General features: G+C 32.3%; 4 protein-coding genes across 25 annotated transcripts in view; 2 read left to right on the forward strand and 2 right to left on the reverse strand.

Moving 5' to 3' along the window:
• Positions 1-25,956: 25,956 nt before the first annotated feature.
• Positions 25,957-27,479, reverse strand: LOC143074518 (uncharacterized). The gene has a single exon (XM_076249938.1). The coding sequence runs from the start codon at positions 27,468-27,470 to the stop codon at positions 26,064-26,066; it is 1,407 nt and encodes a 468-aa protein (XP_076106053.1). The 5' UTR covers positions 27,471-27,479; the 3' UTR covers positions 25,957-26,063.
• Positions 27,480-46,022: 18,543 nt separating this feature from the next.
• LOC143075823 (uncharacterized) lies at positions 46,023-107,559 on the forward strand. Of its 22 annotated transcripts, none has more exons than XM_076251382.1 (17): positions 46,023-46,228; positions 55,298-56,602; positions 77,889-77,921; positions 79,372-79,544; positions 81,792-81,902; positions 82,592-82,636; positions 83,227-83,268; positions 85,649-85,737; positions 87,732-87,845; positions 90,176-90,219; positions 92,994-93,280; positions 103,195-103,333; positions 103,847-103,933; positions 104,297-104,393; positions 105,410-105,528; positions 106,005-106,168; positions 106,683-107,559. In XM_076251382.1, the coding sequence occupies exons 2-17, from the start codon at positions 55,802-55,804 to the stop codon at positions 106,816-106,818; spliced, it is 2,481 nt and encodes an 826-aa protein (XP_076107497.1). In that variant the 5' UTR covers positions 46,023-46,228; positions 55,298-55,801; the 3' UTR covers positions 106,819-107,559. The 22 variants fall into 22 exon arrangements, with proteins under 22 accessions (XP_076107497.1, XP_076107496.1, XP_076107501.1 ...); XM_076251381.1 differs by lacking the exon at positions 46,023-46,228 and adding an exon at positions 53,175-53,349; XM_076251386.1 differs by lacking the exons at positions 46,023-46,228; positions 87,732-87,845 and adding exons at positions 53,175-53,349; positions 88,675-88,713.
• A 4,521-nt stretch (positions 107,560-112,080) lies between these two features.
• LOC143075824 (uncharacterized) lies at positions 112,081-129,002 on the reverse strand. Its single transcript, XM_076251403.1, has 7 exons — positions 128,920-129,002; positions 121,539-121,688; positions 117,539-117,757; positions 116,637-116,918; positions 115,379-115,981; positions 114,040-114,267; positions 112,081-112,781 (listed from the first exon to the last, which is right to left on the reverse strand). Coding segments are annotated over exons 1-7 (1,902 nt in total). The 5' UTR covers positions 128,921-129,002; the 3' UTR covers positions 112,081-112,362.
• Positions 129,003-142,019: 13,017 nt separating this feature from the next.
• LOC143074036 (uncharacterized) overlaps positions 142,020-144,179 on the forward strand; it is a 19,768-nt gene continuing 17,608 nt past the window's right edge. Inside the window, exon 1 of the mRNA XM_076249589.1 lies at positions 142,020-142,264. Coding sequence (XP_076105704.1) covers positions 142,051-142,264 — 214 coding nt within the window. The 5' untranslated portion in view covers positions 142,020-142,050. The remainder of the gene's footprint in view (positions 142,265-144,179) is intronic.

Raw genomic sequence — 144,179 nt, forward strand, 5'->3', positions numbered from 1 at the left:
ACCTACAATGTCTGGTGGTTTTATTAACTCATCGTTGCCAATATTCAATATAATAAAACTCGATGCAACTGCGATACAAGTGAGAGGTTTGACTAGCTATAAACCTAGGTTCATCAGAAAATGCCTGTTCCAAGTCAGGAATATGAGGATCTTATCTGCGCCCCGATCATTAATATTTCTTGATAATAAGTGGCACTGATTTTACCTAGTGTTGGGTGTGACAAGTTAAAATATTTTGTTTTCCTACAATGTATATCATATCTGATATTGTTCTTTTCTTTTCTTTTTAATTTTTTATGTAAACAGCAGATCATTGATAGTTTCTTTTTTCTTTGTTCAATTTGTTTAATTCAGGAAGATTCAGTGCTGGACACCTGGTTTTCGTAAAGGTCTATGAGACTCCTATCCCCTTTATCAACGATTGGTTGAGTTTCATTCTTATGGTTTTTAAATGAGGTTTTAACGTCTCCTTTATCCAAGTGCAGCCAAAAAAAATAAAAGCTGATTGCCATAAAAATGTTTGCGCTTTTTAAAAGACTGTAACTCACAAAATGTTTTAACAGTTCGTCATGAATATATGAACCTTTTGCAATTTCACATTTTTTTTTTCTGTTTAAGATCGTTTTCAAATTTTGTCGATAATGCCAAACTAGCATACACTTGGCCAACGTTTTATATGACCATTCTACATATTTCAATTTCATGCAGGGGTCATAATGACAAATGTTTAGATTACCTACCGCGTGAAGTCTTTGTAAACTGTAAACCTTGTTTCCTAAAGGTAGTAGGGGTGTATAAAGTAATTTGCGATACCCCATAGTTGAATGAAACATACTTATATATACACCTGGAAAAAAGTATTGCAACACCTGATTTTTTCCATTAGACAAATTTCAAACCTTACGTAAACCATTTTTTTTTTCTAAAATATGGTAAAATGTTAATAGTTTTGGGGGTGATTTGGGTCTTTTTAAAGCTGATAGACATGTTAAACACTGAAAAAATCAAATTTAATTATACAAAGTATTATTATTAAAAAGACATCATTTTTTTAGCACAAATTAACTGTTTACAACTATTGGTCTACGCATTCCAATTCCATCGAACAACTTCTAGATGATGTCGAACACAACCATTTTGGTCAATTTTGTCAATTTAAACCGGAAATATCAATATTTTGTATAACTTCTGTTCACATGGATCACTGTTTTCAGTTGCCTTCTCATACCACCACATAACCGTCGTATTTGTTGTTGTGTTAACTGTTGCCATTCATGTTGCAGTGCATTGTCCAATTCTGCAAGATTTTGCACAGGAGGTGTAATTTTTTGCACTTTTCGACCAATCATGTCCCAAATGTGCTATATCGGGTTTAAATCGGGGCAACATGCTGGTCGGGGCAACATGCTGGTCGGGGCAATGTCTCCACTGACTCGTAGTGAAGATACGCTGTTACAGCACGCGTTCGTTCATTATCGTCCATGAAAATGGGCCTTGTCCTCAACGGCTGATTGTCAAAATGCGGCACTAAACTTGCCTCAAGGATTTTCTGCTGGTATCTTTGCCCATTAAGGTTACACGAACAGTTTTATGTCCAACTTGCAGTCATACGACACGCATTCCGACACCATAACGGAACCACCACCGAAAGCGACTCTCTAAACAATGTTCCTTTCGGCATATGCAGTATTTGGCTGCCGCCAAACACGAACTCGACCATCCGTGACATGCAACAAAAATCTACTTTCGTCGGACCAATGCACTCTTCTCCAAGGTACCACATTACAGCGACGACGAGCTCGACACCACCGTTATCGTTCAGCTTTGTGTCTAGGCGTTAACATTGGCCTTTTCACGGGCCTTCGGGAACAGTATCCTGCCCTTTTGAGTCGATTTCTCAAAGTTCTTGAGGAGAGTGCACGATGTGGAAACCACTCTCTTTTCAATACTGTACTGTTAATGAAGGGGGTCCTTCGAATAAGTCGGTTTAGAGCTCTGTTTTCACGATCGGAATATACTGAAGGTCTTCCAAAATTGGCATTGTTATGTTTACTTACAATTCTGCTGATGGGTGAATGGTGGTGGCCCACGCGTCGGTCAATCTGCCTTAACGAAATTCCAGCTTCTCGCATGCAATTTATTTGCTATCTAACATCACTAGAAAGTTGAGGAGGACACATTTCATCAACTGTTGATAAGTTTTTCACTAACAAGCTAACATTCAGCATATATTTTTACCCGTACCTAAAACTTAACTTTTAAAAGTTTTAAGTTTTAAGTGGCGGCCACGCACGGACAGTTCATGGGGAAATGCATGGGAGAAAACAATTAATTGAAGGTCAATAAGTAAGAATGGTGTACTCTATCAGATGAATAAAAATTAAAATAAAAAAAAAAGAAATATCAGCTTTTAATCTCATTTTATATTTGGTGTTGCAATACTTTTTCCCGGGTGTATATATTCCAAAAGGTAAAATCCATTAAAAAAAAACGACAAAACCAAACTCCAACAGTCAACAAATCAAATAAAATGTCATGTTTAGTCCAGCATACAGATTTAGGTCACATATCAAACATATTCCTTATCATGATTGACAGCAATAATAACAATCAATAAATTCATTCAGAGAAACGCCTAATCGAAGACATGTGCTACCGTATTAACCATAGATGATCTAAAATACCGCGATGGACTCAGAAGCCATTCACCTTTAGTATCACAACAACAGTCATCACGACGAGAGTTTGCAACATTGTATATGCCAATGATTTTATTTGATTAAACGTGTAAAATTTCTGTCAAAGGGCAAATGATTCTTTCTGGGGACTACTGGCGACTTCAATTCCTATAACACGTATTAAAACTTGAATGCCATACTCAATCAACAACTGAAAGAGGGAGGACAGATTACAATGGTTCATTAAATGACATACAGAAAACAACAAAGACAAACGTAAACGATAAATAACCGCAAATGCGTACGATATGTGATCCGATATTGAAGAGTTTTTCGAAGTTGTGAATAAGATACATTTGTAACAGAGATCAACTCAATGCAATATTTATGGAAAAACAGAGCCCTTCAACGGATAATCACTAAATTAATGGTGTTGCTGACTTGGTTTAGAAAACGCACATCTATTTTAGGGATTAACTTGCTTCCGTTCTTAAACTTCTCCCTTTTAATCCCGATCATTTGATGAACCAAATATCATAAAAAAAATAAACAATAGAACATGTAGATGGTGTTTAGAATTTTAATTGATAATAAGACGATGTTGATTGACACATCAATCCAACAGGGTCAAATGATGTAGATTTAAGCAGTTAAAGCGCAAAGTACGGCCTTCGACGATGTAAAAAACAACTATCGTCAGTCATTAAAGGCATCGACAGTTTGTGTACACTTTTAATTACATGCATACTTTTATTTATATGTTTTTGTTGTGAAATTATATAAATACATGAATGAGTACGATAAGTCAAGGATACCATAGTTAAATCCGGGTCAAGTTTAATTTGTACCAAAGTTTCAAGACAAGAGATTATAGAAAAGAAACGTTATTTATTATAACTTACTATTTTCCAATAATTTCCAACATTTAAAAACAACTTGTGTGCAAATAAATCCAAAGGTATAAAGTAACAAAATGAATCAAAAACAGTAAACCAGCTGTTTTTCGTTCAATAGATTATAACAGATAATATTATTAAAATAATCGATAACGGTAAAACAATCGATGCATTTCTGTAAATTTAACGATACAGATCGTGTAACATATCTACTTTATAAAGACCGTATATGATTTTTATAGTTATAACGTAGTTACATGTATAGGTAAAAAAAATATCGAACTGTTTTATTATTTTATTTTTTTCGTTGAGGAGTTTTACGCCATTTTAAAGCACCGCTTTAGGGGCTATTTTTTGCGGCCAAATTTAATTATGGGGGAAGCCGGATTTGGCGGAGAAAACCACTGAACTTCGATTGAAAACTGACAATCCTAGTCAGTTACGATTGGAGTCCAGTGGACCTGCACGATCGGGGTTCGAACTCACAATATCAGTGTTGACTGGTTAGTGATTGCAGTAGTAACTACTTAGAGCACTTGGTAAACAAAACCCCGCGAACTGTATTATACTTTTATGGAATTAAGTATGTTTGACTGAAATTTATCCCATGATTTTCAGTTTAAATTTAACAATGATACCTGACGGAATGCTGTTTATTAGTATTTGGTTAAAACAGCAATAAATCCAAAAAGAGTTTATGACTACCACAAAAAGCCACGAGAAACATAATAAAGAGAAATAAAGATTCCACCACCCCAATCAGTGTGTTACGATATTTCTGCACTAGACACCGTTAAAGCTATGTTGACACTGCCGATCAGATCAATCCGATGATACCGATTGTCCAAATTTCCACGGCCAAGCTCAACCAAACTCTTGATCGGGCCTGTTTACGACTTCTACTCGACCGCCAACCGACTGTACACGACCTTAACTCGACCATTCACGACTTCTTCCCAACAACAAAATGAATACTTATTCGATTATTCCGATCAATTCACGATCTTTACACGATCTTAACTCGACCAACTAGACCAAATCAACTATTCACGATCTCAGCCCGATCTCGACCAGACCAGATGGACCTGATCGTTTATGGGTCATAGGGATAATCGGGAATTGGTCGGGTATGCACAATGTTAGTATAAAAACGTCCGAATTTTTTATTCAGAGTGGGCATTAAGTGTTACCCTTGTCCGTCCGTCTGTCCGTACGTACGTCCCAACAATATTAGTTTCCGTTCTCTAATTTTATTTTGCATCAACCAAATTTTATCTTTTTTTGTTTTATTCAGTAGAAGGTTCGAGGAAAATCATACATTTAAAATATCTACATAGAATTAAAGCAATTGGATTTGTGGGCAAGGTGGTAAAAGGTCAGAGAAACAGGTTAATAGCTGTGACGGAGCTTGAAGTGTGCATAAAAGACGAACAAGAAGGTGTAGACAGCAACGGGCACTAACTCAACAAAGAGGAACCAAATGCTTATAAAATCTTCCTCAAAGTGGACACTGCTATGTAATGGTAGTTTTGTTGCCCTTTTTGGAAATTAAACCACAAAATGAGATTAGTACTTATGTAAGATTGCAATATACATAAACTATACCATCCCCTTTTCCGTGCTTTCTTACAAATAAAGCGTACCGTTATTGCCATATATTTGCATAAGTATGAAATCAGTATTTTTCATAAATTTCATATCCAGTAGTTGAATGGTTAAAAATATTTATTTTCCTTTTGCTGTATGGCAAAAACTTGCATGTATTTGCTAAATAATATTGCAAAAAGAGGGCGAAGATGTCACATATTTCCCTAATTTGACCCAATTTCAATCCCCTGGAGTAATACCTTTTCTGAAACTGTTTACAACAAAATATATCTATCAAAAGATCAAGAGTGCATTTCTTTCTAACCAAAGTTTGGTAAACTTAGTGCTGTTTGTTATAGTTTGTTAAATGTTACACAAGTAGAAACAAATGCATAGTTTAATCAGAATTGCGGACCCTGTTTGAACTGTCAAAAAGCATGCACATTTTGTTGTTATTTGAACTTATTACGCGAGTAAAATAGCCACCGTAGAAGCTGTTATAGACTCAGAGAACATCGCCCCTCTATGAATATTTTATTCTATTGCCAGTTCTTCCTCTTAATCAGATGAATGTACGAAGATGATAAAAGCATTTTTTTTTTAAAAAAGAGGTAACTATGTTCTTGATTGTCTTATCTCAAAATATTGTCTTAAATTACTCAAATTTAGGTATTACCCTCCTTTCTTTCGTAGCTGTTATTTTAATGAAAGAAAGGAGAATAATACCTAAATTTTAGTAAGTTTAGACACTGTTTTAAGTTATGACAAGCAAAAACACGTTTAGATAATTGATTTAATTGATTGAACTAACAAACGACGAACGACTAACTGTAGACGTAATTGCATCGAGTGTATAGTTTGTCAAAATGTATGCAAACTTTGCAAAAACATAATGGAAGATGTGATGTGAGTGCCAATGAGACAACTCTCCATCCAAATGACAAATTATAAAAGTAAACCATTATAGGTCAATGTACGGGCTCCAACACGGAGCCTTGACTCACACCGAACAATAATCTATAAAGGGCTCCAAAATCACTAGTGTAAAACCATTCAAACGGGAAAACCAACGGTGCAATCTATATTAAAAACGAGAAACGAGGAACACGTATAAATAACAGAAACAAACGACAACTACTGTACATCAGATTCCTGACTTAGGACAGGTGCAAACATTTGCAGCGGGATTAAACGTTTTAATGGTACCAAACCTTCTCCCTTCTTCTGAAATAATAGTATAACATCACAACATAGAAAAACACACGATAAAATATCAAACGGAAGGCTTAACTCAATCAAAAAACGTAAATTAACAAACTATGAACGAATAAATTTGATCTGCGATACCTGAATGCAAATACATAGTTAATAAAGGAGAGAAGAAAGATACCAGAGGGACAGTCAAACTCATAAATCGAAAAGAAATGACAACGCCATGGCTAAAAATGAAAATGACAAACAGACAAACAATAGTACACATGACACAGCATAGAAAACTAAAGAATAAACAACACAAACCCCACCAAAAACTAGGGGTGATCTCAGGTGATCTTGAAGGGTAAGCAGATCCTGCTCCACATGTGGCACCCGTCGTGTTGTTTATGAGATAACAAATCCGGTAAGTAGTCTAATTCGGTAGGTCACATTCATGAAAGGGAAGGGGATTGTAGTTACGACGTAAGGAACATATTCGATATCAACTCGTCATGGCGTTCGTAAAATTTACGAAGAGATGATTTCAACTTCACCATTTGGAACTCTTGATTTAATAGCTTCCTTTTGAGCAACAACCCTCTATCAAGAAAATCATGATAGGAAATGCAAGCACGGGAATATCGTATCAATTGGGAGATATATACACCGTATGCAGGTGCTGTTGGAATGTTGCTACTTAGAAAAATATTAGGGACAAACATTCAAGGCCAAAAAGCATGTTAGAAACAAATGATCAAAACGTGTGCAAACAGTTTGTACCGTTAGTGTTAGAAAGAAATGCACTCCAAATAAAAATATTTGTCTTTCGTCTCAAAAATCGAATAAAAAATAAAATTGACTGTAAGGTGACCTATCATAGTTGTTATTAATAGTTTCTGTGTCATTTGGTGTTCTGTGAAGAGCTGTCTCATTGGCAATTGTACCACATGTTCTTTTTTATACTACAAACATTTCTGGAAAAACGGAAAATACGGACAGACAAAACAGAAAATATCCCATAAAACAGATAAAATATAATTTTAATATTCTTATAAACCAACTTTGACATAATGAATGTTATTACACAATTACTTTTGTATTTGAAATTTCCGCCGGTGCCAAAATTTCAGGATTTTCTTCCCTTCGAGAACACCTGAGATCATCCCAGGTTTCATTGGGTTACGTGTTGCTAAGTTTTTAGTTTTCTATGTTATGTGGACTGCTGTTTGCCTTGTCGTCGGTTTTCGTTTTTCGCTGATGTCTTTTGCCTCTCTTTTAAAATGTTACCTCTCCTCGCAAAAGTAAAGACACGTACTACACATAATATAATTTTTGTACAGTTAAAAATAAAGTTGCCAATATATTTTTTGGGGAAGCAGAGTTATGAGAGTTGATCAGATCTGCACACACTTTTAGATAATCGTGTAGCAGTCATGTGTTCTCGTGTATGACTGAGTAGAGATCGAAGAGTGGTCGATTGTGGTCGGGTAATGGTCAAATTGGTGAAAAAATAAATATAGAAGTTGCAGTGGTCTAGAAGCGATCGGGCATTGGTAGAATTTATCTGTAAATGATCGGACATTAGTCGAGCAAATGTCGAAATGGTCGAGTACTGATCGGTAAAAATTTTGCATTCCGGTCAAACTCGATCTCTACGCGATCCTTTCCCGATCAATTCGACCGCTTCTCTACGAATTCTCAATCTCTTCCGAGTGACTCGCTGTTCGATCCTTACTCGAATAGTTTTAACATGTCAAAAACTCTCGGGTAGAAAGTCAGATCGATGACGAGCAAGGTAGACTATCCCGGTCATTCTTGTCGATTGAGTCAGACCAGTCTCCTGATCACGTAATTTGTCTTGATCGGACTTGATCGAGTTGATCTGATCGGCAGTGTGAACCTAGCTTAAATTTGATAGTAAAAGCGCAAGGCTTGTCGAGATTTTACAATACATATATTTAACTGTTGTGAGTGTACAAGATTTGCAATAAATGAGTCATTCATGTCGTATTGACGGAATTTAATTTGTTTCTCTAATGACATTTATCCTTCCTTTTCAATGATTTGCACCCGGTCGTGTTCTTTATATTTGACATCATCAGGCATGGTCGCTCTTTTTCATGACTCCAAAATGGGAAATTGAGAGGGAACCTAGAACGTTTTTGGCCTTAAATAAATTTCGACCTATCGTATGAATGTACTGGAAGATTCCTCCGTTATTCCGTGAAACCCTCGAGAGAGCTGTGATGGTACAGTGGAGTTCGTGTACACTCCCTTTCAGGATTAATGGAGATGTACCACTAACGTATGTACAACAATGTTTACAAGGACAATCCCCACCTCAACACAAAGGGAGTGCTAGGACATCGGGAAATCTGTTATTATGGTGAAGGAAGCAGAAGTACTCGGAGAGAGCCATCGGGACACTCGGCGGGAACAGAAGAGATATTAGTAGATTGATCTCCAGGCCAAAGGAGGGAACAACTTCCACCAACCGAAGCCCCTTCATTTGCCGAGAACAGATATTTCACTAATAAAGAGAAATAGTTTTCTCACATATGTCTAGAAATATGAAAAAGCACCGAAATAATGGAAACAGATCTATTAGACACAGCGCAAACAACGACAACCATTGAACAAAAGTCATAGGCTTTTGACTTGGGTGACATGTTTTTGTAGGAAATCTAAGTTAAAATTGTCTATGTGAGTTTGAAATATATAAATATATATATAAAAGGACGATAATTCATGTTAATATATGATATGATATGATATAATACAGAAACTTTTGGAATTCCGTATGTCATATTTCACCTTCAATCATAAACAGTGATTTTAAAATTAAATGCTACCTTATTTCGTTTGCATCAATTTAGATTGCCAGGATGTCCTCTTTTTATTCAAAATATTGCATCATACAAAAATATCAGTAGTTTCATACCTCAGACTGACTGGTATAACAAAGTTATTTGTCCGTATCAACCAAAACTGACCATATTTACACTTTATTTATATGTACATCATGTAAATCTTAATAGCCGCAAATTAAATCGTTTATATTTTTACATCAGGATGGATTGTTTAATATAAATGAAAGCAATATTGGAAAACAATGACTACGAAATTATGCTCGCATCACACAATTTCAGTAGTTTTGATATCTCAGACTGACTCATATAACAAACTTATTTGTCTGCATCAACCAAAACTGACCATATTTGACAGCATCAACCAAAACTGACCATATTTGACAGCATCAACCAAAACTGACCAAACATGTGTGTGATAGCATCAACTAAAACTGAACATATTTACACTTTTATTATCTTGTAAATATATATGGCTTCATTATAAACTAATAATATTTCTATGTCAGGATGGATCGTATGATAAAGATGACACCTGAACTTTGGAACACAATGTATACCACATCAATTTAGCGCACCATTTTGTGTCTGTTTGTTTTGTTCACGCATCGGTGACAATATAATGAAATTTGATGAGACTGTCATACAAGTGAGAGGTTTAGCTAGCTATAAAACCAGGTTCAATCCACCATTTTCTACATTTGAAAATGCCTGTACCAAGTCAGGAATATGACAGTTCTTGTACATTCGTTTGATGGGTTTTGTTATTTGATTTTGCCATGTGATTATGGACTTTCCGAATTGATTTTCCTCTGAGTTGAGTATTTTTGTGATTTTACTTTTTATTTCCTCTCTGTATTCATAATATGTCACTAAAGTGACTTTTTAAGTCAGTAGTAAGTGATGGTTTGTTTTTTTAAACAAAACTATTTCACGGCATCATCCAACACTCACATGACTGATTCTTGTACTTTATTTTAAAATGAAAAGTACATGTATGAGAAGTTCTGTTAATCATGTAAATATAATTTGAAGAAGGCAAAGCATTTTGTTTGTAGCCTAACGTCCAGGGGCAAAATGTTTCATCCATGATGTTCAGATCTATATTTTTCTGACGTTCCAGACTCACAGATATCATTTATAGTTTTTATGGATACTAAGTCTGGCTAAATTGACGAGACGTTGCAAATGTAGTGTAGACTACATAGTTTTACGCTATACAACACTTTTTTCATTAGTATCCCATAATCAGATAATTCATCCTCTGTACAATTTTCGTTTGAACATTTGTCAAAACAGAATCTTAAATCATGGCAAAGAATGTAAATTACGATTAAAATTCCATGAATTAATGCAGAGTTATATTTAGGAAGAGACTGTTAAAAACGGGGAACGAAGAAACGTAAACAATGATGTTTTATTTGCAATCTTATAAAAATATTTCTCCGATGAGTTGGATAACCTTCTATCTACTTCCACTTCGATATTTGTACATTTATATAAACGTTTGATCAGTAAAAAATATAGAAAATCTGCTATTATATAGTAAAGTAAGTGGAACTGGTTTTTTTTTCTTCTAAATTCTAAAGTGCCCTTACTGCAGTGAAATCATTTAGAACTGTTCTACAGTCCAGACTGATTTAGTCAGTTCTGCTGACAGTTCTACGGTTAGAACTAATTTGGACAGTTCTACCTAGAACAGTTTTAGACAGTTCTACCCTAGAACTGATCCTGACAGTTCTACCTAGAACTGATTTAGTCAGTTCTACCTAGAACTGATCCTGACAGTTCTACTTAGAACTGATTTAGTCATTTCTACTTAGAACAGTTCTAGGGTAGATATGTTCTACGTAGAACTGTTCTAGGACAGGTTAGAACAGTTCTATGACAGATTATTCTGACAGTTCTAATGAGAGGTTAGAAGTGATCTCCACTGTAACGGTCGACGTAGTTTTTTAGGTAAAGAAATGGACTGTAATATTTGCTGTAAAACGCAGTTAAGGTTTAATTCGAATTTAGAATTAATTGCTTTGAACTGTAAATAAACAAAACGATTTTCTCTTAAAATGTACTGTACCAAGTCAGGAATATGGCAGCTGTTAACTAGTTTAGTTCGTTTCTATGTATGTTGCATTGTCGTTTTTTTTTTTTTTTTTGTTTTTTTTTTTTTTTTGTTTTTTTTTGGTTGCACTTCAGTGTCCTGGTGTTTCGTTGTTTTCCTGTAATAGTTGATGTGTTTCCATCGGTTTTAGATTGTAAAACGGATTTGTTTTCTTTCAAACCTTTTACGACTTTTGAACAGTGATACTACTGTTGCCTTTAAGACTATTACCTTGTGCTACTGTGTCATCTAAAGTTTAAAACAGAAATAATTATATTTTCTAAAATTACTACGGAAGCGTATTAGCGCAACACATTTTTTCTTCCTATCTTAATTGCGATTGGCGTTATAATGCAAACCTTTGCGATATAACGCAAACTTTTGTGTTATAACGCAAACATTTGCGAAATAACGCAAACCTTTGCGTTGTAACGCAACATTTGTTTTATCTTATTTCTTATTTAAGATTCAAAGGAAACAGTAGTTATTAATGGAGGAGGCTGTATATATTAAAATTTATCACCTTTGTAGTCATTGTAGAGTAAAATGCTTGAATAATTAGATCATTGACTAATAATGAGCAGAATAATATAAGAAGATGTGGTATGAATGCCAATAAGAAAACTCTCCATCTAAGTCACTATTCGTAAAAGTAAACCATCATAGGCCGAAGTATGGTCTTCAACACGGAGCATTGGGTCACACCGAACAACAAACTATATAAAAGGCCCCAAAAGCGATATCCATGTTGAAAATCGAGTAAATTGAGGTTATATCGAGAAAAAAATCTACCCTGCTAATATAGCTACAACCGAATATAAATATACCTCCTAAGTAAGCTCTCGTTTGAGAACTGTGTAAAGTAGGTTAGATTCAAACAAACTACCCTTTAGCAATAAATGTATATAATGAAGATGTTTTATTAATAAAATTATGTTCTCTATTTTCAAATTGCTGCCCAAGCATCTTAAAATACTTCATTATATTGAAATAAAAATTCAATGACATAATATCAAAGAATCTCGATCATATTCTGAGATAAAAAAAAAAAAAAGTTTCCTGATTAATAATTCATTTTAAAGCAAAAAGATCATTTTGTCTTTTTGACTTGGAGGTTTCGCAGTTGTATGACATTATTTTTTATCTTTCAATTTGAATATGACTATATTTTAAACTATATCTATTTTCTTGTTAAATTATATACTTTTCTGATGCACAAATCAGTCTTAATTTATGCATAATTGCACTTCAAGTATTCCATTATTCCTATGCATATTTATTATAATGATTTGGCCTTGTATGTACATTTCTTTTTCTATCTACTAGTAAATCATATCCGAAATGAATGACAGACGGACATATATACAAAACTTAATGACTAATTGAAATCAAGATATTTGCGTTATAAAGGTTTGCGGTATAACGCAAATATCTTGATTTCATTTATTCATCAAGTTTTGCGTTATATCGCAAAGGTTTGCGTTATATCGCAATGAAACTAATTTAATGCTCTGACAATGAAAGTAATTTTTTAAATACAACCAATCAAGAGGTCGTTCAAATCTTCAGCACTTATTCTAAGTTTGTAAGCGAATGATAATCCTTTTCTTCATGACGTAAAACGAGCGTCATGACGAAAAGGGATTTTAAAATTCATTATTTCACATATACAAATGTGATGACAGATAATGATCTAATTACTCGCCTTTGATTCAGGTAATTAGTATATGTCAGGTTGATCTGATTTGCGGATGACTGCACGCTTATTTGATTCTAATTTGACAAGCATAATTACAAAACTTTAAAATACCGATCGTCAAATGAACTTTTCATAACAACGGTGTCAAACTAAGAATGTGTGTACACATAAGAACAAGGGGAAAATATATAGATATACAATTTTTAGCTTAATGTAAGAAAAATATCAACTTTTTGTCAGAAATTGAAACTCGGGAAAGACGAGTATCAACATGCCATTTTGTCTCGCAATGATACAATAGTGTTGTCATACTGCAATTATAAAAATGAAAATGTAAACAAAAATAAAATGTATTTTACATTCCTAAACGAGCACCAATTTGTGAAGAAAAGATTACAAACATTAAACAAGCATTGAACGAAATAGCATTTTTTATTAGGACAACGGAAAGTGTTTGCACAGTAGTATAATAAGTAAATAAATAACAAAAAATGCTTCATTACAAAAGTATATAGGAGAGCCAATCATGAAAAAAATCATGTTTTTCGTTATGACAAGTACACAATATGGGACGCCATAAAATTAATCCTACAAATTTTTTGAGTTAAATTGTGATCGAATCTGTTGTTTTCTTTGCTCGCAAAAGCAAAACGGTGTAAAAAAAAAAAGAAGATGTGGTATGATTGCAAATGATTCAACTCCCCAAAAGAGATCAAAATGATACAGAAATTAACAAGTATAGGTTACCGTACGGCCTTCAACAATGCGCAAAGTCCATATCTCATAGTCAGCTATACAAGGCCCATAAATGACAATGTAAAACAATTCAAACGATAAAACTAACGGCCTTATTTATATAAAAAAAATGAAAGAAAAACAAATATGTAACACATAAACAAACGATAACCACTGAATTACAGACTCCTTACTTAAGACTGGGACAGGCACATACATACATAATGTAGGGGATGGGGTTGGTTTAATATATTAGCGGAATCCTACCCCCCCCTCCCTTAACCTGGGACAGTGGTATAACAGTACAACATAAGAACGAACTATAAAAATCAGTTGAAAAAGGCTTAACTCATTAGATGGATAAAAATACAAGTGGACGTGGTATTTGTACATCCTAACAGCAAAAAGACACTAGGAACAGATCTGAGAGTACTCGCAGGTAACTGACAGCTAGTTCAAATACACTAACAACTAATAAAAAAAATCATGCATCTAAGACTAAATTAGCAAGCTGTAAACATCCAACATCAAATAGATTTAGTGTAAAGACGTCATAAACAGTCAGATAAAAAACATGGCCTTGTGCAATGCCAAGATACAGGTATCGACAGATTGTTGATCCATGGATGTGTATGTGTATATAACATACTAGTGATATAAAGTTTGCTTTTACCGATAACCTAATCAATATTTATACCAATAAAACAATATTCAATGATTTTATTACCGTACAGTATTGATTTGGTAACCTTTTAAAATAAGTTTATTTTAAGAAGCGATAAGTTTACCAGGATCCTGTCTGAATATCCGGGCACGGTTAATAATATTTCCGTAGAAATGAGGATGTGCTATCCCGTTTGAAATAAGTTTTCTACATGTATAACCAAACTTCAACACCAAATCGTTATTTCTATGTAAAAAGTTAGTAAAGGTTTTAAGTAATTTATGGTAGCGATATCCCTGGTTTAATAATTTACGAGTAATACATAGATTACGTTCGCTAAAATAAAAAAAAACGTCACAACAGACAAGAGCATAGCGAACGAGCTGCGAAATATAAACACCGTAAGATGGTGCCAAAGGAACATCACCATTTAACTAGAGGCTCTAAAGAGCCTGTGTCGCTCACCTTGGTCAACAAAGGACACAGATGGATTCATGACAAAATTGTGTTTTGGTGATTGTGATGTGTTTTTAGATCTTACTTTACTTAACATTCTTGCTGCTTACAATTATCTTTATCTATAATGAACTTGGCCCAGAAGTTTCAGTGGAAAATGTTAGTGAAAATCTACAAATTTTATGAAAATTGTTAAACATTGACTATGTAATCGAAGGGCAATAACTCCTTAGGGGGTCAACTGACCATTTTGGTCATGTTTAAAATTGAGAATGGAAATGGGGAATGTGCCAAAGAAACAACAACCCGACCATTGAAAAAAAACAACAGCAGAAGGTCACTAACAGGTCTTCAATGTAGCGAGAAATTCCCGCACCCGGAGGCGTCCTTCAGCTGGCCCCTAAACAAATATATACTAGTTCAGTGATAATGAACGCCATACTAATTTCCAAATTGTACACAAGAAACTAAAATTAAAATAATACAAGACTAACAAAGGCCAGAGGCTCCTGACTTGGAACAGGCGCAAAAATGCGGCGGGGTTAAACATGTTTGTGAGATCTCAACCCTCCCCATATACCTCTAGCCAATGTAGAAAAGTAAACGCATAACAATACGCACAATTAAATTCAGTCCAAGAGAAGTCCGAGTCTGATGTCAGAAGATGTAACCAAAGAAAATAAACAAAATGACTATAATACATAAATAACAACAGACTACTAGCAGTTAACTGACATGTCAGCTCCAGACTTCAATTAAACTGACTGAAAGATTATGATTTCATCATATGAACATCAGGCACAATCCTTTCCGTTAGGGGTTTAGTATCATACCATCATAACATATATGAGAAGAACATAACCCGTGTCATGCCAACAACTGGTTTGTGAATAAATGTGTTTAGTTCCGATACAAAGACCCTATACGTGAATCAATATTAACGCCAAAATATGCAATCTTTAATGACCTGACAACAGTATAGTAACTATATCCCTTCCTAATAAGTCTATTCAAAGGTTTTGTTAGTTTTTGAGGTGAATACTGACACCTTTGTGTTTGATAAAGAATATTTCCATAAAAAATTGGATGTGAAATACCTGAACGTATAAGAAGTCTGCATGTTGAGCTATATATTTACGAATGATGTCCTTATACCGATGATAAAATTTAGTAAATGTTTTAACTAGTTTGTGATATCGACACCATCTAAAAATAGATAATTAACGATAGGAAATGAAAAATCATCTTTTTTATCATAAATTTTAGTATTCAACTTTCCGTTAGTGATATAGATACCAAGATCCCGTTACTTATTTTTAGGTCTTACTTTGCTGTACATTATTGTTGTTTACAGTTTATCTCTATCTATTATAGTATTGAAGGTAATAACCAAAAACAGCAAAATTTCCTAAAATTTCCAATTCAGGGGCAAACCTAAAAATTGGTTATCCGATTCATCTGAAAATTCCAGGGCAAATAGAAATTTCCCTGATAAACAATTTCACTTCCGGTCAAATTTGCTCTAAATGCTTTGGTTTTTGAGTTATAAGCCAAAAACTGCATTTTACCCCTATGTTCTATTTTTTAGCCATGGCGGCCATCTTGGTTGGTTGGCCGAGTTACCGGGCACATTTTTTTTAACTAAATACCCCAATGATGATTATGGCCAAGTTTGGTTTAATTCGGCTTAGTAGTTTCAGAGGAGAAGATTTTTGTAAAAGATTACTAAGATTTACGAAAAATGGCTAGAAATTGACTATTAAGGGCAATTACTCCTAAAGGGGTCAACTGACCATTTTGATCATGTTGACTTATTTGTAAATCTTACTTTCCTGAACATTATTGCTGTTTACAGTTTATCTCTATCTATAATAATTTTCAAGATAATAACCAAAAACACCAAAATGTTCTTAAAATTACCAATTCAGGGCCAGCAACCTAACAACGGGTTGTCCGATTCATCTGAAAATTTCAGGGCAGATAGACCTACACCTGATAAACAATTTCATTTCGGTCAGATTTGCTCTAAATGCTTTGTTTCTGAGTTATAAGCCAAAAACTGCATTTTACTCCTATGCTCTATTTTTAGCCATGGCGGCCATCTTGGTTTGTTGGCCGAGTTACCGGACAAATTTTTTAAACTAGATACCCCAATGATGGTTTAGTTCGCTCAAGTAGTTTCAGAGGAAAAGATTTTTCTAAAAGATTACTAAGATTTACGAAAAATGGTTAATAATTGACTATAAAGGGCAATAACTTCTAAAGGGGTCAACTGATCATTTTTATCATGTTGACTTATTTTTAAATCTTACTTTGCTGAACATTATTGCTGTTTACAGTTTATCTCTATCTATAATAATATTCAAGATAATAACCAAAAACAGCAAAATATCCTTAAAATTACCAATTCAGGGGCAGCAACCTAACAACGGGTTGTCCGATTCATCTGAACATTTCAGGGCAGATAGATCTTTACAATAAACAATTTTACATCATGTCAGATTTGCTGTAAATGCTTTGGTTTTTGAGTTATAAGCCAAAAAATGCATTTTACCCCTGTGATCTATTTTGAGCCATGGCGGCCATCTTGGTTGGTTGGCCGGCTCACCGACACATTTTTTAAACTAGATACCCCAATGATGATTGTGGCCAAGTTTGGTTAAATTTGGCCAAGTAGTTTTAGAGGAGAAGATTTTTGTAAAAGTTAACGACGACGAACGACGACGGACGACGACGGACGACGCCGGACGACACCGGACGCCGGACGCCAAGTGATGAGAAAAGCTCACTTTGCCTTTCGGGCCAAGTGAGCTAAAAATGAAAAATTAACAATAGGGAACGAAAGATAGTCCCCTTTGTCGTAAATTGTAGTGTAGAGTTCCCCGTTTAAAACCGAAATATCTAAATCTAGGAACGGTGTTATAACTGTTTAAATTTGATTTATCTAAATTAAGTTCCTCGGGATAAATTTCAGCAGTATATTGAGAAAACTCTTGATAATTTAACCCAAAAAAAAATCATCAAGATAACGGTAAGTTTTTTTTGAATTTATCAATCAACTGCAATTTCGAAGGGTCTATACTGAGTTTAGTCATAAACTGTGATTCGTAACAGCACAAAAACAAGTCTACTATTAAAGGGGCGCAAGTAGTGTCCATAGGAATACCTACAACCTGTCGATAAACCGCTTTGTTGCCAAAACGTACATAGAAATTAACAGCTGCAAGCATCTCATCACACCTCCAGTAAGTATATCTAGCATATTTACCTTTCTCATTAGAGAAGAAGGCTTTAAATGAGTTGCAGCAAATATATTTGTAATTAGATTACTCAAACGACCATTTTATTAAATAGGAAAACTTGTGTTTGATAAGATAATGTGGACGTGTGGTCTAGCGGGACGGCTACAGTGCAGACGATTTGGTGTCACGATATCTCAGTGGTATGGGTTCGAATCCCGGCGAGGGAAGAACAAACAAATTTGCGAAAGCAAATTTACAGGTCTAACATTGTTGGGTTGATGTTTAGACGAGTTGTAAAAGTATAAGATCATATAAACTAAGACAAGGTTTAATGGACAATGATTCGTGTTCACAAAATCTAAATATGTCGTGTATTCGTTAATTTATAATTAGCTCGTTTTAAATACTAATTTATTAACTGTCTGAACACAGTTGATTTTAATAAATAATATAGTATTTATATACATGTACTGTACAATGATTTTAAATGAACAATCGTAAACAAAGTTATCACATGTTATCACATGTTAAATTACTTTTTGAAAATCATGTCATATTTTACTTTTACTTTTAAATATACCCGATTTTTAAAAATGATCCATGTTTTTAATAATAGGAATTTATTCATGTCAAAGATAAAAGCTAATATGACAGCTATTGGTTTTTAGTGTAATGTACTGTACTGTCCGTTATACTGTCCAGTTTTTAGGCTGATATTTATAAATTATTAAACTTTTAAGAAAACCATTTCGTGAGATGAACTGGATGGTAGATCGGGCGAATTAACTTTCAATTTTAAATTAATAAGGTTACAATTGAAACAACAATAATATCAGATTATTACATGACATTTTTCATATCGCATGTATTATCAGCGCATGGCTCGAGGGCTGATATTGACCGAGGGCTGATAGTACATGCAATATGAAAAATGACATGTTATGATCTTTTTATCATATGCTTCAACAGTAGAAAAAAATTACAGATTCATATATTGATCCTTCTACGTGGTTCCCGAAAAGAAGTTGAAAGAGTAAAAAGTTCGCGGACGTTGGATCCAAAATTTGATACATCTAATATGAAATCTTTCTATCACATGCCTCAACAGAGAGAAAAAACACATTTTAATATGGACGAATCGACAAAAAAATATACATAATGAACATTGTTTGGAAAAGTCAACTTTTTTAAAGTAACTTTTCTAAATTATGTTTCAGAAAAAAATAAAAAATGCATTTATTTAATATTTTTTTTTTAATTTGATTTAACTATTTTACACAATATACTTTTCAGTATTCAAATAATTGTTTTGTACACTACTTTGCAATGTTTTTTCACTGAAAATGTAGCTTTGAGGTGTATTTTCCGGAATTTGCCGAGTATCACCGGAATGCCATATGATAACGTTACGAAAAGGCATGTGATAACAATCGAAGCATGTGATAAACTTTTCATATCATCCCGCTAAGCAACAATTCGAAAAATGTGGAAAATACTTTAATTTAATGCTATTATCACACGGTAAAAATCATATGTTATTTAGTCTAACTATGTGATAACACACGATATAATATCCTATGTACCCTTTATCCGAAGTCAAATTCTTTCATATATTGTACTGAAATATATAATATATTTGTCTGCTATTTCCATTGATTTGCATTGAATGTTTAAGTATTTTGTTGTTTGAATAACTGAAATGTCTATTCGTTTGTTTTCTTACACAAAACAATATTTCGCATCGTAAGACTGTTGCCTGTTGATTGGTTTGTCTAGTTTCGATTTCGGCTTGTACGATTTATATCGTTTATATCGTTTATTTTGCATATTGCTTCCCTGATTTCTGCGAAACACAGGCTCGTCTGTGCCGTCCCATGGTAGCAAATAGGATTCGATAAATTCTTCTGATTGTTTAGAAGGACAATAATGCTTAGGAGCGAGACAAAAGATATTTGGATTCTGTTTCATTGTTGTCCACGCCTCTTTAGAATCAGTCTCCCAATAACGATGTTCAGATGAAACAATAACAAAATCATTTGTTTTTCTAACATATTCATCAATTAGTTTAGCGCATGCGTGTACTCTCAGCATGCAAGGAACATAGTGAGAAAAGATACAAATCAGATATGTAGTGCTTGTCCGAAATTTTTGAAAGAATTGAGATTTCATTCTATCTAGAAATTTTATATCATTTAAAAAAACTGATGACTCTGCGTTCAGATTACATATATTTCTACGTATACGACCATCTGGGTCCAATAATCTTTCTTCGCCATGCATACTAGGTTCTGGGAGATTTAATAAGACAACAATCCGTTCAAAACATAGACTGTAATTTTCGAAACTATCACATTCCTCATTATCCGTTAGAATTCTTTCTAATGTATTTCTAGGTTCAACAATGAATCGAAAATCTTCATTTTCAATTTCTCCAAGAGATACGATAGAGGCTACCATATACTGATTCCGTTCCCATCCAGTTTTGCGAAACAACAATGGCAAGGCTTTCTTCCCAAATTCCCTGAGTAGTTTGAATAATTTTGCCACTGAATCAGTTTTCAATTGATTATTCATTACGTCAGAATCATGTATGCCTTAATATCCTCGTTTTTTAGCCAATTTTCCGTTGATTGAAAGTATTTGATTTATGTCAGTTTTTAAGATCTTCACTTTTCTGAATTTTCCTTTGAGTTCGGCATTTTTGATAAAAAAAAATCCGGCTTTTGTAAAAGTGAAAGTGAAAGTTGACACACTTAACTGGTACATAGCATTTAAAATGTTGATGAAATATTTAAATAATAATTTGATATGTTTAACCATATCGAGTTATCCTACTATCTGTAACCAATCAGGACAACCTGTATCGCATTCAGAAACTAGTAACCATACTGCATTTTGTGAATGAACGGTGTTTAACAGGTTTTCACGAGTAAGCTTTGTCAGTGTTGATAAACTCGTCCAGTTTTAGTAAAACAGTATCCGAATGATTTATCTTGCATGTTTATATCTCATAATCCGTGATGATGACAGTTTTATATATTTTATCAGTTTGAAAATATTTTTTTACAAAAGGAAGTAGTTTAAAACATAGTAAAGAAATATAATTTATGTACTATTTAAAGTAACGTTACAATATTCTTTTTAAATATTTGTGTACAATAGTTTATATTGACCTAAAAAATCGGTAATCATGTGTACAAAGTTGTATACAGGATACAATATGTTTTCGATCTCCTTTATTCGGTTCTCTGTCTATTTGGTAGCACTCTTATTCCCACTCTTGTCATAGTATATATTTGTTAATTCTGTTAAATGTATCAATTCTTGATAAACTTCAACAAAAGTATTTACTTGGTGTTGTATGTAGATCAATCTTTCAAGATTGGCTTATTTGTACCAATTCAGTAATATGACAGTTGTGATACGTTCGTTTGGTGTGATTTAGCTGTTGATTTTGCCATTTTTAAAAGTAAGGACTTTACGTTTTGCATTTTCCTTGGAGTCTGTTATTTTTATGATTTTACTTTTTGTTAGTTCTTACATTTTGATCGTTTAAAACTCTCTGTTATGAACGCCTTGTATTATTATGTAGAAAGCCTAACGCTTTCCTCTTATAGTTGATGTTTTCTCTCGGTTTTGGTTTGTGACCGGGATTTGTCTCAATTGAATCGATTTACTACTATTGAACAGGGGTATACTACTGTTGAAATATTTACAAATATCCCATAACATACAAACATTATTAATACATACACGAGTTAATGTGTATCTGCAGTTAATAAGACCGCATGTAACCCAAAGACAAACAAACTAATGGAATAAAATTGAGAATGGAAATGGGGAATGTACCAAAGAGACAACAACCTGACCATAGAAAAAAACAACAGCAGAAGGTCACCAACAGGTCTTCAATGTAGCGAGAAATTCCCGCACCCGGGGGCGTCCCTCAGCTGGCCCCTAAACAAATATATACTAGTTCAGTGATAATGAACGCCATACTAATTTCCAAATTGTACACAAGAAACTAAAATTAAAATAATACAAGACTAACAAAGGCCAGAGGCTCCTGACTTGGAACAGGCGCAAAAATGCGGCGGGGTTCAACATGCTTGTGAGATCTCAACCCTCCCCCTATACCTCTAGCCAATGTAGAAAAGTAAACGTTATAACGCATACCTTTGCGAAATAACGCAAAAGGTTTGCGTTATAACGCAAAGGTTTGCGTTATATCGCAAAGGTTTGCCTTATAACGCAAAGGCATGTTGTTGTTTTTTTTTTATCAACTAGTAAATCACATCCGAAATGTACGGAAGCGTATTAGCGCCACACATTTTTTTTTTTTTTTTTTTATTTTTATGCCCCACCTACGATAGTAGAGGGGCATTATGTTTTCTGGTCTGTGCGTCCGTCCGTCCGTCCGTCCGTCTGTCCGTTCGTCCGTCCGTCTGTCCCGCTTCAGGTTAAAGTTTTTGGTCAAGGTAGTTTTTGATGAAGTTTAAGTCCAATCGACTTCAAACTTAGTACACATGTCCCCTATGATATGATCTTTCCAATTTTAATGCCAAATTAGAGTTTTTACCCCAATTTCACGGTCCACTGAACATGGAAAATGATAGTGCGAGTGGGGCATTCGTGTACTGAGGACACATTCTTGTTCTTCCTATGTTTGCGTTAAACGCAAACCTTTGCGATATAACGCAAACATTTGCGTTATAACGCAAATATCTTGATTTCAATTATTCATTAAGTTTTGTATATATGTCCGTCTGTCATTCATTTCGGATGTGATTTACTAGTAGATAAAAAAAGAAACATACATACAAGGCCAAATCATTATAATAAATATGTTTAGGAATAATGGAATAATTGAAGTGCAATCATACATAAATTAAGACTGATTTGTGCATCAGAAAAGTATATAATTTAACAAGAAAATAGATATAGTTTAGTATATAGTCATATTAAAATTGAAAGATCAAAAATAATGTTATACAATTGTGAAACCAACCTCCAAGTCAAATAGACAAAATGATCTTTTTGCTTTAAAGTGAATTATTAATAAGGAAACATTTTTTTTTAAATCTCAGAATATGATCAAGATTCTTTGATAGAAAGTCATTGAATTTTCATTTCAATATAATGAAGTATTTTTAAGATGCTTCGGTAGCAATTTGAATAGAGAGAACATAATTTTATTAATAAAACATCTTCATTCTATACATTTATTGCCAAAGGGTAGCTTGTTTGAATCTAACCTACTTTACACAGTTCTCAAACGAGAGCTTACTTTGGAAGTATATTTATATTCGGTTATAGCTATATAACCAGGGTTGATTTTTTTCTTGGGTATAACCTCAATTTACTCAATTTTCTTTGTAATATATATACTAGTAGAAACATGGATATCGTTTTTGGGGACCTTTATAGTTTGTTGTTCAGTGTGAGCCAATGCTCCGTGTTGAAGACCGTAATTCGGCCTATGATGGTTTACTTTTACGAATAGTGACTTAGATGGAGAGTTTTCTTATTGGCACTCATACCACATCTTCTTATATTATTCTGCTCATTATTAGTCATTGATATGATCTAATTATTCAAGCATTTTACTTTGCAATTACTACAAAGGTGATAAATTTTAATATATACAGCCTCCTCCATTAATAACTACGGTTTCCTTTGGATCTTGAATAAGAAATAAGATAAAACAAATGTTTATAACGCAAACATAGGAAGAAAAATTAAAAAAAATGTGTGGTGCTAATACGCTTCCGTAGAAATGAATGACAGACGGACATATAAAAAGGTCGCAAAGGTTTGCGGTTTAACGCAAAGGTTTGCGTTATATCGCAAAGGTTTGCGATACATATGCATACATATGATTTCTTTTAGAGAACCACTGAATGGAATGAAACCAAACATAATATGAATGTTCCCTATGAAGTGCTGAACAAGTGTTGTTACTTTGCAGCCGATGCATCATCCAATATGGCCGCCAGCGGGTGACTTAGTCTAACATAGGATCCTACGGGAAATGCATACAAATTACTTCTTTTAGAGAACCAATGAATGGAATGAAACCAAACACAGCATGAATGCTCCTTATGGGGTGCTGCCCAAGTGTTGTTACTTTGTAGCCGATCCATCATCCAAGATGGCCGCCAGCGGGGGACTTGGTTTAACATAGGACCCAATAAGAAATACTTACAAATGTCTTCTTTAAGAGAACCACTGAATTGAATGAAACCAAAAATAGCATAAATGTTCCTTATGAGATGCTGACCAAGTGTTGTTACTTTGAAGCCGATCCATATCCAAGATGGCCGCCAGCCACTGAATGGAATGAAACCAAACATAGCATGAATGTTCCTGATGAGATGCTGACCAAGTGCTGTTACTTTGTAGCCGATCCATTATCCAAGATGGCCGCCAGCGGGGATTTAGTTTAACATAGGACCCAAAGGAAATGCATACAAAAGTCTTCTATTAGAGACCCGCTGAATTGAATGATACCAAACATAGCATAAATGTTCCTTTCTTATGAGGTGCTGGCCAAGTGTTGTTACCTTGTAGCCAAATTTTATCTTTTTATATGATTTCAAAAACCCAAGTATAGCCAGGTGAGCGATACAGGCTCTTAAGAGCCTTTAGTTAATGTATCATTGGTATTCATGTGTGTGTCCTTGGTGTTAGGGACGGATCAAAATAATGCCTTCTCTATTGCCACATTCACACATCCTGAGTAAAAGTTGATCGTAGAAAATGTTTGTTACTGTCAAGTTAAGAATTTGTCAATCTCCACAAATATTTCCTAAGTTGGCTTTCGAATGTTGTAGTTTTGAGCGTTCCTGCTAAAGGTTATTCCAGGGGAAAAAACGTTTGTAATTTCGTATTTGCTACATTTTTTGTAATAATAATCGTCGTTTTCAAAGTGTGCAGTCTTTAACATGTGAAATATGTTTAATGGTGAATAGAGAAAAAAATATTTTGCGATTGTTTCAAATCCAATACAATATTTGTCTGTTGATGAATAGATGACCAGACCTGATAAAAGCATTGTGCATTCAATTCATTTGAAAAATGTTACATTTAACATTGCAAAAAATCGGGAGGTTTGGCATGCCACAAAACCAGGTTCAACTCACCATTTTTTTTTAATGTCCTGAAGCAAGTCTGGTAATTTATCTTTTATTTTTCACCTGCAGGACTGAATCCAGTCAATATGTTTCTACTTTTAAGAATACAGTCAGCAACGATATTGTACCAAGTTTAACTGCCCGATATTGATGAGATATTTGAAAAAAAAAGCTTTCTTGGTTATTGCAAAACGGACATTACACTTTTACAGTAGTAGTACAAAAAATGTGTTCAATGATGTAGAAAGTGTGAATGAAATGAGGTCCAACAACAAGTTTGTTTTTGTGAATATCTAACATACTCCTTTTTTTATTTTATTATATTTACACACAAATATTGAAGTCCAATAACCTGGTATTTTGAGAATATTTGAAAAATATCAAAATCACGTGGACATGCATGCACATTATATGTACAAACATCCTACAAAAGATTAAAGCTGCAGCTCCGAAACTGTATGAGGAGAAAGCCGTCACCGCGTATATACCATGATCTGTTCTATGCAGCCAGTACTAAAACATGACTTTATAAAAATACCTGGCACTTAGAGAATATTTGAAATAAAATCAAAATCCTGTGGACACGCACACCTCTATTATGTGTACAAACATCCTACAAAATATTAAAGCTGAAGCTCACAAGTTGTAAGGGGAGATATCTGGACAGACAGACAGTCGGACGGACGGACAGACAGACAGACGGACGGACGGAAAGAGGCAAATACATATGGCATTCGACATTTGTCGCGAGGTCATAAAAATGATAGGTAAAATAAACTGTACATGTACTTGGTTTTATTAATGCATAATATTACAGTATTATATTACGCACGCGTATCGGCAAATGAGCATCTCCATCACGATATGTTCTTGCTCGAGATCTTTTGTTGTTACAATATAGGCTAGATGCAGCTTTCCAGGTCTTGTGTGTCATTCTGTTTTTAAACTTATCATATAACTTGAAGAGTGCCAGAACATCCACAGCTGCATATTTCAGCATATTTTCACTCAGGGGCCTATCTTTCCATATCTTGGTTGTCATGAGCATAGTTTCCCGTCCCAGTTTTTTCAATCTGAGGAGAGTATCGTCAGTAAGAAAATTTCGAATGCATTTCTCTAGACTTCCCAATATTGTGTATCCATTTCTATAAATCCTGTTACTCAATTCTAGCAGCTGAACATCTAATACTCCGTCCAGGTTTACTTTATGTAGATGAAATAAAGCATCTGCGTCTTCCCGACAGTCGAACATTAATTTTTCAATAGTATTATTTTCGAGTATAGAGCGAAGCCCGTCGTCGAATACGCTGTCTCCTATCTTCAAAACATCAATTAGATAGACCATATCTCTAGTACCTATATTAACCATCGTTACGCATCCAAATCTAGATAAGTCTACTCCTTCACAGTCAAAGGCTATGGTTTTGCCGTCTTTAATATTGTCGTTTAGCTCATTGATAGCAGAACTGAACTTTTCCTTCGTGTCAATATACTTGTAAGAACTTGTTTCGTTTATTCCAACTTGTATTGTCCCGCTTTGTGTTGTTTCTACTGCAGCTTCTCTCTTGTATAAAACATCATCTGCGTTGGAATCGCTAATGTTATGTGCATTGGTGGTTGAACCGTCAGATTGCTGCTGTTGATCTTCGTCGCCATCTGGTTCTGAATTACGTACTTGTATTGACCCGCTTAGGGATTGTTCTCCATCTGATTCCCTCCCAAATAAAACATCTTCTGAGTTATTATCGCTTGTTGTATTTGCATTGTTGGTTGAACCGTCAGATTGCTGATGTTGGTCTCCGTTATCTGGTTCTGAATTATTTACTTGTATTGACCCACTTAGGGATTGTTCTCCATCTGATTCCCTCCCAAATAAAACATCTTCTGAGTTATTATCGCTAGTCGTATTTGCATTGTTGGTTGAACCGTCAGATTGCTGATGTTGGTCTCCGTTATCTGGTTCTGAATTAATTACTTGTATTGACCCACTTAGGGATTGTTCTCCATCTGATTCCCTCCCAAATAAAACATCTTCTGAGTTATTATCGCTTGTTGTATTTGCATTGTTGGTTGAATCGTGTGATTGCTGTTGTTGGTCTCCGTTATCTGGTTCTGAATTAATTTCTTCATCTGTAGAAGTATCGCTATCACTTGTTGGACCGTCGGATTGCTGCTGTTGGTCTTCATTATCTGGTTCAAATTTACGCTTGGTTGCCATTAATATCTATGTTCTGAAAAACGGTAAGTAACTTTTAGAATAAAACCAGTCAACTTAAAATATGAAATAACACTTAATGTTACTAATTTATATTTCGTCTGTTGTATGAATGTACATTTTTAAGCGTATCCTATAATTGTACTTACCTTCGTTGATACAACAAAATGTTTTATTGATATTTTTTTGTGAAAACTACGCGTAAAACATATACACATGAGGTAAAGAAAGGGTACCCTCTTTATTACACTTAATTGACCCAGACTGTGACAGATGAGATCGCATTACGGACGCAAAGCTCATTCTTATTAATATTATAAATACAAAGAACGATACAGTGGTGCAATCAGACTCGACTGTTCGAACAATGACATAAAAAATTATCAGGCGTAAACAAATTCTAAATGACATGCATAAAAAGAAGATGTGTATGGTTAAGTATATTGATAGAACCCAATGCCTCGAATAACATAAATATAAATAATTGTTCTACCTATAATTTTGTTCCTATAGTTCTCTTTTTTAATCTCAGCTTCTATTTCATTTTTAGGACAGTACAGTAGAGAAAATAAACGTGTTGCAAATTAATTTCCTAAATGAGCACTTTTCAGTATAAATCTATAGTTTTGAATAATGCAATGCTTTGTTGGGTTGTTTTTTTTTAAGCCTTTCAAAAATAAGTATTTTGTCTTTTATTATTCATTTGGTGGATTACTTCGAATACACAAATTCAATATATGCATTATAATTTTGTTCCTACCTTGCAATTTAAATATTTCTTCGTAGACCTTCCTTGAATAAAACGAATAAAATGATTTGCAGTTTTCTAAAATTGTATATATGATAAACGCAAGTCTAGGCATTTGATCCTTAAATTCAGTTCAATTCAAAAACGCTATATGATATAGTGCAATTATGGATATATGACTAATTAAAGAACTTATTTGTTTGTTAAAATATATATCTATTATAACAATCACTTTTCAAAGCAATTTGATACCAATGCATATTTACAATTTCGTAAGGTTAATTTGAACTTTGAAAGCGTGTCGACTCGTATACGGGCTTTGAACTTAAACAACCAAACAGACATGAAAGCGATATATGATTAATTTTGAACTCAATTAATTGAGGGTAATGAAATATATAAAACCTTGATAAGTTAGCAATGTAAATGCGCGCCACACTTATTACGGAATAGTCTTATTCTAGTATACGCTCTAGATAAGACACCGTGGAAGCCAACTCACAATTAATGTAACTCATGTGTAAGCACCAAACTAAATAAGTTTATCAAAACCATTCAGACGCTGTTAGCTGATAACAAAAATGGTGATTTGAATTTGTAACTAGTTTTCGTATTTTCTGTCCATAAAAATTACATCCCAGTACTACTAACAAACATAATAATAAATCTATATAAGCTAAATGTCTGGCACATTAATTTCGTTTTAAAGTTAAAGTCTACATTTCAACCAAAATATATAAGAAACGACATGTCGCAACTAACAATTTAGTAAAAATAATTTGTCGATATGTTATAGTGTTTGAAAATAAGCCAAAATCAAATTTAAAATATGACCTTGACCTTTGACCTTGACCTTTGACCTTGACCGAATTTTCATTTTTTTAGACCAAGGATGTCAAATCAAAAGAACATAGGTCTTAATCACTTATGGTTTACCAGTTAGAAATGCAAATCACTTATATCAAATACATAAGGGGAAATAACTCTCATATGGAGTCTCCGGATAGCTTCGGTTAAAATAAAAATCCCAATCCTGAAGATGTAACGAGCAATTTGGTAAAATAAATTTGTCGTCATCTTTTACGGTTGCGAAGGAGTAGTGGCCACAAGAAAAACAGTGTTTTGGGAGATAACTCTTACAAGGTAAAGTATTTTGTTACGCAGTTGTCAATATTTAAAGCGTATCAACTATACGATATCATATTCCAAATATCTAAGCGACATCTTTTGAAACAACAAAACTAAGCAAGAAAAATATTTAGGAGGAAGAAAAATAATAATTAAAAACCAATTGTTCAGAGAACAATTGTAGGTCTTTCCACTAGAAAAGATCTTTTTTGATATTGAAATATTAAAAATCAGTTTAAAATGTTAGTTCCTATGGCTGTATGATGTATTTATATGAATTTAAAGCAAAGGTCAAAATCTAGAACGTCATATTAACCTATGACCTTGACCTCAATTTCAAGTTCACAAACCAAGGACCTTAAATCAAAAGACCCAAGGTCTTTAATATGTTTGGTTTGTTAGTAATATCACTTTACGCGTAATTCTAAATGTAAGATGGGCAAAAACTCCTATTTATTGTCTGCGCACCCTTTCAATCAAAATATACAAGTAAGGACATGTCGCAACTAACAATTTATGAAAAATTATTTGTCGATATGTCATAAGGTATTTGAAAATAAATGAAAATAAGCCAAAATCAAAATTTAGAATATGACCTTGACCTTTGACCTTGACCTCATTTTTATTATTTTCGACCAAGGACCTCAAATCTAAAGACCCTATGTCTTTATCACTTATGGTTTACCATTTAGAAATGCATATCACTTAATTTAAGGGAAAAGGGGGAATAACTCTCATATGGAGTCTCCGTAAAGCTTCGGTCCAAATGAATATCCTAATCCTGAAGATGTAACGAGCAATTTGGTAAAATAAATTTGTCGTAATCTTTAACGGTTGCGAAGGAGTAGTGGCCACAAGAAAAACAGTGTTTGGGGAGATAACTCTTACAACGTAAAGTATTTTGTTACACAGTTGTAAATTTTTAAAGCGTATAAACTATACGATACCATATTCCAAATATCTAAGCGACATCTTTTGAAACATCAATAATACGCAAGAAAAAAAATTAGGCGGAAGAAAAAAAAAAAAAATAATAATAATAATTAAAAACCAATTGTTCAGAGAACAATTGTAGGTCTTTCCACTAGAAAAGATCTTTTTTGATATTGAAATATTAAAAATCAGTTTAAAATGTTAGTTCCTATGGCTGTATGATGTATTTATATGAATTTAAAGCAAAGGTCAAAATCTAGAACGTCATATTAACCTATGACCTTGACCTCAATTTCAAGTTCACAAACCAAGGACCTTAAATCAAAAGACCCAAGGTCTTTAATATGTTTGGTTCATTAGTAATATCACTTTACGCGTAATTCTAAATGTAAGATGGGCAAAAACTCCTATTTATTGTCTGCGCACCCTTTCAATCAAAATATACAAGTAAGAAAAGTCGCAACTAACAATTTATGAAAAATTATTTGTCGATATGTCATAAGGTATTTGAAAATAAATGAAAATAAGCCAAAATCAAAATTTAGAATATGACCTTGACCTTTGACCTTGACCTCATTTTTATTATTTTCGACCAAGGACCCCAAATCTAAAGACCCTATGTCTTTATCACTTATGGTTTACCATTTAGAAATGCATATCACTTAATTTAAGGGAAAAGGGGGAATAACTCTCATATGGAGTCTCCGTAAAGCTTCGGTCCAAATGAATATCCTAATCCTGAAGATGTTACGAGCAATTTGGTAAAATAAATTTGTCGTAATCTTTAACGGTTGCGAAGGAGTAGTGGCCACAAGAAAAACAGTGTTTGGGGAGATAACTCTTACAACATAAAGTATTTTGTTACACAGTTGTAAATTTTTAAAGCGTATAAACTATACGATACCATATTCCAAATATCTAAGCGACATCTTTTGAAACATCAATAATACGCAAGAAAAAAAATTAGGCGGAAGAAAAAAAAAAAAAAAAATAATAATAATAATAATTAAAAACCAATTGTTCAGAGAACAATTGTAGGTCTTTCCACTAGAAAAGATCTTTTTTGATATTGAAATATTAAAAATCAGTTTAAAATGTTAGTTCCTATGGCTGTATGATGTATTTATATGAATTTAAAGCAAAGGTCAAAATCTAGAACGTCTTATTAACCTATGACCTTGACCTCAATTTCAAGTTCACAAACCAAGGACCTTAAATCAAAAGACCCAAGGTCTTTAATATGTTTGGTTTATTAGTAATATCACTTTACGCGTAATTCTAAATGTAAGATGGGCAAAAACTCCTATTTATTGTCTGCGCACCCTTTCAATCAAAATATACATGTCGCAACTAACAATTTATGAAAAATTATTTGTCGATATGTCATAAGGTATTTGAAAATAAATGAAAATAAGCCAAAATCAAAATTTAGAATATGACCTTGACCTTTGACCTTGACCTCATTTTTATTATTTTCGACCAAGGACCCCAAATCTAAAGACCCTATGTCTTTATCACTTATGGTTTACCATTTAGAAATGCATATCACTTAATTTAAGGGAAAAGGGGGAATAACTCTCATATGGAGTCTCCGTAAAGCTTCGGTCCAAATGAATATCCTAATCCTGAAGATGTAACGAGCAATTTGGTAAAATAAATTTGTCGTAATCTTTAATGGTTGCGAAGGAGTAGTGGCCACAAGAAAAACAGTGTTTGGGGAGATAACTCTTACAACGTAAAGTATTTTGTTACACAGTTGTAAATTTTTAAAGCGTATAAACTATACGATACCATATTCCAAATATCTAAGCGACATCTTTTGAAACATCAATAATACGCAAGAAAAAAAATTAGGCGGAAGAAAAAAAAAAAAAAAAAAAATAATAATAATTAAAAACCAATTGTTCAGAGAACAATTGTAGGTCTTTCCACTAGAAAAGATCTTTTTTGATATTGAAATATTAAAAATCAGTTTAAAAAGTTAGTTCCTATGGCTGTATGATGTATTTATATGAATTTAAAGCAAAGGTCAAAATCTAGAACGTCATATTAACCTATGACCTTGACCTCAATTTCAAGTTCACAAACCAAGGACCTTAAATCAAAAGACCCAAGGTCTTTAATATGTTTGGTTTATTAGTAATATCACTTTACGCGTAATTCTAAATGTAAGATGGGCAAAAACTCCTATTTATTGTCTGCGCACCCTTTCAATCAAAATATACAAGTAAGGACATGTCGCAACTAACAATTTATGAAAAATTATTTGTCGATATGTCATAAGGTATTTGAAAATAAATGAAAATAAGCCAAAATCAAAATTTAGAATATGACCTTGACCTTTGACCTTGACCTCATTTTTATTATTTTCGACCAAGGACCCCAAATCTAAAGACCCTATGTCTTTATCACTTATGGTTTACCATTTAGAAATGCATATCACTTAATTTAAGGGAAAAGGGGGAATAACTCTCATATGGAGTCTCCGTAAAGCTTCGGTCCAAATGAATATCCTAATCCTGAAGAAGTAACGAGCAATTTGGTAAAATAAATTTGTCGTAATCTTTAACGGTTGCGAAGGAGTAGTGGCCACAAGAAAAACAGTGTTTGGGGAGATAACTCTTACAACGTAAAGTATTTTGTTACACAGTTGTAAATTTTTAAAGCGTATAAACTATACGATACCATATTCCAAATATCTAAGCGACATCTTTTGAAACATTAATAATACGCAAGAAAAAAAATTAGGCGGAAGAAAAAAAAAAAAAAAAAAAATAATAATAATTAAAAACCAATTGTTCAGAGAACAATTGTAGGTCTTTCCACTAGAAAAGATCTTTTTTGATATTGAAATATTAAAAATCAGTTTAAAATGTTAGTTCCTATGGCTGTATGATGTATTTATATGAATTTAAAGCAAAGGTCAAAATCTAGAACGTCATATTAACCTATGACCTTGACCTCAATTTCAAGTTCACAAACCAAGGACCTTAAATCAAAAGACCCAAGGTCTTTAATATGTTTGGTTTGTTAGTAATATCACTTTACGCGTAATTCTAAATGTAAGATGGGCAAAAACTCCTATTTATTGTCTGCGCACCCTTTCAATCAAAATATACAAGTAAGGACATGTCGCAACTAACAATTTATGAAAAATTATTTGTCGATATGTCATAAGGTATTTGAAAATAAATGAAAATAAGCCAAAATCAAAATTTAGAATATGACCTTGACCTTTGACCTTGACCTCATTTTTATTATTTTCGACCAAGGACCCCAAATCTAAAGACCCTATGTCTTTATCACTTATGGTTTACCATTTAGAAATGCATATCACTTAATTTAAGGGAAAAGGGGGAATAACTCTCATATGGAGTCTCCGTAAAGCTTCGGTCCAAATGAATATCCTAATCCTGAAGATGTAACGAGCAATTTGGTAAAATAAATTTGTCGTAATCTTTAACGGTTGCGAAGGAGTAGTGGCCACAAGAAAAACAGTGTTTGGGGAGATAACTCTTACAACATAAAGTATTTTTTTACACAGTTGTAAATTTTTAAAGCGTATAAACTATACGATACCATATTCCAAATATCTAAGCGACATCTTTTGAAACATCAATAATACGCAAGAAAAAAAATTAGGCGGAAGAAAAAAAAAAAAAAAAATAATAATAATAATAATAATCAGAACAAATTCAATAGGTCTTTCCACGGAAAGGTGGAAAGACCTAATAATCAGAACAAATTCAATAGGTCTTTCCACGGAAAGGTGGAAAGACCTAATAATCAGAACAAATTCAATAGGTCTTTCCACGGAAAGGTGGAAAGACCTAATAATCAGAACAAATTCAATAGGTCTTTCCACGGAAAGGTGGAAAGACCTAATAATCAGAAAAAAAATCAATAGGTCTTTCCACGGAAAGGTGGAAAGACATAATAACTACATATATTATATTATATAAAAATAAATCTGTTTCATGAATATGCAATTACAAATAGTATTGCTTATGTAAACAGTACATGGACATGGCTATTTATACATGATTGGAAGTTATTTGTTTGTCTAATATCCAGTGGCAAATATTTCATGACTATATTCAGTTAAAATACATTCTGATAGCACATTTTATTCATTTTTTATCCAAGTTTCAACCTTAATAAAGTCTATTTTTTATTGAAAAATTACCACTGATTTGACAATGTTACTATCGATGTTATAAACTTAGACTCGCCAATTTGCAAGTGTATTATGAATTTACAATTCGATAGCTCTCAGTTTTTCGTTTTTTTTTTTTTTTTTTAAATTTAAGTTTTCGATCTCTAAGTTCGTTTACAAAATAGATGAATGGAAATGATAAAGTTTTATTATGGTAAATTTATACTTTTTACAGTTTTGACTGCAGCCAAGACCAAAGAGAGCAACCATTTAACTTTAAAAAGCGGGGGTATGTTTCTGAGTCAGAAATATTAATGCGAAAAATTTATTTAGTTTTTTGACGCTATCAATCAATCTTTTTTTTCAAAATTTAACACGATTAGGTATGGGGGAATCTGCATTTAGATTGTTTTTCCATTTGCTTGGCCATAATTTATTTTTCCATCAAATTGGGGATCAGAATATTTTTTTTTTAGGAAAAACCATAACCCCCTTGTAGTTAAATGGTCGTTCACTGTCACGCGAACAGTATTCTCTATGAAGAGAGACTGCACTGCTGGTGACATTTCTTTTTTTTTAGTAGAATGTGTTCCAATCTTCTTTTACCAAAACTTGCGGGTTTTCTGTTTCTTTATATGTATATGGTCATGGTACTTCTTTGATAGTAATACCAGATAGCTGGCATGCTAAAATCTAGCTGTTTCTGTGATATTAGAACGAATAGTTCAAATACCACGTCAACAAATATTCGACGAAGGGGTGTCTAGATTGGGGAGGAGGGGGTCGTTCAGTTTGAAGACCGAGCAGACTTCCAAGGATGCTGACAAAAGTTTTTTTTTTCTTTAGTTAAATAGTTAAATGAAATTTGCCGCATTAAAAATAAAATCATTTTTTCCCTTATTGTAATACATTCATAATGAATATGGTTAATCATAGAATTACAATTATATGTCCATTTATGCTTCAAGATTTTATTATTTTTTATCTTTTCTTTCACTTATTATTTAAATAATAACAAAAACAATTCTTTTTGTGATGAAATCATACAATGTGAAATATCACCGGCTGTGCGACAAATCATCAGTTGAGAAGCCTGTCACGGTATTTTTTCGGCTGATTTTGAGGTACAAGTTATCCAAGCACTTGCATGGCATCCATTTTAAATGCGCAATTAAGAACTTAATAGCGCTCCTTTGTTCAATTAAATTTAATAGTGAGTTAATAGACTATTAACGTTAATTAAATTTTGTCACGGCAACGCAAAAATAGACTATTAACTATAATAGACGTTTGTTCAACCCAGTCCAGAACTGTATCTGGTGACTTATCTCCGGCCATACAGAAGGTTCTATCCTAGGACAAGTTAACAGTCATAATTCAATACGTATACGTATAGGATCCCCAAAAAGTTCGACCGGTTTGAATATCGAGCGAGAGTTGCACTGCAGAATAGGAGAAGTTCAAGGAGGACCGTGCCCAGACAACCAGGAGGGTTTTCGAACATTTAATTTAAATTAGTTTAATAAGAGGGTGTATTTAATATCTAAATGCACAAAAAAATCAGTTATGTTCATGATTGATTTTAACGATACACTTGTTCAAAAATTTCCTAATGGACTCAAGTACTCAGTGTTATCTCCCTTTGTATAGACATACATTTATCTGTTTAATTCTCATGAATACCTCCACGGCCGACACTCGGCTAACCGAGAGATTGGTCGGTTAATCTATATTGAGTATGTGGCTATATCGGCAGTGGGTCTGTTAATCGGGTTGGCTAAAGTCTGTTAATCAGGTGTTATCGAGGAAATCATTGGAAATTCTGCATGTTTCATTGTATAACTTTTTAAATATATGTTTATCATAAAAATTATTCATGTCTAACAAAACAATTCAATGTACTGAATCCAGTGGTGTAATTATTATTTTTCTAGCTTCGATGTACGATCTATAAAATGAAAAGGCGTGTTACTCATCAATAAATTTATACACATTTTACACACACAAAATGTACACAAAAAGACACGTTGGTTGAATTTACTTGCATGCGATATTTTGAACATCGAACAAAGACAGGCATTATGTTTGTCAACCAAATTGATATCATTGTGTGAAAAATCTACACAAAAATCTGTATTTTGATGACATAAATCAATCTTTATTTAAAACCTGGTCTGTTAATGGGTCGGATGTATAAAACCCGGTCTGTTAATTGGTCTGTTAAGAGTTATGAATGGCAATAAAAGTATAATTTTATTGCTGTATGGGGTGTTATCGGATCAAATGGGTAGGCTCAAGACGAGTGGCTAAAATATACGGAAACAACACATGAGCAATGAAACATAATATATACGGAAACACTGACATGAACAATGAATTTAGGCCATGAATATTGAAAACTGATATAAAAAAGTGTAATATTAAAGTATTATTATACATCATGTTAAAATGCCATATTTTGATTGCCTAATACGAAGGTGTTAATTTACTCTATCACATGGCTGAGCGGGTGACAATTTTTTGGAATGTCACCCTCTCGGCTAGACCAATCAAAAATCGACAGTTTAAACGACAATGAATTGAATCTACATCAAGTTATTTTATAGACAATGCTTAAAGTTCTAATTTACTATACAACGAAGCGTGGAACGACTCAAACTTATTTCTTTTACAATTGTTGGAAAAACGTATTTCACTTGTTAATATTTTTACTTTAAAACCTATAAAACATTGTGTGTTATGCTTATTGTTGATATTAAACGCATTCGTTCACCATCGATGGGTTTCAACTGGTGATGTACATTTCATCATGTTCATTGTAATGTATATTTCTCAGCCAGATATGAGGCCTTTTGAAAGGGGTATTTACCCAAAATTTAAATAAAATAAATAACAATAACAAAATAACAACAATTGAAAATATTTTTTTCTTGATAGCAGAGCTTTTTTCCCGTTTCGGGCCTAATCCTTGTATCGTTTATATGTCAAGTCAATGCACTACTATTGTCTATTTACTTCACTTCTGATGATTTTTCAAATACCCGTTACGCTGTCAAGTACGTGACTACATAGAAAATACTTTATAATAAAACTCATCTGTTAAAGAAAATGATGATAGGACATTCATTACAATAAATCAAATATCACATAGCTGAGAGGGTGATAGAGCAGATCGGTATCCCTCGAAAAAACATTGTCAACCTTGGCTTCGCCGCGGTTGACAATGTTTTCTCGGGACCCAATCTGCTCTATCACCCTCTCAGCTATGTGTTATTTATATCTTATCACATATTTGTTACGGATACGGATAAATTTTTAAGATTGACCTGTTATGTTTCATTAAATTGTTATAATTGAACTTTTTTTCCCTCTTTTCTGCAACACTTAAATATGTGATAAATAGCTTAAAGATTATAACATGTTTTTCCATATTTGCCCTGGTATCATCCCTCGACCCATATCGGCCCTCGGCTAAAGCCTCGAGGCCGATATGGGAGTCTCGGGATAATACCAGGGCTAATATAGAAAAGGGCATGTTATAATCTATACATATTGATTTCATCCAAGAATGGTCGCATATATCATGTGGATTCTGTTTAGGTTGTCACGAATGACACTAATTTGTATCTAAATTGGTATTAACCAGTATATAAATCAGAGATTAACGTCGTAATGTAACTAAACATCAGTAAGTAAAATATATTGGGATGCTAGAATATATAAAGAATAAAGAAATAATAATGAGTAAGATAAAATAAAATGTAGAGAAAAGTAACAGACAATTTAAAGAATATAGAAATAAACAACACCCCCAATCCGGACCCTCATTGTCTACACGAGAATCTGGATGGAAACACAGAATATATAGAATAATAGATAAGGACAGTAGGAAGTGATGCATTAATAAAAAAAATAGAAGAAAAAGAATAACTGTTTGAGAATAAAGACATGAAACACCCCTGGGTGTTGAAACAGTAACGGATTGCTATGTACTCATATTGGTAATAAATGCAAAAAGTTTACATGCGGACAACTGCAGTTCTCCTCTGCACTTATGTAGAAAGGAACTAAACGGAATAAAATGAATTAAAACTTCAGATAACCAAATGTAGCTGCATTCGCTCCTTTCCATTTACTTCTTTAGACTGATTTGTAAACAACAGATGATTCAGTAATAGAAGAAAAGAACCAATCGGATGATGTTGACGATTTAGAGTTTAACGTCCAGTGACAAATATCATGTGCATATGAGAACGACAACACGTTATATGTACCCTGTGTTGTATTAGAAAGACACTTTCGGACGGATTTGAGAACGTGCTACTTTGAACAGAAACAAAAATCAAGGCTGAAGAAAACGTTAATAATAGATTCAGGCATATTCCAGCAGGCAATCCATATCCATATATTGAAGTGACACACCCCTTAATAAAATGCAAAGGAAGTCAAAATAAAAATGTTTTACTAGACGGATACTGTTGCAGCGTAATGTCATTTTTTTTTACTCAAGAGCATCTCATTCTTAACTTTTTCAAAGGGAAAATATAAAGGTAGCACAACTATTGTCGTGGCTAAATAACTCTTAACTGACACAATTTCAATTGTCCAACCCATTAACAGACTTTATTCCCATAATGTTCACTAAAACGTGGTATTACTCACGTTATATTACAATTATGAAATATTTACAAATTTCAATTTATATTTTAGAACCAAAGTACGATTTTGTGTCCTTTAAATGATATCTAAAATTGTTTTTTTCACCTTTCATTACAAAAATTGCTATGAGTATAAGCATAAATACTACATACTTGCGCGACGCCTTTTAGTTTTACTGAAAACTGCGCAGACTATGAAATGTTTTTACAGTTGGAAAATGTTCTATGATATATATCATTTTGTCAGACACTTTTCTTTTTTTGATTTGATTCTTATAATGTACCTAAAATCTGTATATTAAATAGATTTTAATATTAAAATTGTGCGTTTTACTCTTAACAGACGTATTTATATAACCAACCCGATTAACAGACCAACCGCCGATATAGCCGCACACTCAATATAGATTAACCGACCTATCTCTCGGTTAGCCGAGTGTCGGCCGTGACCTCTGTATAACTAATATGACTTAGAAATCAGAACGTTACACGCAAGAGGGTTCGAATTACTGTTTTGCACCTCTCTGTCAACCAAGTTAGTCTTACTATTTCTCTATATAAAAAAGAAGATTTGGTATAATTATCAATGAGACAATACTTCACAAGAGACCAAATGACATAGAAGTGTTACTAATTTACAGTTTAAGCATGCTATAATTTTTCTGCAGTATTTCGATTTTTACTTCAAATTTGTTTTATACATTAGTTTTCTAATAGATTACGTACATTCAAGTTTCATCCCAGTTCCATACATTTCGGCCTCAGCCTATAGTTCCAATGTTTGGTTTTAACAAGTATCAGACTGAAAATGTTTTAAACAGGTTTTTTTTTTTAATTTACCAGGTTCGGGTTAAGTTGGTAAGTGCTGAAATTCATTTCATTATGTGTATGTAGTATTTGTTTTATATTTTGTAGTACACTGTTTGACTTTAGAAATTTTGCATCTTTATATCCCATAAAACTGGTACAAACCAGGGGATAAAATTGTAAAAACGACCCCTCCTGGTTACACGTTACAGACGTTTCAACTACGTGAAATTTATAAAAGAAGGCAAGCTTAATATATTACCGCAAGTAGATACAATGCACATTTTTTTATATTGATGAATACAAGTTAAACTAATTTAACACAGAATGTCATATGGAGGTTAAAATATACCGTCATTGCATGGCGGCAGATGATTTCATAGCAAGGAGATCCTTTAAAAGTTTTCTATTCTTTCCTGGTCTTTGCTCCTCTTTGGTGTATATATATATTTGTGTTTCCATCAAATTTAATTCTTATCGTAATAAGCTTCTTCCTTTGATTAAGATTGGAAATGGTGAATGTATCAAAGGGACAACAACCCGTCCAAAAGAGCACCAATTGATCATCAACACAGAGAGAAAATCCCGTAAAAAATATAATTGCTGGCCCCTAAATAAAAGTGTGTACTAGTCCAGCGAAAATGGACGTCACACTCAACTCTAAAACATATAAATGAACTAAAATGAAAATTTATATTTATATAAAGCTAACAAAGGTACACACATTCTCCATTCCAATTCTCAATTTTATTTGTAATATCTCAACCCTCTACATATACCTTAAGCCAAATGTACAATAAACAAACACGCAACAAATCGCATACTAAAACTCAGTTTAAAAGAAGTCCGAGTACGATGTAAGAATGTGTAACAGACGAAACTATAAGCCAAATGGTAAAGATACATAAATTAACAAAGGACTATAAATATCAATTGTTGACATGCCAGTCCCAGACCTCAATTAAGCGATTGAAAGAGTATGTCCTTATCATATGAAATTCATGTGACCAAAATGTAGAAAATAACCCAAGGCCACCAATGAGTCTTCAACACAGCAAGAAAATCCAATACCCGGAGAGGCCGTAAACAAAAATGTGTACTAGTATAGCGCAAATGGACTTCACAAAAACTCCGAAACATAAAAATAAACCAAAAATATAAATCAATTGCTTTAAAAAAGCAATTGTAGGGGGTCTTTCCCCCTGTAAAATTAATTGAATTGGGGGGTGTTTGTTTGTTTGTTTGTTTGTTTGTTTCTGTATGGGGTCTATATTATTGTTACCGGAGAAGTTTCATGTTTAGTTTGGAAAGTTTTTCTTTTATTTTAGGTACAGCGCGCGCGCCACATCACGTGACACGGGTTTATGATAACGAAAAGATAGTCTTTTTATTTCTTTTTAGGTGGGGACGTTAAACAGACAACATCTATAGAGATGGAATGTACACAATGTAATTTCTTTTGTCATTGTAGGAAATTGACATTTTGATGACAGTTCACAAGTAGTGCATGTTTTGGATTTAATTGATCCGGTGTAATTTTAAAACACATTTATTGATTATTTTCTGATAATGTACATTTTTCAGCACCTGTTTGTAACACAGATTAGTATTTCAAACTCGGAGCGGACATTTTATTGTAGGTTTTTACTGAGATTTACGGACCTAGCAAGCTATTTTTACGGCATTGCCATTTCTTTTCTCTAGGAAAAGCTTTGAGAGATATCTGCACCAAGTTTTTTTATAAACGTTTAGTACATGTATGCCCTGCTGACTGCAAATTTTGAGGTCGATTGTACTTGTAGTTTCCGAGAACATGTGGATTTTTTTTCAGAAGTGACGTAAGAACAATATTAAATTTCAATTTTTCTTGAATAATTGAGAGTTTGTTCCTTCAATAAACTGTCATGATTAAACAGTCATACAGATTGATTGATTGATTGATTGATTGATTGATTGATTGATAAGTTGGTTAGTTGGTTGGTTGGTTGGTTGGTTGGTTGGTTAAATACGTTGGATAGGGTCAATTGAAACACGGAAAAAGAAACAAAGAAGATCTTGGACCCTATATTAAACACATGAGACGGAAACATGATTGATTGATCATGATCATGATTGATTGATTGGTTGATTGATTGATTAATTGATTAGTTGGTTGGTTGGTTGGTTGGTTAAACACGTTGGATAGGGTCAATTGAAACACGGAAAAAGAAACAAAGAAGATCTTGGACCCTATATTAAACACATGAGACGGAAAAATGATTGATTGATCATGGTCATGATTGATTGATTGGTTGATTGATTGATTAATTGATTAGTTGGTTGGTTGGTTGGTTAACACGTTGGATAGGGTCAATTGAAACACGGAAAAAGAAACAAAGAAGATCTTGGACCCTATATTAAACACATGAGACGGAAACATGATTGATTGATCATGATCATGATTGATTGATTGATTGATTGATTGATTGATTGATTGATTGATTAGTTGGTTGGTTGGTTGGTTGGTTGGTTAAACACATTGGATAGGGTCAATTGAAACACGGAAAAAGACACAAAGAAGATCTTGGACCCTATATTAAACACATGAGACGGAAACATGATTGGTTGATCATGATCATGATTGATTGATTGATTGGTTGGTTGGTTGGTTGGTTGGTTGGTTGAACCCTATAAGAAACACATGAGACGGAAACATGATTGATTGATTGATCATGATCATTATTGGTTGATTGATCATGATCATGATTGATTGATTGATTGATTGATTGATTGATTGATTGATTGGTTGGTTGGTTGGTATGTTGGTTGGTTGGTTGAAATTCAAACACACATAAAACTGTTTAAATAGTGCCAAAACCACATAATTTGATGACCTTGACCTTTGACCTTGTAACCTTCGTCAAGGTCATTGTTCCACAAGGTCATTGCAAAAGACCCTATGGGTCAAGGACCTTTTGTTTAAGAGTTTTGCCTAAAAATGGCCTTTTAAAAACCATCGATGGGAGTTATGTCCCTTACATGATGGTAAAATCAATATAGTCATAATGTAAAAAAAGTTGCCCCTTGAAGTACCAAGCATTTTTCACTGCTTAATTTTTTTGTATCTATAACCGTTCAAGAGTTATAGGGAAATCAAAGACATATGAAAATCTAAAATATGACCTTGACCTTTGACCTTGACCTAATTTTCTAAGTTAGGAATCAGGGGACTCAAATAAAAACATTCCAGGGTTATACGGTTAACGGTTTATGAGTTAAAAAAACATACCGACAAATTTATTCCGAAAAGATAGATAACTCCTATAAAATTTCTTCGAATCGCTTCGATCCAAATACGCCAAAAATTACTGAGGATGTAACGAACAATTTTGTAAAATAAATTTGTCATAATCTTTAACGGTTGCGAAGGAGATGCCATAACAAGGAAAACAGTGTTTGGGGAGATAACTCCTACAAAGAAAAGTATTCGTTTACGCAGGGTAAATTTCAAAAGCGCATAAACTGTTCGATATCATATACAAAATATCTAAGCGACATATTGCGAAACAAATGTTTATCCCAAGAACAAAATTAGGCGGAAGAAAAAAAAAAAAAAATAATCAGAAGAAAAACAATAGGTCTTTCCACAGAAAAGTGGAAAGACCTAATTAGCCAATCATGCACCGATGATGTTACTATCGATGGAATAACTAGAGGCTATAAAGAGTACTGTAGCTCACCTCGGTATATCTGCATTTTCAACAGTGTCGACGACAATAGAATTCATAACAAATATCTCTATTTTGTTGATTTTGGAATGTATCGCTGATTATTAAGTCTGATTAGTGTCTCTCTTTCTTTTTTTAGTTTTTGTCCAAATCTGGCATAGAAAAGGGTAAACAAACTCGTCGTCTAAGGGCAATCTTACGATTTATATGTAGATTTTGTCTTGCTGATTATTTCTGCTACTACAAGGGTCTATCTATGATCTGTTAAAGTTTTTCAAGATAATAGGAAAAAAATATTAAATTTGAACTGACGATTATATTTACTTATTTATATAGCATGTCTTCTGGTTATTTAAGTTTCCAATGGTACAAACAATAATGTTTATAACGAATACACGTGAAGATACACGTGGATAAGGTATCAGATATTGCATAACAGGAATAAAAACATAATAATTATGTTTGGGTTGGGAATTATGAGGATTTAACCCCTTCTTTCTAGAGGTTACTTTACTTATACTTTTTAAGTTTCCAATGGTACAAACAATAATGTTTATAAACAAATACACGTGAAGATACACGTGGATAAGGTATCAGATATTGCATAACAGGAATAAAAACATAATAATTATGTTTGGGTTGGGAATTATGAGGATTTAACCCCTTCTTTCTAGAGGTTACTTTACTTATACTTTTATTACATATACTGTATTGAGATTGTGAGATTATCGGCCTTGTTTAAAAACCAATAACATCTAGAAAACATCTTTTATATGTGTATATTGTTTAATCCTATATTATTCTTTATAATAAGTATTTCTTTTAGGATGCATTTGATGCTGACTTCTATCAAATGCTAACAGATGTATATTGGGGGAGTCTTTTTGTTCTTCGTTTTGATTGTTTAGTTGGATATTGTATCTTCGGAATAAAACAATAGATACAGACCTAATTGGACAGACATGTACGGGTTGCTGCCATTAAACATGTCTATCATACAAGTGTTTACCGACAGTGATTGTTTATATTTTGCAGCTTAACAATTCGATCTCGGATGTATGTTGTAAAGGGATAAATTAGTTGGGTTTTTATCGAGCATAGCGAAGTCATGTTTTAAATTGCGATAACAGATATAATAACGATAGTGAGACTGATGTTTTGTAATGAAACCAGCTTTATAAATTAAATACAATATGTATGCCACCTCCACTTTAATTAAGTGTTACCGTTGTCCGTCCCGTCTTCCCTCGCAGACGTCCCCAAAACAGGGTTTCGTTCTCTAACTTTAGTTTGCCTCGTCAAGTGTTTTAAAACTCCTATACCCAATTCATATTAACACAAAACACAGTTCAAGATCAAAACTGGAAGATGTCACGTTTACCGTTTATGAGTTATGCCCCTTTATAAATATAAAAAAATGCTGAATTTTTCGTTCCCGGTTTTTATTGTGTGTGTTAAGTTTGCTTAGCTAAATGTTGTGACATTTATAAACAATGCTTAGTATCACAAAACACAGATCAAGGCCGAAATTTGGTAACTTCACTTTTACCATTTATGAGGTATGCCTTTTTAAAAATATAGAAATTGCTGAATGTTTCGTTTCCGTATTCTAACTTTAGTTTGCCTCAATCAAGTGTAATAAAATGTATACACAATGCGTATTAACACAAAAAAAAAACAAACCAAGTTTGAAATTGGGTGGCGTTACTCTTAACATATATGCTCCTTTACAAATGAAAAAAAAAAAATGCTGAATTTTTTGTTTCTGCTTTCTAACTTAAGTTTTTCTCAACCAAATGTTATCAAACTCAAACACACTAGTTATAATTACAAAACCTTCACCGTTGTTATGTTATGACCCTTAATAACTGTATACTCAAGCCAAAGGGACATCGTCTGTGTCTAATGGACACATTCTCCATTTATATTCTGCTTATCATTAAACATTTATAGATATACTCATATTATATCATGTATAAGACTTGTGTCTCGTTTATTTCGTTCAGATAGTAACAAATAGAATAAGTTTGAACTATAACGTTGGGAATATAACATTTTTTTCACCGTTCACTTATTACATTGTATACTCCCAACTTAAAATACATGAATTATTTTTTTATTGCAGATTATAAATCGTATAAATAGTTACTTTAGAAATTAAAAGTCAAAGAGAAAATGTCGACATAAAAATAACTATAATACTTAATTTCTGTCCACCTCACTACAATATAAACCAACCAACCAGACCAGTACAATTAACTAGCTAATTACATAATTATATTCAAACATATTCGTATTTAAATGTACATAAAGGTATTTTTACTTAATTGTTTCGCTATATATTTCGCCTTTGTGTTTTGTCTGGTTTGTTTATCTTTTCGATTGGATCCGCATGGCTATGCTTTTGTTTTCCGCCATTTTTCAAAACAATGTAAAAGTTAAATGGCAACGGAAAAGGTTCGTCCTTAAATCGTGTTAAAACTTTGGGTTATAACCCATCACACCTTCGTACAAAGAATCCAGGAGGTACTTTTATGAAATGTAAATAATAAATTCTATTGAAGTTCTAATCGAATTACTTCGCATTATTTCATCAAAGAAAATGTTAACTTAAAGTCTACAAGGTAAGTAAATTTTCTTCTTATTTTCGTAATTTTCATTATTTATGAATATGTAAATTATAATTGATCTTAAAAGTTTGTTTTTTCGTACATGTAGTCTTGTTTGTCAGCCCTGTCTTTCTGCAGAAGATCTAAACCGCCTATCTGTTTTGGCAGACTTCTTCGTTCATGACAAATCAATAGTGGGTGTATTTCTTTTATATCATTAGAATTTTTCTGTCAACAAGAAATGGTTAATAAAAATAAATAAAATTCTTTTTAAATTAAATTTCCGATTCTTTTTTTAAACAAAATTAGTTACAAATGTAAAGTTTCGAAAACCCATTGGCGGATCCAGAACTTTTTATAATGTTTTTTTTTCTTTCTTTTATTATTTGGTTTTTGGGGGAAGGGTGTAGTTAATGACCCAATAGGGGGTGCCAGTCATGCTTCAGTTATTCCCGATATAATCAACCAATTTTTCCAACAAAATTGGAAACCCAGAATCCCCCACACCCGCACCCTTGGATCCACATATGAAGCCTCATATCCAAGTTGATACTGAAGAGAATATATCCTAATATACATGTTCAACAAGTAAAAAAAGGAAACTGCTTAACACAAAAACTTCTTTTCGTGATGATATGCCTGCTACAAAGTGCATTGTATAAGATACCCTTGATATTTTCCCCGTCGTCTGACCTTAACAACCTTATATAAAAAAGAAAATGTGGTATGATTGCCATTGAGACAACTCTCCATAAGAGACCAAATTACACAGAAATTAACAACTATAGGTCACTGTAGGGCCTTCAACAATGAACAAAGCCTATACCGCATAGTCGGCTATGAAAGGCCCCTAAATGACAATGTAAAACAATTCAAACGACAAAACTAACGGCCTAATTTATGTACAAAAAAAGGAACGAAAAACAAATATGTAACACTTTTAAAACAAACAACTACCACTGAATTACAGGCTTCTGACTTGGGACAGGCACATTCATACAGAATGTTGCAGGATTAAACAACGGTTAACGGGATCCCAACCCTCCCCATGTATCTTTTATTTACTTTTATAACGATCGAGTTTTGTTGAACTTTGAATGGGTCTGATCAATCAAAAATACTATACTATATAAAGTACCTTTAAAGATGTTTGTAGATGATAAATCTGCGAGAATATTTTGGTATAACATCATTTAAAAAAAATTATCACGAAAATCACTCGTTTCGGCATCCAGACTTTTAAAAAAATACTCAAAACAATCACAAACAGACTGTTGCAGAGCATAAATTTCATCATACATGTACCGGTATCATGAAAAATAAATATTTATTTCGTTCTCATACTTTATATTATCCAATTTAAAAACACAATGGACTGAAGGCGTCGAAAACCTAAAAAAAAAAAACAAACAAACGGGCGTCCCTCAAAACGTGTTTAAAATTCTATCGGAAGAAGCGAACATATCTCTATCACACAGGGTTCCTGAAAAGATAAATGTTTTGATATACATGAATTTCTGTGACATTTGGTTTCTTGTCGAGAGTTGTCTCATTGGCAATCTTTTTTATATATAGAATTATGTTTCTTTTTGATATATAAAAAAACAATTTCTTAGCTAAATTTATCAAATGACGATGTATCTTCTAAATACATCCATAATCTAGGGGCCTCGGTGGCCGAGTGGTCTAAGTAGTTACTACTGTAATCACAAGCCAGTCAACCCTGAGGTTGTGAGTTCGAATCCCGTTCGTGCAGGTGCAACATACTCCAATCTCAATTGACTAGGATTGTCAGTTTCCTGGAGGTCGGTGGTTTTCTCCAGATACTCGGGTTTCCTCCACCAATAAAAACTGGCCGCCAAGAAATAGCCTAAATGCGGTGCTAAAAAATGGCGAAAAAACACCAAAAAAACAAATAAAATCATCCATAATCTCTTTTCCCTATATATAACAGTGTCCAACATGCAAGCGAAAATTTAATGGAATAGTCATATACATTTGTTAACACAGATGATTCCTGAAAAGCAAGAACATACTATTTATTATTCAGTAACTTACACCTGGTGTACATTTTCTGGATGATTTTTGACAATTTTTTTATAAGTATATCTTTGAAACTGTTTTTTTCCTTACTTTACTAAGGGCCTTACACGAGGCAATATAGAACAAGCTAACAATTTAAACAAAAATTATGCACGAAGTAATATATCTGCATTAGACATAATTGCGTATATGAGGGTTAATTAATATCACCTGAAGATAGACATAACAAAAATACCAGAATTGGATAAATCAACAAGAATAAATTAACCATTTTACTACATTAGTCTGTACATTTGCATGAGCGATTGACGGTTTCTCATGATAAAGTAAAGTTGTACTTAAATTAAGTGCTTGGGTTTTTTTTTATGAAATATTTATGAAAGTGTTACAGATCAAATATAAACTTATTCATTTTCTCTCTATAATCATTAATTTATTCGTTTAATTTATTCCATATGAAATCATAATTACAAACATATAAAAGAAAAGGGTTGCTATTTTCGAATTTAACTAGGCGTTTAGTATAATATTTGCCTCATAAAACTGTGTTCATGTAGTTTTAATTTGTGTACCATGGCATCACAATTTATATAATCATAAATTAAACGACAAAATTGATCGATTACAAATTATATGTCTTTGTAGTGATTTAAATCATCAGATATTATACAATTATTGTTTTAATGAGGTAATTTTCTAAGTTTTATTGACTTTCGAATATATATTAACTGAGTCAAATGAGCGAAATAAATATCCAATTTGAAATGTTTATAAAGCAACGAATTTCTGTAATAAAAACAGAAATTGTTATAATCCATATATATACGGCATTTTGTAATTTATCTTCTACTTCTACCAATACTCGGCCACCATCAATAAGTTGATTATTTTGCAACTTTTGGATGCGCATTTAAAATTTTAACAAGAAATAGTATTAATTGATTTGAATTTGAATTCATAAATACAGTGAATTTAAAAATATCTTATCATTCATATAGAAATATGTAAAAGTAAATTCCTTGTACCAATGTGATAAAAATGCATGTTTGTTAAAGAATGACATTTTATTTTCATTATGATTTAATGACAAACCAAATTATTCAAATTTAAAAGTAGGAAAACACATTTCGTGCAATTCTGAAATTGATGTAAGAAATACCATCGAGCCTTCAGTCTTTGTTTAGTTTTCCGTAAAAGACAGTAACACATCTTTGTGATTTCTAATAAGATTCTCCACTTGTGAATAAAAATGACCTAAAGGTTGACGTAAGTTATAAGCAAAATCCATACCGCGTAGCAAGCTTTAAAAGACTTCGAAATGACACGTGTAAAACAACCGACCGTGCGAGGGGTGTAAAGCCAGTCAAGGTCGTTAAACACTTCCATCGTCTAGTGTAAGACAATTCAAACTGAATGAAAACAAGTAGTCTGGTTTACGTTCAAAACAATAAACGAAGAAACATATATGATATACAGCATAGTATGGAAACTATTGAATAACATGCCCCTAACATGGAGGGGAGATTTAAATGTTCTTTTTTGATATCAGTCTTGGTTTGATTCCTCGACCCATATAGGCCATCGTCCAGTTGCATCTCATGCTAGGAATATAGTTCCCAATTATTACATGGAGTGTTTCTTCCAAAGTAATCCGTCTACTGTTTTCTTTGAAATATTTACTATTTATAAGTGGTCCTATCAGTTGTATATATGTTGAAATAAGTAAAACATATAGAAACAAATTATTGCTGAAAGTGAAAGTAGTGATTTGGCCAAAATGAAAGTAGGGTATACATTAGCCGTCGTGATTTATTCAAGATTCAATTCCTACCATTGGTATGTTAATCGGGCTCTCAAAAAAAAAGCACTGATGGATTGTCCTGGGACAAGCGTATTTTATTAGAATAATAATGGTCTATAATCAGTTAAATTTATTTCATGTTTGAAACGGTGCAAATTGTTTAATTCATCTTGACTTTAACCAAAAAATGCATTGTAGCCAAGGGAAAGAATAATTGTGTTCTGAGGTGGGATGCTATCAGGGCTGATATAAAGAGAATAGATTACATTATAATATGTATCATTAAGTCAGAACGTATTGCCAACGTATAGAGGTTTCCCTGACAGAAGTTTCGTTTTCAGGTTTAATTTTATACAATGCTATATAGTCTTTTCCTATCCTGCTTAAACAAATAATCTATAAATATTGCAATGTGTTTCCAAGAGGTAATTTCATTTCAGAATATTTCTTACATTTGGAACTTATACTTTAAAAGAACTTTATTTCCATGACACTATGTACCTCTTGAAAAAATAGTAACGGACTCTAGAAAGGGGGTAGATTCACACACAACATAGGTTTTATATTGATGTGACATAAACTTGTTTTCGTCCAGAATATAATTAAAAGATTGTCCGATTTTCGTTTCGTGCTCAAAGATCCCGACCGGCGATACCTACCTCATTATATATATAAAAAAGTAGAAGGGGTATGAATGCCTATGAGACACCTCTCCGCAAGCGATCAAATGATACAGAAATTAACAGCTATAGGTCACATTACGTCCTTCAACAATGAACAAGCCCATATCGCATAATCAGCTAGGTAACTTTGTAATAATCCAGGAATTTTATATAAACATTGACACATATTTCGGATGTTAGGGTCAATGTTCCATTTTTTTTCTTTAGCAATAGTTATTATTACCCAAGACATTTCAATGACCTACCGAAGTAGACTTTTTACCGGAGTTGTAATAACATAAACAACACGACTGGTGCCACATGTGGAGTAGGATATGCTTCCGGAACACCTGAGATCACTGCGAGTTTTGGTGGGGTTCGTGTTGCTTAGTCTTTGATTTTCTATGTTGTGTCTTCTGTACTTTTATTTGTCTATTTGTGTTTTTATTTTTAGCCATGGCATTGTCAGTTTATTTTCAATCTATGAGCTTGACTATCTCTCTGGTATCTTTCGTTCCTCGATGTCAAACGTCTAATCGTTTTACCTTATATCGCTACGTGCACTGGAAAATATAAAGACAATGAATAAGGTATAAGGTTATGACTATTCCGGTCAAATATGCCACATTCTGTATGTATGTCCCTGTCCCAAGTCTGGAGCCAGTAATTCAGGAGTTGTAGTTTGCTGATGTTTTACTAATTTGTTTTCCGTTCATTTTTTTGTACATACTTTGGCTGTTAGTTTTCTCGTTTAAATTGTGTTTCATTTGTCATTTAGGGGCCTTTTATAGCTGAGTATATATATGCGGTATGGGCTTTGCTCATTGTTGAAGGCTGTATAGTGGCCTATAGTTGTTAATATCTGTATATGGCCTCTTGTAGAGAGTGGTCTCATTGGCAATCATACCACATCTTATTTTTTATATTGCATAGAACGCATTATATATATAATGATGTATACAAATAAGAAGATGATGTATGATTACCATTGGAAACAACACTGCACAATAAGATAGGCTTATGTGGAAAATTCTAAAAAATTGACAACAACACGTTTAATAGTTTCTTGTGTCCAAGGCACTTTTCTGGATATACCTTCATCAGGAACGCTCAGAGCCAAACATTTAAAATCCGAAGATGTATAAGTACCGAAACCGTTGAAGAGCTATATGTCAAAAACACCTAAAATAAATAGCCAAATCCATCTAAAGCAAACTTTGCCTGAGGGAGTTGAAACCTTAGTTTCTTAATAATTCCAAAATTTATAAACGGACAGTTTTGGTAAAGTTTGTTAAATCATGTCAGTACCAAATTACTGACTACTGAGCTGTTGATACCCTAAGGGACTGATAGTCCACCAGCAGAGGTATCGACCCAGTGGTGTAAAAAACAGAAAACAACACGTTTAATTATTTCTTGTGTCCGAATCGCTTTTCTGGATTTACCTTCATCAGGAACGCTCAAAGCCAAACATTTGAAATCCAAAGATGTATAAGTACCGAAACCGTTGAAGAGCTACAGTATAGGTCAAAAATACCTAAAATAAATAGCCAAATCCATCTAAAGCCAACTTTGCCTGAGGGAGTTGAAACCTTAGTTTCTTAATAATTCCAAAATTTGTAAACGGACAGTTTTGGTAAAGTTTGTTAAATCATGTCAGTACCGAATTACTGACTACTGAGCTGTTGATACCCTAAGGGACTGATAGTCCACCAGCAGAGGTATCGACCCAGTGGTGTAAAAAATAGAAAACAATTTTTAATAATTTCTTGCGTCCGAAGCGTTTTTCTGGATTTACCTTCATCAGGAACGCTCAGAGCCAAACATTTAAAATCTGAAGATGTATAAGTACCGAAACCGTTGAAGAGCTACATGTCAAAAATATTATAATATTTAAAAAAAAAAAATTTTAATTGTTTATTTTTGTATAGCGAATAAGACACTTTTGTGTCTGAGATGAATGAAGAAAGTCTTGTCTTGTCTTGAGAAATATTGACCATGCGATCGGCAACATTTTCACCAGTACATACTTGTATATAACGTCTAGTTTAGGTGTTATATATAATCTTACCATCTATAATTTTAAACTTTCAAAAACATAACAAGAACAATCCAATACTATTATTAAAGTAGAAGTATAACTATTGCGTAACATCATATTATCTTTGTTAAATACAAATCCATAGTTTTAGAAATAGTGCGACAAAAAATCTAAAAATAAAAAATATGTTTTTATAGCGCTCTCTCGGACTTGAAATAATGACCAATTTGTTCACAGTAACATAATACAACATTTTTGTAACTAATGGTCAAGTACATGTATTAGACAGATTACTTCACAAGAAAACATTAAATTCTAATATCACGTGGTATTTTGTAAACAAATTTCACTTGGAATTATCAATATTACGTTAAAGGTAAGAAAAAACGATTTTATGATTAGTGTTTTAAATGGTTTAGTGATTAAAGACGGAGAGATCATTTCATGATAAATATTGACAAATGTGAAGTTTTTGTTACTTTTAAAAATCAACACCTCACTGTAGGATACAAATTTGACTTTTTAGTGAAATAGCAATTAGTGGTATTTGTTAGTTTAGTGGAAAGGTGAATATTCAGGCTGATTTTGGGTAAGAAATTTTTCTTATGTTTATTGTATGCTATTTTATGTTATTTTCCCAACAATTTAGCCAAACATTTATAATATATGAAATTATATTTTTCTTTTATTTGTTAATGCACTTGTTGTTCACTTACTATTCACTAGTGATACACAAACAGTCTTTCAAGTATTCACTGTGTCTACGTTTTGTTTAAAGAAGTTCCTCTCCGAAAAGGATGTCCACGTTAAAAAAATACTGTATATATTTTGCCGTGTTCCATCAGAGCGATACCAGAAGTTTTCTTCTCATTATTACAAAATGAAAACGTTAAAACGCTCATACTCTTTTTTTATTGTTAATTTGCAAGTATTAGAGATCAAGCTATGTTCTTTAGTGCATCTGTCGTGGGCTTTTGAAATTGCATACAGCTATGAAATTAGTATTGACAAAAGATAAAACAATAAAATCCGTATCGGATTTTTATAAACTTATATAGGCTCAGTAAAACCATCAAAATCAATCAGAAATATCTTTATATGCTTATACATTTGTTAGTATACTAGGCTATAATTTTATACTCTATATATATATAAATACAGACAATGAAAAAAAGATGTCACATATGAGGGTCTTTTTATTTTTACTGCTCATCTTTATATTATTATACATTTGTAAGTAGGCTATTTTTTAAAAAACAAGGGAAATACTTCTAAAAAGCAGACAAAAGCAATAAATGTTTCAGGGCTGATAGGTTTTGATGACTTTGCTAAATGGTACGTTGCACTAAGTCAAAAACGTAATCGATATAAAAAAATATTGTGATTTTCTTGTTGTCTATAAACATAAAAAAAAATGCTGACCATGTGGTATGGGCTTTTTGTCATTTTTGAAGGCCGTACGGTGACATAAAGTTGTTAAATTTGTGTCGTTTGGTTTATTGTGGATAGTTTTCCCATATGCAATCATACCACATCTTCTTTTTTTGTATTTCAATCATGAGAAATAAAACGCTTTCAAGCCGATGATTGTAGAGTTATAATACACTAATCTGCAATGACTCTCGCAATCTATGGAAAATTTCATGTCACCACATGATAATGACTATTGTTAGTCATGTAAGTTTTTTTTGTATTTTAATTAGTTCATAATGACATTTATATGTTTTGGAGTCTATAATGACGTCCATTTTCACTGAACTAATACTTATCTTTTATTCAGGGGCCAGCTGAGAACCGCATCCGGGTAAAGATATTTTCCCTTTGCTGTAGACGTATAATTGGTGACCTTCTGTTGTTTTCTGCTCTTTGGTAGTGTTGTTGTCTCTTTGATACATTCCACATGTCCATTCTTAATTTAATACAATATCAAATTCATAATGGTTTCATCCTACATGTACGTACATTTTACCGGTTTTTACAGAAAATTCGTTCATCACCCATTTACATCCTACGTTAGCTTGAATGTTCGGTCATTCGTTCGTTACAATCTACGGGATTTCCAAGAAATTTGCACTAAAAAGTTACAAAATTATCAGATGAAAGAAAATTTTATTTAGATAAAATCTTACTAAAATTTAAAGGTATAATAACAGTTTTAAAAAATAATCCGATTTCCTAGGGTGATCAAGGCTGTAAAAGGATTTAAATGAAAAATAACAAATATTTCATTTAATTTAAACTGAAGTGTTATCATTACAATGTTTCAAAAATTTATCATTGATATGCGATATTATTATGAAGTAATTGTGAATGTTTTCAACTAAAGTATAGGCTAATCTTCGACAGTGCAAAAGGATCGAAATTTACAACAAAAAATATTTGTATTTAAAGGAAACCAAAACTGTCAAACGGTGGTTTAAGTGGATATATGTTTACTTGTAGGATTAAATATTTGTTGATACAAGAAAATATCTGAATCTATGCACTCAAAAATATCAAGGTAATGTCATGACATATTATTTGTTTGTACATTGCAGGACATTAAACAAACAAAAAGATGTACTCGAAAGCTACGACAAGGATTTGCGTTACGTAACTGTGGATTGGTTGGTCCGGAATACTACTATAACAAGTGAAAGGAAATTAAACATTTAATAAATTTTTGTCATCACCCCGTTTCTAGATTGTCAGAAATATTTACTTTTAAATTGTAAATTGTTCAGTAATATGGGAATATTGAAGTAGTCGCAAACGAGTTGCATGGTAAATGGATATGTCGGTTCTGTAAAGAGAAATATGAACTGTCTGTCTCACTTGAACTATGCAAATATAGTCAGAAGCCCTATCTAGAGAACAAACAGACACACAAAGAAACAGAATTTACAAAAATTGTCAGATATTGTTTGATCATTGACAGTTGTAAATCCGCTCGACAAATCGATAATTATAGACTTGTTATCTTTGTTTCGTTAATTTAAGATTTTGTATAAGGGTAATTTATCTAAATACACATTGTTAATAATTTGAAACAAATTGCCGAGATGGAATCTATTTTGAAAACTAGTTATTCGGAAAAGGTGAACTCGAGAGCAATCAGTCCACTGAGGAGGTGCGAGAGTTCATTAGCAAGAATATTTCCAAACATGTCTGAAATGTTGTCTCGAGAGGACCGAAACCAAATTTCTCGCTTAAATAAAGCAAAACGTCAACGATTACGTCCAAACCAAACTGTTTTTATTGATTCCTCACCGATGATGATGCTTCCAAAGGCAAGAATCAGGACGGATTACAATCAATTGAGCAGACGAAAAATGAGTGTGATTTCGGCAGACGACACATCGGGCCTACATCTTTCTACAATTTCCGGTTCAGCCATTGTGTCAAAATCTTTTTCAAAGTCTTCATTGCGAAATCATCATCACAGTAGCCGAAGTGATGTGGATAGTGGTATTGGTTCGATGAGAAGAAGTGTAACCTTCGATGAAATCAGCTTTGGACGATCATCGTTTAAATCGATAGACGATATCGACGCAATATCGGACTTTGATCAACAAGAAAGTAAGGAAAGGGACGATCATATATACGAACCCTTTCCTGAAGGCAGATACAATGAAATGCCACAGTATGTGGACACATATAGTGATAATCAATTTACACATACCAAGTTTTCAAAAAAGAAAAAGCAAAAACGTGTTGTTCCTGCTACAAATCCGGACACTGAAGAAAATCACGAGGCAAATTGTCCTATATGCAGTGGATTTAATAATCAAACGGCTAGAATGCAGAAATATTTTGGTAGTGTTGACGAATTTTTCAAATGGTTTTGGTCAAGATGGGGAAAAGTGAGTAATAATTTTTAAACAGTTTAAGATTATATATATTACATTAGTATACCTTTTTTTTATACTCGAATCTAGGTAGCCGCGGGTAACTAGTACTAGCTTGAGGTGTTCAAACTCGATTTTAAAAATGAAAAAAGTAAGAGAAAAATGCAACCATCACGAAATTGTTTTATGGTATATGAACTTTTTGTAATCTTAAACATGAAGTAAATATTCAAACAATGTTTCAGTCCATAGTAGGTTGTTACATATTACACCCTTATACTGTATCCGTTGCCTTTCAAGCGTGAAAATCTCAGGCACTGGGTCGTGCCTCTAGAAAAAAAATTAATGACAACTTGGCTATTTTAATAACAATTGGGCTAGGTTTGTGAATGCGTAATAGTTTTTCCTGTTCTGATAGCAAGACTTGATATGATTTTATTTAAATTTCCGAGAAGCGAATATATTATGGTTACAAACAAAATATTAACACGATCTTAAGTATTTTTAAAAATATCAAGATGTTACGATTGTCAATTGTAGACAAGACACTTCTCCTGGCTCTTTAAATTGTCAGGTTTATCTATTTTAGAAGCATGTTAAGGGCTTCAATTATGTTTGATATGACGATTATAGAAAATTAATGATTTAGTCAAACATTTAAATTTGAATGCATGGCTGCGATGAAACAGTTTACTTCCGTGTAATGACTGTGAAAACCAAACTTGTAGAACCTGCATGGTGGCGGATTCAGATGATGATGTTACACCTTATATATGTAGCTACATATATGGTTAATGCAAAACCTAATGTTGCATTATAGACATAGTCTGGCAAAAGTCGGGCGCACCGTTTTAAATCAAAACAGCAAAAGCCCCTCTATATACAAGTGCATATCTAGTTTTCCTTTGCTCTCCGTACGCCGAAATCTGATCTAACCACTTCCTTATCTCTTCCCTTGTGCGTTCCGAACGTGATGTTCATCACGTCCCCTGGCCTGACGGTTATAAAAACTTAGCACGTGTTGTCAGTCCCTTTTCTCGTTCACACGTTTAAGTTGTAAAAAAGATTCGTAATTTGAATAGACCGCCTCCATCAGTAGATTATTATCTATCTTCTCTACGGTTTCAACCAGTCCCTCACCAATACGTTCTTTGTATTCCTCTTCTTCTCTCTTTCGAATTCTCTACTAACATAAATTGAAGATTTGCTCTGTCTGTATTATGAATTCAATGAAACCGAAATTCAACATAGTAAGAGCTGCAATTTTATCTATGTTTTCTGGCATATAAGAAATCAAATGCGCACCCATTGAGAAAACGTTCTCTTTATTTACTAAACCTTGTGTGATTGTACTGCAGATAACTTGTTCATCACTTTTGTTTTGATTGCATTTAGACGGAATAAAGACGCAATAAGGACTATGTAGGGTCGAATTGGGTCTCTATGTATACGTGATGAACGTGCTACATACAAACTCGGTCTAAGTGCCCATGTACATTCAATTGACCCTTGGCCAAACCTCGCCATAGCACGTCGCTAGTTCGTTCAAGGTGTGGAAATTTCGTATTACGGCCGTCTCGTTTAAACTCTGTCTAAGTTAAGACGGGGTGTTCGCCCTAAAGTACAAGCTTAAAGTTCCGAACAAACGCGCCTAAACAGAACAAGGACTTGGCTTCTTTGTCTCCTCTGTTCACACACAGTTTAACCCATATGACCTTGTTCGGTTACATTTTTTTTTCCAGAACGTAGCGAGGACGGGGAGTGACGGGAATTGAACATGAGACAAGATGACATCTCTTTAAAAATTGGTCCGATTTTAAATCATAAATATTTTTTTTTACTTACAAAGTGCACTACAGTTTAGGTGTGATGTTCGAGTGTACATGCATGTAGTTGATGGTATACATTGTACATTAGTTACGTGCATACTTGAAGAAAATACTGTTGTGTGGGTTGTTTGCTCTCACTGTTCTCCTGGTTATTACGTATTTATGCCATATAATTTATATTACATGTACTTTTTAAACACTCATTTGTCAACTTAATGTTGAATAATATGTACCATATACATTTTGTTTGAAGTCTCATTATGCTGACCTTAAGATTTTCGGATTGATATATGATTGTCTTATTTGTAATTGAGCGTCAATGTTGAGTGATTTTTCTCACATTTGAAAACAAAAGTGATTGGCACTAAATCGTATGTCTAATATTTTATAATCTGCTCTAGATCTTGGTCATATGAATATATGTAAGCTTTGAAAAGGTGTTATTTTTGGTGACTTGGTAACCACCATAGTTTTTGCAATCGGTATGAAATAATTATGATTTTTTTTTTATTTCTTATTTGTTCTAAAGCTTATTATAGTGTAGATCGACTTTGGATAATATGCCTGGTTATAAAAGAACAAGTCCAAATTGCTATGTTATAGTTACAAAACTTAGAAAGCTGAAGGATGAAGTATTAGACGTACTTATCGGACGACCATTTAATATTATGTGAGGTAGTGCAGGAGTAACGTTTTGCGCAAACATTTCTTTTCACTTTTGTACACCATCTTTTCTTGCATTTTGTTTTCCTGAATATTCATGTTCATCCTTTCGTCTGTCAGGTTATTTTTTCAGATCTTACGAGGCCAGAATGTTTATTTGCACCCCCCCCCCCCTTTCCCCCTTCCCTTCCCCTGAAATGCTGGTTTATATCAAAGAAAAGTTAATAAATATTTATGCAGAATGATGTCTTGCATTAAACGTATCAAAAACAAAGTCTATGATATCGAATCAATACTCAACAAATAATACCCTGTATATATTTATCGTTAAAAAATTGTTGTGACGTCACCATGTGCATCAGTCAAGTCGTGTTTCCGGTTTTACGAATAAATTCATCATTAAAAAAAGTATCTGATACTGAAATTTGCATAAAACTATATCAAATTGTTCACGTTGTTTAATCAAACATTGAAAAATAGACTAATATATTCACGTTATATAATTCAATTCACTCGAAGCTATTAAACTCACGACAGTCTGTATTACATTTGTTAATTTAAGATTTCAGCTTACTACATGATCCTACATGTACAACTTTTATTTTCAACGTGTTTACATGTACCTTGGTAACTGGTTTAAACCGCCTACATACACTAAATCCATTGGATGTTGGATGTGTACGGATTGATAATTTAGTCTTAGATGCATGATTTTTTATATTAGGTGTTAGTGGCTTTGAACTAGATAACTGCGAGTACTCTCAGATCTGTTCATAGTGTCTTTTTGTGTCGGGATGTATAAGTACCCGGCCACGTACGTCCACTTGTATTTTTGTCCATCTGATGAGTTAAGCCTTTTTCAACTGATTTTTATAGTTCGTTCTTATGTTGTACTGTTATACCACTGTCCCAGGTTAGGGGGAGGGTTGGGATCCCGCTAACATGTTTAACCCCGCCACATTATTTATGTATGTGCCTGTCCCAAGTCAGGAGCCTGTAATTCAGTGGTTGTCGTTTGTTTATGTGTTACATATTTGTTTTTCATTCATTTTTTCTTACATAAATAAGACCGTTAGTTTTCTCGTTTGAATTGTTTTACATTGTCTTATCGGTGCCTTTTATAGCTGACTATGCAGTATGGGCTTTGCTCATTATTGAAGGCCGTGCGGTGACCTATAGTTGTTAATGTCTGTTTTATTTTGGTCTTTTGTGGATAATTGTCTCATTGGCAATCATACCACATCTTCTTTTTTTATACGCCAAGTCATCCTACATGGATCCCTTGTTGTTTTTTGTTGTGTAACAGTTGTGTTTTGTTTGTTTGATTTTCAGTTTTTCGGAGTAGTCATGTATTGATGATTTGTGTGATCTGTTATAATTTCCAGTTTTTGATCTTATTTTTGCTAAAGATTTTAAGTGTTCCATATAGTAAATAATCTGGTTTTTTTTAACTATGCACACTTTGGTAGATTCCCACTCTGTAAGCTTTTTATTCAACTGACTATTGTCAGCATAAAAATTAGTTCGCCTATCTACACTCGCAGTATTTCTTCTGTTTTACTGATTATATATAATCAAATTTCAATAAATTTAACGAAACTTTAGGTGTGAATCTGAACGGGAAACAGGTTATGTTATATTATGAGGGTTCGGCTGTCCATACATGTATCTTGTCAATTACTTAACACGTTATTTATTGATTATGTCCCATGTTGTGTATGGAATGGATTTGATCTCGGTTGTGATTAATGGATTATGTCAGTTCTATAAAAAAAATATTTACTCGATATTATGTTTATGGTAACATGTCCCATCTTCTGACCTCTGTTTTGCTTAGAATTACGACATTACAGTTACACTTCATGAATAAAACATATCTAATTGACAAAACAATTGTTGAAGTTACGGGAAATCTTATGAAAATAAACAACAGTTTTATTGTTATTTAAAAAGCCATGATAAAAATATTTATATTCGATCACGAATTATGTAATTTTGTGTTTAATCCCAAACCCAGACCACAGGGAAAATATTTTATGAACGGTTTTTTATTGTTTTGAGAGACGGTTTCTGCGAGCTTGTTCACATTGTGCCCGTAACAGATGAGTGTTTTATTAACTTATGCGTTGTCCAATATTTCTATAAAACTATAATCGATTGATCGAGATGGAAAACAGCAAAAAATACCAACAATACAAGCTCTATTGAATTGTCATATCCCTTAAATAACGAGTATTACTAATTGTCAACCTTTTGCCTTCTATTTCAATATTAACCCCAAGAGTGACTGGAGAATAGAAATATGGTCACTTGGTCTTCTTCCGACCAGCAGGAAAACCCTTGCAATTGTGGGGCGTTGTTTTGGCTGTGCGGGATGTATCAAGTTTGCATCCACGTCCGGTCGGAATAAAGACGTAAAATCAGATGCTTTGTGTAAAGAGTATGCCACGCTCTTTGCACGTGAAGAACCCTTGTAACAACCCTTTGCGGGGTCCGTGTGTGGCAGGTTGCAAAGCAAAATTTGTGTCCCTATCCAATATACCCTCATTTCTCATTTTCAATTGGCAGTCCAAATTTCCCCGACCATCATCCCAAATGGTCTCTCTTATTACAAGAATATTGTATTTTTTGTTAACTTGTTCTCGTCCTGAAAATGCATGAAATATTTGCCAATGGACGTTAAGCAACCAACAATCAATTCATTTCAATATTTGACAGATAACGATTCAACTTGTTAGGATCCTCTTATGTTTTATTAGAATCAAAAGAAATTGTCCATAATTGAAAAGTAACGGCTATGCTATATGTGGGTCTCATATGGGTCTAAGCGTGACGCGGGATTTCCGATTTTTTGTAAGCGGGACACGTGAAAATCAAATTATTGTGTCGTGAAAACGGGAAATGAGGTCTAGCGGGACCTGGGAAATGACAAAAAAACGAGAATTGCTTAAAAATAAATAAACATATATAGTGTAAGTTGGATACGGGAATCTGACAAAACAGTAAGCGGGATCCGGGATCGGAACCCCCCAATGAGACCCCCCTATATTCTCAATAGGAAGACAAGGTCGTTAAAGACCAAAGTAGTAGTGTAGTTTAATCCTAAAATGGAACCTGTATCTTATAAGAAAACTAATATGTATGTTGATTATTTCAAGAACGTTATCAGTTATAGTCATCATTGTCAGCAATAAACCAATGAGAGCTCAGGCGCGGATCCAGAAAGGGGGGGGGGGGGGGGGGGGGTTGGAATCCCCCTTTTTTGGACGATCAATGTATTTGAATGGGGACATGTAATTGGAACCCCCCTTTGTCCTGGGTTAGGACCCCCCTCCCCCTTTTTTAAAATGGCTGGATCCGCCCCTAGAGCTAGCATAAGCTTTAATGAGTAGTTCAAAACTAAAAGCTATGTTAAACTTATTAAGGTTGCTTCATTGTGCATGCAAAGTAACCGTAGACACTGCATGCAAGTATGATCAATATCACAGATGAACGTTACGATTTTATACTTATTTCATTAATGTTATTCCAGAACTAACTTTAGCTGTAAATAATTAGTGGACATTTGAAACTTTCTCAATCTTGATTAATTTCTTCTCTGTATGAGGTCTTTTCCATTTCCCACTACTTATAATTTGATATCTCGAACGAAATCAGAAATTATTTCAAAGTTTAAAATTGACCAATTAAGATGTCAACTTTATTAAGTTTGTCATTTAAACGTGTTTTTAGAGGTTATTTGAGTAAGTCTTTGTGTACATAGGTTGATAAATTACAATTATTAAAAAGTGTGGAAAATAAAGGTCAATATAAATCTTTGTAAATTCAAAAAATCGGACGCGATCTCATTAAGGTCGTCCATCTTAATGTATTTAAATGAAATTTCACGGTAAATTGTTGTTTGTTTTGGGTAATGACTTTTCGTTTGACGGATATTTGAGCAAAGAAAATTATTAATGTACATAGAAATAAATAAACTTTGTTACAAACAGTTACTGTTTTTACAAATATATTACTAATTGCTATTGTGTTTAATAGGTGGTCCTATCTGCAAGTAATTATTATAGTGAAATTGAAAAGCAACGTTTTAACATTACGCACGCGTTTCTAAAATGAAATAGGTTTATCTTATATAAGTATTACTTCGTATAATAAAAAAACACCTTCGTATGATAAAAAAACACCTTCGTATAACAGAAAAAGCATCTTCGTATAATAAAAAAAAACACCTTCTTATAATAAAAAAAATCACCTTCGTATAACAGAAAAGCACTATCGTATAATAAAAAACACCTTCTTATAATAAAAAAGGCACATAAGACAGCTATGGCGTTCCATACGCTGTCATTTGGACTCTGTTGGATAGTAAGGTCAATGCTAATTATACCATAACCTTTTTTTTTTATAAGAGTATATTGTAGAAAGCCTATTATGTGACCATGTAAAGAAAGGTTCTTGCAATGTGTTGGCTTATTGCTTAAAACAGTTCATCACAATATAAACGCCAGAAGAATGCCAAAACCGCAATTTTGTCAGATTTTGGCAAATTTTGAGAACTTGTCTGAAGAAAGCCCATATCGCAATATTGTCAGATTTTGTCAAATTTGTATGAATTGTCTAAAGAATGCCAAAAAAATACAATTTGGACGGATTTTGACAAATTTAATAAACGTTTTGATGTTCGACTATTTGAAAAAAATCCAACTTCTAAACACAAGACCCTAGTTCTATATAAACCATACTTGTATATATATTCATAAAATACTAGGAATTCCAGTAACGATTGAAAGAACTTTTCAAAATGCTCCTGGTGTGAAATGAATTCAGGTGAACATTTTCCTATACTTCTTTCTACTCAGTGCAAGGTGGATTTAAAATGAAAATATTCCAACTTCTAAACACAAGACCCTAGTTCTATATAAACCATACTTGTATATATATTCATAAAATACTAGGAATTCCAGTAACAATTGAAAGACCTTTGAAAATGCATATGCTCTACTCAGTGCGAGGTATATTTTTTAAATCCAATTACAGTAAATTGACGTCAAAGTTCAAAAACCAAAGTTAAACATTCTATTAGTACAAAATCTCAAATCTCAAATCCGTACGAATAGTTATGAATATTTTATGAATATATATACAAGTATGGTTTATATAGAACTAGGGTCTTGTGTTTAGAAGTAGGATGTTTTCAAATAGTCTAACATCAAAACGTTTATTAGATTGATGTAAATGATATTATTTGATTTTGTTACATCCCACAAGTTAAATTGAAATTCGATCAAAGAATTAAATCTCATCTAATGTGCTATGATATACATGTATATAGTGCCCTTTGCACTGTGAAAAATGAGGATATTTTACTTTTACGCAATATGTATTAAATGTATTAAAACTTTCAAATGTATGCAGTGGGATTTTAAATGTAACGAAAAGCTCATGGATAATTAGATTATCCGTCTAGCAGAGAAATAAGATTGATGAATTTTATTATTAAAATTAAGTTCTTAGGTTTTTTTTTAAATCGATAACAAATTAGAGTTATCTCCCGTTTATTACTTTTAAAGTCGTTTAATTCGGATTGATATTAACAAAAACTTTTTTATCTTTATTCTCAAATGGAAATTTTGTATTTTGGTTTACTTGCTTGTTTGTTTGTGTATTTTGGGGTTCCTGTCTAATATGACGTATTACATGAACCCTATCCAAATAGTTACATGTAGAATCATATTCAAAACAGTGTGGTCCTGGCCATTGATTGACGACCTAAATTATCGCATTGACTGGGACAGATTAGGTGAACGTTTGTCTGTAACGACCATTGCTCACTTCTTACTTATTATGGAATTTAAACTGTGGGGTCACCAAAGGTTCTTAACGCCTTTAATAATAAAATAATTCGAAAAATTATTCAGGAATAACCTTTATGTTTTGATTTATTATTATTGATATAAATCAACACATCGTATTATTCCGGATTCGTTTTTCGAATTGATTTATTTAGGTGTTGAGAACCTTTGGTGACCCCACAGATTCAGTGTCTTTAACAAGTACATAGTGAGCAGTGATTGTTACCGACAAACGTTCACCTAATCTGTCCCAGTCAATGGGATACTTTAGGTCGTCAATCAATGGCCAGGACCACACTGTTTTGAATATGATTCTATTATATTTTCTTTAAATCTTTATACTACGGCAACGGAAAATAAAAGTTTTGGTTGATTGCTTTTAGTATTTTGTGATCCTATACCTATCTAATGACGTATACCCGTCATCTTTTTTTTTAAATTGGATCCATCGATTGAATAGTGTTAGATAACTGATGGTATGATATGAAAAGTCGTTGTTTTGTTGAGTGAAAACCCCAGATTATATTCCAGTTTAAAAAAATAATAGTCCTCAACATCATCATAATTATTGAAGAGACTGTTTACTGTGAATTGCTTCACTGGTTAAAGTAAGATTAGTGCTCAAGGGATGCTTATACCACCAGTAAAAAACATATGAATGTTTCGATGGGAAATGCAGGAAAATGGTTTCTTACAGTCAATAGAGAAATCATGGCGTGCTGCGCTCTAATATTGTCGGCTGTACAATTATGATATAAAACGTATAAGCATGCAAACTGGTCACGGGTAGTCAAAGTAGTTAAAAATCATCTTCATCTGGTATCATAACAAGAAGTACCTATAAAACAATTAAGCATTAATACATGTAGTATAAGGGACAACATCAAAAGCTCAATGAAGGATAAAAAAACTTAATTCACATAGTTTTTTCACTGACCCCCACACCCCCTCTTAACTTAATTTGGGGAAAAATTGATTGACCAATAGGGATACATGTAAAATCGATTTTAGATTAACAAATTTTGCAGCAATGATGACACCCCCCCCCCCCCTTTTCCCACACACACACCCAAACTATTTGATTTAAGTTTTTTATCCTACATCGATCTTTTGATGTCGTCCCTTAGTGCATACATGTATAGAGTATAGAGTCTACTGTTTACTGAAGGATTAGTCTACACCCATCTGTAATAAATATGACGCATCATGATGTATCGATAGGAGAAAATAATTGTATACATGAAGCATGAGCAAGCCAAAACGACATGTCGGATGATTTGATGTGTTTCCTTTTAACAACAATCTAAAAGGTTGTATATGTGAGATTCCTTCAGATTAATAGTTGATTTTAGAAGTGAATTATTCTTTTTTTCGTTTTTCAAAATTAGACGGCTCAATTTAAAATTTCATACATAAAGTTTATATATAATAATTTTTATTTAAATTTTCGAATGTTTGGTGGGCCGAAGTTCCCTAGGCGTGGCTTTAAATCGTCTAAGATTGATTACCAGTTGTGTAAATACTGCGCCTTGCTTTATTTACAGCATTACAACAAGTGGGTAGAAGGATGTCAGTGGAATCAGTTTGTTTCATATAAGGGTCTTGGTTTGGGTTCGTATTTGTAATAGCGAAAAGAGAAACACGGGCCGTTAGAATAGAGAATATTTGGTGCTAGAATAAAAGAACAGAGAATGATGTGTTTAAAATAATTTAAGTAAAAATACCTCAGAGAAAAATAACCAAATAATTGACAAATACAGAAATGAAGGACCTTTCATTTGTACCCTTATTATCTCTTGAAAAAACGTGTGTACCACGTCAGGAATTCGAGAGGACATGGTTCCTGGGTTATATAAGTTGTACATTAACACCCAACCCTATGCAGTCAAAACTGGGGTTGTAAGTAAGAAACCAAAACATTGGGCAAGATACGCTCAACTTCAGTGTGCAGTTACAGTAGGTAGACTAGTCTTAGTATTTCATTCAAAGTTACCACAAAGCCAGTGATCAACACTGTCTTCAGATAATCTGACTTCCTCCTCCAGTAAAATCTGGCAACCATGAAAAAATCAAGGGTGCCGAAAGTGGCATTAAACATCAAAAATCAATCAAAAAGTTGATGTGTTTTTTTTATATATACATATATCTGAAAGACGATATGGAGAAATAAAATTACACGAACAATTGAATACGCATCCGAATGGCCTGTTATATTCCCTTATTAAAGTGTACACAAACTTTATCATAACTTTACGTCTCTCAACATCAATGAATGATAATATTTATTGATTTATAATGTCTTGCGTGTTGATATGAAGTGCACTTTGAAGGGTTGGACTAAAGACGTAAACAGAAAGTAAATAAGTTGTGGCTCAAAGTCAATATTTGCATTTTCAATTATATATCAAAATATTTTGTCTGTGAAGATAAAGTTTTATGAGTGATCACACTTAGTATCGTTGTAATGATGATAGTTTATTGCAAGTAATAAATGCTTCCTCTTAAAACTTTGCATAAACCCTTTTTCATTTCTTCTATAAAAATTTATAACAGTAAAGTTTAAAGAGGTTTCGATAAAATGAAACAACAATGAGTTAACAAAAAGGATATCGAACCTTATTTTAAAAACTAACTGATTTCTGTTGAAAGTGATCTGTTCAACTAAAGCATAGATTGATTTCGTTAAATGTCTATCTACCTTTAGATTTTATTGCAAATACGTTCTTTGTGATATATCGAAACATACAATTTTCGATTCTCAAACATCCGTTTTACTGGATAGTTCATTAACGATTGCAACTTTCTCTCTAAATGTTCTCTTATACAGAATGTTCATGCCTTCCTGTATATGATATTCAACTGATTAGTGGAAATTGTATTTGATTTTGTAATGTGCTAGAGCCCAATTTAAGTTTATAAAGGACTTTTTTTTTTAGAATTAAATGGTAATTTCAATATTACATCATGACGTCATAAAACAACTCATCTTCGACCACACTCATATTTTATTTTTTACCATCAAATAATTCACAATAGCAATAAGGTTGTGTTCTTTTTTTCAATTTAAAATATAAATTAAATTACATGTTAGATATATTTGATCTATGAAATTACTTATACCATTTTTGTTTACAATACATTTTCTTTTAAATAAAAGAAAATATGTAATTAAAACCGCTATGTTTTTCACAAATCTTATAAAAATCAATAGTGTTACCGAGATAAAATATGTTTTTAATTATTGTTACCTGTAGAAGGTGTGATTTTCAATAATTACACGTATTGATCCGTGCATATTTAGTAACTCCGATTGTTACAAACAAAGTAATTTATTCATTGGAACAAAAGGTTGTTGATAAATAGAACACTAGAAATTCAATCAGTCGTGGTCTGACCTTGTGAAAGGGGATGCCACGAACCTGGCCAAATTTTAATCTTGATTGAATCGATTTTCAGCTTATTGGAAATATTTAAAATGTCAGTATGAAAATATTTTCTTGCGAAAAAGTTTAAGAAGATTAGAAATAATTGTATTACGACCGGATTCGTCTAATGTTCGGATTATCTAAATACAATATCAACCATTATGCCACTCGTGCATATCATGTCGAAGGAATAAGAGCCCCAGCGGTGTTTTAACGGTAAATAAAAGATTCATTTGTTATTGATGACGGGATACAACAACGGAACGGAACTGATTTAATGATACGGAGATTCATCTGATTGTGAAAAAGAAGTCGTTTAGCTTATTGGCTAGAGCCAATTGTGTTCAGGAGTGCTTTAATTGATTATCAGATATGCTTGAAGAATTTCTATTTGAATGGTGATGTACGAATAGATGCATAAACGTTACATATTTCATATCGAATTTCAATTGATACATTTAAATTTTGACTTGTGCTAGGTAGCATTCATTTTAAAGTTTGATCTGTTCATACAATATATATTAATATCTTAGGACTGTTTAATAGTTTGTACGTGACTCATGTTAGTGGATAGGCGGGTGCTGTTTTTCATTATATGTTATGGATTTCGTGGTTTTTAATGGATATATGTGTAAAGTTTACATAAAATAATGAAACGCTAAATGATTATATGCTTAACGACACGACACTGATTTTAATTTAAAACATGGTGTTCGAAGATTATCACGAAGGCCTTGCTTGGATTGCAGACGGTTACAAACATAAATTATTTGCAAGTGATGCTAGAAAAAGTACAGAGGTCTTGCCGCAGGATGATTCGTTCGTTCTTCGATCGTCAGAGAAAACAGAAACATATGCTGAGCTCCGGATAAAACCACCAAGTCCGCTACAAAAACACGTGAGTAGAGCTAGAAACCAAAGACCTGGTACAGCTCCTCCAAGTTATGGAGGAAGAAGGACAGAAAGACCGTGGAGCAGTAAGAGTAACAAATCTCGTCTGTCTAATGAATCACCGAGGCCACAAAACCAACCTCGAATTCGTAGTGCTGGGTCTGTTGTAGAACGTCATAGAGTGGCAGCCCAGATGAGGAGTGGGTTTACACTGGTTAATAAATTATACGAAGACTGCCAACGACGACAGAACATAAACCTGCACCCAGCGAGTCCTGCTCCGGACTACCGTTATTTCGATAGACATTCTCGATGCCATGATTACACGCACATGCACGATATTCTGTTGCACGATCGACCTCAAACTGCATGCGACTTGGAACCATGTTCCTTACATTCACGGCCTGTGTCGGCGATGTCCAGTTACTCTCGGACATCAACGCCAACTGAAGAACAAATAGATACAATGAAACAACCGAAAAGATATATAAATTATCATCGACCAAAGACGGCACCTTCAAGGGTAGGTTAAATCTAAGATATGAAATACAATTTAAAATGTCAAAATGACAAATTGAATTTAGTTTGATGCTCTCAATTTGAATTTGGTCTATCTATTTTGAAGTGGTGAAGTTTACACTGAATGCTTGTTCTTTGGTTTAATAACCATGATAACGCCTATGTGTATTTTATTCGAGTTTTTTCCTGTTCTTTTTATTTTTTATTGTTTGAGCTGTATATAATTTTCATCAATGAAATCAAAGGCTAATATAATAGTATAATAGTTTATAATATATTAGTGCTGGTATATGTCAGTCATTGGAAACTTGAATTTTCCACAGATTGTGAAGTTAAACTTCATTTCCGAATAGAGTTTGTTGTCTTGACGAAGTTATGTTTGTTTGAATGATACTAAAAATAAACTAGTAAAGCGTCAATTACCCGTTTTCACAAATACTACAGTGTACTTCTTTCTGGACAATGGAGGTGGTTTTGTGGTGTTTTTAGAAACCCTTACACGCTTGTTGGGGAAATAATTTCAAGGCTAATTGTTTGCTTTGACTATACAGAAACGTTTATTTCATATCTATGCATTAATGAGTGAGATATATTAAACATGATTAACACATTCATAGAATAGACGGGTATTTCAATAAACATGGTCCCAATAGACCTAATGCTTACCGCAAGTCAATTAAATATGACTTTTACTGATATGTAACAATACAAGTTTGTCACATGTTAGATAAGACTTCGGAAGTGCATTAGATATTAACTATAGATACTATAGCAATGCGCAAACTGTAATAAACTTGCTGTCGAACATTCAATAAGTGCATTGAAGTTCAGGGCTATTTTATATATGGTATAGGTATAAAAACTAATTGACAGCTGTATATTAACGTTACGTAATCTCGGGCTATTGTTCATGTCAAACAAAAATAGATTAACGCACATTGCCAACTAATGGACTGTTTGTGGTCTAAACAATGCCTACCCCACACGGAATATTTAAAATATTTTGATAAAGATACTATTTGCGATAATTATATACGTATGTAATTATGTCTATTTGAAGAACACATAAAGATATTATAAATTATAAACAAATTCTAACATCTTAACAGTGCATGTAGGAAAAGTTTGCATGTAGATAAAAAGTGAAATAGATTTGGGACCAGGCTAAAACAAATGTTTAAATGAAATCCAAGGTTTATATTTATATATTTGAAATATATGTAACTTTATGTTACTAAAATGATTCAATTGGGCCTTGCCACTTTCATATCTCAAACAAACCAATTTGCCGGACCAACACGAGAGGCAGGAAGGGGTTCTTTAATTCTTTCTCCATGCATTATCTGTTCATTATATCTTATCACCTCATTATTCTGTTTCTTTATTTCTTGTATTATTTTTCTGTTTTTTTTTATATTAATCCCATTGTTTTTGGTGTTTTGGCACATTGCTCTCTTTTCTATAAACCGCAATATGTCTCAAGTACAACAACATAATCAACTGACCAAAGCCTGACTGGGGTAAAGTTCTCATAAATGAGATAAGTAATATACCAATTATATAGACATTGTAAAGATTGCAGCATTGAACAATATAACGAATGCAAGAGAAGCAAAAATTTCCTTGTGGTCCTTTTTTCAAGCGAGTCAAAAGCGGCATAGAAAACTTGAAGATTGTAAATAGGATGGAGAAGAATAGTTTCTCTAAATGTTTGGTCGGAAAGTTGAAAGGTGCAATTTTCTATGTTCCCTTTCTTTGTTGAGTGCCTCTTTAACAATATATAAAAAATCATTAAGATGAAGACGAGGTTGCAAGACAAGAGACAAGACAAGACAATTTATAATAACTTAGACATCTTTTATATTGTTTCCTAGCTTCACTAGAATGACATAGTGCATTCCACATATCGTTGAAGACCCATTGGTGGACTTCTGCTATTTTTTCGGGTTGTTGTCTCTCTGTTTCAAATCTCTATTCTTTTGGATTTTGTATGTTTCCATGGAACCGTTGTCTTTCTTTGTGGTGTTTTCCATTCATTTATAATGAAATCTGAACAATAAATTTGAAACAACTTGTACATGTAGTGATATATAAAATCATGTCTACTACCAGATTTTAAGCTTACAAAATTACATATGTTTTAAAAGATTGGTTGCAAAAACAAGGCTGTTGAAAAAATCGATCAACAAAATATTATGTCAAACCAAAAATATCTACGAATCATAATACTTGGCTAGATATTGAATTGCTGGGGACAGTCACAAACATTTCCGTCATAATAATTTAGTGTCTATTAATTATACAAAATTTGGCATCATTATACAATGTTTATTCCACTATTTATACCTATTATTGTATGGAGATCAAGATTAAATTACGGCGTATTGAAAAGTTATGGGTATTGTTATTTCATCAGATTAAACATATGGGAAATATTTTAATTTTTATTACGAGTACTAGAAGGGTATATTTAAATAATATGAATTTAAGATCGTGACGTTTACCTGTTTGTATTACTTACTTTATATTGAAATACTTATATTAGTGAAAATGTAGATACACAATCAATACGATTTAATATTTTATTAAAATATACACATAGAATCATATTCAAAACAGTGTGGTCCTGGCCATTGATTGACGACCTAAAGTATCCCATTGACTGGGACAGATTAGGTGAACGTTTGTCGGTAACAATCACTGCTCACTATGTACTTGTTAAAGACACTGAATCTGTGGGGTCACCAAAGGTTCTCAACACCTAAATAAATCAATTCGAAAAACGAATCCGGAATAATACGATGTGTTGATTTATATCAATAATAATAAATCAAAACATAAAGGTTATTCCTGAATAATTTTTCGAATTATTTTATTATTAAAGGCGTTAAGAACCTTTGGTGACCCCACAGTTTAAATTCCATAATAAGTAAGAAGTGAGCAATGGTCGTTACAGACAAACGTTCACCTAATCTGTCCCAGTCAATGCGATAATTTAGGTCGTCAATCAATGGCCAGGACCACACTGTTTTGAATATGATTCTAATAAGATTGAAATCTACATTTTATATTTATCAACTTGAATAATTTTAAAAACCTTTAAAAATAGCATATGTAAGACGTTTCAATCTGAGAATACTTTGTGTTAATATGTACATAACTTAATATGAGGAAGGCGCTACCTTAAATGCCAGCTTTGTACTAAGACAATGTCCTAAATATAGATTAGGTTGTTGGTTGTTTAACGTCCAGTGGCAAATATTTCATGCATGTTCAGAACGAATGTCCTAGGCTACATTAATATATTGTTTATGTCTAAAATAAAATTATAAGTTCAGATGGAAAATGTGTAGGGAACGAACATTGATCTTGAAATGGCATGAGGGGTAATGGTATTTTTCCTGAAAAAAATATTCTGATTCCCAAATTGATGAATAAAAAATCTATTCAAGCATACGACAAAAAAAATATTTTGATATTGACCAAAAATGATTTTATCTTTCAGAAATGCAAAATAAATTGAACTTTTATATATCTAAAAACATAAAACTTCCCAAACCGCACATGTAACTCCGTACACAGTAGTTTTTAAGGTGATAATAAGGCTGTATTTGCCAATTTGTTATGATATACCTTTAAACTAGTGTTAAATTTTGACTAAATAAGTTTAATTGATAGCGCTGAAGGGCTTTCGTAAAAAAAAATCAGACTCTAATAAACAAACCTTTGTAATTCTGATCATCGTCAGTTTGTGAGTTCTACATCAATTTTTTGTACTAATTAAGAGTCGGTTTTATGTTATTTTTTGCATATATATTTTTTTTTGTTACATGTACAGAATGTAGCTTACTTTTCAAGTTTTTAAATGGCAGCAAAATAAAATTGAGAATGGAAATGGGAAATACAATTATTTTTGTATGTGCCTGTCCCAAGTCAGGAGTCTGTAATTCAGTGGTTGTCGTTTGTTTATGTGTTACATATTTGTTTTTCTTTCATTTTTTTACATAAATAAGGCCGTTAGTTTTCTTGTTTGAATTGTTTTACATTGTCTTATCGGGACCTTTTATAGCTGACAATGTGGTTTGGGCTTTGCTCATTGTTGAAGGCCGTACGGTTACCTATAGTTGTTAATGTTTGTGTCATTTTTGTCTTTTGTGGATAGTTGTCTCATTGGCAAACATACCACATCTTCTTTTTTTATAATACAAGCATACAAAAGTAATCATGTCATATTTTTGTGTCATAGTTGTTTTCAAGAAGACACATTTGGTTTCTAGACAATAACTTGAGTATAAGTGAATTGATCTCTATGAAACTTTAATACACAAAAGGAAGATTAGAATTGATTTTGGTACAACATTATTGGGGAGGGTTCTTTTCCAAATTTTGGGGTTTTCTTCCAAAAATTACCTTATTTACATTGATTATACTCGTCTAGTATTATATATAGATGCAACAAATAGTGATTTGGCAGGAGATGCACTCAAAATAGGGTATTTTTTATTTAATATTTTATCTGTAATTTGTGCACTTTTCCAATGATATGTACTTCTTGATAATGTCTATGTGAGTATCATGATGAAGAAAATATATTTAGTAAGTATATATTCACAATTGACCTGCTCAAGTGCACTGCAAAAGGATCTTCTTTCCCTTCAATTCCAAAAATTACACATGATTGTTTGTTCTCACAGAAACACATGAGTTATTTGGTAAATAAAACACTTGTCATTGTTTGAAACTTTCAGTAATAAAAATTTAGTTTAGCCTGTTTGAAAGTTTCACTGATTATGAACATTTTTAACAGAAAATGTACAAAACACTTGATAAAATTGCATTATCTGCAGAATTATTGATATCTTTCCTCACAATATATTCACAAGTACATTAGAACTAACATATTGTCCATGCTATTCTGATCTGAGTTTTTATTCATACATATACTGGCATGGCTGGTGCTGTTTTAAGTTCTCTTCTTTTTCTGTTTCTTGAGAAGTATTTGTTTAACCTGTTCAGTCACTATAAAGTGTTACAATTCTTATTTAGACGCAACACATAAATAGTGACCAAAAAGGTACTGCTTTCACATGAGAGAAGCTAGAAAAAAAATTAAATGTACACATTTTCAATATTTTTTTAGGACTTACTATCATATGAAATTAAGGAGATATGTAGTTAGAGACTGCTGCTGAATAGAAATATGTGGGTTCACCTGATACCTGTTTTTAAATTAGTCCATATTGAAGTTTAAAGGATCCAAAATTAAAACATGTTTGATTCTAACTGACATAAATATATTTTATATGCTAATCATACATCTGAGGTTGTATCAGGCTGTGCATGGCGAAGCATTTTATTGCCTTTAGGTTTGTACTTTTTTTTGTTTTGGTCATGAAAACAAATTTGTAGTTCTGTTGTGAAGTTGCTAACATGAGAATACCCAAATTGCACCTAAATTGTCAGTTTTTTACCAACTTTTTTTATGTACCAGACAAAAGTTTATTCTATGCTAATTTTGTAGACTATCCTTGTTTACAATATAGTTACACCAATTTAATTTTGAGTCCATGTAGAGTCATTGAAAAATGGGTTTGAAATTACATCTAAACAATCCATGATACTGTAATGAGGTGAGTACCCAAATTCCATACATCATTACATGTATGGTTACTTTCAAATCCTTAAAACTGGGATATAAACATAAATTTTGTTTTATTTCTTTAAATATTTCAAACAATTTGACATTATTTAATACTTTAAACTAATTTTTTTTAAGAAAAGGATGCTGGTAACAAATTTAATTTGCTCATTTTAAAAAGATGATAATAAGATAACTTCACATGGTGAAAGCAAACTTAGTAAAATTTTTGAAGGGTTTTTTTGACTGAAAAGGTGCAATTTGGTTACTGAGTATAATTTTGGTACTGTGAGGTTATATAACCATAAGTGTGTATTGCTAAATAGGTTGAAATGTGAACCTGATAGTGATATAGCGATAAAGTACTTCGGTAGAGTGAAAATGTTTTGATCAGGTTTAAACTGATGCATAAAATATGCAGGCCACTGTTGCAGCTTGAATTTTAAAGGATGTAGCCCACATACTTCCAAGTAACATGCCCTGTATATACCTATCAAAGTTCTCATTTTCATGGGTTAAAATAAATCCATCTTCCAATAAAATCCAATTTTGGACAATATGGGAGCATACAATATACAGTAGTCAGTTCTAAATGTACTACTCAGACTCAAGTCTCCTTTTATGAATAAACTAAGAGGGAGAAAACAAAACAGTTTCCATCTCCTGGGACTGTACATTCTGTATAAGGTGTGACATAATCATAGAAAAGATTTGTTGAGATTTTGCCAAAGAAGTACAGAATTAGAAGATTGTGAATTATTTGAATATTTGTTTGTGTTCTAAACTTTTGTTAAGTTTTGAATTAGTCTGTGGGCTACCATAGGATCCAGATCGGGCGGTCCGTGGGAAAAAAATGTTGATTATATAGGTAATCACTGAAGCCTGAAGCATGACTGGAGCACCCCGTCAGCGCCCCCCCCCCTTTTTTTTTTATGAAAAATGCTGGATTCGCCCTTGACTCCATGAATAACCGTGACAACCAGTCAACAGTATAATTATCACTGTTCCTTGATTTGGGGAATAATGGGGCAGATGAACATAAGTAGTCGTGGTCAACCAGTGCACCGTAGTTTACCCCGCATGCCGCATGGCCATTATATAAAAAAAAAATCCGAAATGTATTGCTTGCGGAGTTCTTTTCTGTGTTCCCATGCCTGGACGGAACTTTTACACTAAATATGTTATCGTTAACTGAGATTGTGTGACTTTTAAATGAAGTACCTGTGATTTTTAGGTAATTTGTTTTGACTTCACTGATAATGGAATGTTGAAGCAGACGAAACATGGCGTCAGATGTTGTTGTCCTCACTTCGGTAATTTCCGTGGTACAATTAAATTTAAATAAGCTTCACAAGTTACAAAAATTTCTGAATTCTTGTTTTTGCAAACAAATAGAAATTCATGTCGTATTAAACATTGAAATGTTTCCGATCTGCCCCGTTTTTAGAAGATCGCGTTGAAACGTTAAATTTGGCCGCCATTAAAAAAAAAAAAATCGTACGAGATTTAACGAGAGTGACGAAACTTTTCAGATGGGTCGTCTAGAAAGAGTTATCGTTCTTTGTCCCAAAACGATGCTTCTACCATAAGTGCCAGCATAGCTGGCATAATATTTTAGTATTCTCAGAAAGACAATACATATACAGTAAAAAGGCGTGCGACGCCTCCAGAAACAAGCATAACAAATAAATTAATAGAAAGCAATGAAATATATACGGATAAAAAACATGGTTCATAGATAAAGAGATAAAGATACCAATTGGGAAATTGAAAATCAAAAGTTTAGTTAAATATTTTTTTGCAAATATAGTTCATTATAAATACATGTATGTATTAGAGGGGTTTGGAGTGCACGTGACGTCTTTTTTCGCTGAACCAATATACATCATTGTTTAGAGGCCAACTAAAGCTCGTCTCCGGATGCGGGATATTCTCGCTGTGTTGAAGACCTATTCTTGACCTTGGACTGTTTTCTGTATTTTGTCGGGTTGTTGTCTCTTTGACATATTCCCTGTTTCCATTCTCTATTTTAATACAATGGCTAAACAGAACTAGTTGCTCAGATTTTAAAACATATTTTAACTTTTTCCTCAGGTCTTTTAAAAAACAAAACTAATTTCCATGGTATGCATTTGATAGATGCTCAATAAACACCGACTTGGTGGGGGAGTTAGAAGTTGATGGTTTCATCGATACATTTGTAGATTACACCAAACAAGTCCTTTACAACCTGCTGGTTTTAACTGTTGCTCCATTGCTTGGTTTTATGACTTGTTAGATAGCAGTATCGTTGAATAATACACCAACACCCTCTTTGATGGGTGCACCATTTTTAGATATTGCTTTATGTCAAAAAGCTATATACATGTATGTATAGTCTGTCGTTGAAAACTGGTTTATCTCAATGTGGTGTTATCCCCTTTCAAATCTACCATATTAAACGTAACTATGATAAAATTCTAACAGTATACATTTGTTTTACAGGGATCAGAAGGAAACTTTCAACGAAGAGGTTATGTAAGTAACATAAGATATAATCTCAGACTTAAATTAATTCATTCATATTCTTAGTCTACACAATTGGCTTATAATATAATATTTGATATGTTTGGTCATTTAGTGTAAATTTTTGTTTTTTATGTAACATTAATAAGTTGCCACAAAATCCCTGTAATAAGAACTTCGAATGATGTAATACGCATATATTCTGATATTATGACTTCGATATTCTCCGGTAAAACATGTCTCGAGTTAATCCCAAATCAGCATATAGCAGCGTACCACACATAACGTTTTGGTCAAAGCAAAGTTTATTTTCGTTTATTCCACACTTGAAGTAAAATGTTTCCCGCAAAAAAAATATCGAATATCGACTTCTTAATTTCACGTGATAGTTCTTGCGTCATTGTATATGACATAAGCTGTAGGACGCTTTTCAAATGTATATCTGTTGTTTTTTCATGAAAGTCTGCACTACTATAGTTTCATTTTAATTTGATAAGGGTACTTCTTGTCTTAGATTGTTCTTATATTCAAAGGTGACTGGGGAATAGATCTGTGGTCACTATAGGTTATTGTCCGCTTTTTCAAAGTGTTCGTCGTGTACATAGAAAAAGCGCCACGCTCTCTGCAAGTTACGAACTATTGTAACAACTTTTTGTTGATTCTTAGTTGACCTGTCCCTATCCAGAGTACCCTAATTTTGTCGTGGCAGTCTAAATTACCCAGACCTTCATTCCAGACAGCCTCTATTAAATAATCTACTTGTATTGCATTTATTATAATTTTATTCTCGTCCTTAATATGCATGACATATTTGCCACTGGACGTTTAGCAACGAACAACCAATCAATTTATTTAACAGCAAAATCCAAAACATGATATGGGTATTTAAATGGGAGTCAGTTCAATTTATTATTTAAGTTTCCAACTATGCCATAATTTCAAATAAAGATGAGGAAAAACGGTATCCAGGATGCACTTATATTTCATTGGTAGAAGTTTAATTACACTTAATGAAAGTTTTATGGCATCAACATGGATACATGGATATTGGAATAAATTTCAGTTAGGCAGCCTAAAATTCATTCCTGTCTAAATCGCTATTCAAAATATGTAGGTGCATCGGTGTCCGAATGATCTAACAAAAAAATGTAGTTCTACTATATTCAACCACAATGAAATTGAACCACAAATTGAAACAACCAGACCAAACAGCCGAAGCCGACCAATATGTCTTTAACACTGCAATATAATCCCACCCCCGGAGACATTGAAGTTGTGAGTTCAAACCTCGCACCGCACCACACCGCACCTGCCGAGGATGGTCTTCTTGGACACGCGACATCCTCTTCCATTAAAATCTGATTTTCTTCTACTTCTGAAAGTGGCGTCAAGACCACACAAAAAAAAAACCCCATCAAAATTAAAATGTATACGTAATAATGAAACATTTATATGTTATCAGGGCTTACAAGGATATAGACCTAGATTCTGCAATATTGTCAAAAGTATGCAGTTACATTCAAGAGAGGGACGGGATATGTCTCCGTGTACAGGGGATTCTGGGTTTGATGAATTTGATTATTTCACAAAAGACGGGAGAATGATAAACCGGTGGAGAAAAGAAAGCACAGCAAGGTAAATTAAGATCGAGAACGTTTTACTCCTATAGAATACTTGAATATTTGTTATGGAATTAATTTGCTTAAGGATATATTGCTTATGCTAGTGGTTACTTGAAATAGGAAGGAAGTGTATTTTTTTTTTTATATTTATCTATATTTGTAAACTTATTTAATTAGTTACCTTATGCTTTTATTATCTAGAATGAAATTCAAAACAGTGTGGCTGTGGCCATTGATTGACACATCAGATTCATCCATTGACTGGGACAATTTAGGTGAACGTTTGTCTGTAACGACCACTGTTAACGACGTACCTACGATAGACATTTAAACTGTTGGGTCACTAAAGGTTTCTAAACGCCTTTAATTATAAAATAATCCGAAAAATTAATCAGAAATAACCTTTATGTTTTGATTTATATAATTGGTATAAATCAAACATCGTGTTATTTCTGATTAATTTTTCGAATTACTTTATTAAGATGTTGAGAACCTTTGGTGACCCCATAGTTTAAGTGTCTTTAAAAAGTACATAGTGAGCAGTGGTCGTTACATACAAACGTTCACCTAAATTGTCCCAGTCAATGGATGAATTTAATGTGTCAATCGATGGCCACAGCCACACTGTTTTGAATTTCATTCTATGTTTAGGCAGTCGAAACATGCCTTTTGTCGAATAGGTTGGTTTGAGATGTAACTTCCGTATTCTCGTTCACCAAAAATTGTCCAATTCCAAATGATTTTTATGATCTTGTACTATTGATCTGTTGATTTTGAAGAGTTTAATATATGATTCTGATTTTTCTTCAAATGATGAAAAAATCTAAACTTTAAATGATGATATACCAAAGATTAAAAATCAAAAGTTAAAAATCTAACTTAAATATTTAGAAAATATCACGAAATCAAACAAATATTAATCATGACCTTGACTTTAATGAGTATTTTATCTCTTGAGAAAAGTAAAAGAAAATTTTATGGCATACAAAGGTAATTTTCGTTTCTCTGTTCCGTTCGAACCCATTGATTTAAAACGACAATCGTTATATTAAAGATAAATTAATGTGCTTGTGGTTCCAGAACAATATTTTTATAGTTCTTTACGTTTTAATTTGATAAATAGTTTCCGATAAATTTAATCATTATGGGCTTTTATAAAGGGAAAATGTGATTATATCAAACTTTCTTTTAAAAGTGTTCTATATTAATGGCGAAATTACTCTTAAATAATTTGAAATTTTATTCTGTGGGAAATTGCTATATTTCTAATTAATCCAAAGTTTTCAAAACCCAATTAGAGTTCTAAGATGTACATTTAAAGATTAAAATTGAGAGAGAGAGCTTAATATTTCACGCGAAGCAAACGTAAAATTGCTAGAAACCTTCTTACTAGTGCAATAGTTAGTTTTGTTTTATGGTTGTTTGACCAAACCTGTGTTTTCAAACATTGTTTTGTTCATCATGAATTGAAACAGTTCTTGGAATTCAGTAAATGATATCTAAGTTGTTGATTTCATGAAAATTGAATGTTGCATATTCACACTGCCGATGGCAAGAAACTTTGAAGAATATTTGTAAAATATGCCATCTACATCAAGTATGGGAAGTAACTCTAGTGATGGTAAAAAAGTTCGTTTTTCGCAATCATTAGATATTCATATACCTGATTTCAGCTACGACGATGAAGGAAGTGACGTTTTTGAGCAAGCGTAAGTGTATCGCGTCCTAACCAATATTGCGTTTTGTTTAACATTCCGTAAAATTAACCTGTATTCACTACTCTTCATTATTACCCAAAGTAATTTAATCACTGTTGAATACATAACAATTTTAGAAACAATACCTAACAATATGTTGTTTACTAATTTTCTATACATATTTACTAGCAATTTTTTTTTAGATTTTAACCATCATGATGTCTTATAATAGTGCATATTATTCCCAAATGCGTCTAAAATCCATTGAAACTGAAAAAGGTGAATCTATATTTTACGTTGAACAATGTCTTTTATCAGATACAATGTATACATCTAGAGCCTGAATACATTTACTGATTTAAAACATTTACAGTGCTTTTAAAAATGCTATTGAAATTTCAATGCAAGTTCCGTTTGATTTATATTTTTGTGAAAAATAACGCAAACCAAGAACTTGTAATAGAAATAGACACAGAACAATCCCAAAGTAGATGTGTTGTGTAAAATTGAGAATGAAATTGGGAAATATGTTCCTATCTAAATTTTAATTCATTCTTGAATAGCAAAGCAAATCGTCATTCAAGAAATGCCTTAGACTTGTGGCTATCTTTAGGAGAGGACGAGTATGGGAATCGAGTGAATTTCAGACCAAATTATATGTTTGGTTTGTTCAGGTGATCGAAGAGTGCTTGTGATGAAATGTACATTTTTGCCTCACGGTGCAGTTGCTTGTGTGCAAATCTTGCATACAATGATGCATAAAGCATTGGTTGCAGTAACCAATATCACACTGTTTTGTTGGATACTGTATTCGGGTTTACACGGGAATAGGTTTAAGCACATGTCTTTTTTCCAATTGTTGCAGGTTTTTATCTCTCTCTGTAAAGGATAATCACCAACTAAACTTATCTATCATATATTATGTGTTTAAGTATACTTTCAATATATCCACGTTTTCATGCTTTCATTATATCCACGTTTTCATACTTTCATATCTTATATGATTTAATCTGTGTGATTTAGCTTACACGTTTTGTGTGGATGTACATTTGTGTATGTAATTGACATATTAACCTCTTGTTTTTCATCAAATAAAGAGAAAAATCCTAATTCTGACATTTCTGTCGAGCTTCATTAAAATAATTATGAAAGTCTATTAGTTTTCAGGTTTTGAATTATTAATAAATAAAACTATGTTACTTAATGTCATGCTATTTGACACAGTAATGTGACTATCATCTTTATTGATTGCTCTAATGATAACATTGAACAATTCTACATAAAAAAGGTTGATTCGAGTTGTCTGAATTTACTTAATATAAAAAGCTATGTCATTTCATCTTCCGACATTTTTGTTCAACAGCTCCATACCAGAACATCCCGAGGTTATCAAACAAGATGATTTATCGTAAGTCGAACACTTGTTCATTTCGCACACTTCTTTGACACATATGTACCTGTGTTGTGTTCAGCATTTTTGTTTTATACCTCCAATATATACATTGTTTCGTTCCCTTTCCATGCTCTATCTTATTTTTATATTATATGTATCAAATGCACTACTGATATATTGTTTCTCTTATGAACTTGGTATATCACAACAACTTCTTGATTTCACGATTGTATTATTATACAACCACCTGTGTTTTTGCAGTTTTGCATATTATCTCGTTAAACTGTATTTTTCTTTGTTTTACCTTTATCACACAATCACTCAATTTTAATCATTCTTTCTCCATTTTCTTCCATATACACTTTTTTAAAAGTTATTCTTTCTTAAATCCTATTTTTATTACGATTTGTATCTGGTAATTCATGTTATATATATGATGTCTTCAACATATCAAACACTGACTGAGTTATGAGAAGTAAATTTTATAACAAACTGTCAGCATTTATATATTACTATGGATGTAGCTAACGAGTTTTTCCAATAGTAATGATTTTGCATCATTTGCAATAGTACTCCCAATAATTGTTTATTTCGATATCGTTTAGTACAATACCAGAAGACTCTGAATTTATACGAGACTTTTTATCGTAAGTCATGCACGTTCGACAATACCCACCTTGTATATATTTAGTTATCGTCTTTCAACCATTTCGAAATGTATGCATGCTTTTACTTCATAATCAATATTTACTGCAGAATATTTACGTTTTGAAAGACTGAAATACTTACATATAAATTTACGCCTATACTGATAATAAGTTTCAATCTCTACCTAAAACACATGTGTAGTGTATCTTCTACTTGCCTGCATTGTGGTGATACATAGTGAACCAGACACCTACATTTTTGTAAATATCTCGTTTGTGTATCCTAGTTTCTATTATCGGTTATGGCATTTTGCATAAAGTTCAAATATACATTTGTATATAGTTATAATTTATTAAGTGTTACCAGTGCGTTTCGGTGTATAGTCCTGTGTATAAATTCTATGTTTGCTGCATGTAGTGATGCTGATGGCCAATATATCTGACTATTTAATTTATACCAGGGCAAATACAGAAGGAACCAGATAAGTGTACAATGCCCGTGATTAAAAAACACATCAGTCATTTATCAGACACAATCGGGGCTATAACATTCTGTATTGGACCAGTCCCAATACAGCTTCGGTTTTGTAAAGCCGTTTTCTGCTTTATTGACCAATTTACGAAGAAGCTGTCAAAAGAACAGTAATCGGAATTGCAAATGCTGATTTAACAATATTGGGGCGAATTTGAATATTTTCGTACACTAGCTTGTTCAACATATTCAAACATGCTGTTTGTCTTACCACATTCTGTACTTTATAAAGTAGTAACACAATATGTTACAATATTCAGATTTCATGATATCTGAGATATAACATAGTATACAAGGCTTCTTATCTTGAAAGATATATAGATATATATTTTCTATAATCAACAGTTCTTCAGTTGATGTTCTTTGGTGGTTCACATCTAACTAGCGATCCCATCAAAATAAAAGGTCCGGAATCTATGTTAAATATCACATAATTTAATACGAATAAATTATTTGTGAACCGACGCCTCGATTTTCTGGACTGCTTCCATCAGATCGATTTTTGAGATATTAAAGTTCAATCAAATATTTAGATATATCATACAACGTTAAGATTATCGTGTTGATCCTGTCAATAATCGTGGTCAGATTGACAATGTCTGAAAGACTGACAGATGCACGCGTCTCCAGTCATAATCGATTATACGCATCATTAATTTTTTTTTTTGATTATCAATATGATAAAACTGATATTTGAGATACCAAAAAAGAATAACAAAATTGCATGTTTGTCATACCATCCTTGACCTCTTACATATACATGTTACTGTACTGTTTTGGTGACAAGGAATTCCTCCATGTATAGTGTTGTAAAAGATTAACCTGTGCACGTTCACCACCATACTATGCCGTCTTAGTTAAATATAAGATTTGTATGCTTCAAGGTGATTGCATATTGCAACCCTATTTCAATAGTGCAGCAGAAAATAGCATTTTAGCTGGTGCGCAGTTTAAAGAGATCTTTGTAATATTTTCAAAAATTAATGTTTTGATTTGTTAAAGTCCTTTAAATTTTTCAAAAACGAACAGATATCATTGACGTTGGGTTATTTTCATTCCAATAGCGTACATAATAACAATAAAAAAATACCCATGATAGTTCATTTTTTATAAGATGTCGTGTGGAGACTGCCTCTACGGTTCTTGCTATTAGGCATTAGTTTAATGTAATACTGATACTTATAAATACTAAGTTACGTAACTAACTTGCATGCTTTGTACCAAAGCATGACTTAAACCCTTAAGCCACTGGATAGATATAAAGCACAAACCATTATAATCTGAAATCCTTGCATGCAATCATTGTTCCGCGATCTATACGACAAACAATTTTAAAGAATCGCATGATTTTACCATTAAATAAAACTGCATGATATATAATGAGCATGGCTTAATCACTACGAGCTTAGTCTAACAATGTAACATAGCGCTGAAGAACACTTTGGTTAGGCATAAAGCATTGCTGATACATTCGTATTTCTAAATATGGAATACATTTCAAATTTATATTTTCCTGTTGTGCAAATTGCACAGCATGCATTGGTGATAATTATTTTAAAAGGTACATGTAGTGCTGATAATCAAATACATCAATTTGATTAAAAATGCTTGTCATTTCCTGTGATAAATTAGAAGTTTAAACACAAAAAGATAACAAAAGGTCCATGCATTAAAGATGATAAATATTTTAGCTTTTCAAATGCATTCCGTTTCAGACTGGACGTCGCTTTGTATTATGCAAACACTATTTATCTTATAATTGTATTACAGGCTTCATAAGTGTTCTTGTTGGGATTAAATTAAATCATTTACAAAAAACATCACAATATTTTTTTTACAATTTCTCAGGAAAGGTGCCGGTAGCGGACTTGATGGAAAACCCGGAACACCCACATCAATCAACGAAGATTTAGATCGCATGGACTTGACCAATTTGAGTGAGTAGAAATTTGACGTTACTGCAACACCACCTGTTACGCATATGCATGTCACTAGTTCACGACATCTTAAAACAGCATAAACCAAAATGAGAAAAAGAATAAATTTTTGAATTAGATTTTTAAAATGAGAAAGAAAGACGTAAAATCTGTGAATTAGCCATAACAAGACACAACTACAACTATAGTTCAATGATGGCCTGCTGAGTTCCGATTTAACAGCATGTCTTTTTGATCAATGATTGGTAAAGTACATTTACTTTGGAATATTTTCCACTGGAAGTTAGGAAAATAAAAATTAATCAATCAATTTTGAATATTAAAAGCCACGATATTTACCCGAACCCGTTGCACACGGACTATCACAAAGCCTATCATCAAAACGTTTGAAATAAAATTTGAAAAAAGAAAGTTGAAAAAAATGCAAATACAACCGTTTTCTTTTACTAATGATAGCATCCTTGTTTGATATCATTACTTAAAACACATTGCAAACTTTTTATAGATTCAAATGTATGTCGAAACATATATATTTGTTAATGTATATTTATTTATTCAGTAGTATTTATTATTTATATTCGGAGCTTTTATCTTAATAATTTTTGTCGAGCCTTCGACTTTAGTCGAAAAAGCGAGACTAAGCGATCCTACATTCCGTCGTCGTCGGCGTCGTCGGCGGCGTCAACAAATATTCACTCTGTGGTTAAAGTTTTTGAAATTTTAATAACTTTCTTAAACTATACTGGATTTCTACCAAACTTTGACAGAAGCTTGTTTATGATCATAAGATAGTATCCAGAAGTAAATTTTGTAAAAATAAAATTCCATTTTTTCCGTATTTTACTATAAATGGACTTAGTTTTTTCTGCGGGGAAACAAAACATTCACTCTGTGGTTAAAGTTTTTAGAATTTTAATAACTTTCTCAAACTATCCTGGGTTTGTACCAAACTTGGACAGAAGCTTGTTTATGATCATAAGATAATATCCAGAAGTAAATTTTGTAAAAATAAAATTCCATTTTTTCCGTATTTTACTTATAAATGGACTTAGTTTTTTCTGCGGGGAAACATTACATTCACTCTGTGGTTAAAGTTTTTAGAATTTTAATAACTTTCTTTAACTATCCTGGGTTTGTACCAAACTTGGACAGAAGCTTGTTTATGATCATAAGATAGTATCCAGAAGAAAATTTTGTAAAAATAAAATTCAATTTTTTCCGTATTTTACTTATAAATGGACTTAGTTTTTTCTGCAGGGAACCATTACATTCACTCTGTGGTTAAAGTTTTTAAAATTTAAATAACTTTCTTAAACTATCCTGGGTTTGTACCAAACTTGGAAATAACCTTATTTATGATCATAAGATTGTATCCAGAAGTAAAGTTTGTAAAAAGATTACTCTGTTTTTTTCTGTAATTTACTTTCAAATGGACTTAGATTTTCTTACAATCATAAAATAGTAACAAGAGGAATATTTTTATTGATTTTTTTCCTCATTGTTGTTGAGCCTGTGATTTACAGCAAAAATAGGCGAGACACTGGGTTCCGCGGAACCCTTACAAATTTTTGTTATTTAAAAGTAAATAATATGTAAATTCATATTTTTTCTACAATAATATAGGACATACTAATTATTTTAGTTTGTACCTAGATTAAATGCCTATATGTACCTGTTATTCGGTCATTTGAAGTAAGAAATAAGGAAAATGACATAGACATAAAATGTTCAGGAATTTCAAAATCAATATTTTACTTATATTAGCTTTATGTAAACTTATTAATCTGATTCAAAATACGGAACATCAATCAAATTATAAACCTCTGCCCCCTTTAAGTCATGCTAGCCATGTCAGTAAGTTCGGTCATACTGTCATGGTTAATGGATATAATATTCCAACATGTTGGGTTTGAGGCATCAAAACCATTTTTTTATTTACGTATGTGTTGACACCAATAAGCATGCAACACACGTCAACCTTATAATTTTTACAGATAATGAGGATTATGATCCGGAGTCAATTGAACTGGTACCTCCCGTTGTTATTGTAGAGAGTAAGTCGGGCAAACCACTGCACCGTCTGTCTATCGATATCAAACTTGCTTCTGGTATATCTTCCCTTTATTACACGCTGCTGCTTTGTATACTGCTTAATAAGTAAGAAGACATGGGTAACAGTTTATTGTTCAAATATTGGCAAGGTGTAAACGAATATGAAATCAATTTTCACACGGTGGGAATGAAATTGCTATAAGGATTGAAATATGTGAATCAATGCAATAAAAATCACACGTGTGAATGAAACGATGTATGTTTTATATGTAAATGGAAACGCAATAAGGGTCGATATATTTAAAAAAAATCTCAAATTTAAACTAAACACTTGTATTAAATTCAGCAACAAAAATCAAACATGCTGATATGTGAATATAATGAACATTAAATTACGAAGGGGATTTTGATTTACTTAAGAAAACAAATAACTGTCTCCAGTACACAAATGTACTAATTTTGAGTCTTCTTTCAAAAATATATATTATTCTGATTTTTTTGTCTCTAGACAAAAAAAAGTAAACCTTTGTATCGAACACAGATACAGCTAACATTTAATTATTGTACATATTTCACAGAGATGTGTTACATTCCCTAATACTCGCTAGCGCTAGACAAACAGGACACATTTTAAAGTACAATTAATGTTTCTGTTTCTTATCATACCTTTTCATGCCAATATTTTGAACAATAAACATTAATTTTGTCTTCTTACAATTTGCTTGCGAGATGATGAAGTGCTTGGTAAACTCGTGCAGTGAATGGAGTTGAATTGGGTTTTATTTGATATAACAATTGTAAAAACAAAATGAAAAGTATATTTTCCATATCATTTATAATCTTGAATATATTCTGAGCAATAAATAATATATCTGTATTACATAGACAACGTGTATAAGTATATCAGACAGAAAAAGATAAAAGGTTTGTTCGTAGAGAACTTGGAGATGGAATTTTTGCAATAAATAGTTTAAGTAGTGGAATTGGTTGGGATTAGTAAACTAATAGGGGTGAAGAGGCTTGACAGTTAATTGTACACATACATGTACATATTTCACATTTTCCTTTACGAAATTACATTTTGCCATATTTGTACTAAAATAATATTAGTTATTACTATACTGATTTAACACTTATGAGTTGTAACTCTTGAGTAGGTAACACACAAATTAGGATGATTTATTGAGCGGAATTGCATTTTTTCAAAAGCCTATGCAGATTTCATTACAGGACAGCGCAGCGACACCAACCGTTTTCTAAATAAGACTTTCTATTGGTGATGGTTGGTTTACATTTATAGATGCTAATGCTGATATTGCTATTAATAAAACTAACGACCATTTGAGCAAGCTATTATGTTATGATATTATTACAAAATTATGAGATTCTGATAAAAACGTGTACCCTAACAATACCTGATTATACTTGTATACTTCAATAAAACTGAACTTATCTACAGTGAAACCTGATTAAACCGAACCCTGAATAAACCGGAAACCTGTCTAATCCAAACTTGTTCTGAAGACCAATCATATCACATTTTATGCATTGTGAACTTTTTGAAACCGAATACCAGCCAAAACCGAACAACAACTCATATTCCGAAAGGGTTCGGTTTAGTCAGGTTTTACTGTATATAGATATGGTTTTAATTGATAGCGGATACATTTATGTCAGTGGGATTTTCAGTTGAACGGCATTACCTAAAACAGGAATCGTTTTCGCTCTTGTACTTAAAATCGTAAATCTAACCATTATCTTATACCTACATCACCGTATACTCATATTTACATGTATACCGTGCATGACTCATAGAAAGAGTATATATATACATTCAGCTATCAAATGGTCGTTATTTAACATTAAGTGGTACCTATAGCTATTTACTAAAATGCCTTTCATTTACTGAGTCTAAATGCATATTTTTTGCAGAAGCAAAATGGTGGCATGCACAGTTTAAGTATTTGTGTGTTTTCTAAAAAAAAAAGTAAAATTATTGAAATAAAAAGTAAAGAAATTAAACTAAGATTCTAATTACTTTTCTAGTGTATAAGTGACTCGGTTTTTGAAATTTGCTGTAATATATGTATACATGTAGTTGTAAGGCTTGTTTTAATGAATTATGTTGATTTTTATTTATAATATTACAATTCATGAATATTTCACACGCTTCGTATGAAATCAATTTGCATGAGTTAACTGTTTTAATTTTGCCATTGATATAGATTAACGTTCATTTTCACTTGTAAAGCAGTTTAAGAAAAAATCAATCACTTTTACATCATTTATACCTAATACATGTATGTAATTTGACAACGTATACATTTGCATTCGAAACAGAATTGAAAATTTTACAAATGTTTGACTTACACTTTTTGTATTGTAGGATTACAAGACGACGAGGATGATTTATTAAAGAAAAAGAGACATGTAAGTATAAAGCTTTAAGTACTTCCATTTTCAATAATAATTGTTTGTACTTATGTTCAATTCTCTGTCTTGGTAATACTCAAGACTTGTTTCGTTCATGTAATTCTCGTTTGAATTGTTTTACATTGTCTTATCGGGGCCTTTTATAGCTGACTATGCGGTATGGGCTTTGCTCATTGTTGAAGGCCGTACGGTGACCTATAGTTGTTAATGTCTGTGTCATTTTGGTCTTTTGTGGATAGTTGTCTCATTGGCAATCATAACACATCTTCTTTGTTATAGTTTAATTGTTTTACGTTCTCTGCTATATAAATCATTATTAAACATATTAACCTTCATGAATTTATACCAAACGAGGATTATGCTTATCCATATCCTTTGTTTTTTTCTATTATCATGATTATTTATAAACTGACCAAATCAAAATTTTGGTCTGTCGATCGAACAGACGGACGGACAATAACACACTTAACCTTTAATCAAGGTGGTACATGTACTTGTTGCGTCTTAATAAGTAAATTTACTAAATGAAACAGTTTTCAGAAGTATGTTGTTGGAAGGCTCAGACAGTACTACTTTCTCTTTTTGTTGCGGTTTTCACACACCGGCCTTAAAAGAAAAATATAAATATACGCGTTTAAATGCAGTTATAACTTCGAATACCAGACCAAAGGGAGATAAATCAAATTTCCTAGTTGCTCTAAAGTTGAAATTTAACAAAATTCATAAAGTTTGAAACAGATATTCGAAATTAAATGTTAAAGGAACTTTAATGTTTAATATTAAAGAAGTGTTTTATTATCTAAAATTGCGTGTTTCGTTTTTGACACAAAGAGTTAAACTTGAAAATACTTATGGGACTTAATTTTTTACTTCATCACATTTAATTTTTAATAAAATTTTAAATAAAATATTAAAACTCAAATACATACTTCTCAGATTTTGATGTTCTTTGTTTACCAAATAGAAAAGATACTTTTACCGCTGTTAGAACAGGAAAAATAGGAAATTTTAAATAAAGACCATTCCGCAGGAGTTGAGTCAAATAATTAACCAAGCTGAATAAGAATTGCGTTTTGTGCTTACAAATATAGTGCGGAATTGATCTAAATTTTGAGGATTTCTATTTATAAGACATCCACAGTTCACAGGAGCTGTAAATGTACTAATTTTAACGGAGGGTCGTGGATTTTTACACCCCTTTTCCTCCCCAACGCAGTGAGGGTTATATATTGATGCAAATATCTTAAAATTATGTCCATACACTTATGTACTGTTACACGTTCGTAAATTACCAATATTGTTTAATAAATCTATAAAGTACGGTATTAACCTGCTAAACCTAAAAACATACGCACATCCGGGTAATACATGGGACAAAGCTAAACAAACTTCAGATAATTACAAAAATATTGATTACCGACAAACTTCTATTGACAAACGATAAACGTTTTCTAATTGATTCCGACGGCGCTAAACAGTATTCCTAAAAGGCTTTTCATCATCACCTATGGTGCTGTATTTTTTCATCAATATTTTAACATCTCATCCTATTCTTAATAGGAATTTGCATGTAAAACGTTTTTATTCAGCACACAGTGATAGATTATTTGAGTTTTGACATGGAAAAGGAGACATTATGTAAATTCACTAGTAAGTCGATAATTTTCTGATTAATTTAACATTGTTTCAATTAAATGTATCATGTTAAGTTTTTACCTTTGTTTAGCGCAGTCGTTTAATTATTTATGATGATGCTTAAATTAGAAATCGAATTAAGATCCATCTGATATTAAATGAACTAGGGCGATGTATTTTATCGATAAATGATAAAGAAATGAAATGAAGTCTTAAAAGTAGAAGCTGAAGTCAAATTGTAGTTATCTTTTTTTTAAATAATGATTTTCTGTCAAATTCCTGCATGGAGTATGTTCTATAAGCAAATCACAGAAGGAGAAAGTTACACATCCATTTCGATCTATAAACCTTATAGTTGGTACTTTTATTGCAAATGATGCAAGCTAGAGGGTCTTCATAGGGTTTTAAAATGCACTGAGAGAGAGGGTCTTGTTGGGGTTTACAGAGTCTCTGAGAGAATACTGTAAAAAAACAGAATAATGTTGAAAAAATAGAACAAATAATGATACGCTTTCATATATAGATTAGAGAATAATGGACAAAAAAATAAAAATAAAATACCATGCATACAGAAATGAAAACGCTCACATTCAGGCCCCGGGCATGAACGTGTACTTATTTCTGTTCAAAGCAATACAAATGCTTCTCTCAGTCCACCAGTACCTTGGTATTGGTATGATTCAAGAGATATATTTCATTTTTACACTTCCAGTTCATAAGTCCGTGCAAGTGTATAGGTGCTAGTAGTGAAAGTAGCAGAAGCGAGAATACATTCGCCTGCGTCGTCAAAAAAATGAGCCCCTGTGATAAAAGTCGCAGAAGCGAGACTAAGGTATACTGCTTCTGACGTTTGCAGTGTAAAAAAAATGGTTAACAGTTTGTGTTTAAGGGCATCCGAAACAGTTTCTCAATATAATGTCATTTTTATAGATTTGAAATATGTTGTAGGCCTTGGCGAGTTAAAAATTAAAACACAAAATAAAACATAGGTCACCGTGCTCGTTTTCGAGAAAATTGATGCTGAAAATTGGGGATTTGTGCAATTTTGTAAAAAAGTTCCGCAATAATATAAAGTTATTAATCTCTGTATTAGAAGTATATATACTTGTTTTATTCTCCGACTGCCTTTTTTACAGATACATACACTCACAATACCCAATGACACTACATATAGAAATACTGACGACGACCACAACAGAGCCTCAGAATCACCTACACAACCCCCTCCTTCCCCAGATGTTTCGTTCTCAAAAGAACCAGTGAAACCACCTTCTCCTCCTAAAATTAAGAAACCAATAACTAAGAAAACATTAGAAAAGAAACCTTTCAACAAAAAGAAAAAAGAAGATATGGAAAAACCAGTTGAAGTACCGCCACCACCAAGAGAACCAACGCCGCCACCGCCACCACCTGTTGAGGAAAAGTAAGTGAAATTTGTATAAACTATACTTATGTTGTATTCTATTCGGGTTAACTTATTCTCTGATACTGGGATGATAGCTCATGTGATGTAGGTTATTAATTGAAGCCAGCAATAAGAGATACCTTCCTGCATTTAGAATAAATAGCAAGAACTTGCATGGGCAAGTCTTTTTTCTCAGAAACTACAAGAAACAAATATAGACTGAAGATTGTGTATGTCTAGAAGAAAATAATGCAGTATATGTATAAGAACGTTGTATAACCGCTGAGTGGTTACAACTAATGGTAAATGTTATGTTACTATGCAAGTAGTCAATACTATGGTTTTGACATGAAATATTAATGTAGTGTCCATTTGATATATCAACTGTTCATTAATTGCTGAATTAATTCGAAACTCAAAGGTTTTTCTATATACTCATGCATCGAATGCCTATGTCAGTTTACGCTGAAGTTTTATGGAAGTTTTTTGGTATAAATGCTATATACAACTCGCTCATTGATTTGGCTTACCAACCGTCTTTAATTTTTTGGTCACCAATGATTCATAAACAGACGAATCGTGCGCCTAGTGTACTGCATTATAAACCTTATATCTTTCAACAACTTTCAAAATTAGGAGCAGCATACAATTGCACTCAGTACTAACACTTCCCCCCCTTCTTATGTCATCGCTAGGGTCTTGGCCTGCAAAAGCCTTACATAATGTTGTACTTCTATAACATAATTCATCTGACTTAACAGTGGTTGTAAAATAAACTTTCATATCTGCTAACGTTCAAAATACGCATGGTACAATGTATGTTTGCCACTGGACGTTTATCAAATAACAATCTATTTCTACAAAGGTAAATAAACGTTGTGAGGCTCAGTTCTTTTTTGCTTAGCTTTTCATTGCGATAAGAGCAAATTACAGTCATGTGCATGTAATTCTTAAGTTCTAAAATTCATAAATATGTGTTACAATATAAATAAGAACCACAAAAGGAAATAGACATAAAACAAATGTTAAATAATATAGAATTTAAAGTATTTTGTGGTTATGTGTAAGTAAGAATTAACCATATTTACAAACGTTTTCTATAACATGAAAAGTCTACCAAATACTTCAACGTTTCTTTTATACTGAACATTTCTATATTGTAAATCAGTTGTACAAAGGCGTTTCATAAAACCTGTAGACATCAATAAATAGTAAAACTATACAAAGGTTATATAAACAATGCGATTCATTGTACGTCACTTGTTTGTTTTGTTTTATGTGCTGGCAATTAAGTGTAAAGTGACATCAAACCCTTAGCGTGTTAAATGTTTTCGAAAGAAGACACGAATTTCTCTTTAGGTGTCAATAACTAGTGGTTAAAAAGAGGCTACCGTAAATAGATATATTTACTTAGCTACATAATCACCTAGTTACCACTTGTACTTACTCAATTAAAACATTCACGCAATGTAGAATAAATGAAATACAAATTTGCACCTTTTAAAAATTGTCAAATTGACAATAAAGAAATTGAATTTAAAAAGTACGGTTCAATACCTCTTTAGAAAAATTAAAAAGACAAGATCGAACTTAAAAGGAAAACAGTGCAGTTATATCATTTAAATAAAATTTCTTTACTACTGAGTGAAATATTTTATTGGCTTCAATCCAATAGAGCTAATAAAAACTTTCATTTCAATAGTTAAAATAAATTTTGGTAATTATTTTTATTTGGGATTATCATTTGGATGATGAAGTTGCAACGGTAGTCAATTTGAATAGGGAATTAAAATTAAATCCAACAGACGAATTTGACATACCGCATCTGAAGGTTTGTTATAGTAGATAGATAAAAGTAGCTATTAATCAGTGTTCGTGTGTTTGATTGTTATTTTTCTTTCTTGAAACTGATTTTTTTCTAAAGGTTGTAAGTGGCTGTGGTTGTTAATTTCAAGCTAACCAACTACGAGACACTTGTTTATGAAACTTTGATCATTTTTACAACAAACTAGCATCGTTCTAACTGAGAAAAAATGTTTTTATTTGTTTGTTAAATTATAGTTTACATTCAACGTACTATACATCTACAATTTCATTTGAAGGAAAAGAGGGGAGGGTTGTCATCAATACAACTTCGTCGATAACAAATGCCCGATTTGTCACAAACCTAAACAATGAGTGCAATCTGAAAACTTTTGGAAACAGAATTGCAATTTTAAAACCACCCGTGCTTTGGGAAGGCACTTGAATGTTTAAGTCGATTTCATTTGCCATTCAAAATCAAAAATCAAGGTCGGCAGTTTCATTTTCCAAAAAGGATTTTTGTTATCGCGAGTCTTTATATTTTTTTTTTCTCAGTCGAGAGATCAAGATGATAAATTGTCGACGTAAATATCTGACATTTTCATATATCACTTGACTATCAGACTATCAGAATTGTCTGCACTAAGCAGTTTAAATATTAAACCCAGCAAAATTTGCTCATGTGAATTTCATATAAACTTTACTCAAACACTTTTGGATTTTTGCAAGACTCTAATTAAATTTGTGAATTTTTTAAAATGTTATTTGAATAACCGTTACGTTTTAAAAAAACACGTGAAAAGAAAAGGTTTGTGTTTTTTAAGTGAAATTCACATTCAATACTCGTGAAACGCAAGTGATACCAGTTCATGTGAGTTTCAAGTATGAGCTTACATGAGGTGACATTTATGTAAAACTCAAGTCTCAATTGAGATTCACGCGGGTCAAAATTCCCGGTGTACTTTAACTAATAGAGAAGAAGCTAAGCGGAGACTTTATATCATTTTGACATTTGAATAATAAACACATCCGTTTGTACGAGCCAAATGTTTAATGTGTTCAAATTAATATGAAATATACATATTAGTAATCCGAAAACTGTTCTAAGTAGTGAACGATCCATTAGATAAACATAATTTAAAGTTATACTGTATATAAAATGCAAGCAATATTTGTCATTTTTGCCATTTAAATACTGTGAAGTTCAGTAAAGTATAGTCAGTGATGGTAAGGTCAGCAATATTTACTTGTCATATTAATATTGTTAAAGTCGTTCAGAGATATAATAAGTTTGATTTAGGATAATAACACTTATATAGATTCACTGGCATGTCATACTTTCCAAGGGATACTGACATATCATACTTATCAATGGAGACTTGCATGTCATACTTAACAAGGGAAACTGATATGTCATATTTATCAAGGGAGACTGACATGTCATACTTATCAAGTGAATTTGACATGTCATACTTATCAAGGGAGACTGACAAGTTATACTGATCAAGGGAGACTGACATGTCATACTTATCAATTGAGACTGAAATGTCATACTTATCAATTGAGACTGACATGTCATACTTATCAAGGGAGACTGACATGTCACACTTATCAATTGAGACTGACATGTCATGCTTATCAAGAGAAATTGACATGCCATACTTATCAATTGGACGGACATGTCATATTTAGCTACTGAGACTAACATTTCATGCTTATCAAGAGAAATTGACATGTCGTACTTAACAAGGGAAACTGATATGTCATACTTATCAAGAGAAACTGGCATGTCATACTTATAAAGAGAGACTGATAAGTTATACTTATCAAGGGAGACTGACATGTCATACTTATCAATTGAGACTGACATGTCATACTTATTAATTGAGACTGACATGTCATACTTATCAAGGGAAACTGACATGTCATACTTATCAATTGAGACTGACATGTCATACTTATCAAGATAAATTGACATGTCGTACTTTACAAGGGAAACTGATATGTCGTACTTAACAATTGAGACTGGCATGTCATACTTACCAAGGTAAACTGATATGTCATACTTATCCATTGAGACTGACATGTCATACTTATCAATTGAGACTGCCAAGTCATACTTATCAAGGGAAACTAACATGTCATACTTATCAGTTGAAAATGACATGCCATACTTAGCAAGGGAAACTGACATGCCATACTTATCAGTTGAGACTGGCATGTCATACTTACCAAGAGAAACTGACATGTCATACTTATCCATTGAGACTAACATGTCATACTTATCAATTGAGACTGCCATGGCATCAGTTGAAATTGACATGCCATACTTAGCAAGGGAAACTGACATGCCATACTTATCAAGGAAAACTGACATTTCATACTTATCAGTTGAGACTGACATGCCATACTTAGCAAGGGAAACTGACATGCCATACTTACCAAGGGAAACTGACATGCCATACTTAGCAAGGGAAACTGATATGTTATACTTATCAGTTGAGACTGACATGCTATACTTAGCAAGGGAAACTGACATGCGATACTTAGCAAGGGAAACTGACATGCCATACCTAGCAAGGGAAACTGACATGCCATACTTAGCAAGGGAAATTGACATGCCATACTTATCAATTGGACGGACATGTCATATTTAGCTACTGAGACTAACATTTCATGCTTATCAAGAGAAATTGACATGTCGTACTTAACAAGGGAAACTGATATGTCATACTTATCAAGAGAAACTGGCATGTCATACTTATAAAGAGAGACTGATAAGTTATACTTATCAAGGGAGACTGACATGTCATACTTATCAATTGAGACTGACATGTCATACTTATTAATTGAGACTGACATGTCATACTTATCAAGGGAAACTGACATGTCATACTTATCAATTGAGACTGACATGTCATACTTATCAAGAGAAATTTACATGTCGTACTTTACAAGGGAAACTGATATGTCGTACTTAACAATTGAGACTGGCATGTCATACTTACCAAGGTAAACTGATATGTCATACTTATCCATTGAGACTGACATGTCATACTTATCAATTGAGACTGCCAAGTCATACTTATCAAGGGAAACTAACATGTCATACTTATCAGTTGAAAATGACATGCCATACTTAGCAAGGGAAACTGACATGCCATACTTATCAGTTGAGACTGGCATGTCATACTTACCAAGAGAAACTGACATGTCATACTTATCCATTGAGACTAACATGTCATACTTATCAATTGAGACTGCCATGGCATCAGTTGAAATTGACATGCCATACTTAGCAAGGGAAACTGACATGCCATACTTATCAAGGAAAACTGACATTTCATACTTATCAGTTGAGACTGACATGCCATACTTAGCAAGGGAAACTGACATGTCATACTTACCAAGGGAAACTGACATGCCATACTTAGCAAGGGAAACTGATATGTTATACTTATCAGTTGAGACTGACATGCTATACTTAGCAAGGGAAACTGACATGCGATACTTAGCAAGGGAAACTGACATGCCATACCTAGCAAGGGAAACTGACATGCCATACTTAGCAAGGGAAACTAACTTGTCATTTTTATCAAGGGAAACTGAAAAGTCATATTTATCGAGGGAGACTGATATGTCATACCTATCAAGAGAAACGGACATGTTATACTTACCGAGGGAGACTGGCAAGATGGAGACTGACATGTCATACTCACAAAGAGAGACTTACATGCCATACTTATCAAAGGAGACTGACATGTCATATATGTACTTATCAAGGGAGACAGAAATTTTATACTTACCCAGAGTGACTGACATGTCATACTCATGAAGGTTATAATTATGACGAAAGACTGATATGACATATTTACCCAGGGAGACTGATGTGTTTTACTTATCAAGGGAAACTGAAAAATCGATTGAACTACCATGCGAAGAAATGTTCCCAAGAAAACATGCAATATTCTGATGCAAAGAAACTCTACTAAATATAACACCCATATGACCAGGCTAGTTTTGGTGTAGCTGTTGTTTTTGAAAGCATTATAAAATGGAACAGTAGTTCCATCAAAACAAGTCTTGACACATAATTTATTTAGGCTTCTTTTTGCAGAGTCTTTCTTCATTAAACATTTAGTTGTTCTTTAACTCGAATCTACCAAGGGAGTCTAAAAATCATCGACAGAAAATTTTACAAGGAAACATGCAATATTCTGATAAAAAGGACTGTACAAAATGCAACACCCGAAGGACTTTAAAAGCAATAAAACTGTATATGGAACAATAATTCCATCAAAACAAGTCTTGCCAAAGTATTGTATTGAACTAATATACATTTTGCAGATTCATTCTTCATTAGTAATATAATTGATACTTTTGTTCTTTTATTCGAATTTAACAGCATATCGGGAAATTTTATTCAAAATGTCAATTAAAACGAATAAAACAATTTTATTTCAAACCGTCTGTTTAATTGATTAATTTGATTAGGTAAGTGAAAACTATCATTTTGTCCATTTCCTCCTGATTGTAATATACGGCGCATGTTCATGGTGGATTAATAGAGTCAATATTAGCTGATTAGACCGCTATCAAATAGAATTTTTAATTGTTGATTCTAAGATACAGACAGATAAAACGTTGTTATGTACAGTCATTGGTAATACCAAGAAAACTTTCTTGAATAAGTCCGATTTTGCGGTTTGATATCTTTGGATTATTGTGCTCAGATTTGAAATACTGAAAATTCAATTTGTAACATTGTTAGTTTTCATAATCTACTCTAACGTTTGAGGTCGGATGTTGATGTGATACACATTTTTGTAAGTTTATATTACATATTAAATAGTTGTAAAAATTGGGATTACTTAATCTATTTAATCTTTTTGCAATGCATTTATGGTAAGAAAGGCCAAATTTGGGGTTTTAATTCGCTTGTGTATTCAACATGGGTTGTTACTGTACCAATGAAGTATTGCTTGATTTATAAATATACAAATTCAAAGCATGCCGAAACGTCTAAATAAATATCAGTCAAACAGAAAAAAAAATCTTTTAATCAATTTGGAATCAAAGAAACTAAAACGTATTTTGTCTATTAGTCCAGTAAATGTAATTAAAAAATGGATATAAAAAATTGACATATTTTTAAAAGGAATATATTAACTTACTAGTATCATTTTTTGTAAAATAACCCTCACTTTTCTTCTTTGGATCTTTGATCGAGTACAAAATTAAATATTAACATTGTAGAGCGTCGCACATTCAAATATTGATCTTGTTATTTCAAACGTTGACAGAACTTTGTACATGTTATAAAATGGAAATGTCATGTCAGGGGAGGATTATTCCAAAGCTATGTAAATTAAGATAAGAAAGAAAATATCTATCAAACTGAGACATTTTCAAATGTTCCCGGATTTATGGTAGGTTCTTATATTTTTTTATATATTATTTCGAGTGGTTTATTTTCAAATATAAAGACAATATAAAAGAAAACAAATATATCTATATTGACAGTTCACTCATAAGCATTTATCATATTCTGGTAATATTTCATGCGACTTTCATAATGATCTATTCCATGCGGAAAATCAACTTTCTTAAAATTCTTATTAGAAATGTTTTCTTTTTTAAAACGGTAGATTAGGATCAAATATATAGATGCTGATGCTGAAGGTTTTGAAAGATATAAATAGAAATATATATCAACTGAGTTTCGGTTGGAAAAGGGGGGATAATTAATGGTAGCACCAACATAATAATTTGAAGACTGATCGACAAAGTGCATGCTGAAAAGAACTAACCGTACAAAATAAAAGACCATTACCAATCATTAAAACAGTACGAGAGAAACGCTAACGACTGAACAATGCAAACTCCAATCAAATTTCGGGGATCCATGTGCACCCCCGAAAAGTTAAATAAAATATGACGTTTCTGACAATATTTTACATATTTCTCTTATCAATTGATTTATTGATTTCAAATGATTTTACCTGTGTGAATTATCTCACTTGATCATAAATGCAAATAAAGAATATCGCTTTATTAAAATTCATAAATGATAACTGACACGAATTCAATGAATTGACATATTCTACAAGCCATTGAAATATCGATGCACTTTTCAATTCATAGTTTTTCATTTACACCATGCTGGATATTAAAAATGCAAATACTTATACAACAATATCATTATTAAGAGGGATTTATGTCTACAGAGGAGGCTAGTAATTATTTATTTTATCCATTTCATTTTTTAAAAGTTTATATTGTTTTTCTATTTTTACGCCGATTTTAAAACTATGTAACTCTGCTCAGATTATATATGTAGTACATGTAGAGGTCAACCAGTATTAAACAACCTAATAAAAACACCAGTTGGCGATTCAGATGAGCGTAAAGGGTGTCCCCTCCTTTTTTTTCATAAGAAACCATCATTTTTAGCATACTCTTGTCCAAAAATGTGTTGGCGGATTTTATATCATTTTTATGGCATTACGACGCCCCCTTGAAAATCCTGGATTCGCCCCTGGCAACTTGGCATATCTGTTGACAAAGTAAAGCCATGTAAATAGTGTATAAAGACGTCTCTATTTGTTTTGCACAGTGTTGTTCTATACATACATATGTAGTAATATTCTAGAAACAGTATTTATCGATACTTTTTTTTATAACTTGTAATAAGCATCTCTATCATGTTAAACTGCTATTTGGGGCTCTTTGTTGTTTTGTGTAGCTGGGTTATAATAGTTAATGTACGTTTTTTTTTTTTTTTTTGTAAATGAAAAAATCAAAGGACAGTATGCGGCTTATTAATGACTGCTTAACGTTCAGCGGCAACTATTTACTTGAAACTTTGGGAAAAAATCATCATAAATAAATGAATATCATGGCCTGGTTAAAGTTGACAGCTGAAAATTAAAAAAAAAACTTGCATAAGACGGAATGAAAATAAACATTCCTCGAAATACGATAAGCATGCGTACATGTAGCTACATTATATTAGATAATAATTATGTCTATTCGATAAAAACTTCTACTGTCCCCTACCCCAAGAGGGATTACTAATAATCGTCCCCTGACAATTACTGTATATGATCAAGGAGATTCCTTGATATGATCCATACATTGAGAAAAAAAAAACAAGACTTTTATGTAAGTCCTACTTAGATGTAAATCTATTTTGAAAATTTTAAAATTTGGACATACTTGTACGTAAGACATAACAGATAGCTGAGCCTGTAAGGAATTCACATTAAATTTAATTTAACTTTTTCAACTGATTGATTTTATGTTTAAAAGATTCAAAAATTGTAAAGCCCCGTAGGTAAAATTTAAATGCACTCAACTTTAATACCAATTGAGACAGCAATAGAGAAAATATTGGATATATTCAGTTTGAACAGGGTCAATGAAGTTTTTGAGAGTTATATTTGACTATTGACATAAGCTTTGTCAATAATCCGGACAATACATTAAAGTAATGTGTATGCCCTTATTGAACCAATATATTAACTTTTGACAAATGAATTGTTAAAATAAACACGTATTTTAAAGAATTCGTTATTTTATGTTGTGATCTTACTACTTGGAAAAGACAATATTGTAAGTTATTGAAATATGAAAAATAGATCTAGATAATAGCCTTCAAAAAGGACTGTAACTGCACCTACGTTAAGGTAATTAGTATGCTATGCTTCGCTCAAAATAGATTTAGATATATAATAATTGAATAATTTTATGAATTTGTATGATATTTTTTCTATGTATCATTTATGTGTCACAGAGTGAGTTTGTTGAGGATGAAACGCAATCAGGCGTATTCAATTTTAATTCTGTTATCTTCTTAGTCTGCAGCACATCAGTGATTGCAATAACTGCAGTATTTACAATACACGACTAGTGTGTACTTTCATCATACATATATATAAAGGGACAACAGATTACATAAAAAATGGCAAAACGAACGCACCTGTCACGCGCTATATTCCAACTCACAACTTCAGTGTTGAAAAGCTTGTGATGCAGCAGTAGCACTACTTAAACCACATCAAGGCCTCCAGCATGAACATATTTCTTAGAAACTGTATACTAAAGATTTTCTTCTTTTCTTTATCCAGAAAAGAACCAATCATAGTTAATCTGCCAGAACCATCCTTGCCTGAATTTAAAGAACCAGCGTCAAAACAAAAGAAAGAGAAAAACAAACCGGAAAAGTTTGCTATTCCGAAAACTGAAAAACCTAAAGTAGAAGATGATGTAAGAAAAGTTTTATTCTTATAAAATGATTTACAATCTTTACACATTTCAGTTATAAAAAATGTAGTTTGTTGATTTGATAGGGCACGGAATGGGGATACTCTATATACAAATCGGAGAGGGCATTGACGAATAACAACGATTGGTAGATATCATAGATTCATGAATTGTAATGCAATAATTGAAATTTAAATTTGGTGATTGTCTTGTTTCTGTATTAAATGTAACAGTGATATTGATGGACAATGTCTTCTTTACATACACGATATTCTGATTCCTTTGCTTAAATGTACAGTACATGAAGGCTTGGTCATCTTTAAAGAAAGAATTCTGGTAAAACCGGTGCTTGAGGTTGCATGTAGATTAAGTGACGTAAGGATTTTTCCTATATGTGTTGAGGATCTCAAATAACTATGAGATATTAGACAGCAATAAGTTTTCGTTACGAAATTGTGAAAAAAGTGTTGATTTGTTTGCTGTTTTTAAAAATTGTCCATATGTGTTACATTTCAGAGTTTGTTTAATGATGCATTGACAGACCATTTAAAGAAGTTCGAACTTATGGTATCAGATATGACTAGTCCAGAAGAATCCCCGAAGGTATATACATTATTTGTATTCAGTTTATGCATGTGTAACGTACAATGTATCAGGAAACAAAGTATTTGCTTGAAATACAAGTTAAAAAGTGAAATTTTCAAGTCAAGTCTTTAAAGAAAATAAATCTATTTTGATTTATGATACAGCATCCACGATATTGAAAACATAAACTGACTTGGAAGAGTTTGTAATAAATGTGTATGAAGTTTATCTTGTTATCAATTATAATTCGTTTTAATGTTTTCTTTTCAATAAGAACCTCTCCTTGTTTTGCATTACTATTGTTGGAATAGAATTAAAGGATGATTCCGTTGAACTTTCTGTTGAAAATGTGTATTTCACAAAACACACTCTTATTTTCAGAAACATACGAACAAACCGGTGAAGATAACAGGCAGGCTAGCTCTGTCACAACAGTCCAGTAGGTTCACATTACCCATGGATATGAAAGAGCTAGAAAGTAAGTCAAGGGAAAAAGGGAAATAAATCAACATGTAGTTTACAAATGTATATGTCAAAAATTATTTCGGATACTTAAAAACTAAAAGCGAATTTTGAAAACCTGGAATGCAGAGCGTCTTAAATATTTTCCAAAACAATTTCATTATAACTAGGGTTGACAAAGGATAACTGATTTTTACGACTTCCTTCGTCCTGATTTTACTGAACATCCATGACACATTCGTCACTGAACATATACAAACAACAATTAATCAATGGATTTTTGTCCTAAATATGCATGAAATATGTTCACTGGACGTTACGCTTACTTCAAATTATACAAATAACTTTTTGAACAAGACTGTTGTAATATTGTTTTCTGTATTACATAGAAATGCTATATGTGAAATGTAAAGAAGATAATAGATATTTGACGATTTGTAAAACTGCCGTAAAAATATCAAAAGAAAAGAATTTAAGAGGAAAAAATAAAACAAAACGAAGAAAACCAAATAAAAGAAACCAATAATGACCAGTAGATAACAAAATATACAAGCACATACACAATGAGCCAATTTGTAAAACCAACTTTCATCCGTGTAAATGACGTTGCACAGATTCGACCTCCTCGCATATGACGTTTGAAGCGATCAGAACAGCTACGACTAAAACAGTTTATGTCTTATAATGCTTCACACTCTCTGATTTGTTCCCTTGTAAACAAGAGACATCAGCTAAAACTATAAAACTCAGTAGATAGACAATCCGATAAAAGCTGGAGTTCGGTCGTATAACATGTCCCTCAATAGTTAAGCATATTCGACCTTGCGTATATAAAATCTGATTGTGACCCAAACGGTCAAATAAAAATATTATGTTTACTATACTCCGATAAAAAGAGAAAAATAACGTAAGAGAAATCTGCAAGATCAATAGAACTATTGCATAAATCTTCTGTAAAGTATTTAACACAAGTATTGGCTGATATTGTTTATATTGAACAACATTTTGATAGTATTCAAATTCTATTTTTAGCAATGACCCCTAAGCAATACATCGTAAAGTATTGTAAAATTACGAAGAGACGCCAGCATTTGTATGATAACGTTTATAGACAAACAGTTGGTGCAGTAACTAAACCAATGCATTATAAGGTGAGTTGTTACTATTATGATAATGATAACAATAAATTGATGTTCAGCGGCAAATATTACACCCATAGTGGGACAAAACAATTTGTCAATGTTACAGTATATTATGAAAATAACCTTCTAGAGATTTTAAGCACAGAATACTCACCAGGATATCATTTGAATTTCGTCGAAAATATTAATGATTATTAATGAACTATTTGCCACTGGTAGTAAGGAAAACACAATCGGTGTACCATTTGAAAATTGTGGCTTGTTAACAATAGGATATCGAAATATTTTTGTATAAAAAACAGATTTTGTTTAATTTTACTATGATGCTCTACTTAAAATGTGAATATGAGGTAGCAATTTATTATCTACATATCGTTTTTTAAGCAGTATGATTGTGTTAAATTACAACTTGTCAAGGTTGCAATAACCATATTAATATTGTTTCTGTGCTTCATTTTTTAATTTGTTCTTTCCTTTACTTGTAGGAATTGGAGAAAGCTTTGAAGAATGTGCTAGTAGATACATTAAATCATGAACATTATCAATATATTTGTGAACTCTTAGAAATAAAGGAAGGTGAAGATATAAACTCAGACTTATTTGCAAAAATGTCAGCTTTAGCAGAAAGATTGCTTTATCCACAATATGTGTAAGTATTCTGCGTTATGAGAAAGATAGGATATGCAATTTAGTAAGATGATTTTGATTTCTATCATTCAGTTTTGTCAGACTTGTATTTTGATATCTATAACCATGATGATGTGTAATAAGACAGTATGTTTAATTTGTGTGGTTTTTATTAATCAAACATGTTGTTTTTGACTAAGTTTTAAGAGAGGCAGAAGATACCAAAGAAATATTCAACCAGTTATTCGAAAACAAATTTAAGAACTCATGGAAAAATTGAAAACTGTAAAAAGACAAAAAAAATCTATGAAACACAACATGAAAAACTAAAGACAGACCAACACTAACACACCAAAAAATGAGCAGTGATCTCAGGTGCTTCGAAAGGGTAACCTTGTTGTTGGTTTTGTCTTGCCTCTTTGGAGACAGTATGTAAAGTCGTTCTTGTTTTTGCCTCTTTAAGTTTATTGTTACTACACTGTAAAATTAATTTGAGAATATATTTCTGACAATGCTTTCAAACATTCTTTTTTTAGAACGAAAGAAACAGAAGACCATAAGGATTACCAGAAAGAATTAATAGAAGTAGCAGATTTTAGTGCATTGGAATGGAAATTTCATGGTGTCAATGTTAGACCTGATATTCAAAAACTACTCAAAACATTGTGCTGAATTGTTTAAAATTATTGTTTGCTTAGTCAGATACTACTCAAATGATCAAATATCTGCTGAAACGGAATTGAAAGTTGGATTTATTTTGTATTTAAACTCTTTACAAAATCCAGTGGATAGGGTCTGTGTTGGTGATTTAGGATAAAAGTTTCATACTAGAAGCAGCAATATATACTATTTTATTTAATCAAATAAATTGATATTTGCAATGTGATACTAAGATAAGACTATGTTTGTGTATTCTGTGATAATCTATGTCTTCTTTTTCAATATTTTATGCTTATATATTTAATGATGATCAAAAACCGCCCTGGAACATTCAACTTAGGGTATGATTCTGTCCGTACGACTACAACTTACATACTATTTAATTTCGAAAAACACATATTTTAAGATTTTATTTTTATTCTGTAAAGTGATGTTAAATAAGATTTTATTTCTGTACTGATTAAACCAATCTTTTACGATGTGAAATTCAAGGATTGCACTTTTGTATTCTGTCATTTTACAAGATAGTACGTTTTTATACAACTGTTGTTACCGGAATATAAAAGTCTTTTTAAAACAGCTTAACTGAAATGAAATGAATAAAATATACAGTTTTAAAATAGTAGTTATGTCTAACATAATGTATTTTTATTCTTATTTGTATGAAGATAGAATAATTGTAATGCAAATTGATGAAAGTTAATATGCACTGGTGTCACGTGCTTATAGAATTTTATAAAAAAAATAATGTTATTTCAAATTGTTACTTTATTTTTGTCTCTATTAAATTATGATGGAAGCAAAGTCTTTGTTTACATCAATGACCTAAATGAAGTCCTGTTATGCAATCTAAATCGGGTCTTTTAACTATAGGTCATCGTACGGCCTCCAGCGATGAGCACCATACCGCATAGTTAAACAAATCCTCGAAATAAAAACTTAAAATGAATTCAAACAAGAAAACTAACGGCCTAATAAGTATTTGCAGAAAAAAAAATATGTCACACAGTAACAAATGACAACCACTAAATTACAGGCTCCTGATTTTGGATAGACACCACAAACATACAGAATGTTAAGGAGGGTTAATCATGTAAACGAGAACTCATTCCCCTCTAACATGGGACAGTGATGTAATAGTAAAACTTAAGAACGAACTATAAAAATTAGTTGAAAAAGGCTTAATTAATTCATCAGATTGATACAAATAGAAATAAATCTAAAGTCCTGTTATGCTATCTAAATCGGGTTGTTTAACTATAGGTCACTGTACGGCCTCCAGGGATGAGCAAAGACCATACCGCAAAGTTAAACAAATCCTCGAAATAAAAACTTAAAATTAACTCAAGCGAGAAAACTGACGGCATAAGTATTTACATTTTGTATGTACAGAAAAAAAAAACGAAAAAAAAAACCCAAATATGTAACACAGCAACAAACGGCAACCACTAAATTACAGGCTCCTGATTTGGGATAGAGAGCACAAACATACAGAATGTTAAGGAGGGTTAACAATATTAACGAGAACTCAATCCCTCCTAACATGGGACAGTGACGTAATAGTAAAACTTAAGAACGAACTATAAAAATCAGTTCAAAAATGCCTAAATAATTTTTCAGATGAATACACATAGAAATACATCTAAAAATAGTGAGCGTGGCCAGGTACTTGTACATCTAATAACAAAATGACAATGAGTACAGACCTAAGATTACTCTCAATTACTAACACAGTAACTGTTCAAAACTACTAACACCTGATTATAAAATAAAATCATGTATGTACGAATTAACTATATATCAGCACACGTCCAACATCAAATGGATTTAGTGTAAGGACATCACAAACAAACACAGAAAAACATGACCTTGTGCAATGTCAAGATACAGGTATCGACAGATTGTAAAACCATGAATGTGCATATGTACTTGACAATAATAATTATACTATTAGCGCCCAACTAAAAACTCACGGTTGTAAACATGGTAATAGAGGAATTGTTGTTAGGATATATATGCGTGAGAGTCGTAATGGTAATCATGATGACTCTTGATGTAAGGGTATTGTGACGAAATTGCTTTCCTTCATTAGAAGTTACTTTGTCAGCCATACGCGGTTGCACTGAGGAAGTACTTCTTAAGCTCAAAGATAAAGCAGATGTGGTATGATTGCCTATTAGATAGTCGGGTATAAAACGGCCCGAAATGCAGAAAGTCAAACAAGTCAAACGAGAAAACTATCGGCCTAGCTAATGTTAACAAAATGAACAAAAACAATATATGTAACACAGCAGCAAACGACTACATCTGCATTACAAGCTTATGGCAAGCAAATACATTCAGAATATTGCGAGGTTAAACACGTCGAAATAGTTCAAATAGTATCACTTAATTTTTTGTCGAGCCTGCAACTTTTGTTGCAGAAAGCTCGACATGGGGATAGTGATCCGGCGGCGGCTACGGCGGCGGCGGCGGTGTTAGCTCACTTCTTAAAAGCTTTATGTTTTAGAAGGAAGATGACCTGGATGCTTCATACTTTGTATATAGATGCCTCATGTTACAAAGTTTCCGTCAGTCACATGTCCAATGTCCTTGACCTCATTTTCATGGTTCAGTGACCACTTGAAAAAAAAGTTAAGATTTTTTGTAATGTTGAATTCTCTCTTATTATTAGTGATAGGATTACTATATTTGGTATGTGCGTACCTTGCAAGGTCCTCATGCCCGTCAGACAGTTTTCACTTGACCTGGACCTCATTTCATGGCTCAGTGAGCAAGGTTAAGTTTTGGTGGTCAAGTCCATATCTCAGATACTATAAGCAATAGGGCTAGTATATTCGGTGTATGGAAGGACTGTAAGGAGTACATGTCCAACTGGCAGGTGTCATCTGACCTTGACCTCATTTTCATGGTTCAGTGATTATAGTTAAGTTTTTGTGTTTTGGTCTGTTTTTCTCATACTTTATGCAATAGGTCTACTATATTTGTTGTATGGAATGATTGTAAGGTGAACATGTCTAGCGGACAGATGTCATCTGACCTTGACCTCATTTTCATGGTTCAGTGGTCAAAGTTAAGTTTTTCAGTTTTGGTCTTTTTATTTAATACTATACGCCATAGGTCAACTATATTAAGTGTATGGAAATGTTTTATGATCTATATATTAGTCGCACAGGTTTTAATTGACCTTGACCTCATTTTCACGGTTCATTGCTCCATTTTAAGTTTTTGTGTTTTGGTCTATTTTTCTTTAACTATAAGTATTAGGTCAACTTTATTTGTTTTATGGAAGCATTGTTAGCTGTACATGTCAGCCTGGCATGGTTCATCTGACCTTGACCTCATTTTCATGGTTCATTGGTCTTTGTTTAGTTATTTTGGTTCATGTAACGTTTATGTGACAGTTGTAATAAAGCTTTATATATACTTAGGACTATCAACATAAATCGACAATGATTAGTAAAGAAGGCGAGACATTTCAGTGTGTGCAATCTTGTATAATTATTCAATTAAGTATTTACATTTCATAACTTAATCTGCTATATCGAAAACCAAATATGTAATACATAAGCAAACGACAACCTCTGAATTACAGGCTCCTGAATTAAGACAGGCACAATTTTTTATGGAAATATTCTTTATAAAGCACAACGGTGTCAGTATTCACCTCAGAAACTAACAAAACCTTTGAATAGACTTATTAAGAAGGGATATACAAAATGTAGCTACGATACTGTTGTCAGGTCATTAAAGATTGCATATTTTGGCGTTTAACTTAATATAGATTCACTTATAGGGTCTTTGCATCGGAACTCAACACATTAATTAAAAAACCAGATGTGGTATGACACGGGTTATGTTCTTCTCATATATGTTATGATGGTATGATACTAAACCCCTAACGGGAAGGATTATGCCTGATGTTCATATGATGAAATCATAATCTTTCAGTCAGTTTAATTGAAGTTTGGAGCTGGCATGTCAGTTAACTGCTAGTAGTCTGTTGTTATCTATGTATTATTGTCATTTTGTTTATTTTCTTTGGTTTTATCTTCTGATATAAGACTCGGACTTCTCTTGAACTGAATGTTCATGTGCGTATTGTTATGCGTTTACTTTTCTACATTTGCTGGAGGGTTTGATTTCTCACAAACATGTTTATGCCCGCCGCATTTATGCGCCTGTCCCAAGTCAGGAGCCTCTGGCCTTTGTTAGTCTTGTATTATTTGAATTTTAGTTTCTTGTGTACAATTTGGAAATTAGTAAAGCGTTCATTATCACTGAAGTAGAATATATTTGTTTAGGGGCCAGCTGAAGGACGCCTCCGGTTGCGGGAATTTCTCGCTACATTGAAGACCTGTTGGTGACCTTCTGCTGTTGTTTTTTCTATGGTCGGGTTGTTGTCTCTTTAACACATTCCCCATTTATATTCTCAATTTTACATGAATATTTCATCAAGAACGTGGTGAGATTGACCATGTAAGCGGGGTCCGAACCCATTGCCTAACATGGGATAGTAGTGTATCAGTTCAGTATAAGAACGAACAATTAAACATTGAAAAAGACTTACCTTATCAGATGGCTACAAATATAGTAAACACACATATCAAACACAAAACAAGTGGTCAGTTTTTTAACGCATTGCTTTGTAACACAGAGGATACGGGTTCCAATCCCGGAGAAGACAAGTAATTGTGTAATAAAATTCATGCTCTGCGGTTGCACTTAATTGAAAAAATCTTTTATGAAATACAACATTTGTGCACATTGTCTTTTTTCTTTACGTTTGATCATTACAAACGAATTGAACATTAAGTTATTAATTGATTCAATTTGACAATTGATAGGGTATTCCTATCATTGAAATGCTAGATTTGTTTATGGACAACATAATTTTATGTGTAACGCTCAAATATTGAGTAATCAACAAACAATCCACAGCCCTATACTGTTCCCCATCTCCTTGTCTTTTTTGTTCAATGAGTCTTCATGCAAGGAAGAGAACCAAGCTAGAATTATTACGTATCGATAGATACTAGTTTGATATTTTGTGTTCTTTGGTATACTAGTTTCATCCGCAAAAAGAATCAATTCCAAACCAAATGTAACTTAAAAAGTATAACTTTAAAACTTTACAAGCAGGAAATACATTTATTTACATAACCTAAAGGCTGCATATAAGTGTATTCATATTTTTTTGTGTCATACTGTTAAATGGTTTTATGTGGGTACATACTGTTTATTTCAACAAAATATAAATGAACGATGAAGACATTTGATGGTATTGCGGCTTTTTTATTTTGTATACACACATTGAAATTGTGAAAGAAAAAAAATATAGTCTACTTTAGACAATCATTTCTTCTTAGAATCATGGGTCATACAAAAGATTAGTAAGTTACGAAAACAATATAATAGTATATGAAATACAATTTGACTGAACGAACAAACTATATCTTGTATTTTATAACATTATGCTGATGTGTTTATGGCACATAAATTGAATTGGTCATTGTTAATATAAGACTTCCAGTACAGATAGAGACTTTCATTCCATTACTTTTTGTTAAAAAATTTGCTTTGGCTCAATTTTGACCAATCGTATTCGGCTTCCGCACCTAGTTTGGTACCACCATAAGGATACGGTGTTCTGAAGGGATTTTGGCCCATTGGGCCTGATGCTAAGCTTTCCGTAAGCTTCATATTTCTTTCCATCATCTCCTCTAAACGTATAAGTCGTTCGTTCATCGCTTTGTTTTCCGTCTTAGATTCTGCAGATTGTGCTGGAGCTGGTTTACTTCTTCCGCTTCTATTTGGGTTGTGTTCTGTTGTTTGATGCTGTGTTTTGGACGGGGTTGCTGTTCTTTTATTCAAATCTGATTCAAACTTCCGAATGATTTCATTTGACTTCGTGATCCACGTATTTAACAGGTCCATCCTTTTTATTGTGGTAAGAACATTTATCATCCATTCATCTGGAAGATAATTCAGTATATGTAAATGCATAAATGAATATTCACACGTAAACAATGTATAGCATTGACGTCATAATGCATTACTATTGATTCGTCGTTTATCTTGAACTCTTTTATAGAGGGACAGACGAAACATGATCAACGGTGCTATTTAACTTAACTATCAAATGATTCCTTATCTGTTGTAAATAGTAACGGGTATTGACTAATGAAACCGTTATACTTCTATTATCCTGATTAATGAAAGACATATATGAAAACATTTAAATATACAAAATACAGAAGCAGAAGTAAAACTACTCCTTGTAATGTTTTTGTTGGATACATTATACTATTTTAACAATATGTATGAAGACGTTATTGTCGAATTTCACAAAATGATATATGAGCTTATTTTCGTAATGGCATAATATTCCAATATTTCAATTCTTATTGAAATTGAAACACAAGCATATTTTGCACTTTATCTAATTGTTACGCCTAGTTTGTTTTGAAATCCTTCCACTTACATTATTGACTGACTCAAATTATTTTCATTTTTTTTGCTGATACATTTTGATATTTTGCAATGAGTATCGTTAGAATATATACAACAATATGAACATGATGAACAATGCAAATTACGTTATAAGTTCAACATTTTCATCGGAGTCCTACCCTTGCATTTGTAGGTTTTATCATCTCAAAAATTGTAGACGGAGGGAAGAACAAATGGACGGAAAAGTGAAAAAATATAGGCTCTTTATGCTTATGTCTGGAACATAACGTAATGGTTATTGGTAGAGTTGTGAATGCTGCAATGAAAACCAATACCATGCACCATTTAAAAAATATAGCTTTAAGAGTCATTTAATAACCTCTCGCAAGAGTGATACATGTATTGCTAGATCTTTTTAACTGGCAACAAATACTTTCTCTTTAAACACAGCATTTCCTTTGATTTATAGTCGGGAAGATATTACATTTGCATTTCCATATATCAATATCATTGTAGCAACATAACACGGATAATGCCACTTGTGGATCAGGAATGTTCTCCCCTTCCGGATTACCTGATATTATGTTGGGATCGTTGATATGTTCGTTGTGTTTAATAAACTTTTATTTGTCATTTTTGATAATGGTATTGCGTATTTTCGTTAAACTTATATTGTTATTGTTAGTGTGGTACCCTTTGCTTCTTTTGTCATCATGCCACAATAACAATTGTAATTAAAAAAAGTTAAAAAGGACTATGAGATATATTATTAACACTTACGAAAGTTAGCTTCATTTGGTCCCTTTGTGTTTACTTCTTTAACAGTCCAAAGATATTCCAATAGCTTTAGCTTTGAATCCCTAAACGCCTTAATCTCACTACTTGTTGGTAAGCATTTTCTTGTTAAGACTTCCTTCTCAGCATCACTTAAATAGCTTTCCATCATATGTAATGTTCTACAAAGTATTGAGTTGAGGGTCTCTACATCTGTTTCACCAAACTCAGTTCCTGCAAAGAATGGCATGACATATATGACGGAATTCATCTGTTTGCGATCGGTTGAAAAGATAAACAATGTGCCACAACCTGTGAAAGGTCATGACACTTATTTGCTGCTCTTCACGTGTTTTAGTACAAGCAAAATACTTGATATTAAGCTGCATATATACAATTTTTAGATAAAAGTTTGACACTATTTTAAGTACAATAAAAATTATGGTAGGAAATACGACAAGTTGTTTTTGCTGCGACTTTAAAATTATCTACAGGTTTTCAAAACGTTGGTATTGATGACATCTATGTCGCTTGAACATTAATATATTTTGGGTAATTTAATAATCAGCCTCTTAATTTTGAAACTTTAGCTAGTGTTTCATGAGAAGACGAATTGCCGTAATGTTTTGTCTTACAATAGATGAATAGAGGGCATTCACTGCGAGATGCAAAAAAGATTCAAATATAATTTTGTTTATGAAATCATAAATGAACTTGAAAAAAGGAAGTCATTATTGGTTTTTAGAAGTTATTTTGGATCAATTTTTTCAAAACAAGCTAAAACAACGCTGATGAATTATTCACTTGCAAGTAAATAATTTGATCTTATTGAATTCGTATTCATGTGACCTTCGATGCATTCGTTTAGCTAGAGAATTGAGCGTGTCATTATTAATAGAAAACTTATGTCAACACTGAAAGTGAAATAATGATAAACCATTTGATTTACTAGTTCAAGCCACAAAACTGTACTTATACAAGTAAAACGACGATTAAAACATGTAAAATGTATTTTAAACCTAAATTATGAAATAAAACGGACCCCAACAAAATCTTAAACACGAGTCGGTTTTTTTTTAGATGCGAATTTATATTAAGATGGGGTTAAATTACCGTCGACAGTCTCCAGAGGTCACCTCGAGTGAACTTAGACTGAAAAAACACGAAACCCTGATACGTATTATCGAGCCCATGGAGTGTAAATTGTTTATTTTTTACTTTTTATAATTTACATACATTGTATATACATTTAAACATGTTATTAATCAGAAATGAGAAATTGTATTGAACAGCAAATGCCCCTTAAAGTCATAACGATTGTATGGCAAATTATTATAGTACTTACGAATTTTAATGTTTTGTCTAAATGTTGGTAATGGCATAGGCATTCCTAACACTTTAAGGAAAAACTCTTCGTTTTGTGAGAGAACTGGATTTGATATTCCAACTTTCAGAAAATATGCAAGTTTATCTCTCTCATAGTTGAGCTCAGTAATGTCTTGTTGCAGTTTTAGAATTGTATTATTTTGTTGTGTTTCTATCCATTTATGAAAACTTCTATACTGTGATTCAACAACTATTGTATTTGCCTCAATTAAGCAACCTATAAGATCAGTGTTATATCCGAGTTTCTCAGCTTTGGCAATCATATGACTTGAATACTTGTATGCATTTCTGAGAGCAATATCTTGAAGCGAACATTTGATGGGTGTGTATCTACATTCCATATATTGCTGAATAAGACCACTTGCTACATCAAACATTTGCCAGTTAACTTGTTGTTTCATTTGCTGAACGGTCTTCTGACAGTTGCGAATTTGCCTATCTTTCTCTAATAGCTGTTGTTGTAAAGACTCAAGTTCTTGATCTGCTTTCCTTCTTTGATCTAGTAGTAACATTACTTCTTCATTCTTTCTGATCGATTCTTCCTGACCAGTCATGTGAGAAGCTTAAATAAAAAAAATATAAAAAAAATAGGAGATATATACATGTAGTATGACTATTTATGATATATAACAAGAAATTACTCAGCTGCCAAGTAACGTCAAACAACTGGTCCCTTGTTGCTTTCGATCATGTACACAGTCAACCCCGTTAAGTTGACTTTTAAAATGGCTATATGATGAAATGTTAAATTTCACAAATGAAATCGGATATATTCCTTACTACAATCCCCTTCCCTTTCATGAATGTGACCTACCGAATTATACTATTTACCGGATTTGTAATCACATAAGCAACACGACGGGTGCCACATGTGGAGCAGGATTTGCTTACCCTTCCGGAGCACCTGCGATCACCCCTAGTTTTTGGTGGGGTTCGTTTTGTTTATTCTTTAGTTTTCTATGTTGTGTCATGTGTACTATTGATTTTCTGTTTGTCTTTTTCAATTTTAGCCATGGCGTTGTCAGTTTGTTTTAGATTTATGAGTTTGGCTATTCCTCTTCTTCTACAAGCTTAAGATGCATTTCTATTTGTATTTTGAAATATCAGTAAAGTCTTCTTATTTCATTCTTTAAATATTGCAAAAAGGATAGTCAACTATTTTATCTCTTATCATATATGCTTTGGTGGAGAAAAAACTAATATCGAAGTATGTTTACCGGTGCAGTTGACCGTTTCTCCATTACACAATACTGCGTCTACACCTTTGGATCCTAAATATTCCTTGTCTTTGTCATTGAGTTCAAGTATGATATTAGAATATCCCTCAGGAATCATAAAAGTGATCAGTATACTATTTGTTGCCTCAATATCTGTTACTACTATAAACTCTGAAGGAACACATAGTACACGACTAACAAGAGCCCTTAGTTCTTCAAGTTTGTTTCTATTCATTTTTTCTTTTCCAGCAACATGAAAATGAAGGTACTCGTATCCGTTTTCTGAAACAATATACACATTCTTATATTAGCATTATATAGTGTGGCGTTAATCTAGATCTTCAAGAATGTCTTTATGGTTCGATAGTACGGAAATATAAACAGTGACAATACACTAAGAAATCTTCAAATTTAATAAAACCAAAATGATATTCGTCGTTAAAAGCTTTATGAATGAATTTATCAGCACATGTCTATGGGTATTTGCTCCTCTAGGTATTTAAAACAATTACAAACATTGATGAACAACATTTTGATCAGAAAATTGAAGCTTCGAATTCCAAAATACAGACTTAGACAAAAAACAGTAACAAAGCTCAAATAGTATGTCTTCAATACACCAAATGTGTGGTTATTTTTCTGTAGTTGACCAATGGGCAACTCGTAGATCATAATTTGGGGGAGTTGAACATGATTAAACACTTATTAATAGATATGTAAATCAAATGAACACGATAAGCCTTTGTTTTAAATGGTTTTTTTTATGACATCTTGCATTCTTGCATTTTTTGAGGTATCGGATTAACAAATTATTTAAATCAATTGGTTAAATCATTATCATTCAAAATAAAGTTAGAAATTTTATAATTTTATCAAACAAAATAGGTATAATTGTCTTTTACCAGGTTTATCTTTTGAGTTGTAAAAATGGATGATATTTCCTCTTTTCTTGGCAAACTTGACAAATTTGTTATGGAGATCCTTTCGACCTAGATGCCATAGCATTGATTGTAGTATGACAATGTTATCTCTAGTCAAAATTAATCTATGTCGAAGATGTTGAAAAAAGTCCAGGGGGTCCTTTATACTCTCTAAAACTCCTTTGCGTGTACCATGAAACCCTGTAAAAACAATAAATTCCAATCGTTAAGTCTGTCAAAAACATGTTTATTTCATTGTTCAACAATAATTAGCTAACATTCAATTATGTGTTTTTATTACCGTTAATATGCCTATAAAATCATTCAATATATCTTATGTTTACCAAGTCTAGTCTACCAGTGTAACATAGCCCATTCAAAGCTTACTGGAAACAGATATTTAGATGTGTTTCGGTGAGAAATATTTCAGTTGGAATAAGTTATTTAATCACATATCAGATGAAAAATTAATACGCTCTTGCTTGTAATAACTGTTCTAACGTATAATTGTCATGACAGTTCAACATTACGATAAGTAAATTAAGACTATATTAGTTTACCGATGTCACAATCTAACAGATTATTAACAGACAAATTGATACATCAAACAAAAGTTATTACAGTAGGAAGCCTCTGGTATCTGGTCCAGGTACACAGTTATCGTCCTTTTGTTTTCGTTGTCTACAATATAGTCCCTAGTGTAAACAGAGTATAACTTGCATGTTTTATTTGATACACTTTTCCAATGTATTTCTTGATATTAAATACATGAAATATTAAGTAGGGGGATGTAACTACATGTTAAAAAAAGTTGGGTGCTGAATGTTTATGTTAAGTAGTGATTTGGTCCAGTTCAAAAAGGTCAAATTTTATCACGTCTGAAGCTGTCAAACTGAATTTTATACCCTCTTAACACAGACTTGTCAATATTTTGAGTAAGAGCTTGTAGAAGTCTCTATAATTTTGATATTATTTGTCTCACTGGTAGTACACTACACTGTAAATATCTTTTCGAGAAAGAGCAGGTGCGAGTTTTTTAATTGAAATCTATTGTCTCAAAGAAATGCACTACAAAATAACTGTGTTATCGGACCATCTATGTATTTATCGCTTTGCAAATTCTTCCGTCAAAATGACACAATCAGGAATAGGACACACCCGGTAATGTTTTCGTGTACACTTAAGGATATACTCAATATGGGTTTTGGAATTTGAATCAGATGTTCGGACTCCTAGGTTGTTTCCCTATGAGACAAAATAAAATATTTTGCCCCATAACACCCGTTTTTTTTCCTTATCAGACTAAATAATAGTTCATAAAAGTTCATTCAGGAATCTATCGCAGAGTTTATGTTAATCTAACAATGTACCTTTTATGGTAAGTAACCGGCGCCTGTACACAAAATCCTTCAATCCTTCAAGCGGGGATTCAATATAGATAAATACAATCTTATAATAAAAAAGCCATGAATGAGGTTGTTAAATTTAATATATAATATATATCTTTTTGTGCTTCTTTGTTACATATTTCTTATGTGTTCGTAGATATTAAGTTTGAAACACAATGTTGACTGTTGTACCCCTATTTTTGACCGACTTTCCCCGCCACATTTCAAAAATAAGATATTTACAAAAGGAGCTACATGACCTATTGATATTTTTATCTATTATTTGTCCCTAAACGAATGCTTTTCCGACATACAGTAACAATTTTAATCTACCTCCTAAATTTTCGCTTGCTACATGTTTATTCAGCAGCTATAGAAAGCGACATTAAAATCATTGTTTGGAATTTTTATTCATTATTTGGTTTATTATCTAGTTATTACGAATTTGAAATCATATCTTTTGTGTGAGTCTTTTGTATTAATAAGTAAATCAAAAGAGTATGCATGATTAATTTAGGTCTTTGTTTCATAAAAGCTAATATTTCAAAGATCATTTCACACCGTTTAGAAACATAACAATCATATCAGTGACGTGTTAAAAAATTGTAGTTAGCAAAAAACTTTTGATTGCGGTCATAACCTGAACAAATATAAAATAAAACTAAAATCATATTTACAAATATTCTTTTTAAAAAATGTTTGGTCATATTGTGGACAAATTTATTAATAGGGCCCAACCTCAAAATCAAATTACATCGTTAGATTTACAATGTAGAAAATCTCTATTTATTAGGTGTATAGTGAATTAAACATGTTACAAAAAGTAAAATTTGAACACCGATTTTGATCATATCGAAAACTGGTCCAAAAAGTAAAAATGAAAATCATGTTGAGATCTAGGTTCCCAATGAACCCCACATATTCAGTTTTTGTCAAAAGTAAACTAAATTTTAATTCAAAACTGGACCAAACATGTTTAATCTATATTAAGAAACGCATAGTCATATAATGATAACAAAGATCACTGAAATATATATATTTTATTTTTATGAAACTGGACCAATTTAAAAAACAGAAACTTAAATCCAAAATCTAGAAACACTGATTAATTTTGAAATTTTGGATCTTCAGCTCTGTACTTATAACTATTTTGATATGAGTGTCACTGATGATTTTTATGTAGACGAAACGCGCGTCTGGCGTACTAAATCATAATCCTGGTACACAATGCACAAAGAATTCAAGGCTTTGAATGACGCCCATTGAATAAGACTAGAAAAATAAGCAATATTAAAAATGTATTGCTCTCTTTGCCTTTTTTACTAAAAAGTTGGTGCCATAAACCCCAAAATCAATCACAATCGACAGTTTGTAATATGAAACCTTGTGGTATATGTTCACAGAGATCGATGAAATAATACTCAGACAAGTGATTATGTGGAAACCATAAAATCGTTGTTTGTTTGTCCCCTTCACCTTTATAATTTGAACCATAGTATGAGTTATTGTCCTGGAACAAGGATAAATTGTTCCCCCCTTTTGGCCTTTAATTTCTAAACAAATTGGATAATTAACCCTAAAACTCAATCCCCGACTGCTTATCTTGGTAAGGAAACTTGTTAAATTTCATAAAGATGCACATGCTTACACCCAGATTATTGTTTGTAAACAAAATGGTTTGAGTCGACAGTAAAACGAACGGTGTTTAATGAGACGACATATTCGATCTTTCTTTTGCGTGAGGAGAACAGTGTGGTGCAGATACACGGTATTGCTACAAAGTAAGATTTTAATTTCAGATCTTTAGAAATTTGAAAAAAAACCAACAGCTGATACTTTTTTTCGAAATTATAATATACAAATATTTACAATCATATTCATTAGTTTGAAGTCTTTTGAATATTTTTTTTCCGTAAAAAATGCTCTTATTAAACCTCGATATTTACCTTTTTTAAATTGATAAACAGAATGATAAACATAATTTACATTTTCACCGGTAAAATATACATGAACTATTGGATTGTGTTGCATCTTACAAAATTTATTCCTCTCAATGCGGTGTTATGAACCGTCTTTTTATTGCTCCGTGTTGAAGTACTCACTATCACCGTAGGATAAAAAAAACAACAATAGATGCGCTTAATCTCCACTTTGTGTGTGTATTTTGCTGAGCATGTTTTGATTTTTTGTCATTTATGTACACCTCTTATCGTTTGTTTACTATCATAAGATATACCGGCTTGACATTTTGTACGCCAGACGCGCGTTTAGTAAATATACCAGTCACTGATGGAATTGGAATAAAAGGTCACATACAGTAAAGCGTTTGTTTTATGTTTCTCATTTTTTAAATTTTCATGTTTTCGTTTATCAGAGATCCTAATGTACTAATAGCTAACTAAGTTACCCACCAACACTAAATTATTCACTAGCTGGCTAATTTATTATATAAGTCTGTGTTTTATTTAAGATAAAACAATTTATACATGTGTTATACATGTATCTATACAATGTTATGTATAAAAACTTAAAAAGCAACTGTTATTGTCCTTTATAAAAATGTACATGATATATAACACTATCAATAACCCTACCTGAAACAAAGTGTTTCATGGTTTTAAGATCTTCATCAGTCAAGCCGTCAGCCAACTCTTTCAGGAATACATTCATCTCCCAATCATCAGATGGTATCGTAGGAAGTTGAAAATCATCATTCCTGGAAGAGTTGGGATCCAAGCTGGACACTGAAATAAAAATATATTATGTGTAATATTATTTTTCTGTAAACTTACATTTATAGTAGTCTTTAGAGATACACATAGATCAGACAATAATTGTCTAATTATGTCAATGTATTGGTAACACTTTGTTTTAAAATTCAACAGACCAGGTACACTGCTGTCATTTCTGCATTATTGACACGTTTACGAAGTCTTAGATCATTGAATGTTAGAATAGTCGCTTAGTCTGTAATATCGTTGATTGAGTATTATTTTCCATTATGTTACTTTGACTTAAAAATGTTCTACTTATTTTTATCTATGAAATAGAACTACAAACAACTGGTCACGAATGTGGTACTCTTCGTCATTAGTAAAACAAGTAGTACAAACACTTTCTTTTGAAAATGCCTGTACTTAGTCAGGAATGTGACATCTATTTTTTGCTTGTTCCTTTAATTACAATTATTTGATTTTTTTTCTTCAGTTTGATGGATATTTAATTTTGTTATTTGCCTAAGAGTTTCGTAAACGTTTATAGACATTTGTACATGTATGGGACGCTTACCTGTCAAAATACCCATATTGACTCAATAGTAGTTGATTCGATTCATTCATTTTTTTTGTTTTACCTGGTTTTATATATTTTAATTAATTTTATATGAGTAAGGTATCGCTTTAGTACTGTTGTTTCTAACTTTATAAGAAGATACCCTACAGAAATACTGTATATATAAAAATACAATGATAGGAAGATCTTTTCTTGACAATTTAGCAATTTATTGCTAAATGTTAATATTATCTATATATAAGTTTGAAAAAACACACAGACTTTCCATTTAGTGTCTTAAAGAGCTTAAGAAATCAAAGACGTAAATGAATTGGTATTGTTCTTACGCAAAAAAAAAAACAGAACCAAAAAGCAATGTTTTAAATCATATTTGGTGTACTTATTTCCGAGGGCATCATATGCCCGTTAGCCAGTAGTTTGTTGGTATAAGAAACTATAGTTTTAAACAGAAACAAATGTTGTTTTAACATCTGGGAAATGTGTTCATGATATTGAATTTATCTTCCGAATACATACAATTGGGTTCAGTTCTAAACGTTCTTTAAATCTTTATGTACTGTCCGATATACTATTCTAGAACAGTCTTTAAAATAGTCCCCCTGTCGATTTTATAGTTTTCACTGAAGTTGGCTAAAGCTTTAGTTTTAGGAACTTCTCCCTCAGAACTGAATCTTACATTATTTTAATATGTTTGGTTATGTATTTATTTATTTATATTTGATTAGATATTTTTCATTTGTTCTTAGAAAATCTTAGGTTTTTATTTATTTTTGGTTATGCTGTTCTAAGACATCGTTTTATTTATGATTTTTTAGTTTTGACACTTATTCAAAATTGTATTTGTTTTTATTGTAAATGGGTTTTGCTTTTAAATCGAGAATCATTGAAGTTACACTAATTGCACAACTGGTGGAATAGCATTGGTACTGTTAATGTCAAAACTAATTGTGACTTGACAAGCATGAGGCTTTGGTTTACTTTATTTACAAATAGATCTGCACTAGAACAGATACTGAATTGTTCCAATGATTAGCACTAGTCCTAATCTTAGTTTTATTTCTGTCTACGGTTATACCTCTGTCCCCCCACTGTTTTTTCAACTCTTTGTGTAAGGCTATGGATGTTCACATATCTAGACACCGATCATCAATGAAGATACTTACTTTTCGATATGTAAATATGGTTTAATGCTGTAACAATGGTTTGCGATATATCATTAGTTAGTCAAAACGATTACAAAGGAACACAGGGGCTTGTTATGGAAATTTTCAAACTATCCCTGTGATAAAAGAGAGAGTTGTACAAAGTTCTTTTTTTATCATGTAGCTACTGATGAGTAAATCGTTTAAACAAAGGTAGTTTTCATCTTGAGTTCATATATTAAACAGTAATAAACATACCCTTATTTCACATTCACCATGACATTTTATTACTCAAGTCGATTTCCAGTTTGAAACACTGATACATTTTGTTTTCCATTCTGCATCGAAATATTTGTGTTACATTTGATATTAGTATCCAGTGCTTGCCCCCTCGCCTAATTTTGAAACTATTTATCACGACCCGTTTTACCCCTTTCATGTACAATCTGGTCAAAGCACAAAGACTTAATAGATGTTTTTTTTTTATCAAAAATAGGTCAACATTCTTCGGGTGCGAATGTTCATGATCGTATATCAATTTTGTCGCAATTACGCTATTGCAAAAAAAAAAATTAAAAATAGTTCAACGTTTATCTTATGAGGTTGTTCAAAAATACTAATCAATTTAGCAGACATTTTACAATGAAGGTATCACTTAATTGCAACAAACCACGAGTAAAATGACTAACGTGGGTATTCATATTATAAACTTTGTTTATCAGAGTTTTATTGATTGTAAAGTAAACATAAAAACTGATTTTAACTACAATATGACTGTCACGCTTGTTCATTGTTGTTATAAATATTTTCTATACTTATCAAGGTTTAAGGAAATCTAACCTAATGCATATAGTCTAGCGGCTACAAGCCTATTCAGACGAATTGTGCACATCCTGTATGAAATTTTGCATAGACCTTCCTCAACTATTACTCTTTTATTTCAGATAGGGAGACATTTGAAAATCCAAAATGGCGGTCATCATACTTAAATCGGCCCAATATCGAAGGCTAGTATGTGAAAAGGTATTATTATTATGCTGCTATAATAATAGTTGGTACAAACCTTTGTTATGTACTACTTTTGGATATATTATATAGATAAGTTGTCTTTAAAAATCATACTTCCGGTAAAATCCAACATGGCGGACATTGCACTAAAATAAGCTTATTTCTTATGGAGGGTGATTGAAATGTGTTTTAACGTATTGCTACTATCATTAAATTCTGCAGGAACATTTCTTTGATGCTTCTAAGTGATACAATGTATAAGACATATGTCTTCAAATCCCTTATTTCCGGTTATATTAAAAATGTCGGACATAGAAATATCATTTTTTATTTTGATATTCAACTACTTTTCAAAATGTGAAGAAATTTGGTTTGTTTTGTGCTGGTCATTACATTTTTGGCTTTATGTTATCCTCTAAACCCCTTATCATATTCTGTAGTTGATATTTAAATACAAAGTTAATACTTCCGGTAAAAAAAATCAATATGGCGTAAATGTCAAAGATGAGTCCTCAATCAATATCTTCGGTGTAGAGTTTTGGATAGATTGGTTAAAATAAAATAAAATCGCTTAAGTAATAAACCATTTTAAAAATTACCACTATTTGGCCCCAAAAAATATTAATTCCCAGTCACCACCACATGTACACGACGTAGGGCACTGGAGACTTGATTTACCACATTAACAACAGCCGCGGCAACCTTTCTTTCATCCGCAATGTGCAAGCTTCTTACAAAATGATGAGGCATCAGAAAGAATTTTTAAAAAATGATCTTCTTTGTGCCTTCGTTATCCATTAGCGTCTGGACTGGGTAGTATAAGAGCTAATTTGAAGCTCGTTCCCTAAACACGTGTCCTAGTATATTGTACGTTTTGGATGGTGGAAAAGACTAGACTAAGTTGAGGGAATAGCCTCAATTAGGCTTCCTTTTTGCGTGAATAGTTATTTCTTGCTTTGTTAACCATGCTAACCCCATCTGATAAGTGTGTGCGATCTTACAGTACACACCGGTGATTTAGGCGGATCAATTATCATTCTTTATGTTAAAGTGACATCTTCAAATGCCATCAATGTCTCCCTCGCAGTCTTTTCCCCTCTTTTCAAGCAAACAGAGAACCGTATCACAACCGGTAAATACATGGATCACAATATGTGTGTGTGATCACTCATCGCTAGTGCATTTGAAAGGTCATTGATAGATATTTATCCAAAGTTTTTCCCCCTCCTAAACACAATTCATAGTTCGTCTACCCCTATGTAACGAAATAGCGAAACAGTAATGACAGCATCATCAGTACCGACTGTTCGAATAATGACTCGTGTAAGTTCGTGTTTCACTGCATCAGACACATGCACCATGATTCTAGTGTCAGCCTTTTAATGTGAATAAGGTGATTAACTTACAATACATCACGTGGTAGTTAAGATAGAATATCCTGATCATGTGTTGCTACAACTACCATATGCATTCAAGACTTCATTCACTCTTGTATCAGTTTCACGTTTTTTTTTAAGGTAAGGGCATAATACCCTATCAAACTTTATATATATATATATCTATCCATGACCTTTCAAATGCACGTTTACTTGAAAGAGAACTTCGTTGTTAACATGGATGGCGTTTGAAGATATGACTTTATGATTTAGAATGATGAATAATCAGCCAACATCACCAGATATGGATTTGATAATGTCATCGATAAAACGATACGTGGTTTTGAAGTAAGTTCAAACACTTTATGAGGCCTCTTAACCTTATCAGGAGCTTGTACATTATTGATGTAAGAAGCAAAACCACGGTCTTTGCAAATGAGGAAAATCAGCTCTCCGATTGTGAAAACACATGTATTTGAGGCCATAAATCAATAATTTTAAAGATGTTTTAGTACTTAAGTGATTCTATTTTATTTTAATCAAGCTATCCATAGAAGTGATGGACTGAGGGCTCATCTTTGAAATTTACGCCATACTGGTTTTATTTACCGGAAGTGTAAACTTTGTATTTAAACATTAACTATAGAATAGAATAAAAGGTTAAGAGGATAACTTAAAGCCAAAAGTTTAATGACCAGCACAAAAAAAAACAAAACATTTTCTTTACATTTTGAAAAGAATTTGAATTTCAAAATAAAATAATGATATTTCTATAACCGCCATTTTGAATATCCTGGAAGTAAGGGCTTTAAAGACATATGTCTTATACATTGTATTCATTAGCAGCATCAAAGAAAGGGTTCCTACACAATTTAATGATAGTAGCAATACGTCAAAACACATTTCAATCACCCTCCTTAAAAAATAAGCTTATGGTTGCACTCCACAGTTAGGTGTGTAGTTTCGCATTTTGGCCCCTGTGGATTTTTCAAATATAAGAGCTAGTGTGCAATAGAATTCATTTTTGGATAGCTGAATATTTAAATAGCCTTCGTATTGGGTGTATATGAACATCCATATTATACAATGTATATAGTAAAGGCTGTTTTCTGTATGACAGTCCGTATTAGTATGTCCGTACCATACATTGATCCGGCAATTATTGTAATGCTTTTTTCAAACTTTTTGTCGCACGAACTTTGTGATTAGATTTTACGAAAAAATGAGGCGAAAGACACCAATGTTGTATTTAATCAATAGGAAGATTTATGAAAACAATTTCTAAAAAGGTATCACTCAAAGGCATTGAAATTCTAGTTTGATCCAAATTTTGGGGGAATAGGTTACATGTTTAACCCCTTTTTGCAATGTTTTATGGTAAATAAATGCAGAAGGTTGCCATGGGTACACATAAATGGAATTATTTCCCCCCCCCAAAAGGAGTACATAACAAAGGTTTGTACCAAATATTATTATAGAAGCATGATAAAAACACATTTTAACACACTGGCCGCTGATATTGGGCTGATTTAAGTATGATGTCCACCGTTTTGGATTTTACCGGAAGTGAGACATTTTTTTCAAATGCCTCCCTATCTGAAATAAAAGAAGAGTAATAGTTGAGGAAGGTCTATGCCAAATTTCATGCTTGTAGCAGGATGTGCACAATTTTTCACAAAGCTGCCGGACTAATAGATACATTTAGTATATTACCCGTTTTACTTGATGTTGTATACATTTTGTTTGAGAAAATTTTATTAATCCAATTAATCCAATTCTAGAACTTTTCAGTAGAGTTCTTATTGATAACGTTAATTGGATAATGCTTAAAGTGTTTTTTTTATCTTTGCCAAACAGGTGTTGAACGCAAACTTTTATAAAGAATTCGAAACTTTCTGTTAGTAATATGTAGTAGTTTGCATTGTGAGACTTCTAGTTTAGAAAATAAATTATGCAGAAAAATGAAAGTGATATATCTATAAGTGTTTGTTCAAGGACAAGGACAATCAACATTAATGCTTTTTTAAATAGTACTAATAAATGTAATAATAAGTATTATTATGTTTAATTAAAAAAAAGAAGAAAAACACTTGACCAAAATTTAGAACAATTGATCCAGTATTAAACAGAAACTTTTATAAATCTTCATATATTAAAAACATTTTGTTAGCTAAATGTTTCCATGATATCATAGGTACAACAACAAGCAAATCCGTTTTCAAGGAGGGTATCTTCTTCAATCCTACTTTGTAAATAACCTAATCAATTACAAATATATCACATTTATTAAAAAGAAACAAAACATAGTTTGATTGAAATCATGTACCAAACAGGTTGAGATCTAAATTTTTCTAATTTTTTATTTTACTTGGTAAGATAATTAGGGAAATATGCCAGAAATTAATGTTTCCCATAATATTTCATGGTGGTATTCCTGCTTGCAAACAAGTAATTCTAACTTCAAACAAGAATGGTAGATATACATGGCACCATCGGAAACACAGTTTAAATGTTTTAATTCCTAGTTCACGTTTATTAACAGTGTATTGTCAATAACCAGTAAAAGCAAAACATTATTGGGGCTTATTTATAAAAAAAAATTCAGACTCGACGTGAATATCAATAAGCTGAAATATGAAACAGTTGATAATATATTTGCTTAATAAAGGTACCTCAATTGAATTACAAACTGAATAACCATAATAACAAATAGTATCAAATAGAAGAAAAAATAGGTAACAAAGTTATTTCATGGTAAATATGTCATTGGTTCCATGTTATAATGACAGATACAATACTTTTTCAATCCGGATCTGCATGGGTTTATCGATTTTATATATCGTCATATATAAAAAAAAATAGATTCTTCAAAGTTAAATGAAAGCATGGAAGTCGTTGTCGTTTGTAATTTAGGATCAATTGTACTGAAAATCAAATAAAAGTCAAACATTATAGACTTTCGATATAAAGGAATGAAACCGGCCATCACACCCATTTGACTTACTGAACAGTACTTTCGTTGCTAAGGTCAAGAACATTGTACATATCAAGGATTTCACTGACAGTAAGTTTTTAACTGAAAAAGTAAAATTAATATTAACCGATTATCAAGTTGTTCACGTATTTGGTGAACATATAAAATGTAGAATAAAACTTACTCTTAGATCTTAGTTCCTAACATTTATAAACGGGAAGTGAAAATTTCCACGTATGCGCATTGATAGATGTCGCTAGTCATTTTATTCAATATGACGTCATATTACCTTTTTATAATGCATAAGTGTAACTAGAGAGTATGCATGTAAATGATATCTTAAGTAATATACTAACTAGCAAGAAGCATACACATACTTGCATAAAAGTTTTTCTCACTCAAAAGGGTCTTTTAAGATAAACATATTTAACCGTGCAAGGAAGTCAAATCTTTAGAATTATTAATAAGTATAAATGATTTAACTATAAACATAAATTTTGCTTTCAAAACACATCTGCACTAAAATAGCTTTATGCATAATACCCGGACACTTTCTTACAAATTAAAAGCAACCCATTGCTGACAGATAATTAATTCAAAGGGACTTATTTTATACACATGAAGAGGACAATTAGTATGGTCAGAATTATTTATCGTTAGATAAACAATCGAACAGTATTTTCTCACTCTTTGTAACATTTGACAGTTGTTTTCGTTGTGGTTTGGAAATTTTCATTTACATTTATTTAACAAGTTTAAATCTTTTGCAGTTTTGGTAAATTTACACCAGAAACAAATATTTCTCCCAAATATACAATAATGTCGAAGCATTATCAATCCCGCGATGAGGAATTAATAAGAAATCTATTAATTATAAAATAGTATCCCAAATCAAATTGAAGATATACTCAACAAATATCAATCATTCAATAGTTAACTTGTTGGCCAAACTCTGTTGTTGAGTATATATTAAATACAAAATTCTTACGTAATGCTGTTCTAATTCTATTAATAAATAAAATGATTTTCTGAAAATCACATTATACACACTTTATCATCATTGATTCATATCACCACTAACGTATATCTCACTTGACTGCACGCCTATGAAAAACACATTCTTTCTTATACCACCACGTGACAAACAGTCCATGAATACATATAGGTAAAAATGTTTATTTAAAATACAAAGTAGCACTTTGAATTCAATATATTGTAAAAAGCTACACATTGGGGTGAACATATCAACGTATACGTGTGTCTCCATTATACTTTTATATTTGTCACAGTCGATTAATAATATTACGGAATATTTCTGCCAATTGGAACTTATTAGAAATGTTACCAAGGAATAACGTTTTCATGAAAAACCGTGGGGAATATATCTGTATATAATGAACATGCATATGAAACGTTGAATTTGTATAATCTGGGACTACATATATGCATAAGCACTAACATCATCAGTTGGATATATAGAATAACCAAACATTGTTTTATTTGTTCACGGCTTATAAACAGGTGGAAGGCGAGGCTTTGTCGATGATTTCTATCCTGTTTTGAGCTGAGTACAAATGACATTCCTATTTCTAGACAATGTAATGTGTGGTTAGTCTTTATGTCCTACAACTCATATACATGTAACTATTCCAAATGAGCTTTTTAAGGTATATACCAATATTTTAGAATTCGAAACGGACGACGTTTTTCACAAAAATGTATGTTTTTGACATCATAAATAAAACTCAACGGAAATGCACTGCCAAGGTCATAAACAATGCGATAAATGGTTAATTACAAATGAATGTACTGTCAATGAAAATTAAATGCACGAAAAGCAAGTACATAACTTATTAATCCTGTGGTTTGACATTATCACTGACAAATTGAAAAATTGTTTTACTATTTCCAGGGTATGATTTCAGGTATGCAAAAAATGTAGGTTTAAGAAAAATGAAAGAAGAATACAGAGACAAAAAATCATATAAATTATTAAAACTTACTCCTCTCAATTTGTCAAAAGTGATATTTTTTTTTAACTATATTGAATCACATAAAGTCATAAATAAATATGGAATTTGTATATATACTGATAACTTTATCTGTATTGTTTGCTTAAAATCTGCGTGAATTGACTTTATGAATGCACAGTGTATTTCGTTCAATGAAATGAAGATATGGAAAATCTTTACAAATTCAGCGTTCCAATTAGCATATGATATAAACAAGAAGCACTACTGCAACTAAATGAACGAAGCGCGACCCATAAAGCTTGATTGAATGTTTGAACACAATTTGAACGAGGCTGAACATTGCTATTATATGATGATACCATTTCCAAATTTTGACAGCGGAAAACGGTACCGCGGGAATGTTTTTGCTACCATTCACGAAAATATTTAATAGGACTATTGCCATCCAGCAAGATCTTTTTATTATAGATCCTAAAAAAAAGAACTCATTTGTGGTAGCAGTTTCATTTTTTGGCATCTTGACATAGAAGGTGTTACTAATGACAAATTAATCTATCATCATCATCCGGTAAATCAGATTCAAAATGTAAAATACAGTGTTTATATATCTTTTTTAATGTGAACATGGTGAATGTTTGTGACAAAAACGTATGTTAGTAGAATAGATTTGCATGTAAAAAATCATGTAGATTTAAGAAAAAAAATAGTGTCCTGCTTAACATGTGATAATTTTGGTCAGTATAGATGTTTATTGAAAGGTTTCATACAGTTTATAAATAATCGTGTCCATGAACCAATCTTGGCAAAACATACTAATATTATTGCTATTACACCCGGTGTTTCGGATATCATATAGGTAAAGTTCGACCAAGGCCGTTCATCCTCGTCAGGTGTCCTGGCCAAATCTATTTTTATTTACTTAACATTTGATTCTTTAATTACTTTTTTAATTTTATCTGTATGTTTCTATCGTGTAACGTATCAAATGCAGGAACATTTTTGGAGCACCTTATAAATAACTGTTTACATTGCCAATCCCAGCATAAACATACTAACACCTTTGTCAATAGGTGAATTATATATCATGTTCGTATATTTAATTGATGTACAGAATTTTCTAAAGTTATGCTGCGTATACACTACATTTGTTTTGTGATTATTTCTAATCGTAACCTGATCATGCTGATTTGACCTTTCTTACGTAAAATAATTACTGTTAGAAAAGTGTGTATCTGTGAGAAGATTACCTGTTTTTACTCATTTATTTAGCATATAGGCAATGATTTTTCATCTGTAATGATGTGTGGAAATAAGTAGAAGTCATTAATTTTCAATGATTTTAAAATGATTAAGCTACACCTGGTGTTTTTTATCATTTAGGTCATTTTTTACCAAGGCTGTAAATCCTCATCGGATACCCTAGCCTTGTATAATTATAATTACTATGTAATCACAATTCGATTAGTTCTTGCTATAGTTCCATATCAAATGCAGTAGTATTTTTAGGGCACATTTTACTTGATAAACAAATATGTTTCCTGGTTCGTTCACATTTAATTGCAGGGTTATGAAAACATAGTGTGTATTGCTTTTTTACCAATTGTCGGATAGCCCTGACGTGGACACGAGAAGGAAAACAACAGGACACTTCGAGACGAATGGTAAAAAAAAAGAAAACAGGTACAACAGCAAGCAGCAGACGGATTCATATGGAAAGATTCAGTTTGCGCCCTATACGATTATTGGTGCTAATCAGTTGTAAAAAGTAAAATCACAAAAATACTGAACTTCGAGTAAATGCAATCGAAAAGTCCCTCATCATATGACAAAATCAAATGACAAAGTAAGTGTAAATGTAAGTTATAATTCTATGTTCATAGTAGTTAATGTTTTTCTGACAGGAAGGGACTAGCTATATAGTTCATATCCACGTGTTTCTTCAACCAAATGTGTGACATCGTCCAACTATATCAGTTATTACTTCAACAAGAAACAGTTGAGATCGATTAGGAAACAACAAGCAACCAACAGTGCAGCACCAACAGTGTTCTCAAGGTAGATGTGAAAGGCTGAAATATCCTCTGTATGTTGCAAACAGCAGAGAAAAGAGGACTTCAGTCATACTATAAACGAAGACATCAATCAAAATATTCGATGGCCCGCAGTATTACCTGATAAAATATTACTTATCAATAAATGCTTAACGTTTGTATTTATTGATAGCACGTTCAGAAAAGATTTCTTAACATGACTGTATTTTGATTAAATTTCAATTCTTTTTTTTTGTCAAGTTGAACCTTACATAAGCATGTAAATTTTTGTAATATGGTGGGATTTCGAAAATGTGTATCATTGTGCATGATGTGTATCATTTTCAACATTGTCAATAACACTTTCCTGCGAAATGTGAATGAATAATCCAGAACTACGTGCACTCCTATACATACCAATACATACTCTTTGTATTTTATTTTATTTCTTTTCCTATTCTATTTGTTCTATTTGATGTTTTCTTCTAAATAGATATCTTTTGTTTTTTAGGGGTGTTTCAGTTAAGGTTTAACTACCAAGGCTTTTCCTCATCAGGTATCCCAAGACTCTTTAATATAATATTAAGTCTAGAAGGAAAGTCCACATCATCCATGCGCATAAAATTTAATTTCCTGGATATTGGGATATTAATGAAAAATTATACTTAAAATTGCAACCATTATCATTGTAGTATGGTATTAACAATGAGCAGTATGATCGGACTATCTAAATAATGTACATATATTCTATAAATCATAGGTCGTTTCCGTATATAGTGATTATCTACAGCATTTAAAAAAAACAAATCACACAATACAAATACGAAAGTACAAATACTTTACAAATAACACACGTAGCACGATTATTAATTTATCAATAGATTATTATACACATGACTACGCAAGGGCAAACAGTGCAACTTCATCAACAACACTTATCTTTGCATAAATATATCATATCCGTCTCACATTTACCTCTATTCATTTTTAGAACGATAATATTCATACCCGTAGCCAGGCGGTCGGGGGGGGGGGGCGGTCAAACCCCCCTTAAAATCAAATAAGCACTGTTAAAGTCAACATTCAGTTCGGATTGTGACTGTTTTTAAAAGTCGAGTTGGTGAGTCCAAATACCCCACCCCCCCCCTCTCCCTTGATATTTCCTGGCATTGGGCCTGATATTATTATCGTGACTAAATAATATTGTCTAAATCATTACTAAAGTAAATAAAGGTACATAATTAGCTTCAGAATATATCTCACTAGTTTAACAACAATTAAGCGTTAAAATACACACACATACATAACAAAAGTTAGATGGTTCGGTGACGTAGTAACTGATCTACACTAATTACGGAATATCCAATCAGATTAAGAATACAAGTGACGATCATTGTTACTTGTTGCGAGTGACGTGGTGGAATTGAAATATCCAATCATAATCTAAGTCTTAAATTGGAGTAAACACGTGGTATTTATTTGTGTATTTGGAAATACACACGGATTTCGACAGAAGTGGATAAACACTTTAATAGAGTTTACAATTACAATATAAGTTTAAAATAGAATTAAACTAAATTCAAATTTATTCATCTCTCAAATAGAGTAAAATTAGTAAAAAACATTACATCTATCAAATAGAATTAAAATAATTATACAAACAAACAAAATAGTTTTGTTACAAAAAAAAAGAATTTAAAAAAAAATATTACTATGAGTAATAGAAAAAGATCTCTCAGATAAAGGGATAAGAAAAAAAGATTAATAAAATACAAAAGTAAACTTCGTATACATAATAATATCAAAGGTCATCTTAAACGCACAAAAAACTTTCATGAAAATGTAAAAAAAGCTTAACACTACATTGAAGTATTTTCACAGGAAAATCTCACTAACTATGAAATACTAGTTCTTGCGAAGGGATTAAAATTTATTCCCAGTCCTGATGTAAAATATATTTAACAAAAACTCTTACGAGACTTGACGAACTTGGTAGAAAAATGCGATGCAAATATCACTTAAGTGATAAATCAAATGCGGACAGCAATCATCGGGATCCAAACCCGTTTTAGAAAACAACACAATAGAGAATTATCTCTTTGCGACAAAGATGGAAATATGAAGACTTGAAATAAACAAAGTCAATTATGTGGTCATTTTTATAAATTTCCCGTTTACAAAACTTTGAATTTTTCAAAAAAACTAAGGATTTTCTTATCCCAGGCATAGATTACCTTAGCCGTATTTGGCAAAACTTTTTGATATTTTGGATCACCAATGTTGTTCATCTTTGTACTTGTTTGGCTTTACAATATTTTGATGTGAGTGTCACTGATTCGTCTTGTGTAGACGAAACGCGCGTCTGGCGTACTAAATCATGATCCTGGTATCTTTGATAACTTTTAACACCACTGGGTCGATGCCACTGCTGGTGGACGTTTCGTCTCTGAGGGTTCCACCAGCCCAGTAGTCAGCATTTCGGTGTTGACATGTATATCAATTATATGGTCATTTTTATAAAGGAGTAGGGGCATTAAGGCCTAGTTTTGGCCCAAGAAAATAAAATGGTTAATAACCATTTCAAATTGGCACATAATGTTAAGAAATGCATAGGGTAAAAAAATATAAATGAGAAACATAAAGATTTTTATCGGATGACGTCACAATTACGTCACAATATGAACTGTTTTCACAAAAACGATGAAAAACACAGAATCTATGCAGTTTTCTGTCTTTATTTCCGTTGTGGAAACATCTTGCGCAGCCGAGAAACAACAAAATAATTTAATAGAAGCTTTATTATAACTATTGGCATAATCTCACCAAATATAAAGTTGTTTCTTGGGTGCGCACATACTTTTTTAATCTAAAGTATACTTAAAATTTGATGAAAAAACAAGGAAAATCACGAAATCTAACAAAATATGCAAATTAGGTAATGATTTATTGCCATGGTAACTTGTTCGATGTCAAATTTGATTTGTTTTTCTTAGTACCTTATACCTTAGTCAAGTTTTCACTAATTTAAGAAAATGTATTATAACTTTTAAATTTGCAGTAATTTTTGGGCCAAATAAGGGCCTTATTGTCCCTTCTCCTTTCCCGTTCACAACAATTTGAATTTTTCGAAAAACTAAGGAATAGATTACCTTAGCCATATTTGGCACAACTTTTGGGAATTTTGGATCCTCAATGCTGTTCAACTTTGTACTTGTTTGGCTTTATAATATTTTGATGTGAAAGTCACTGATGAGTCTTGTGTAGACGAAACGCGCGTCTGGCGTACTAAATTATAATCCTGGTACTTATGATAACTTTTCATGAGTCTTTTGTAGACGAAACGCGCGTCTAGCGTATGTATAAAATTTAGTCCTGGTATCTATGATGAGTTTATTTTTAATAATAATCTTTCTAAACATGAAAGAGCGGTGTCATCCGGCACTCAAAACCTTATGTTCAAATAATAATATAGTTATAACGAAAGCTGACAAACATTTATCTACCGTTGTTCTTGATAAAAGTCTTTATATCAAAAACAAACACAGGACACAACCTCATTTATTAACAAAATAGAACAAATAAGGGCATCGGATGACATAATTATGTGCACGTTTGATATAACTAGTATATACAATTCCTTAACACACGATGAAATACTACAAGCAGTTGACAGAGCTTGGTGCAAAATATGTCGAATTACACAATGTCATGTAAAACCCCTACCATCAAAAAAGGATCTGCTTACCATTCCGGAGCACCTGAGATAACCCCTAGTTTTTGGTGGGGTTCGTGTTGTTTATTCTTTAGTTTTCTATGTTGTGTCATGTGTACTATTGTTTGTCTGTTTGTCTTTTTTATTTTAAGCCATGGCGTCGTCAGTTTATTTTAGATTTATGAGTTTGACTGTCCCTTTTGGTATCTTTTGTCCCTCTTTTTCAATACATTATGTGCAATAATGAATTTGAATTCAATAACTTGGTATTTAGATAGACATGTGGAATTCCAATTGGAGCTCCAATGAGCCCATCCTTAGATGACTTAAAAATGTTTAAAATCATAACGAATATCCTTGATATATTTCCTTTTAAGAAAAACATAGCATTGTTATCTGTATACAAAGATGATGGTTACATTATCTTTACTTCTAGTCAAGACAATCTTACTGAATTATTTACCATTGCAAATAATATACACCCGTTAATAAAATTCACGCATGAATTTTTACACACTAGCATTCAATTTCTTGACGTCCCAATTGTTAAAGGAAACAGATTCCTTAATCATAATATATAAGACGTAAAACTATACCATGTATACCGTAAACCTACTGATAATCTTTCAGTATCTTGAACGAACGTCAGTTCAGTATTCAATGGATTTATTACTGCTGAAATATTGCGTTTGATGCGTTTGATGAGATCATACAATAACAAAAAAGATACACTAAATGAAATTGAAACTTTAAAAAAAAACTTCTCCTCAGGGGATACTCAGAAAACATTATCCCCCTTACAAAGAAAGCCATTGCATAAGGCAAGCAGAGATTGTCTCAAATACAAGCTTAAAAATAAAAAGCAATGCGTCCATTACTGTTACATGTAGCCACGAAATTAGCTCCTTATTTTAATGGACTAAATAAAGAAATAAAAAACATTGGTATCGAATAGAACAAAACAAAACAACAAAAACTATGTTTCCAAAACCTATAATTATAGCATATAAAAGACACAAAAACTTAAAGGACCTACTAACATCCTCCAAATTATAGAAAAAGTAACAACATAAAGGACAGTTATTATATCAAATCATTGATTAATTGACTTTGAAATACAATACAAATTTACCAGGTTTCGTATCCCAATATCCAGGAAATTAAATTTTATGCGCATGGATGCTGTGGACTTTCCTTCTAGACTAAATATTTTTATATTTAAGAGGCTCGGGATACCTGATGAGGAAAAGCCTTGGCAGTTAGACCTTAACCGAAACACCCCGAAAAAAATCAAAAGATATCTATATAAAAGAAACATCAAATAGAACAAAATAGATAAGAAAAGAAATAAAATAAAATACAAAGAGTATGTATTGGTATATATAGATTGGTTTTGGACTAGTCATTTTTCTTTCTAGTATCCCAATATCCAGGAAATTGAATTCTATGCGCTTGGACATGTTGGATGCTGAGAACTTTTCTTCTAGACTAAATATTTTTTTTATATTTAAGATGATCTTTATACCCGATGAGGAAAACCCTTGGTAGTTACACCTTAACCGCCCCCCCCCCCCCCCAAACAAAAAGAAAAAAGAAAAGATATCTATATATAAAAACATCAAATAGAACAAAATAGTTTAGAAAAGAAATAAAATACAAATACAAATAGTCTGTATTGGTATATATAGTATTGGTTCTGGACTCATTCATGTCATTTTTATTCTTCTTTTGTTAAGTTGAACCGTACATAAGCATGTAAAATTTTGGAAAATGGTGAGATTTTGAAAATGTGTATCATTGTACATGATGCACCTCAACATTGTCAATGACACTTCCCTGCGAAATGTGTTATCCAAAGGTCCGAAATATCGTGAGCCCTAAACCCATTAATTGGAAATACAACCTCAAAATGCTGATAGATTCAGACGACGATTATTCCAGGCAATGGAATAAACGCTAGAGAGAAGACCTAAATACTCTTTCCGAATAAATAAATGCTGTGAGGTCGTTTATACAAATCAGAATTTAGAAACTAAATGGGTATATCAATACACATGCTACGTCAATCTTAAAGCCAAAGTACGTGTCCTACCTTTATGACAAATATGTTGTCCTCTCAAATAAAGCCCCAAACAACATCGTATATGTGTGTAAATCTTAATATATAAACTGCTTTGATACATGACTAAATATTGACAATTCACTTGGAAAATCACCATCTTACAGAATAGGAATTCACGGATATTAATAGGTCTGTTCTATGTTCCTTTTGGAATTCAAACCAAAGAGGAAAACTGGATCTTCCATCACTGGATTGGATACCTAAACTGCATAAGTGTGCTTACAAACAACTTTATATTGCTGGGTCTTTCAAGTGTTCCGCGAAACATCTTTCTAAATTATTAACATCTATTAATTCAGCAATTAAAGCCGGGCTTCAAAGTTTTTTTTCAAAACTGCCTATTCAAGACATAACGTGAATCAGATGTGGATACTAAAAAAATCCAAAGATCATTTAGAGTACATGCAATCTAAGACTCTCTCATCTTGCAATAGTATTAAATCATTTGACTGTTCTATACTATACACAAGTATTCCCCATTCCAATCCCCATTTTAAAGACATATTGAAAGTGATGGTATTGTTTTGTTTCATAAAAAGAATGGCGAACGTAGATACACGTATCTTGTCTTGGGGAGGGATAAATACTACTTTGTATAGAATTACTCTGATTCATACAAAATATTCTCTAAAACTGACATTATCAAGATGCTTGATTTCTTGATTGACAACATATTCGTCATGACTGGATGAGGGTAGGTTGAAACTTTACGACAAAAAGATGATTTCAGCTTTCCGATTGTGAACTTTTCATTTCTATGAAGCAACATTTCATTAGGGCATGCATACGGACTATATATATCTCCTAATTGATAAAATATTCCCGGGCTTGATTTCCCTATAATGATTTCCTTGATAGAGGGTTGCTGCTCAAAAAAGGCTATTAAACCAAGAGTTCCAAATGGTGAAGTTGAAATCAGCCCTTCTTAAATTTTACGGACATCATCACCAGTTGGTTGACTGTTGTGGAATACTATTAACCGTTTCAAAGATGATATTGGATATGCTCATTATGTCGTAATTACAATCCAATTCCCTTTTCACCACGAAAGTGACGTACCGATGGGGTTCGTGTTGCTTAGTCTTTAGTTTTCTATGTTGTGTCTTGTGTACTATTATTTGTCTGTTTGTCTTTTTCTTTTTTAGCCATGGCGTAGTCGATTTTTTTTTATCTATGAGTAGTTTGACTGTGCCTCTGGTGTCTTTCGCCCCTCTTTCGCACTGACAATCTATGCTACACGCGCCTTAGGTCATGCACATTATCACACAAGTCAATGAAAAAGTTTTTGAAATTATATAAGACAACAGTGTTGGTTTGCGTTCACTCAAATTCCTAAGTAAATGCGGTTTATTCTTAGCCAACCAACTTGAGGTCGATAGTTTAATATAAGGTTTAATTAACTTTATTTTGAGCCTAGAATAAAATACTTGATGACTCAAAATAATGTTCTAATCCAAATAATCAGTTTGGTTGCTTTTAATGTAATATTTCTTGCGCCGGAAAAACATGCTACATGCATACATTATTAATAATCACTAAGCATGTTAAGGTAACTATTCTGATCAATAGTTTTTTCTCTATCTTTTTCTTCATGTAACTGTCTTATTCAAATCTTTCAAATTTCAATATGCTAAGGATTTTCTACCAAAAGAAAAGATCACATAAACTGTACTGTGGGTGCTCAGTGGTCTTTAACTTCGTACTTTATTTGGTATTTATATTTTGAATTATATATGATAGTTAGAATAGTAGTTCTACATGAATCCTGATTATAAAGTAAAGTGAAAGCTGACATCTATTTTGCGATTGGTCTAAATTATTAAAAAAAAATAATAATATTAAAACGATTTGCAGAAACTATTAATTGTTGCGATATGATTAGGACCTTGTATATCAAACACGAAAAAAATGTTTACACTTCCAATGAATTAATGATATATTCTAATATGATGTTCTTCTTTTTTTTAGTAAATATACCCATGCTCGATATTCAATAAAATTTGTTTGTACATGCGTATAGTGACTACTGCAGAAAAAATAATTTATATCAAATTGACATGCATTTAACAAATATTTCATTAACTTAAACATGTTAAAACACTGTCAAAATATCAAATATAGCACATGTTGCTAACTAAAACATTTATTATGATTACACTGTAATTTGCAATTGAAATATTTGACCTAGATAAGACAACGTTAATGCTGGCTGTTCAAAATGCCTCCCTCTAAAAAACACATTGCCAGTCGTGTGCCATATGTCCTTTCGTCTTGTCAGTTCTTCAACGTGTGTATTTATTTCGATCAAAACACTTCAAGGTGAGGGGGCGGGGTTATGTTTTTTCCCCTGAACAAATGACTTTGATTGCCAAATTGACTGTTTGGGCAGTTGAGAAAACAAATCTGACTTCATATTCCCCCCATACCCTATGGTGTTAATTTTGAACAAAATAATTCGATTAAGAGCGTTGAAAAAAAATTTGTTCTGACTCAAACAAAAAGTTATCACCCCCTTAAAGTTGAATATTTGCTCCCGTAGGTTTCGGATTTTCGGCCTCGTTATCTGTTGGCGAAATGCGCATTTATATCTGTTCATGTTACTATATATAAAAATAAAGTGATTAATTTATTGATGACTGTTTCTAAATTTATCTTTAAATGTACTTATATTTGAATATGAATTGAAGTGGTTTGTGTAATTTTTTAATATCATATATCACTTTTGCAATCGATATAACACTGTATCAGGTAGGTTTGTTTAGTTCAATTCTATGCTCATGTTGATATTGCAAGAGATTTAAAGTAAAGATTTTCGCTAAATTGTTGTTTTATAACTGGTTCTGCAAACTCGTCAGATACCTTAAACCAAAATCATGTTTTCTTATGTTCCTTTTATGAACTTACATCCACATTACTTTAAATGGGACAAACTACATGATATACACAAAGACAAAAAGTAATATACATATATCATCCGTGTTAGTGGCTTTAAATTGATGTGCTTTGTACTTGTTGTAATTTGTTCTATTTTTAATTGTGGAATATTCACAGTTGATATTTTCATTAAGTGACCGTACTATTCTAAGGTAGTTATTATATTTACGACAATTGGTTATAAATCATATGATTGTTCATATATCCGAACTAAAGATACATTGTGAATTTTAATGCAACGCGGAAGTAAGAATAAATCAACGTTCAATCAAAAAAGATTTCGCTTACATCCATTTTTTTTTTAGATAATAAGGTATTTTTTTTTGGTATTGATTCATAATACTTCCGTTAAAGTAGAACGTGTTAATATATTGTATGATTATCGTATTGTTTTCTGATAATGGTAAAACAATGGTAAACAAGGCATTTGATTGGTATCACCAAATTTGAAGGAAAAGTTATTATAGAAAAATGTCGTTCAATAATAATTTCTATATTTTTGTAGGCATAAGGTTACATACAACAAGATAAACATCGATAGACGATGGCACCAATCACAATAGAAGAAGAAAATTTTCTACGAATTGTGCAGTTAATATTCGGAGTAGTAGTTGAAGCGGTGAGAACTGTCTTTGACAAGTTTTTTCCCCCAATGACGTTACATCACACTCTTCAAGCGAACAAGAAAGACGTGAAAGATCTAGAAAAGAAACAAATATTGAGAAAACCTCAGATGGATGTTTTATTTTCCACAACAGGTTAGAATTCAGTGTATTACAATCCATAAATATCATGGTAACGTTAGTTAACAGCTAAATAATAGCAATATATGCATTTTTCCGATTTCAGCTAAATTGATAACAGGAGTGTCAACTTATAATCAAATACTCGTTTTGTTTATACGTTTTTTTCCAATCGCATACAAACTCTATCAAAGCGGAAAAACAGTTATACGCTAGTTGTATTTTGATTTACGTTCAGGTCAATCAAAGGGAATCGACATAAAAAGCAGTACACAATATCTCTGTTTACATACATACCTATGCACCCTGAAAACTTTTATTGCATGCTATAAAGGACCAAAACGTTTAAGAATAGCTGACCATTTATTAAAGTAAATACTTATCTTGATTTTTGCAAGCCATTTTTGTTTGTTTGTTTCAACGATGGTGTCAACATACCGTGCATGGAAAAGTGTTTTTTTTTTGTTGTTTTTTTTGAAAGGAGTTGTTTAGTTTTACGTCCGTTATAACTGAAATACTACACATTTTTGTTTAGGGGTCAGCTGAAGCACGCCTCCGGTGCGGGAGTTTTTCACTGTATTGAAGACCTATTGGTGGCCTTCGGCTGTTTTCTTCTCTTTGGTACGGTTGTTGTCTCTTTGACTCATTCCCTATTTCCATTCTCAATTTTATTATTCCAAATTCAAAATATCTAGTTTTTACTTGTACTTGTAATTAAGTTTGTAATGTAAAAACCATCGTCCGCTACGTTTTATACAATCTTCTCCTCTGAAACTACTTAGTAAAAGGTAGCCAAAAACCAGGATCATTTATAATTTTAAAAGATGTTTTATCTTTTAAATGTGTCCATTTATACAAACCCACATTGCTGACATCAGATATTATTAAATATTTTGGTAAACTGCAGGATTTGTCTATCAGCCTAAAAAGAACTATAGAAAGAAAAAATATAATTATGACTATAATACAAAACATACAATACTTAACATGATAAGAATGATTGATGTGATTGAAACATTGAATAAATACACTTATTAAGAAAAAAAACTGCAAGAAATATACAAAGCTGACGAATAAAACCCAATAATATGGATTCCACCAGAACAATTAAAATTTCAACCATTAATAGAATATAAAAAGGAGGGGGGGGGGGGGCATAATTTTTTTTATATCTGAAAGTTTACAAAAGTTCTTATTTATTTTTTTCAATTGATCAAAATATGGTTTGCGTACTGTTGTTAAGCATTCATATTGAATTAGAAAATGAATTTCATATTCAACAGAATGTTTACTTCAGTTAAATTTTCTTTCACTAATTTCTTAGTTACAATATCTCCCCTTTTCAATGTTAAAGTTATGTGAGCTTATTTTAATTTTTAATTTACGACATCTTCTAAGCTTGTGCCCAACTAGAGAATGATCAGTATTATCATTAAAAAGCCCTTTTAAACAAATTTGGTTAAATACAAAGTTTGTAGAGAACTTTTTTATTTTTGTTATGAGAGTATATCCTCAAACTGTCAGGCGATTTTTAGTAATTGCCCTTTGAGACGAACATTTAATTTTGCTTTGTTTTTGGCTTTTTTTCCTTGATGATTATGATAGATAGTGAAACTTTAAAAGCAAATATGATCAACAGGACAATATTTCCAAATAAGTTTCTATTGACGAAATCGTCCGTAGACTCCATTTTGAGGAATTTTCTGTAAATGACGATTTTTTTTTCTTTTAATTATGCCGTTTTTGCTCGTTGTCTTAACAAATATATCATAAATAAAGGCAACAATAGCATAACGCTGTTCGCAATTCATAAATCGAGTCAGGGAAAAAAAGGGTTACAAACTAAAACTCAGTGAAAAATAAACATCATTTACAGAGAAAAAGTGATAAACAAGATCTTAGACTAAAATCAATTTCAATATCCGAAATC

Source organism: Mytilus galloprovincialis, chromosome 5 (assembly GCF_965363235.1).
Source record: "Mytilus galloprovincialis chromosome 5, xbMytGall1.hap1.1, whole genome shotgun sequence".
Classification (NCBI taxonomy): domain Eukaryota; kingdom Metazoa; phylum Mollusca; class Bivalvia; order Mytilida; family Mytilidae; genus Mytilus; species Mytilus galloprovincialis.

Coding starts and splice junctions, on each gene's coding strand:
- LOC143074518 (XM_076249938.1), bottom strand. CDS start 27,470: ATGGCAACCAAGCGTAAATTTGAACCAGATAATGAAGACCAACAGCAG.
- LOC143075823 (XM_076251382.1), top strand. CDS start 55,802: ATGGAATCTATTTTGAAAACTAGTTATTCGGAAAAGGTGAACTCGAGA. Junction 82,637..83,226: donor ATCAAACAAGATGATTTATC/GTAAGTCGAACA, acceptor GATATCGTTTAG/TACAATACCAGAAGACTCTG. Junction 103,934..104,296: donor GTCCAGAAGAATCCCCGAAG/GTATATACATTA, acceptor TCTTATTTTCAG/AAACATACGAACAAACCGGT.
- LOC143075824 (XM_076251403.1), bottom strand. Junction 115,982..116,636: donor AGAAACGGTCAACTGCACCG/GTAAACATACTT, acceptor TTTTTATTTAAG/CTTCTCACATGACTGGTCAG. Junction 112,782..114,039: donor ACCAAATGAAGCTAACTTTC/GTAAGTGTTAAT, acceptor ATTATCTTCCAG/ATGAATGGATGATAAATGTT.